Consider the following 131,640-nt stretch of genomic DNA (forward strand, 5'->3'; position numbering starts at 1 on the left):
TTTCTTACCCGCCTGGCTTCCCACGTGTCCCGGCGCACGCTCGCCTCCATTACACTGTGCGAGCCGTGGACCGGAAGTACGTCATCTGACGACTTCCGGTCCCGGCCTCACTTTCTTCAGCGCTTTGCGCTGCCTTTTAAGTTTTATATTTAGGTGAAAATTCAGGCGTGAGCCCTTTCCTAGTTAGAGAAGGGCTCAGTGGATAATTTTTATTAAAAATTCCCTTCCGGGTGTTTCAGCCTATTGCAGGCTGGTCTTTCTCTGAAGGGGGCGGGGCTTCCGGGCCCCTTCCCATATAAAGACAGCTGAGACCTTCATTCTGTCTCTGCTGCCATCATAGCTAGTCCTATTTACAAGCCTAGCATTAGTGGTTAGAGCTCCTATCTGCATTATAGGTATCTCTCCCTCTCTATTTGGCGTTAGGGCGATAATAATTTTATTTATTATCCCTAACTTATTTTCTTTCTTTCCAGAGTCATGTCTACTCCTTCCTCTAGTGACCCACACTCTGGTGGTCGTAAGGCTAGCGCCAAAAAACGCCATCTAACTTGCGCCAATTGCGGCACTCCGCTTCCGGACGCTTACGAATATAACAGGTGTCCCGGTTGCCGTCCACCCTCTAATCCAGCTGAACCTACTGTCCAGGACATGTTCATCTGGATGAAGGAGTTTATGGGAAATTCCATATCGGAAATTAAGAGTGCTCTTGTTCCCAAAAGAGCTAGAACTGAATCCACTCCTCCTTCTGTGGCGGAAGAATCCGTTATGTCGGTCGATGTATTGGACCAGAGGTCATCTGTACAGTCTGAACAGCCTGTTGAGGTGAAGATGTTTCCGCCTCTTTTCCCTGCGGAAAAGACGCAGAGATTACTTAGGTCCATCCGGTCAAGGGACCAGGATGTTGACCAAGGGGAAGCCTCTGCATCCACCTCTAGAGAACCTTGGGTTTTCAAGGTGAATGATGCACGCAAAAAGATGATGAAGGCTGAGTGGAAGCACCCAGATAAACCTGCGCTTGTCACTCGTACCTTCAAATTGATGTACCCTCTCTCGGACGCGGAATCTGATTCCTGGATGCCACCTCCTAAGGTTGATATGGCAGTAAATAAACTGTCCAAGAGAGTCTTGGTTCCCGCGGATGATGGAAGCAACCTCCAGGACCCGCTTGATAGGAAGGTGGATTCCCTTCTCAGACGCACATATTCGGCAGCATCAGCGTCTGCCTCTGTGGCTATTGCCTCGGGAGAAGTGTCTGACTTCGTGAAGGAGCGTGTGGAGCGCATACAGACTGAGATTGACAACAATGTCCCCAGGGAAGACATCTTGGACAGCTTCAAGACACTCCTCCTTGGTATAGACTTCCTCTGCGAGGCCTCCCAGCAACACCTTAAGCTAGCTGCCAAGTCCATGGCACTCGCTTCTGCTAGCAGACGTCCCTTGTGGTTACGCCCTTGGGTAGCGGACAACACCTCCAAGTTTAACTTGTGTGGGATGCCTTTCGAGCCTACTTGGCTATTTGGTTCTGAGCTGGATCGCATAATGGAAGGTTATGCTGACAAAAAAGGCAGGTGCCTTCCTGTTCAGGCCTTTCGGGGTAAAGGTAGAGCAAGAGGGGGGAAGTCCCAGGGCCCTCCTAGATCCCAGAGACGTCAGTCCTTTCAAAAACGTGGTGGAGGTCGCGGCCGCGGTAAAGACCGGAAGGCAGAGCTATGACTCTCCACTGACATCCACCAACGTTTTCCCTCTCCCTTCCCCTCAAGTGTTTGTTGCAGAGAATCTATCTGCCCATCCTCCTCCAGTAGGAGGACGTTTAAGTTTATTCCTTACAACCTGGATGCAAGAAATCCAGGATCCCTGGGTTCTGAAGGTTATTCAGTCGGGGTACAGGATAGAATTTACCTCCCCTCCCCCAAGGAAGTTTGTCTTAACAAAGTTACTTCCTCAGCCAAAACAGGCTGTCATAGAAACCTCAGTTCTCCAATACTTGGAAAAGCAAGCTTTGGAAGAAGTTCCCCCAGATCAAAGAGGATCTGGCGTCTACTCCCCGATATTTTTGGTTCCCAAACCAAATGGCGACTGGCGCATGATAATAGACCTGCGCTACCTAAACCGATTTATAAGGAAAAGGCGGTTCAGAATGGAAACCATTCGCTCGGTGGTCAGTATCCTGAACCCACAAGATCTCATGGTCACTATAGACTTGAAGGATGCATACCTTCATGTCCCTATATTTCCTGCCCACAGGAAGTTCTTAAGAATCGCCGTCACCATAAAAGGTATGGTAAGGCATTTCCAATTTGCTGTTCTACCGTTCGGCATTACCTCCGCTCCCCACACCTTCACAAAGGTGGTGGCTCCAGTTGTCTCTGCTCTAAGACTAAAAGGCCTAGAGATTGTTCCTTATCTAGACGACTGGCTTTTAAAAGCCGCGACTCTAGACATTCTTCAAGCTCATCTTCAACTGACCCTGGATTTTCTTAAACACCTAGGGTGGCTCATAAATTGGGAAAAATCCGAGATCATTCCATCTACCTCAAGAAGGTTCCTGGGGTTTGTCCTAGACTCCTCTCGGATGACGCTGTCTCTCACCCCAGAAAAGAGAGAGCGCGTCATAAGAGCCGCAGAGTTTTTGTCGGTACCCCGCAGAGTGCCCATCAGAACTCTAATGAAGATGTTGGGCCACATGTCAGCGTCTGCAGAAGCAGTCCCCTGGGCCCTGTGGCACCTCCGACCTCTCCAAGATCAGGTCTTGACTGCCTGGAATCGCAACCCCAGTGGGTTGGACAAAAAATGCACCCTGTCGTCCGAAGTCCGTGCCTCTCTCAGGTGGTGGACGAACCTGACAGATGGGAAGTCCTTGATTCAACCTCTGTGGATCACTCTGACCACGGACGCCTCCCTTCTAGGGTGGGGAGCCCATCTGGACGACCATCCGGTTCAGGGTACCTGGACCCCTCAGGAAAGGTTACTCTCATCCAACATGAGAGAACTGAGAGCAGTTCGTCTTGCGCTCCTCCACTTTGCTCCCCATATCTTAGGGAAAGCAATAAGAGTCCGGTCAGACAACACCACTGTAGTGGCTTATATCAACAGACAGGGTGGCACAAAGTCCCAAGTGCTCCTCAGGGAGACCGGACTTATTCTATCGTGGGCAGAGCTCAACCTATCCCACCTTGTTGCAGTCCACATCAAGGGGGATCTCAACGTAGTGGCAGATCGTCTAAGTCGCGGGCTTGCAGTCCAGGGAGAATGGTCTCTCAACGAGAAGATCTTCAGGAGGATAACCCTGAAGTGGGGTACACCAGAAATAGACCTCATGGCAACCCGGCTGAATGCCAAAGTGAGCAAGTTTTGTTCCCTTTACAAGGAGGACAATCCGGTGGCGATAGACGCTCTGTCCATCGCATGGAGGTTCAGGCTGGCCTACATATTCCCTCCACTTTCCATGATACCCAGGGTATTGATGAAAGTCAGGCAAGACCAGACCTCAGTGATTGCCATCATCCCATTCTGGCCGAAGAGGTCTTGGTTCACCCAACTCATGAGGATGAGTCAGGGGTGTTATTGGAGGCTTCCCCACGTGCAGAACCTTGTGTCTCACAACACAGGCTCCTGCCTAGATCTGAGGAGACTCAATCTGACAGCCTGGAGATTGACAGGACCCTACTAAGGAGTGGGCTTCCTGCGGAGGTCTTGAGAACTATTGCACACTCGAGAGCAGAGTCTACAAACAAGGTTTACTCCAGGATAAAGAAGATTTTCCTTCAATGGTGTGCAACGAAAGAGGTAGTTACCTCAGATCCTCCTCTTTCTGCAATACTGCGTTTTCTCCAGGATGGCCTTGACAAGGGTCTTAGCCCATCCACCTTAAAGGTTCAGGTCGCAGCACTCTCTGCCTTCCTAGGCAGGTCTCTATCACAAGAATCCCTGGTTAGAAGATTCCTCAAAGGGGCTGAAAGACTTAAACCTACAGTTCTCAGACCTATTCCCAGTTGGGATTTAACCACTGTTCTCAGGGGGTTATGCGCTCCCCCCTTTGAACCTCTGGAAGAAGTAGACTTTAGGTATTTATCCCTTAAAGTCACTTTTTTATTGGCCATAACCTCAGCCAAGAGAGTGGGTGAGCTTCAGGCCCTTTCGGCTTTCGAGCCTTACACTGTTTTTCTACAGGACAGAGTCCTGTTGAGGTTTTTACCTACCTTCCTTCCTAAGGTTCCGACTTTCTCCAATACCAACCAGGTCATTTCTCTTCCAGTTCTACTGCCTAATCCATCCTCTCCTGAAGAAGCGGTTGACCACACTCTGGACATCTCTAGAGCTCTCAGAGTCTATATCTCAAGAACTGGAGAATTCAGGAAGTCGGAACACCTCCTTGTTTCTTTTTCTGGAAAGAACAAGGGCTTGAAAGCCTCTAAACCTACCCTAAGTAGGTGGATTAAGGAGGCAATCCGAGAGACCTTCATAGTCCAGGAGCTAACTCCTCCTGCCTTTGTCACTGCCCATTCCACTAGGGCAGTCTCTACTTCCTTTGCTGAGAAAAGGTCTGTTCCTCTGGAACAGATTTGTGCTGCTGCTTCTTGGAGCACCCACAATACTTTTTTGAGTCATTACAGGGTTAATGCCAAACGATCGGAAGAGTTGGCCTTTGGGCAGTCAATCCTAAGTGCCACTCTGCCGTAGTCCCTCCCTATTTGTGTTGTTACTCGCTAAGTCCCCACTTGTGCTGCTGGTTAGGACGTAAGGGAAGCGTTAATTTTTAACGTAAATTTGTTTTCCCTTAGTCCTAACAGCAGCACACAAATTTCCCGCCCTAAACTTTTTTGTTACTTGTTATTAAGCGAGATGGCCTAGGGGAGGAGGCCTTTTATGGGGGGGCTAATTAATTTAAATTGCTTGGGCGGAATTAAAAATTCCACCGTCCTGCCAGCTTCACAGGGGCAGAACACCCCCCACTTGTGCTGCTGTTAGGACTAAGGGAAAACAAATTTACGTTAAAAATTAACGCTTTTATATGTATGGCATCCACCATCAGCTCCAGGAAAGGTACAGTTTCCTTTATACCACGTCTGCAGCTCTTACCAGCAAATACAGCCGACAGATTCCCTTTTAAAAAGTAGTCTACCAGTGTTGAGGATTAGTACTAAAAAATAAGGAGAGGAAAAATTTGATGCCCCTAGCCACTATCGGGAACACAAGGTCATAACAAAAGAAGAAGAAAAAAAAACACTATGCAGCAATAATATATACCCTGATAACTAACTATAGTGAAAAACAAAGTTCAGCTCACTGACAACATACAGCTCATTACACCTGCTGTTCTGTAAGTCATGTGGTAACGAGGAGATAAACCTCTACTTACATGTGAGGAGATATAAGATATACAGTCATCAAGCTTTGATAGCATGGGTATAAATCCTTCACTGTTCACAGATAAAGTGGGAGAATTCAGCTTCTAAAATGAGAGAAGATCAGAGGCAACCAGGTAAACATTCTTCTTTAAACAAAAAGCCCAAAAAAGTACATGGATAGGGGATAAGATGTCTGATCGCAGGGGTCCCGCCGCTGGGTACCCCGCGATCTCTGTGCAGCCCCCGGCATTCTGTGCCAGGCGCTGCCTCAGAGACAGGGTCGTGAGGGCTACCACGCCCCTCCAATAGACACGAATGGAGGGAGTGTAGCGTGACATCACTAGGGGCGTGGCCGTGACATCACTTTCCTGTCTAGGAGGCAGCGCCTGGCACAGAATGCCGGGGATTGCACAGAGATTGCTGGGGTCCCCAGCGGTGGGACCCCTGCGATAATACATATCCTTTGGATAAGGGATAAGATGTATAAAAACGGACTACCTAGAAAAGTAAACAGTGGTCCCTCAAGTTACAATATTAATTGGTTCCAGGACGACCACTGTATGTCGAAACCATTGTATGTTGAGACCATAACTCTATGGAAACCTGGTAATTGGTTTTGTAGCCCCAAAATGTCATCCAAAAATTGGAAAACAGTGAGGATTAAACAAAAATAGATAACTTATACAGATAAAGCAAGTGCTTTCATTTAAAAGTAAGAAAGAGCTGCTTGGAGCTGTAAATCACTGTCTATGTAGAGGACAGGAGCTTCTTCAGGGTCCTGTACAGTACACACAGAGTTCCAAAAAAAGTAAAATGGAGCCGCCCTCACCTGGTATCCAAAGGAGAATCTAACCCTGGCACAGGTAAAGAGTAGTACAGAACACTTAGTACCACCCTGTACTGTAGGGAGTCGCTACCAGACATCAGTCAGTGCATGCACTTCAGTAACAGAGTGTGTAACCAGTGGGAATTTGAGAAATTTGTATAATATCCCCGGGAATACCCGATGGATAATTTGGAGTTATATGTAACCAGTGAAATGCCCATTCTGATTGGTCGGTTCTTCCGGCCATTGACAGGTTTCACAGATCTGGACTGTCTGCACATTGTATGTTGAGTCTGGTTTCAAGGTATAATGGTCCAGAAAAGACCAATGTATGATGAAACTATTGTATGTTGAGGCCATTGTAAGTTGAGAGATCATTGTATATAGTCATATACAGAGGCAACAGACAATACTCACTGTATTGATATTTTCTAGTTCATTAAAGTATGAAAGTTTCTGCTGAATGCTTTCAGCAAGGTTGACAAGTTCAGACTGCGAAGAAAAAAAAGGAAAGAATTCTGAGAAAATGTCTTGTATGTCACACATTGTCATATGGAGTACTCCTTTACATTATATTATGGATCACACTGAAATCAGTTACAGCAATTGGTAACTCACAGAGCATCTCTAAGCATTAACAAGCAAAGGTTTTCCATTGTCTTTTACTACACAACACCATACTCCTGCCAGCAAGGAACTCAAACAGTGAAATGTTGGAATAAAAGTTATCAAGGTAAATACGGTATCCTTGATCTAAAAATGGGTAAACCAAATCCCACTAGAATGTTTTGCTTATTTTACGTGTGGTGGGCATTTTGAGAGCACTATTCTAGAATCCTTCCTTTTGTATATATGAAGAGTGTGTGTACCAGGATTTCATTCAGTGTATACATTTTGAATGTTATCAATATATAAATTCCAGAATGGACATGAAAAGATGTGGGGTTCCTGGCAATAAACTGTTCCGCATACAATTAATGAATTTATATCAAAGCTTAAAAAAATCTACTTCTCAAAATCCTGCCAATTTACCATGTATCTCTGGTACTCCTCTAAAACTTGGACAGAGTAATTTTAGGGAGACCAAGTGGGGGTCACTTGATTGGGTTAATCATTCAGGCTGAGGCCATCAATATCCGATTGGCATGGGTCTTACTCCTGCCACCCCTGCTAATCAGCTGCTGATCTTGAAGTGTCGTCTCGCCAAATTTACTTTTTGACCACCTATACTCTGGCTTTGGCCCCCACCATTTTACTGAAACTGCCTAAACCCAAGTGGTCAATGATTTGCTGAATGCCAAAGTCTGGGAGAGATCATAGTACCCCATGGCTTTAAATACCACTTCTATGCTAATGACACTCAAACCTACTTATATGGTCTGAATATCATCTGCTATCCAGGGTCCCAGATTGTCTATTAGATATTGTCTATCAGATGTTCCTTTTTCTCATCCTGCATTTTAAAAATAACATGGAGAAAACAGAATACATCATCTTTGCCCCATCTTTCCATCCCCACCTCCACTATCCAATAAATTAAAATCAATGGTTCTCTTCCCAGACCCACTGCTTTAGGGTTTCCTTCAATTTTCTTGTATTCAAACCACATGTCCAGCCCTTTAGGGTATGTTCAGACTACAAATTTCAAACAGAATCTCCACCTGTAGAATTCTGCGAGCGGAGATTCCATCCTGGTATCCGCCGCCGAAATACTTCGGCGGTAGGGCCGCGCGGCACTGCGCCGTCACCATTGAACATGTTCTTTCTTTGCGCAGATCAATTTCAGCGGCAGAATTGGTAGGAGTTCACACCATGGAATTCCGACACGCAAGTCAGCACGAGGAATTCCACCCTAAATCCAGAGTGTGAACATACCCTTACCATTTCCACCTCAAAACATCCATGGAATCCATGCTTTCCTCAACTTTGACATAACCTGCTTCTCTGTGGCCTTCCATTTACCACCCTTGCTCCCCTCCTCAGCTGCCTGACTTAACCAATTCTGCCCTGCTAACAGTGACATATAAGGCCATACACAACCTGCCCCCTGTATATCTCTGACCTGATGTCCTGACACTGCTTTCTTCTCATCCGCTATCACACAACCATCTCCAAGATTTCTCTGGAGCTTCCCCACCTGGACAGATCCTACTCTGACCCACCATCAAAACCTTCAAAAGTAACTTTAAAACCCATCTTTTCTGAATGACATATTGGGGGAAATTTATCAAAACCTGTGTAGAGTAAAAACTGACCAGTTGCCCATAGCAACCAATCAAATAGCCTGTTTTCAGAGGCCTTTTTAACCCCTTAAGGACCAAGGGCGTACAGGTACGCCTTTGCTCCCTGGTACTTAAGGACCAAGGGGGGACCTGTACGCCCGTGGGAATTTCGGTCCCCACCGCGCGCCGGGCGGGGACCTGACCGGGGTGACTGCTGATATGGATCACTAGGCACCCCACGCAAATGCCCAGGGGGGTCATCAAACCCCCCCCCCCCCCATGTCGGCAGGCGGCGCAAATCGCAAGTGAATTCACACTTGCGATTTGCGCAATTACGGGTCATTACGGGTCTATGGTGACCCGGAAAATAAGGGGGATCGCGGTTGTCCAAGACACCCACGATCCCCCCGAAGGAATAGGAGTGAGGTGGCAGGGGTGCCACCCCTCAGATCCCTGCTATTGGTGGTCTAGACGCGACCACCAATAGCAGATCGGGGGCGGGGGGGGTTAACTTTCATTTTCCCCGTTCTGCCCACCCACAATAGGCGGGGCAGGACGGGGAAACAAAGGAGACCGGCACCGAAGATCCACTTACCCTGCGGGCGATGATCGGTGTCGGAGATTGGCGCGGGCGGCATGTCGTGCGGCAGAAGAGGATGGCTCTGTGGATCCGACGGAAGCCGGTAAGTTTCTTCGCAACATCTAGGGGACTACAGTTTGAGACCACTATGCAGTGGTCTCTACACTGTTGCCCTCCAGATGTTGCAAAACTACTACTCCCAGCATGCCCAGACAGCTGTCATGCTGGGATTTGTAGTTTTACAACAGCTGGAGGGTCACAGTTTGGAGATCACTGTGCTGTGAACTGTGGCCCTCTAGATTTTGCAAAACTACGACTCCCGGCATACCCACATAGCAGTTTGCTGTCTGGGCATGCTGGCATTTGTAGTTTTGCAACATCTGGAGGTCCACAGTTTGGAAATCACTGTGCAGTGGTCTCTAAACTGTAGACCTCCAGATGTTGCAAAACTGCAAATCCCAGCATGCCCAAACAGCTGTCTCAGCATGCTGGGAGTTGTAGTTGCGTACCTCTAGCTGTTGCATAACTAAATCTCCCAGCATGCACTTCGACGGTCAGTGCATGCTGGGAGTTGTAGTTTTGCAACAGCTGGAGGCCCACTGGTTGGAAAATACTGAGTTAGGTAACAGAACCTAACTGAAGGTTTTCCAACCAGTGTGCCTCCAGCTGTTGCAAAAGTACAACTCCCAGCATGCAGGTTCTGTCAGTGCATGCTGGGAGTTGTAGTTTTGAAACAGCTGGAGGTTTGCCCCCCATGTGAATGTACAGGGTACATTCACACGGAGGGGTTTACAGTGAGTTTCCTGCTTCAAGTATAAGCTGCGGCAAATTTTGTACCGCAGTGCAAACTCCTAGCGGTAAGCTCACTGTAACACGCCAGTGCGAATTTACCCTAAAAACACTACACTACACTACACCACTACATAATAAAGGGTAAAACACTACTTATACACCCCTTACACTCTCCCCCCCACCCCTAATAAAAATGGAAAACGTATTGTTCAGCAGTGTTTCCAAAACGGAGCCTCCAGCTGTTGCAAAACGACAACTCCCAGCATTTACAGACAGCCATTGACTGCCCAGGCATGCTAGGAGTTTGGCAACAGCTGGAGGCACCCTGTTTGGGAATCACTGGTGTAGAATACCCCTATGTCCACCCCTATGCAATCCCTAATTTAGCCCTCAAATGCGCATGGCGCTCTCTCACTTCGGAGCCCTGTCGTATTTCAAGGAAACAGTTTAGTGCCACATATGGGGTATTTCCGTACTTGGGAGAAATTGCCCTACAAACTTTGGGGGCTTTTTCTCCTTTTACCCCTTATGAAAAGGAAAAGTTGGGGTCTACACCAGCCTGTTAGTGTAAAAAAAAAAAATTTTTACACTAACATGCTGGTGTTGCCCTTTACTTTTTATTTTCACAAGAGGTAAGGAAATACCCCATAAGTGGGCGTAAAATGCTCTGCGGGCGCATAACAAGGCTCAGGAGTGAGAGCGCACTATGTACATTTGATGCCTAAATTGGTGATTTGCACAGGGGTGATTTTACAGCGTTTCTGCCATAAACGTAAAAAAATAAATACCCACATGTGACCCCATTTTGGAAACCACACCCCTCACGGAATGTAACAAGGGGTATAGTGAGCCTTAAACACCACACAGATGTTTGACGAATTTTCATTAAAGTTGGATAGGAAAATAAATTTTAAAAAATGTTTTCACTAAAATGCTGTGTTACCCTAAATTTTTCATTTTCACAAGGGAAAATAGGAAAAAAGCCCCCCCACAATTTGTAACCCCATTTCTTCTGAGTATATAAATACCCCATATGTGGATGTAAAGTGCTCTGAGGGCGAACTACAATGCTCAGAAGAGAAGGAGCGCCATTGGGATTTTGAAGAGAAAATTTTTCCAGAATTGAAGGCCATGTGTGTTTACAAAGCCCCCTTAGTGCCAGAACAATGGACCCCTCCCACATGTTACCCCATTTTGGAAACTAAACCCCTCATGTAATAAAGGGGTACAGTGAGCATTTACGCCCCACAGGTGTCTGACAGTTTTCTGGAACAGTGGTCTGTGAAAATGAAAAATTTAATTTTGCATTTGCTCAGCCCACTGTTCCAAAGATCTGTCATACGCCAGAAGGGGTGTAAATACTCACTGCACCCCTTATTAAATTCTGTGAGGGGTGTAGTTTCCAAAATGGGGTCACATGTGGGGGGGGTCCACTGTTCTGGCACCACGGGGGGCTTTGTAAACGCACATGGCCCCTGACTTCCATTCCAAACAAATACCCTTTCCAAAAGCTCAATGGCGCTCCTCCTCTTCTGAGCATTGTAGTGTGCCAGAAGAGTACTTGACGCCCACACATGGGGTATTTTCATACTCAGAAGAAATGGGGTTACAAATTTGGGGGGTAATTTTCTCCTATTTCCCCTTGTAAAAATGTAAAATTTGGGGGAAAAAACAGCATTTTAGTGAAAAATATATATTTTTTCATTTACACATCCAACTTTACCAAAATGTCGTGAAATACCTGTGAAGTGTTAAGGCTCACTGTACCCCTTGTTACGTTCCTTGAGGGGTGTCGTTTCCAAAATAATATGCCATGTGTTTTTTTTTTTTTTGCTGTTCTGGCACCATAGGGGCTTCCTAAATGCGACATGCCCCCCAAAAACCATTTCAGCAAAATTTGCTTTCAAAAAGCCAAATGTGACTCCTCCTCTTCTGAGCATTGTCGTTCGCTCGCAGAGCATTTTACGTCCTAACATGGGGTGTTTCCAGATGGGAGATGGGGTTACAAATTTTGGGGGGCATTTTCTCCCATTACCCTTTATAAAAATGTTAAATTTAAGGGAAAAACTGCACTTTGAAAAAAAACTTTTTTTCACTATTTACACATACGACTTTAACAAAAAGTCAAACACCTGTGGGGTGTTAAGGCTCACTGGACCCCTTGTTACGTGTCTTGAGGGGTGTAGTTTCCAAAATGGTATGCCATGGGGGGGGGGGGGGGTTCTGCTGTTCTGGCACCATAGGGGCTTCTTAAATGTGACATGCCCCCCAAAAACCATTTCAGAAAAACTTACTCTCCAAAATCCCATTGTCGCTCCTTCCCTTCTGAGCCCTCTACAGCGCCTGCCGAACACTTGACATACACATATGAAGTATTTTGTTACTCGAGAGAAATTGGGTTACACATTTTGAGAGGATTTCTCTCCTTTTACCTCTTGAAAAAATTCAAAAACTGGGTCTACAAGAACATGCCAGTGTAAAAAATGAAGATTTTGAATTTTCTCCTTTATTCTGCTGTTATTTCTGTGAAACACCTAAAGGGCTAACACACTTACTGAATGTCATTTTGAATACTTTGAGGGGTGCAGTTCTTATAATGGGGTCATTCGCGGGGTATTACTAATAGGAAGACCCTTCAAAGCCACTTCAAACCTGAACTGGTCCATGAAAAATTCCGATTTTGAAAATTTTGAGAAAAATTGCTGCTATACTTTGAAGCCCTCTGAGGTCTTCCAAAAGTAAAAACATGTCAACTTTATGATGCCAACATAAAGTAGACATATTGTATTTGTGAATTAACATGTAATTTACCGTATTTATCGGCGTATAACATGCACTTTTTAGGCTAAAATTTTTAGCCTTAAGTCTATGTGCGTGTTATACGCCGATACACCCCCAGGAAAGGCAGGGGGAGAGAGGCCATCGCTGCCCGCTTCTCTCCCCCTGCCTTTCCTGGGGTCTAGAGCCCTGCTGCTGGCCCTTCTCTCCCCCTGGCTATCGGCGCCGCTGCCCGTTCTGTCCCCCTGACTATCGGTACCGGCGCCCCATTGCCGGCGCCGACAGCCAGGGGGAGAGAAGGGGCAGCGGCACCCATTGCCGGCGCCGCTGCCCCGTTGCCTCCCCCCATCCCCGGTGGCATAATTACCTGTTGCCGGGGTCGGGTCCGCTGCACGGCGCGGCGCATGACGTCAGTGCACCGCGGCGTGCAGTGCATAGCAACGACGCAGGGGACGCACGCCGGAGGCCTGAAGCAGCGCGGACCCGACCCCGGCAACAGGTAATTATGCCACCGGGGATGGGGGGAGGCATCGGGGCACCGGCGCCGGCAATGGGTGCCGCTGCCCCCTCTCTCCCCCTGGCTGTCGGCGCCGCTTCTCTCCCCCTGGCTATCGGCGCCGGCAATGGGGCGCCGGTACCGATAGTCAGGGTGACAGAACGGGCAGCGGCGCCGATAGCCAGGGGGAGAGAAGGCCCGGCAGCAGGGCTCTAGACCCCAGGAAAGGCAGGGGGAGAGAAGCGGGCAGCGACGGCCTCTCTCCCCCTGCCTTTCCTGGGGGTGTATCGGGGTATACACGCGCACACACGCACCCTCATTTTACCATGGATATTTGGGTAAAAAACTTTTTTTACCCAAATATCCTTGGTAAAATGAGGGTGCGTGTTATAGGCCGGTTCGTGGTATACCCCGATAAATACGGTATTTGGAATGTCTATTTTCCTTACAAGCAGAGAGCTTCAAAGTTAGAAAAATGCAAAATTTTCAATTTTTTCATAAAACTTTAGAATTTCTCACCAAGAAATGATGCAAGTATCGACAAAATTTTACCACGAACATAAAGTAGAATATGTCATGAAAAAACAATCTAGGAATTAGAATGAAAGGTAAAAGCATCCCAGAGTTATTAGTGCTTAAAGTGACAGTGGTCAGATGTGCAAAAAAAACGCTCTGGTACTAAAGTGAAAGTTGGCCTGGTCCTTAAGGGGTTAAAAAATTAAAGAAGTGATCTGATTGGTTGCTATAGGCAACTGCACCACTCTTTCCCTACACAGGTTTTGATACATTTCCCCCATTATGTACAAAAACCCTGCTGCCAATGTACTGCTATACGAACAGCTGCTTCCCTCCCCTCACACTGTAGATTGTAGACCACCAAGGGCAGGGTCCTCTCTACCTCTGTATATCTATGTATTTTAATCCCCTATCGAAAGTACAGTGCCCTGAAAGCAAGGCTGCTTTAAGAATGAATGATAATGATGATATTAATAGCAATAAATAATAATAACAATGAGGATGTACATGGTGACAGTTTATCACTGTCCTGCTCGCATTAGTACATATAATAAACCATTCAGAGTGATTACTGAACCGATTACACCTCTCGCTGGTCATTGGTTCTCTCTCGCTGGTCATCGCCGGCTGCCTATAAAGGTGGTCATAACAGGTCAGTCTGTGTACTAAAACAGAGTGACAACTTCATGCCATATATACATCTTATAGCACTAAAGGTTTGTTGGATAAGTAAAAAATTTTAATCTCTCTCTGAACTACAATAAACTTACAGGATATACATATATGTCAACAGTCCCAGATCTGAAAATATAACACAAAAAACTTACCTGTTCCTTTAAAAGCTGTTCACATGCTTCATGTAGTGTCACAGTTTTTGTGGATACAAATAAGTACTGTTTCTGCAGAGACTCCAAATGCTGCAGAGCGACATTTACATCATTTAAAATGGCATCACACTGATCCTGGAAACCCGATAGGTATTCACTCATTTCCCTATAAAAAAAAAAAAAAAATGTAAGTACATGTGTTAAAAAGGGTTGTCCAGCAATTCATTTATTTAAAAAAAAATAAAAACACATCCTTGCTCTTGTGTAAATGCCTTATATACATGCTCCCTATGTGGTTTTTCTGGTCCATTCTGCTGTCTCTCCCAAACACAGAATGCATTCCACGTCCTCACCTGTGCTTTCTCAATTACTACAATTAGGCTATGTTCACACCCCAGAATTGCAATGCGCACAGAGATTCCGCAGCAGCAGAGTCCCATTGATTTCAATGGGATTCTGTTGGGTTGTGCACATAGCAGAATTTCTGCGCCAGAAACATCTGGCACAAAAATTCAAATTCTGGTGTTCGCAGAAAGAATGAACATACCCGTTCTTTCTGCAGACTCTGCATGGAATGCATTGCTGTCTATGAGGCGCATTTCCAAATGTTCCTAAGGCCAGCATGTCATGCCGGTGCCTGCAGTCATGCCAGCAGAGTAGGGTAACCAATAGATGATGATCACAGCAATCTAAAAGCTGGAAAGGAGAGCATATACAGGTAGCAAAGATGAATGTGGACTTAAAAGAGGTACTCCGATGCTCCCTCGTTTTGAACAGTTTGGAGCCGGAGGCCGTGATCGTGATGTCACAACCACGCCCCCTTGTCGACAAGCCCCCTCCTATAGACATGAATGGGGGGACATAGCGTGACATCACATGGAGGCGTGTCCATGACGTCACGACCCCTGTCGCAGAAACCCAGCGTTTGTTTAGAACACCAGGTGCTGTGTGAGATTGCGGGGGGGCCAGCAGCGGGATCCCCGCAATCAGACATCTTATCCCCAATCCTTTGGATCGGGGATAAGTCTAGCAGCGGAGTACCCCTTTAATATGGGGAATTTATTAACACCGCTGTGTTACAGGCCAGTGTTAAGTAAAATGCCACCAGCTTGCGGTCTGCATGCTTGTGCACTTCACCGGTTGCCCCCATATGCTGCAGTTTGAAATCTAGGCTAGCTACAATTTCAGCTACAATTTACATTAGCTTTCTAGTGTAAATTGTAGTGAATTTGAAGTGCATTGATGCCTTAGCCACACTCAGACTCTATAAGCCCTTAAAAGGTACTCTAGCATTAACAAAATTATCCCCTATCCTGTCTGATCGCAGGGGGTCCAACCTCTGCTGTTGGTAAATTTTATCAAAATATATTCACACACCTGTACTTTGCTCCTTCATCTTGATCCATGTGGGTCTGTAACTGTGCAAACCAGGAAAAGAACTGCAAAAAAGAAAAATAATACAGTATATTCATATAGATACATATTTTTTTTACAAGACAATAAATCAATACACTCTTAGAACAGCTTGCACATCTTTGTATATTTGTTGACTGGGCTGTTATAAAAAAAGCAAATGGTATTGTCATTGTTGCCCATAAGGAGTTAACTCATTGGTGGTTGTACTACATATCCCAATCTGCTGCCCCGCTGAAAAAATGGCTAGACAGTACTGCACAAGTGAGTACACCACCTCCAATCACCACTGCCTACAGCACTTCTTCAGCAATTCTGACTGGAAGCCCCTCTGATAAGGCGCCCACCACATGAACTAAAGCTGATAAACCATCCACTTCAGACAAATTGTGGATAAACCAACTTCTACCGACACAACGCAGACACATCTGCATGGGGAAAAAAGCTACTTCTCATACAGTGGTTTGTGACTACTGGGGCATGAAGGCCCTCCTGTGACTTCTTAGGGTGGGTGAACTGGGTGGTCCCCTGTTTGACAGATTACTACCTTTCTAAAATGTGGCTGCCGTAAGTACTGGGGAAAATCTGACAAGTGGGGAGACTCCTGGGGAGTTTTTAATACTAAAGGAGAGAGCACCAATTTAGAACGTTTTCATCTATAGCAAAATTAACACAGTGGGACTGATTTACTTTTGAATAACTGGAAAAATGACTAACTTGTTTTAGACAGCTTTTAGAAGGAATGTGAAAAAAAAAAAAAGAGAGAGTGGGGGAGTTTGTGAAAATGTCCATGTGCAAAAAATAGCACCATAATTATGGCTTAATACTTTGGAGTTGAACCAACATGACCGTCTATATTTAAAACTAGATAGACTAAAGATGTAACAGGTTCATCAAACAACATGAACAACTGTGAAAAATCTGGAGCATTTTAGTCTGTGTAGACTGCGTTTACACTGTTTAGAGTGCACCCGTCATAAAAACAAAAAAATTTTTTTAAAGTCAGAACTAGAGATGAGCGAACTTACAGTAAATTCGATTTGTCACGAACTTCTCGGCTCGGCAGTTGATGACTTATCCTGCATAAATGAGTTCAGCTTTCAGGTGCTCCCGTGGGCTGGAAAAGGTGGATACAGTCCTAAGAGACTCTTTCCTAGGACTGTATCCACCTTTTCCAGCCCACCGGAGCACCTGAAAGCTGAACTCATTTATGCAGGATAAGTCATCAACTGCCGAGCCGAGAAGATCGTGACGAATCGAATTTATTGTAAGTTTGCTTATCTCTAGTCAGAACCAAACCCATCGCTTGAATGAGCAGGGAGACAAGCATGCAGCCATGTACTTCTCTCCACTCTCTGTGTCTACATAACTGGGACTGTCCCATAGACTTACATAAGGAGACCATCTTGGTCACGAGACATAGACTCAGTAAGTATGCACTTCTCACAGCTCGTTGTGTGCGATCAGTTCGGGTCTGACCAATCAAAACTTTTGATATGCCATCTAATCTCTTAGATTTTAGCCCAGGAGAAACAGGAAGTACATCCAAATAGCTCATATAGTTTGGTCGTTCTAGGAAATAATCGTATATGACCAAAAATGAGGAACATCTGGGTGAGGAGTTGACCCTGCGGGATCAGCGCGGCATGGCAGAGTCTGTCTCCAAATTATCAATCAATGTCTCTTTAAAGGACATCTGCAGCCTACATACACTCATCCCCTATCAAAAGGATAGAGGATAAGTGTTTACTCGCAGGGGGGGCCGAACGCTGGGACCCCCCACGGTCTCCTGCACAGGCCCCCGGCTCTGCCGCTGCTCTCCTGTGCAGGAAGCTTGCCGGATGCCGCGTCACGCCTCCTCCATGTAGTTCTATGGGATAGGCAGAGAGGCCTTTGGGCTCCAATATCGCATCAGAATAAATCCCTGGTTCAATGTTCTATCCACATAAATCTAGTATCCATAACCTGTAATATTATATTGTTCCAGAAAAAATTCCACTGCCCCTTGAACTTGATTCAGACATCACAACATCATGTGGCAGAGAGTTCCATAGTCTCACTGCTCTTACATGAAGACAAATCTCATCTGTAATGATGGTGAATCTTTGTTTCCTCAAGAACAGTGTTTCCCAAGCGTGATCCTCAAGCACCCCAACAGGTCATGTTTTTAAGATTTCCTTAGTCTTTCACAAATGATATAACTGAGCTTGAGGACCGGGCTTGGGAAACAGTTCTTAAGATCTCTGATCATGTGTAGTCTGACAAGTGATTTATACAGAGGCAATACTATGTCCTTGTCACAAGCCTCTATGCCTCTCTTAAAGGGGTACTCCGACAAAACACATCTTATCCCCTATCCTTTTGCACATACTTATACATGTTGTGTTATTTGTCCCTTAGGAGTTAAGGTGACTGTTCACTGTAAGAGATCTTATTCATGTGTATATGGTGTATGAAATTTGAATTTACTACGTAACTTTCCATTCATGTGATACTATGATCAGAAGGCTATAGTTTAATTTGTCGTATGGTCATGAACATGTTATGTGAAAACAAAATAAAAAAATAAAAAACTTTTGTGGATTAAAGGGGAGGGTGGTGAAGGAACCTTCAGATTCACCCACGCCTGCTATACAGTAAAACATACTTGCTGTGCAGTCTCAATCCGATCATCCTCCATTCCAAGAGCGGAGAAGCCTTGCTGCAAGATGCCTTCAGTAGACCTTGGAATGGCTCCAGATAAACTTACAGTCAATGAAGAGGAGGTCAGACTACATAAATCTTCAATGGGGAGCTGAAAAAAAAACAAGAAAATAAGGAATAGATACATTGGGTAATAGATTGCATTACTGTTATCATACAGTACATTTGAAGAATAGCCTGTATTAAGATCAGGATAGTGATGACGATTGAAAGAAAATGGTATCTAGTAGTGGCGCTTCACCAACTTAAATTTAATTTATTAATAAAACTTTGTATACATAAAAGTATTTCACACTAACGCGTTTCAGGTACGAACTGGACCCTGTCTCAAGTGCGTGCCTGTACTATTTTCTTTCAATCGTCTCCACTATCCTGTTTCCATGGCCGAAGTTCCAGAGGACATCGGGCTGTTCCTGGGCTGCTGACCAACATTGGTTTTACACGATATGCTATAGGAGATGTTGTGCTCTGTGCGCAACTAATTCCAGTAGGCATAACCATTTAAACACATCTATACTCACATCCAATTGGGTATTGCACTAGGAGCGCGCTCCTGTATTTTTTTTGCTATTTTTCTCTTTCGTAGCTGTATTAGGATCAGCACTGCATTCACAATACTACAGGCTTCAGAGCTCAATCTTGTGTGCACAGGGGATTTACAGTCCGAGACTCTTTATATCAGGCACTGTGCAATAACCTACAGTTTTCATACAGCCAATACACCACCCCTCAGCTGCTTCTGGATTTTTCTTGTAATTTATTTTCTGCCACATATCTGAACACAAACAGTGATAGGGCAGACAGCAGCTGCTGACACCGAAGCATAAGTGTTTATGACCAAATACCATATAGTAAATTATTGTGCTCCATTATACTTACCATAGACATGAGATACTTACCTGTGAATTAATGGAAGATCCAGCTTATTTTAGGAGCAACTGCTCTTACATTTAACATTACACATTAGATTAAAGTTTTAGTGTCATTTAGACCAACATTTAACTTGTTGTTAAGACATGTCAAAAGTTGAGGTTGCTCCAGGTCTTTGTTCTGAGACCTGCTGTGATCACAAGTTATAAGCTGATAAAGTTCATGGCAGCGCGCTTCACTCCCTAGCAGGCCAATGCAATCTCTTCTCTGCACAAACATATGCAAAGAAAAGGTTGGATCTGATAGACGGCCGATAGGAAAGTGGCTTATAACTCACAATCCCAGCTGGGCTCAGGACCGGCACCAGATGCAACCTTAACCCCTTAAGGACCAGGAGTTTTTCTGTTTTTTGCACTTTCGTTTTTTCCTCCTTACCTTTAAAATGAGACTTAAGTGTGTGGATGTAGAGAGCCTATACACCCGCATCCCTCATGATGCAGGTGTACAGGCTGTCTGGGAGTTCCTGTCGGAGACAGATAAAACGGAGGATTTTGTGTCTTTTGTGTGCGGTTCTTTGTTCTTTATTCTCACACACGAGTTCAGAGATGGCAAGGATTGGTAACAGCAGGAGACCGGCACAGCTATGGGCATGCCAGTCTCCTGCACATACACCAATTTGTTCCGTGCCATCTTTGAACATCGCCATGTTTTTTCCCCCCAACTACCCCTTCCAGCAACATGTCAAACTCTTTATAAGATATGTCGACGACATTCTGGTTGTCTGGCATTCATCCGAATTCAAGTTTTTTTTACTTTGTCACCCACCTTAATCAGACAATTGTGAGAATATGCTATTCACGACCGTGTTTGGGGGGAAATGAGCTGGATTTTTTAGATGTATAATTGAAAGTGGCAGGGAACGCCCTCACTACAGAGGGGTTCCGTAAACCCACAATTCGAAATACTTTGCTTTACTATCGCAGCTCTCACCCCGAGCATGTCAAGAAGAGCATTTCATACTCTCAATTTCTTTGTTTACTTAGAATTAACAGTGAGACACATGTTTTTGAATCTCAGGCTCAGGATCTCCAAACACGCCTACTAACCAGACAGTCTCCCATAGACATTATTGACTCTAGTCTTGAACTTTTAAGAAACATAGACAGGTCCACGCTGTTGAAAAATACAAAGAGATGCAAAGTTTCTAAAACGCGATTTACGTTCTCCCTGGCCAACACTAACATAAACCAATGTGTTGTAAGCGCGATCCATCGCAACTGGTTCATATTAGACTCTGATTGTGACCTCCAAGAGGTAACCCAAAATCCTCCACTAATCACCTTACGGAAAAACATTACTTTAGGAGAAAAACTGAAAAAATTACACACCACTGCTAGCATCCCATCACCAGGTTCACTTTTCGTCAGTGTATAGGTCACATGATTTTCCTTACTATCACATGACCCCCCCCCCTTGCATCTCATTGCCTGGCGACTGTGATGCGCCACCCTTATTAATTGTAGAGGAAGTTCATCAGATGGCTAGAGGAAGTTCATCAGATGCACCGGTCACCCCATCCACCACCAATGCTCCCCCCTCTGCTACCTGTGACATGCTTTCCTTATGAAAATAAAGCATACCCCTGCATGGTGATTGCTTTCCTCTCAGTACTGCTGGATTTTGATTCTGTGGTGACTGAGCACCACTGTTACAGGCTACTGTGAGTCAACTATGTTTGTGTTCTCCTGTGCTTCCGCTTAGTGTCGTATGTGCCGGCTTGCTTTCTCTATGTGCCTATATCCCCATAGTAAACCTCTCCTGCTCTAACCAGTTCCTGACAAGGACAGAGGTGTCAGCAGAGAGCACTGTGGTCAGACAGAAAGGAAATTTCAAAAGAAAAGAAACTTCCTCTGGAGTATACAGCAGCTGATAAGTACTGGAAGGATTGGGATTTTTAAATTAAAGTAATTTACAAATCTGTTTAAAGGGGTACTCCGGTGAAAACCTTTTTTCTTTTAAATCAACTGGTGGCAGAAAGTTAAACATATTTGTAAATTACTTCTATTAAAAAATCTTAATCCTTCCAGTACTTATTAGCTGCTGAATACTACAGAGGAAATGCCTTTCTTTTTGGAACACTGATGACATCACAAGCACAGTGCTCTCTGCTGACATCTCTGTCCATTTTAGCAACCTTGCATAGCAGATGTATGCAGCATGGTGGCTCAGTGGTTAGCACTGCTGCCTTGCAGTGCTGGGGACTTGGGTTCAAATCCCACTAAGGACAACAATAAATAAAGCGTTATTATAATAACGTCAGCAGAGAGAACTGTGCTCGTCGTGATGTCATCAGAGAGCATTCCAAAAAGAAAATAATTTCCTCTGTAGTATTCAGCAGCTAATAAGTACAGGAAGGATTAAGATTTTTTAATAGAAGTAATTTACAAATATGTTTAACTTTCTGCCACCAGTTGATTTAAAAGAAAAAAGGTTTTCACCGGAGTACCCCTTTAACTTTCTGGCACCAGTTGATTTAAAAGAAAGTGTTTTCCAGTGGAGCACCCTTTAACTTTTGACATATTTGGGCAGCATGTCAGAGCAACTGTGTAAAACCAGCAGAGTGCATAGATTTTAAAGTAAACGACCAACAATTGAATGTGTATGGTAGCCTCCCAACCAACCCAGTGGCAGATATCAGGGGGGCGAGAAGGGTCAGATAAGCTGGATTTTAACTACTAACCACCCAAAAGTCAGAACACTGTTGGGGGAGATTTTCCAAAACCTGTGTAGAGGAAGAGTCGTTGCTCATGGCAATCAATCAGATTGCTTCTGTCTGCTCGTAGCAGTGCTACAAGCAGACACACCGGACTACCCCACTGCAGAAAAGAGCTTGCTATAGTGACTGGTGTCGGGGGAACCTGCAGTGTAAAATATGTTTCACCCTACTCTAAAGGGGTATTACAGCACGTCACAAACATGTAACATATTGCTGGGGCCTTAAAAAAAACAAAAAAAAAACGTACTTACTAGAGATGAGCGAAGTTATAGTGTTTTGAATAGTCAAGAACTTCTCGGCTCGGCAGTTGCTGACTTTAGCCTGCATTAATTAGTTCAGCTTTCAGGTGTTCCGGTGGGATGGAGACTCTCCTTCGACTGTATCCACCTTTTCCAGTCTACCGGAGCAACCTGAAAGCTGAACTAATTTATGTAGGGTAAAGTCTGCAACTGCCGAGCCGAGAAGTTTGTGACGAATCGAATCACTGTAACTTCGCTCATCTCTAATACTTATCTTAGTGCTGGGCGGTATACCGATTCATACCGAATACCGGCATACCCGTCAGATACAACAACAACATTTTTTTTTAGATATTACTCAGTACCTAATCCTGACCATGTACATCTAATTTTTATGTGTCTAGCGCCTTTATTTATTTTTTTTATTACACTTTTAATTTAGCTCACTAGTCTGAATTCCTCTCAAAGGGAGGGGGCGTGGCCTCACTGTGCAGGTCTCCGCCCCCTCCCTCAGTATGCTGTCTGCTCACATCTCTCCTAGCATTAGCAAAACTACAACTCCCAGCTTGTCCTCACTGTCAAGGCATGCTGGGAGTTGTAGTTTTGCTAATGCTAGAGGAGATGTGAGCAGGCAAATGGTTACATCTCCCCTAGCATTAGCAAAACTGCAATTCCCAGCATGTCCACAGTGTCAAGGCATGCCGGGTGTTGTAGTATAGCTAACACTAGGGGAGATGTGAGCGGCGGGCAGCCAGACAGCGAGTGGTGGGGGGAGAGGGGGGGCAGAGATGTGAGCAGCGGACAGTGAGATGTCGGCAGAGAGCCAGTGGCGCCGGAGGCTAAAAGTGAGTGGCAGAGCGGTTAAAGTGAAAGTAACCTGTCACCCAGCCGAAGCGCAATGTTTCCCCGCTGGGGATACATGGCGGTTATCTTCCCCGCAGCGCTTCTGTCCCCCAATCCCCGAGTGTGGAGATCGGAGGTACAGAAGCAGAGAAATGTTCCCCACAAAGCACGCTCGCAGCGGGAAGACAGTGTGCTTCCTCCCGCTGTGAGCGTACCGATAGCGGGACACAAGCTGACAGTGGGAGGATTTTTCCTACAGCTCTGAGCCCTGCGCTCACAGCTGTCAATCAAGGAAGTGTGTCCATGACATAGGTGATGATGCATGGACACAGCAGGACTATTATGTGTCCAAGCAGGCAGGGGGGGCAGTTGTTTGACTGGATTTTTCAGTATGAAATACTGAAAATTTTCTAATGAAAGCGATAGCAAAACCTATTGGTTATACATGCTTTGCCATATATCAAAGGTTTTTGTATCTGACAGTGCCCATTTAAATCTTGATATAAAGTGATAGCATATCAGGAGTAAAACACGTGTCTGAGAATGCAGCTGTGTGCAGAAAAAAAACATTTGGCTGTCTGGGAATTCTGGGAGTTGTTGTTTTACAACAGCTGGAGGCACGCTGGTTGAAAAACGCTGCTTTGGGGGGGGGGGGGAATGTTTCCTTTCACTTATGGTGGAGTGGCACATACTGTACAATTGGCAAGCAGAGCACGCAGCAGAACTTTTTTGAGCAAGTCCCGTCTGAACAGTGCTTGTGGAAAAAATATATGCAATTTCGACATTCTGCGCTGTAGCAGGCAGTGATAAACTCCCCTCATAGTGAAGGCGACTTTAGCTGTGACTAGAGATGAGCGAACTTACAGTAAATTCGATTCGTCACGAACTTCTCAGCTCGGCAGTTGATGACTTTTCCTGCATAAATTAGTTCAGCTTTCAGGTGCTTCGGTGGGCTGGAGACTCTTTCCTAGGACTGTATCCACCTTTTCCAGCCCACGGGAGCACCTGAAAGCTGAACTAATTTATGCAGGAAAAGTCAGCAACCGCCGAGCTGAGAAGTTCTTGACGAATCGAATTTACTGTAAGTTCGCTCATCTCTAGCTGTGACAAAGCTGCAGAGTCATATTGCCCGCATCACAGCTAGTAAGAGGGAATTTGGCTGCAACAGCAACCCGACGGCCACCAGTAACATGTCCGCCGGATTGTTGGGTCTCAGTCGCTGCCGTGATTTGCAGAATAAGATGCAGCAAGAAGGAAATCACAATCTTTGGCCGTACAATGTGCGTCACAATCTGTAGTCCTGGTATTAGGTAGGGCAGTGTTTCCCAACCAGGGTGCCTCCAGCTGTTGCAAAACTACAACTCCCAGCATGCCCGGACAGCCTTCGGCTGTCCGGGCATGCTGGGAGTTGTAGTTTTGCCACAGCTGGAGGCACCCTGGTTGGGAAACACTGAGGTAGGACGTTATGTCCTTCCAGGTCACACAGGTAAACAAGCAGTGGGTGTGGATGCCCACCACCATGGTACTGTGTGATGGATCCCATAGAGATGACAGTCTGATCTATCCCACATCCTGCAGCTCCTGACACTTTACAAGAACCCGGAATATCATCACTAAGGAAAGAGATCATGTCCAGGAATCACCCAGAGACCTTGCCCAGCTGATCGCACACCCATCACTGCTGTCACCCACCTCTGCGGGCACTGGGATCTCCTCGGCGGCTGCTTTCAGCTCCAGCACAGAGTCCGTCTGCCTCTCAGTGAGCGGGGCCAGCGGTTCCGACCGCCGATCCCACAGTGACAGCCTCTCCCGAGCCTCCTGCTCCTCTGACCCGCTCCCCGCAGCCATCATCACCATGTACAGGAGCAGCCACAGCAGCAAATCCTGTCAGATCCGCTTCCGGGATCCAGAAACCTGGCAACACGGCCAGAGGGAGTGGTCACATGACCCGGAAAAGTTTACAGAACACTCGCCACGCCCACTTCTAGTGTTGTAAGGAGAGGAGCCGGTGGCTGCTGACGTCACGACTTCCACGCTGTCACTAGAGGAGGGGGAGCCCGCAGATCTGCTAGAATAGTAGCAAACCCTTGCCAGGAATGGCCAGTTTCGCCCGCCCCTATAACTCCCCCGGACACGATAGTTTTTAATGGAATTCTACTGTACAGTGCACACAGCAGAATTTCTGCACGGAAAACATCTAGAGGGAGATTTATCAAAACCTGTGCAAAGGAAAAGTTGCCCATAGCAACCAACCAAATTGCATCTTTCATTTTGCAGGGGCCTCAAAAAGGAAAGAAGATTGCTGATTGGTTGCTATGGGCAACTTTTCCTTTGCACACGTTTTGATAAATCTCCCCCTAGAGCAGAGAGCAGAAATTTTTGTCATTGGCCCAGATATATCAAACTGTGTAAGAGAGAAAAATTGAGAGACTTTTCCACAGTAACCAATCACAGCTCAGCTTTCACTTTACCTCAGCTCGTTTGCTGAGCTGTGATTGGTTGCTGTGGGAAAATCTCTTTCTTTTTTCAGCAGAATCTGCTCAGAAATGCATTTCTGTCTATCTAGATGGCTCATTTCCTAGCGACCCTAGTTCTGCCTGTGCCCGCTGTCTGTGGCATGTCCATCTGAAATTCTCCGGCCAGATATTCCGTCAAAGTTCCACCTTGTGAACAAAGCTTTAGGCCGGATTCACACGGCAGAATTTCTGCACCTAATTCTAAGCTGAATTCTGCATGAATTTATAGCCAATGGGATTCTGCTGTCTCATACACATAGCAGAATTTCAGCTGCGGGAATTTCATTGAAGTGAATGGGCTATAAATTCATGCAGAATTCAGTGCAGAAATTCTGTCGTGTGAATCCGGCCTTAGGGGGTCTGGCACATTCCTGTATTAATATTCTGATCAAGAACAAATGCACAGTACGGATCTTTTTAAGCAATTTGTTTAGCTTTTGTTCCATCTTTAATTTTTTTAATAATTTTTTTGTTATATTGCTAAAATGTAAAAAAGGAATAACAATGCCCCTGTGAACTATGACTTCTATAAGCTATAAACTGTAAGGAGCGCTCCTGCTGTCTGGCGCTCTTCTGCTATATCTGCGGTCCTGTGCCCCGGCCGCAGATGCTCCCCTGCTGTGAGGTGCCTTCCTGCGGTCCGGGCCGCAGGCGTTCTCCTCTGCCCCCCTCCACTGTTGCGGTCCGCATCCCGGATCGCAGGCACCCCGTGTCTCTACCCCCTACTCACCTCTCCACACTCCCATGCTGATGCACACCCGCCGGCTCTAAGATTTAAAAGGCGACTGACTTCCCCTTGACCCCTGCCAGATCTTTGTGTCTCCTAGAGCCTTAGAGAAAGCATTTTCCTGTGTGTTCTGACCTCCGTGTACTGTACCTTCTTGCTACGTTCCTGACCTTGCTCCTGTGCCGCCAGCCTCTCACCCCCTTGCTTTGTCCCCCCGACCACGCTCCTGTGACACCAGCCTCTGACCACCTTGCTTCGTCCCCGATCATGCTCCTATGCTGCCTGCCCTGACCTTTTGCCTATCCCGACTACGAGCTTACCTGTTCCTTTCTGTGCCACCTATACCTGTGTGGACAAGTCGTATCAGGGGTAGCGACCTGAGTGCCGCCTGCCTCAACAAGTCCATCCCGCTTTGTGGCAGGCTCTGGTGAAAACACAGGTCCAGCGGATCCACTTATCCATCACCAGCCGTTACAGTAAGATCCAGCCATAGATCCCTCCAAGGTGCCTTTGCCAAGTGTCGCAGACCTCTCTACAATTGTGGCTCAGCAGTCGCAACAGTTGGCACAGCAGGCTCAACAACTGAACCAGTTGTCCGCCATGATAGAGCAGCTCCTCCCCATGCAGCAGCAGCAACAACAGCTGCAACCTGCTCCTGAATCCTCCTCGGGGAGCACTCCTCCTGTGGCATCCTTAGGGCCGAAACTTCGTCTGTCTATGCCTACCAAGTTTAAAGGGGACCCTAAATTGTTCAGGGGTTTTGTTACCCAATGCTCCATGCACGTGGAACTCATAGCCGATCAGTTTCCGTCTGAATGTGCTAAAGTGGCTTTCGTGGTCAGCCTTCTTTCTGGCAAGGCGTTTGCCTGGGCTACTCCTCTCTGGGACAAAGGTGATCCTGGGACATCCAACCTTCAAGCCTTCTTCTCGGAATTCCGAAGTGTGCCGAAACAACCCTCCTAAACCTCCGCCAAGGGGACTCTTCTGTCAGCAACTGAGCAGTCCGATTCCGTACTCTTGCATCTGAGTTGGAATGGAATGATACCTTCAAGAAGGGACTTTCTAGTTGGGTAAAGGATGCTCTAGCCACACAGGACCCACCATCTTCCTTGATTGAATTGATTCTGCTGGCTACTCGCATTGATGTGCGTTTTGCTGAGAGGCAAGAGGAGCTCTGACAAGAACGCGAACCTACCCGTTCTCGTCATCTTCCCTGTTTGGCTCGGGTGTTTCAGGAGCCGCCTCAGCCTACTACTTTATCTCCTGCCAAAGAGCCCATGCAGGTGGATCATGCTCACCTGTCCCAGGAAGAGAGGTCGCGCCGACAGGAAGAGGACCTGTGCCTATACTGTGCCAGTCCGGAGCATTTTCGTAATAATTGCTCTCTATGGCCTCAACGTCCGGGAAACACAAGCACCTAGGGCACGTGGGAAAGGTGTCTCTAGGTGTGAATACTTCCCTTCCTCGTTTATAAATGCTTGTCCAGCTCTTCACCTCTACCGGATCCTTGCTCAACGTTTCTGCCTTTGGGCACTCCGGTTCTGCAGGGAACTTTGTAGATGCCACTCTGGTTTACAAACCACTGTACATCTCTATCAACGGGGAGTGTCTGAATTCTGCAGTGAAGTGCATCACGGAACCTCTGAGGATGCAAGTGGGTGCTATGCCAAAAAATGGATCAGGTTCTACGTGCTCCTTGGTCTACCTTGGCTGCAAAGCCACACCTCAGTGCTATACTGGCGTTCCGGAGAAGTCTTGCGTTGAGGCCAGGACTGTCAGAACCGCTGTCTGTCGACTGTTCAACTGAAGCATGCCATTCCTTGTCCCTCTCTGCGGGGTCTGCCTACCTCTTATCAAGACTTCGCTGATGTGTTTTGCGAGAAGCAAGCAGAGAGTCTTCCACCACATCGTCCCTATGATTGTCCAATTGTTCTTCCCCCGAGTACTTCACCCCCTCGGGAGAGAGTCTATCTCTTGTTGGCTCCTGAGACGCAGGCCATGTCTGAATACGTCAGAGAGAACCTACAGAAGGGTTTTATACAGAAGTCTTCCTCTCCAGCAGAAGCCGGTTTCTTCTTTGTGGAAAAAAAAGACGGATGTCAAGGACCGACTGGGGAACAGGGAGAGTGAGCCCTAACTGACCCTAAAAAGACTCTCCCTGCCTACTTGCCCATCCATCCTAAATGATGGATCGACAACTGGGCGCCGGTCCCTTCCTGCACTAAAGTGCAGTGGCGTAAAAACACATAATATACATTAAATAAATATATATATATACACTAAAACTACTAGACAACCAGATAAATACCAAACAGGATACAAATACTAACAGGGCAGAATATAAACAGGCAAACTGATAAGGAAACATAACACACTGTTCACACTGGGACACAGAACAAGCAAACTGGACACCCCACTCCACAAAAGGAGGCCAGCAGACACACTCCACCGTGTGGACAAAATGCTGACCCAGTAGGAAACTGAAATATAATACATGAAACACTAGACTAGAACCGGATGAGTCTGAACAGACTCCAGAATACCTGTACAGAGCACAGGGTGCAAGCAAGACTCAGACACAGTGTGAACACAGACAGAGCAGAACGAACAAACATAATCCTAAAACCGACTAATCTAACAAAGACTAAAATACAAGGAGCATACTATATAACCATGGCTAAAAACCCAGATAAAATGACAAGAAAAATACAGAGTAAATGCAGATATAGTCAGAATATTGCACAAACAAACATAGTGGCATTAAACTAAATAACCAGCACTGAATGCAGGAGAAGTCTGGCTTAAAATAGACACACCCGAGTTTTCATTCGTTCATAGCATTAACTATTCCCTATCCAGGTAGAATAGCAAACTGCTCTGAATAAACTAGTGTGTGAATACACACCTTAACAAAAAAAAAAAAAAAATAAATGGACCTCTTTGTCCATGCATTGATTACCAGGGTCTCAATAAAATCACGATCAAGAACCGGTATCTTCTCCCACTTATCTCTGAGCTACTCGACCACCTATGGGCAGCCAAGATCTTCACCAAGTTGGACTTGCGAGGGGCATATAATCTTATCTGAATTCGAGAAGGAGACGAGTGGAAGACGGCTTTTAATACTTGTGACGGACATTATGAATACCTTGTGGTGCCTTTTGATCTCTGTAATGTTCCGGACGTTTTTCAAGAATTTGTTAATGACATTTTCCGAGATCTCCTTTACACTTGGATGGTGGTGTATCTAGACGACATTCTGATCTTCTCGCCCAACTTGGAAGCTCATCGCACTCATGTGCGTCAGGTTCTACGACGCCTTCGCAGCAACTGCCTTTACACCAAGCTCGAGAAATGCCTTTTTGAGAAATCGAGTTTTCCGTTCCATGGCTATATAGTCTCCAACCAAGGCCTACAGATGGATCCTGATAAGCTGTCTTCGGTTCTTAACTGGCCGCAACCCTCTGGCTTACTGGCTATTCAACGTTTCGTTGGCTTTGCCAACTATTATCGGCAGTTCATTCCGCACTTCTCCACCCTGGTTGCTCCGATTGTGGCTCTTACCAAGAAAGGTGCCAACCCAAAGTCCTGGCCATCTGCAGTGGAGGAGGCTTTCTCTCGTTTAAAGTTGGCTTTTGCCTCCGCACCCGTACTAACACTACCTGATCTCGACAAGCCGTTCTTCCTCGAAGTGGATGCCTCTTCAGTAGGTGCCGGAGCGGTTTTGTCTCAGAAATCCTCCAAGGGCAAAACACTGACTTGTGGCTTCTTTTCTAAAACTTTTACTCCTGCTGAGAGGAATTACACCATCGGTGATCGGGAACTCTTGGCTATTAAGCTCGCCCTGGAAGAATGGCGTCACTGGTTAGAAGGAGCAGCTTTTCCCATCAATATCTATACGGACCATAAAAATCTTCTTTAGTTCGCACAACGTCTGAACCCTCAATAGGCCAGGTGGTCACTTTTCTTCTCCCGGTTTAATTCTCCCATTAATTTTCATCCTGCGCACAAAAACGTCAGAGCTGATGCCCTCTCTAGAGCTTTCAATGTGGTGGATCAGGAGACAAAGCTTCGTCACATAGTGCCTCCTGATCGCTTGATTTCAGCAGCACCAGTCAATCTTCAGCAAGTTACTCCGGGAAAGACTTTTGTGCCCACTCACCTTAGGGCTAAGGTGTGAACTGGGGACAATCTTCCTTATTGGCTGGCCATCCAGGGGTACGGAAATCTACTTTGATCATCACCTGTCATTACTGGTGGCCGAATCTGGAGCGTGATGTTGCTGACTATGTCCGAACCTATGTAATTTGTGCCCGTGACAAAACGCCTCGTAGCAAACCGGCAGGCCTCTTACAACCTCTGCCCCTCCCTGACTGTCCGTGGACTCATATTGCCATGGATTTTTATCATTGATTTGCCATCTTCCTCCAATTGCACGGTCATCTGGGAGGTTGTTGATCGTTTCTCTAAGATGGATCATTTTGTACCACTGCCTGGTGTAACACTCACGTTTCAGTAGACAGGAACACCGGTGGATGTAGATCCGCTGGTCCTGTATGGCAGATGACTCGGACCGTGCCAGGGAGCGGAGTCTAAGGTACCTCTGGTCTTCACCAGAGCCCGCCGCAAAGCAGGATGGGCTTGCTGGTGCAGGCAATACCCAGGTCGCAACCCCCGGCAATGGCTCGACCACACAGGCGGCTGAGGAGATGCGAGGCACAGAAGGTATGAGACAACTCGTAGTCAGGCAGCGTGTGAGGCAGGAGCGCATAGCGTAACAGTACCCCCCCCCCCTTTGGTCTCCCCCTCCTTTTACGAGAGAGGAAACTCCTGAGAAGATCACGGTCCAGTATATTCTCCTCAGGTTCCCAAGAGACAACTCGTAGTCAGGATAGCTGGAGGTCAGGGCAGGCGGCAAAGTAGAGAGGTTGGGACATAGCAGAAGTTCAGTAGGCAGGCGGCAGAGAAGCAAGGTCAATTAACAAGAGCAGGAGATCTGGTACACGGCAAGGCAATACTAAGGAATGCTTTCACTTGGCACAAGGCAACAAAGATCTGGCAGAGAACTGAGGAGGGTGAAGGAATTTATAAACAAGACACAGGTGGAGACACTAATTAGCGTACTGGCCCTTTAAATCTTAAAGCTCTGGCGCGCGCATGCCCTAAGGGATGGGGACATGCGCGCCGGAGCAGAGAGGCAGAGGCAGGAGAGACACCCCGAGAGTGACAGACTGGGGCTCGCATGCGGGTGCATCCAGCAATGCAAGTCCCAGCCCCGTCGGCAGCAGTAGGTAAGGGGACCACTTGTCACGGCCAGCGTGTGAGGCAGGAGCGCATAGCTTAACAGTACACCCCCCCCCCCCTTTGGTCTCCCCCTCCTTTTACGAGAGAGTAAACTCCTGAGAAGATCACGGTCCAGGATATTCTCCTCAGGTTCCCAAGATTTCTCCTCAGGACCATAACCCTCCCAGTCGACCCAAAATAATTGTTTACCTCTCAGTTTTTGCAGAAAGAATCTGTTTAACCTTGTAGACATCAGCAGAGCCGGAAACAGGTGTTGGGGCAGGATTCTTCTGAGAAAACCGGTTTATGACAAGAGGCTTGAGCAGAGAGACATGGAAGGAATTGGGAATACGTAACATAGCAGGTAGACAGAGTTTGTAGGAGACGGGATTGATCTTTTGTAGAATCTGGAAGGGACCAAGGTAGCGGGGACCGAGCTTGTAACAGGGAATCTTGAAGCGGATGTATTTGGATGAAAGCCACACCATGTCACCATTAGAGAAGGACGGAGGAGGTCTTCTACTTTTATCCGCTTGTGCCTTCATGCGAGAAGTAGCCTGGGACAACGACTGTCTGGTTTGTTGCCAGATAGTGGAGAAGTCACGGACCAGCTCATCAACAGCAGGCACACCGGAGGAGACTGGGAGAGTAAGAGGAGGACGGAGATGGAGCCCGTAGACGACAAAAAAGTGAGTTGATCTCGTAGACTCTGAATCCTTTAGATTATATGAGAATTCAGCCCAGGTCGACCCAATCATCTTGGCGAGCTGAAAAAAAAATGCCGAAGATAAGTCTCAAGGATTTGATTGACCCTTTCCACCTGACCGTTGGACTGAGGGTGGTATGCTGAGGAGAAGTCCAGATTGATGTCCAGACGGCTGCACAAAGCTCGCCAGAATTTCAAGACAAACTGCACACCTCGATCCGAAACGATATGCTGTGGAAGACCATGTAAACGAAAGACATGCAACAAGAAGTATTTTGCCAGCTGTGGAGCAGAAGGAAGACCTGGTAGAGGAATGAAATGAGCCATCTTGGAAAACCGTTCTACCACGACCCATATGACGGTGTTATTATGAGAAGGTGGCAAATCAGTGATGAAATCCATGGCGATATGGGACCAGGGAGTCTCTGGAATGGGTAAAGGCTGTAGGAGTCCTGTAGGTCTTTGCCGAGGAGTTTTGTCACGGACACAAGTTACACAGGACCGAACAAAATCAGAAACATCACGTTCAATATGGGGCCACCAGTAGTGCCGGGAAATAAGAAGTAGGGTCTTGTGTATTCCTGGATGTCCTGCTGTCAAGGAAGAATGACCCCATTTCAAGACCCTGCGTCTCAATCTGGTGGGCACAAAGGATTTTCCCGGAGGAACTTGCTGAATTTCGGCAGGAGCAGCAGGAATCAGACGGTCAGGAGGAATAATATGCCTAGGCGTGGAGTCCAAACCAATGACGTCAGAGGACCTGGAGAGAGCATCAGCCCTGATGTTCTTGTCTGCAGGACGGAAGTGAATGAGGAAGTTGAATCGGGAAAAGAACAGTGACCATCTTGCTGACCGGATGAGAAGAACCTTCTAACAAATGTCGCCATTCCTCCAAAGCTAACTTAATAGCGAGGAGTTCACGATCTCCAATGGAGTAATTCCTCTCAGCAGGAGAGAAAGTCTTGGAGGAAAACCCACAAGTTACACTCTTGCGCTTGGCGTTTTTCTGAGTGAGAACGGCACCAGCTCCAATAGATGAGGCATCAACCTCCAACGCAAAGGGCCTCTCTGGATCAGGTCTTGTCAGCACGGGGGCAGAGGCAAATGCAGACTTTAAACGGGAGAAGGCCTCTTCATCCTCTCGGGCCATGACTTAGGATTAGATGCCTTTTTAGTGAGAGCCACAATAGGAGCAACCAAAGAAGAGAAATGTGGGATAAACTGACGATAATAGTTAGCGAATCCCAGAAAGCGTTGAATAGCACGTAGGCCCGAGGGACGAGGCCAATCCAACACCGCAGACAACTTGTCTGGATCCATCTGCAGGCCCTGATGGGAGACAATGGAGCCAAGAAACGGAAGACTAGATTTTTCGAACAGGCATTTCTCCAATTTGGCATAGAGATGATTCTTCCGTAGTCGCTTAAGAACCAGACGAACATGAGCACGATGCTCCTCTAAGTTGGAAGAGAAGATCAGGATGTCATCTAGGTATACGACAACACAGGTGTAGAGAAGATCACAGAAGATATCGTTGACGAACTCCTGGAAAACGGCTGGAGCATTGCAGAGACCAAAAGGCATTACAAGATACTCAAAATGTCCGTCTCGAGTATTGAAGGCCGCTTTCCATTTATCTCCCTTGCGGATACGAATAAGGTTATATGCACCGCGTAAGTCCAGCTTGGAAAAGACCTTGGCACCACGTAAACGGTCAAAAAGTTCTGAAATAAGAGGTCGAGGGTAATGGTTCTTGACCGTAATTTTGTTAAGTCCCCTGTAGTCAATGCATGGACAGAGTGAGCCATCCTTCTTTCCTACAAAGAAGAAACCTGCTCCAGCAGGAGAAGAGGACTTACGAATAAATCCCTTTTGGAGATTCTAATGGATATACTCAGGTCTCAGGAACTGAAAGAGGGTATATCCTCCCACGGTGAGGAGTGGTACCAGGCAGAAGATCAATAGGACAGTCGTAAGGACGATGTGGAGGCAGATATTAAGCCTGTTTCTTGCAGAATCTTCAAGGAAAGGAAGGAGGGGGGCTCAGCTAGAAAAATATATATAGACATGGGTGCTTAACCAACATTATATGAAGCCAAAGCAACAAGAAAACCAGAAATAATGTACAAATGGAAGCACACCAAAAATATTCAATTTAAACAAAAGTAACAATCTTTATTAGGAGCACATAATTAACACAGCAAAGGAAAAAAATGATAATATAACAGACACAAAAAATTTAAAACACTTAAAAAGGCCCATATTGGGCCACACCACACAGATGAGACATGGTGTATGTCTCATCTGGACCAGGGCCAAAGAGGTATGGCTCTCCAACCAACAATAGAATTAATGCAGATATACTATGCCCCCCGTCTGACCTATATCACTCAAGCTCACCATAAAGTGACGTATGCAACAAATGTATAGAACATATATATATATATATTGAAAAATATCACAGTGAACATCAGAAAATGACATGCAGTATCTCTGTAAATAAAGTGCCAAGCAGTCAGCAGATGTAAACAAATGAACAAGAGATACCAGCAAGGTATAAGGTCAGATATGAGGCAAGGCCTGCAAAAGGTAGGAGCAAATATCACCCATACGCCCGGGTCCGAGAACCTCCACGCGTTCCTTCACTAAGTGACTTCCTCAGGACACTCCTGAGGAAGTCACTCAGTGACGGAACGCGTGGAGGTTCTCGGACCCGGGCGTATGGGTGATATTTGCTCCTACCTTTTTTACTACGTTCCCTCGGAAACAGTTCAGACATGAGCTCCAAATGCATGGAGCACTGTGTAACAAAGCCTCTGCATGACTTGGAATCCCCATCATACTTGGAAGGCAAAGGCAGGTGCAGCTGGGAGCCAGGAGAGACTGCAGGAGCTGGAGGAGGGAGTGGGCCAGATTGTGGTACCTGCTGCTGTTGCAAGGCCAAAAGCTGTTGCATCATGGCTGCCAGTTGAGAAAATTGCTGCGCCTGTCGGGACAACTGCTGTGACTGACGTATCACAACAGAGGAAAGATCAGCAACTTCAGGCAGGGGTACCTCAGCAGGATCCATGGCCGGATCTTACTGTAACACTCACGTTTCAGTAGACAGGAACTCCGGTGGATGTGGATCCACTGGATCTGTGTGGCAGATGACTCGGACCGTGCCAGGGAGCAGAGTCTAAAGGTACCGCTGGTCTTCAACAGAGCCCGCCGCAAAGCAGGATGGGCTTGCTGCTGCAGGCGATACCCAGGTCGCAACCCCCGGCAACGGCTCGACCACACAGGCGGCTGAGGAGATGGGGGCACAGAAGGGATGAGACAACTCGTAGTCAGGATAGCTGGAGGTCAGGGCAGGCGGTAAAGTAGCGAAGTCGGGACGTAGCAGAAGTTCAGGCGGCAGAGAAGCAAGGTCAATTAACAAGAGCAGGAGATCTGGTACACGGCAAGGCAATACTAAGGAACGCTGTCACTTGGCACAAGGCAACAAAGATCCGGCAGAGAACTGAGGAGGGTGGAGGAATTTATAAACAAGACACAGGTAAAGACACTAATTAGCATACTGGCCCTTTAAATCTTAAAGCTCCGGTGCGCGCACGCCCTAAGGGACGGGGACATGCGCGCCGAAGCAGAGAGGCAGAGGCAGGAGAGACACCCCGAGAGTGTCCCGTAATGCGAGTCTTAGCCCCATCGGCAGCAATAGGTAAGGGGACCATGCGCTCACGGCCAGCGTGTGAGGCAGGAGCGCATAGCGTAACACCTGGCCTACCTTCAGCTCCTCAGTTGGCAGAACAATTCTTCCAGCATATTTTCCTCCTGCATGGTCTTCTGCTTTACATCGTCTCAGACAGAGGGGTTCAGTTTGTTTCCAAGTTCTGGTGGGCTCTCTGCTCTCATATCAAAGTCAAATTGGATTTTTCATCTCCAAACCATCCACAAACCAACGGCCAAGTAGAATAGGTGAACCAAGTTCTGGGAGAGTATCTTTGCCATTTTGTTTCTGCTCAGCAGGATGACTGGGCCAATCTGTTACCTTGGGCTGAGTTCTCTTACAATCATTGTGACTCTGAGTCTACTGGTACCTCTCTGTTCTTTATTGTCTACGGTCATCCTCGTCCTTCTCTTTCTCTGCTCGCCTCTTCTGATGTACATGCAGTAGATGTTTTGATCTGGGACTTTCAAACTATTTGGCAAGAAACCCGGCATTCTTTAGCCTCCTCTTGCATGAAGTCCCAGGCCGAAAAGAAGAGGACATCTCAACCAGTCTATTCTCCCGGAGACAAGGTTTGGCTCTCTGCGAAGTTTGTTCATCTGAAGCAACCTATTTACAAACTGGGGCCGTGGTACTTGGGTCCTTTTAAAGTTCTACGCCACATTAATCCGGTTGCATACAAATTACATCTTCCTCCTTCTCTGCGCATCCCGAACTCCTTCCACGTCACCCTCCTCAAGCCATTGGTTCTAACCGGTTCTCTCAGAAGAACATCTCTCCTACTCCTGTTTCTAGGTCCTCTGATGTGTTTGAAGTTCAAGAAATTCTCGCCACCAAGACCAGGGGTAAACAGTTCTTTCTGGTAGACTGGAAGGGGCTTGGTCCTGAGAAGAGATCCTGGGAACCTGAGGAAAACATCTTAGACCGGAATCTGGTTCTCAGGTTTCTGCGCCCTAGAAAGAGGGGGAGACTTAAGGGGGGCGGGGGGAGTAATGTAACGAGCGCTCCTGCGGTCCGGCATCCCTGTTCCTTTCTGTGCCACGCTATACCTCGGCAGCCTGTGTGGACGAGTCGTATCAGGGGTAGTGACCTGGGTGCCGACTGCCGCAGCAAGTCTATCCTGCTTTGCGGCGGGCTGTGGTGAAAACCAGCGGCACCTTAGACTCCGCTCCATGGTACAGCCCACACCTTCATCCACACAGGTCCAGCGGGAGGTCGCTCTGTGTACTGGACATAACACTGTGTAATACTGTGTGATATAGACTTACATTCAGTTACCAAGATGGTCCTGTAGACTTACACTATTTGACCGAAATGGTACCGTAGACTTACATCAGTGGTTCCCAATCTCTTCTTTTTTTTTTACCAGCAGAATAGATCCCCTGCCCACACTGCCCCGTCACTTACATCCCTCGCCCACACTGCCTGTCACTTACATCCCTCGCCCACACTGCCTCTGTCACTTACATCCCTCGCCCACACTGTCCCCATCACTGCTCCCATCATTTACATGGCCCTCACACACTGCCCCACTTAACATACAAGCATCACATGACACATTATGCCATGTATGCGGGGAGAAAACGAGCACTCACAGCTTTGTCAGGAAACTAATAGCAATCACAGAGCTAACTCTGCCATCGCTTGTTTCTGCCTGCAGTGCTATGTACATTTCAGAACTTACCTAGGCACGTGGAAAATGGCCACTTCTCACCTCCTCCACCCCACAACCATTCGGGACAAACCTGGATGTTGCTGTAATGCCAATTCTTGTGAAGTGTGACATAATACAGGCATGGCTAGAGGCATGAACATGGTGGCGCCAATAATTTGCCAGACCTCACATAAATTGCCATTACAGCAGCCGCCATTAAGGATTTTTTTTACGAGTCACTCCAAAAGCTCTGCTGTGTACCCCAGGTTGGGAACCGCTGACATTGTCTGACCATCTCGGTCATGTGACTCAGCGTCAGAACAAAACTCTCTATGGGCACACTTCTCCCAGCTCATTCAACTGATCAGTCGGGTCTGATTGATCAAAACATTTGGTATGTAAATTCACACACAAGGCAGAATTAACCATTACATGCACTTCATACTCTGGTTTTGGATGAACATAACACTGGATTAAGATGCACCCAACTTATTAAGAGGTACAGGTCATAAATTTGACGCATCTTTCATTGATGGGGCTTCACACTTTGAAATCTATACCAGCTACATTTCTAGCATATATTATAGTCATTCAACTGGACCAAGAGAGATGGCATGACACCACCAAGCCCAGCTCACTTAGCCTGAAAGTGGCGTGTATGACACAAAAGAATGAAAGTCACCATATTTTTCCTCAAAATGGAACTTGCAAAAAAACATGGTGGTTAACCAATGATTGGCTCTCTGGATTATGGTAAATGAGTTATGGAACAGTTCTAGAAGAAATTACACCAGAAACACTTTTTATCTTTTAGATGCACATTTTTATTAAAGAGCTTTATTAGTGCCTATTTTTATTAGGCCGCTCTTACAGGGGCATTAAAGGGGTACTCCGGTGAAAAGCTTTTTTCTTTTAAATCAACTGGTGGCAGAAAGATAAACATATTTGTAAATTACTTCTATTAAAAAAATCTTAATCCTTCTTGTACTTATTAGTTGCTGAATACTACAGAGGAAATTCTTTTCATTTGGAATGCTCTCTGATGACATCACGAGCACAGTTCTCTCTGCTGACGTTATTATAATAATAACGCTTTATTTATTGTTGTCCTTAGTGGGATTTGAACCCAAGTCCCCAGCACTGCGACGCGGCAGTGCTGACCACTGAGCCACCATCCTGCCCTTAGCATACATCTGCTATGCATGGTTGCTAAAATGGACAGAGATGTCAGCAGAGAGCACTGTGCTCGTGATGTCATCAGTGTCCCAAAAAGAAAGGAATTTCCTCTGTAGCATTCTGCAGCTAATAAGTACTGGAAGGATTAAGATTTTTTTATAGAAGTAATTTACAAATATGTTTAACTTTCTGCCACCAGTTGATTTAAAAGAAAAAAAGCTTTTCACCGGAGTACCCCTTTAACCTCATTGCACTTGGACATGTACCTCAAAACAGCGACCGGTACAAATATCAGTAAATTAGGCGCCAGCCTCTAATGCCCTATACAAGTGTCCTTAGCAGGAGGCCGAGGTCCCATATGCTATTAAATCCAGGATATCTGAATCTCAGTGGCGATCGGAGATATCACCCAAGATCACGTCTATCATCTCTGCCTCCGGCTGCTGAGGGTGACTCTTACCTTCTCTACACAGTGATATTTCCTCCCGAAAGCTTGTCTCTACAAAATTCTGTTAGTCCAATAAAAAAGGTATTACAGGATACTGCAACATTTTTTGATTTGCATCTCCATCACTGGACTAATACGGCTACTCAAATTTACTATATTATATATATATATATATATATATATATATATATATACACACACACACAGTATAACGCCATGATAGTTCAACCCAATATCGTACAGTAATACTTAGACACTATACAATAGATCCTGCATAGAAGGGATCCCGCTCTCTTCAGCTCTATCTTCAGCCTCTTCTTTCTTCAGCGGTTTCATCAGCCATTTCAGATGCAGCTGAGCAGCTCCGGCATTGTCTCCTCCTTTTAGACAAGTCCATCAACGTGAGGTCATAAAAGGATGTGATGTCACAGGGTGTTGTGCAGCCTGAAAAACACACAGAGAGATTTAACAACACTTCTGCAGAGGAAAAGTTAACTCATAACAACCAGTCAGATGCTTCTTTTATTTTTCAGAGGCCTTTTTTAATAAGAAGCGATCTGATTGGTTGCTATGAAAAACTAGCTTTTCATCTGCACAGGTTTTGATAAATCTCCCCCACAGTGTAAATTGAATAAAAACTAATTGGAGTAAAATAGATTTTTCTTTCATCTATTAATGTGGTAACTTCAAGTCTATGGAAAAGCATCTCCAGTGCACTATACTGGAAAAAAAAATTAAAATCAGAAAATTTTGCCATGTGTGAACAATTCCCCCAATGCCCCCCAGGCAGCGAGTATGATCATTTTTGGAGCTTTTTGTTTTTGTACAAACATTGCCAAGCGTGATGCTTGGCAATTTTTATAAAAAACAAAAAGCCCCAAAAAATATACTCACTGCATGGCATTTTTTGGGGCCCAAAACACTGTAGCCAGATGTTAGATCTGAGTGAATAGGGAAATATGAAATACCATACCCACATGTGTATTTATTTGATTATTTTTTTTATTTAATTTTTTTGCGTCTTTGGCATTTTTTCATCCCTTTGTGGGGTTTTTAGGCACAGTGACTGTATTACAAAAATGCAGCATGGTCTGGGTATGGCTTTTTTTTTTAATGAAATCTTGTAATTTTCCTATAGGGGGAAAAAAAAAAAAACGCCAGGAAGAAATGTAAATGTGTATTGGTTTGTAACAGTTCGGCTACTTCACCAGTGCTGAAAACCCCAAAATTGTGCTGTGGATTCTTCTGCAGTGGATGGAAATGACAATATAATGAAATTGATGTGTGTAAAACCTGAACTTGTGGCTTTGACATGGTATCCACAACGTGATTTGCCACGTGGCACACTATGGAGGTTTTCTCCCTCTTATACATGGATGGGGGCAAGAGTTGGACTTTATAAATATTAAGTAGGATTCTAAATTAAGGGGCAATAAATAAATAAATCAAATGGAATGTAGTTAATAATATTGTACAATGAATTAAAGGGATATTCCAGGATTTTTTTTTATTTAACTATGCTACAGGGGCTGTAAAGTTAGTGTTGTTCATAATATAGTGTCTGTATCTGTGTGTGACGGTTTTCTCACAATTCTTATGTGATTTTCACCCCAATATTTATTTTTAACAGCATACAAAATGACTGTTGTCTCAGAATTTTCCCAGGTTGCAATGCAGCTGAGACCTGACTCAATAGTCAGCTGATGACAGGGTGCCTGTCTGCTTCAATGGGTGGAGTGATCGCTTGGTGGGAGAGCAATCTGCAACAGCTGTAGGCACCCTGATTGAAAACCACACTGATTTGAATGGATTCAGCTTATTTATGTTTCAATGGGTGGGGTGGCTGATGTATAGGAGGGAGGAAAATGGAATTATGGGATTTGTTGTCAAAAAAAGAAAAGTCAAACAGGAAATACCAGTTTACAAAAAGCAAGCCACAGTGTTATGTTAATCTCACAACATAGCCATTTAGCCCCAAGACAAGCGCAGATCCTTCCTAAGCATGTCCATTACTGTCTGCCAAGTACGTACTAAAATCACCTTATGGAGGATAACCCCTTTAATTGTAACACCCCACACAGATCACAAAACATATAAATTGTAATTCATAATAGCATGCACCAGATGGCAGCAAAAGTCCCTAAGTATCAGCAGTGTTTCACACTAATCATTAGGTGATGTTATACCAACCTTGTGGACTAAAACAGATTTTGGAGCAGGGTGTTGAGCCTCTTACAAAGTCTATTCAGCATAATTACCCATAAGACATTTTAAGTCTGACTCGCATATGAATAATTTAACCCCCTCCTGACTCATGACATACAGTTACATGACATACAGGTTAAGGAAGTATGGAGCAGGCTCAGGACCCATGCCCCCTACATACATGGCAAGTGTCAGCCATGAGTTCCATCTAATAGAGGACGTAGTTTTATAGATTAACTAGCTGAATACCCTGCGTTGCCCGATTTTTCCTTCCTAATCCTTGTTGGGGAAGAAAATAAACAAAGGAGGAAGCTTTTGACTTCATATCCCGTCCTCATATATTGTTGTCATATCCCAACCCCATATCCTGTCCTCATAGCCCAACCTCCTATCCCATCCTCACATCTCCACCCCCTATTCCGTCCTCCTATCTCCACCCCCTATCCCGTCCTCCTATCTAAACCCTCCTATCTCCACCTCTTAGGCTAAGTTTCCACTTGTTTTTTTTTCTGGCAGTTTTTGGAAAACTGCCACTGCAGTTTTTGAGCCAAAGCCAGAAGTGTATTCAAAAGGAATAGGACATATAAAGGAAGGACTTATACTTCTCTTCCCTTATGGATCCACTTCTTACTTTGGCTCAAAAACTGCAGTGGCAGTTTTCCAAAAACTGCCAGAAAAAAAACCAAGTGGAAACTTAGCCTTTTCCTGACCTCCTATCTCAACCTCCTATCCCGTCCTCTTATCTCGCCCTCCTACCACGACCTCCCATCCCGTCCTCATATTCCGACCCGTAATATGTGTACCAGGTATTGAAATCTCTCCAGGCATATGGAAGTTATGTGAGAACATACATTTCCCATTGATTTGCATGTGACTTTAAACAAAACCCCCAACCCTCAGAAATGGGGGTAGTTAAGGGTTAAATTAACTATCCTATATTTTAAGTGGATATATAAGTAACATGTGACCAAGTATTATCGAAATATCTACAGCCGTTTGGAAGTTACGCAGTAACATATATTTCCTATAGACTTGTATAGGACTTTAAACAAAAAACCCGCCCCTGGCAAATGGGGGTGAGTAAGGGTTAAATCACCTATCCTATGTTTGTTGTTGGCATATAAGTAACATGTGTGCCAAGTTTCATGTTAATATCTTTAGCCGTTTGGAAGTTTTTGTGGAGCATACATAATGTTTTTTATTTTAAAGGAGTAGTCTCATGGATAAAAACTTTTCCCCTATCAGCAGGATAGGGGATAAGTTTTAGATGACAGGGAGTCATAAAAAACGGCTCTCCCATAGAGATATACGGAGGGAGCGTGGCGGCCCCTGCTGCGGGCGGGAGGAGTGACGCGGCGCTCCAAAGGAGAGCTGATGCTCTATACAGGAGATTGCAGGGGGCCCCAGCAGTTGGACCTGCGAGACACAAGGCCCCAAAAGGAAGGACTAAGTGTAAAGTTCGGGCCAATACAAGTCCCATGGGTCCCAAGTAAAATTCAAAATAGCAGCAGAAACATACTTTATTCCCTAACCTCCTGAATTCTAGTCAGAAGATCCAAAGTACACAAGGGAAGGGGGGTTTGAGCTCTTTCAATATCTAAAAGTAGTTTCAGGTAGGGCTTGCAGGGGCTTGAATGAAAAATATTCAGTAAGCAAGCCTTGGGAGTAAACGGAAGGGAGTATTCCAAAACCTGCAATAAAAGGTCTTTCACACATTTCCTGAAGGGTTAAATAAGTACTTAATTCCAAAAGAGGTGTAGAAAAGACCACTGAGCTGCCTGGCTCCTCTAGCACTGCTGGAAAATCATAGGGTTAAATTTGTATAAAAGTTCAGAGGTATGGTACTGGTGCATAAGGCACCTGTACTGAAATACTATGAAACGTGAAGTTTTTGCACACATGACCAAATCGAGTTCCACTCTGCATTTCAGGAAGCGAGGCCCCTAAATATGCTTCCCATTTCGACATATAAGAATGGAGAGGTAGAACCCCAGGGGGGAAAGCAAAGAAAATAGCATAGATTGCAGAGATCAAGCCCCAGGCAGAAGTTTGCAGGATTGTAGGCTCGTGACCATAGAGGACTATTGGGATGGTCAAGGCCAAGTCAGATCTTTTCAGCTCTCCATCAATTTGGTATAAGGGGGAAGCCTTAACTGGGCCGAGACCCTGTAGAGGTGAGTAGCCCAGTAGTAACGGGGGAAATCCGGAACTGCAAGACCATCGTATTTGCTTCCTGTTAATAGATCACATTTAGTAATCCTATGATGCCTATTAGCCCATATGATTCTTAATACGGCTGCTTACAGGGATTTTAACACTCAGTATGGAATAAAGAAAGAAAGGGTCTAAAAAGGTATAACAACTTGGTTAAAATGTGAAAGATTTGTAAATTTAATGTTTTTTTTATTTTTTTTATGACGTTTACTGTGCAGTAAAAGTTTTATCTTTTCTGTGGGGCGTTATGCTTATGGCAATACCCAATTTGTATTGCTTTTACGTTTTTTGCATGTTTGAGGGCTTATTTTTTGCAGCAAAAGTTGTACTTTTTTTATTTGCATACTTTACCTTCTTATATGATGCACTACGAAGGCAGAAAAAAAATTACATATTTATAAACATATACACACACACAGAATTGAGCAATTTCGTGGGGCATTTATTCAGAGTTTACAGCATGGTAAAACTGACATGCAAACTTTATTCTATGGGTCAGTACGATTTCAATGATACAAAACATGAATAATTTTTGTTTCGTTTTATGGTTTATAAAAATTGACAACTTGAAAAAGAAAACAAAAACATACTCTGTTCAGTGCTATGTTCTCTCCCCTATACCTTCCCCCCCCCCCCAACCACAGAGCTGTGTTAGGGTTTATTCTTTGTGCCATGAGTTGTAGTTTTCAATGGAGTCACTTCAATACAGTTCTGGCATTTTGATCACTTGTAATTACATTTTTTTCTGGGATGTGATCATAAATATCAATTTTGGCATTTGGAATTTTTTTTATGTTTACTCGGTTCACCGCACAGGATAATAAATATTATATTTTCAAAGAATGTACATTAATGCACAAGGAAATGCCAGATATATAGTTTTTATTTTTATTACATTTATGAATTTTATATGGGAAAAGGTGAATATTTTTATTTGTATAAAAAAAAATAAAACGCAACGCTCCATACATTTACAGCGCCTATGACTCCCCCCGGCTGTAGCAAAACTACAAACGCGCCCCCCCCCCAGCATGTTCTCACCTTCAGGGCATGCTGGGAGTTCTGGTTTTGCTAAATTAGCAGGTGTAGAGAAAATGTTACAGGTGTTTGTCGCGCTGTTACAAAACAATAACCCACAGCGTGTCTTCACTGTCAGGGCATGCTGGGAGTTGTAGTTTTTCAAATGCTAGCAGGGAGATGTGCGGCAGGGCTATGTGATTGGCGGTGAGATGTGAGATGCAGGTGGGAGGGAGCAGGTCTGTGGAGTGCTCAATTTTGCCTGCGACGGTGAGATGTTGTTCTCCCGCTCTCGCGCCGAGCCTGAGACTGCAGCTAGGCGTGAAGAGCAGGAAAACAGCGGGACTGACAGCGACCGAGTGCGTCACAACACTTCCCATAAGCCACAGCTGTTTTAACCCCTTAAGGATGCAGCCCTTTTTCACCTTAAGGACTGAGCCCTTTTTCGCAATTCTGACCCCCGTCGCTTTACGATTTAATAACTCAAGCACTTTTACCGAATATTCTGATTCTGAGACAGTTTTTTCGTGACATTCTACTTTATTTTGGTGGTAAATTTTCGGCGTTAATTGCATCCTTTATTGGTGAAAAATCCCAAAATTTCATGACAATTTTGAACATTTAGCATTTTTCTAACTTTGAAGCTCTCTACTTGTAGGTAAAATGGATATTCCCAATACATTTTATTTTTATTCACAAATACAATATGTCCACTTTATGTTGGCATCATAAAATGGACATATTTTAGTTTTTTGAAAAAATTTAGAGGCCTTCAAAAGTAGAGCAGCAATTTTCAAAAATTTCAAGAAAATTGCAAACTCTGAAGGGACAGATGTTACAGAACTACAACTCCCAGCATGCCTGGGCAGTCTAGGCATGCTGAGAGTTGTAGTTTTGCAACATCTGGAGGGCTACCATTTGGGCACCACTGTAACAGTGGTCTCCAAACTGTGACCTCCAGATGTTGCTAAGCTACAACTCCCAGCATGCCCAGACAGCCTTTGGCTGTCTGGACATGCTGGGAGTTGCAGTTTGGCCTTCCTAGTGGTTCCCACTGTAAAGATCACTTTAGTCAGGACCCCCCTCGGCGATGTGCCGGGATGCCTGTTGAATTATTTCAGCAGGCATCCCGGTCCGGTCCCCAACCGGCTAGCGGCGGGGACCGGAATTCCCACAGGTGTATGCATACGCCTGGCATCCTTAAAAGGTTAAATAAGCTTAAAAAAAATTAAACAAAATACACCACAGCGGCAGTCAGATTCGAGGCTAACGGTAAAAAGGTGTGTGATCAATGCATCCTATACTATTTAAATGTATCAGTGAAGTGAATCAAGTATAAACATAATCATCCATGGTTTGTACATGATTTATATGTAACACCGTTCAATAATAGTACACTAAGGATCAGCCTTTATCCACCTCCTTAAGTTGCCAGACAGGATCTAATTTCGGTGGCAATGCAAACCTGTTTGACTAGGTTCACACTATGGCATTTCCGCCAGCAATTTCGCTTTGAAATTGCAGGCAGAAATTTTGCTTACTAAAATGTACTGTATAGTGAATGGGTTTCCGTTCACAAATTCACACTTGGGAATTTGTGAAATGGAATTTGTGAAATGGAAAATCCACTTGAAAATTTCTGCCTGAAGAATGGTGTTGGTTAGAGATTAGCGAACTTACAGTAAATTTGATTCGTCACGAACTTCTCGGCTCGGAAGTTGATGACTTTTCCTGCGTAAATTAGTTCAGCTTTCAGGTGCTCCGGTGGGCTGGAAAAGGTGGATACATTCCTAGGAAAGAGTCTCCTAGGACTGTATCCACCTTTTCCAGCCCACGGGAGCACCTGAAGGCTGAACTAATTTATGCAGGAAAAGTCATCAACTGCCGAGCCGAGAAGTTCGTGACGAATCGAATTTACTGTAAGTTCGCTCATCTCTAGTGTTGGTGTTGCTCATTCTTCAGGCGGAAATACTCGTGGAACACATTCTATTCACAGTCACAGTCTATTGGAGACTGCAGTATTCGCTGAGTCAGTCGTCGCTGACCGCACTCGGAATCTCCGGGTAGAGATTTTCTGCCTGGAGATTCTGTAGTGTGAACCTAGCCTTACACTGCATAACAAAGCCTCCATTACAGAGGAAGGATAACGATGTTTTCCTGCATAATTATTGCTGAACAGCAAGTTTTTTTCCTCTGCCCTTCAAGCTATTTGCAGTAGTACAGAACAGATGACACATCTGCAAGGTTTATGTACGTTTTAATAGCAAACTTTGGTACAGTGAACAATGTGTTGTAAAACAAAAATTCTGCCAAAGCATAGTTATAAAAGTTTACAAAACAAAGCTTTTCACAGTAAAAAGAAAAAAAAAAAAATATGAATAAATACTGCATGAACCTGCGTAGCATAGTATATCATTTTGGTGCACATATTACAGTGATCTAAAACCATATTATGTAGTCAGTTTTGAATATATTTAATATGCCCTTGTCAGGAGGTGTTAAAGAGAATCTGTCACCTTATACCATAAACAGGGACTTCCAGTAATTTCCAGTAAGTTGATTTTTATTTTAATACATTATGGGAATGTTATTAGAGGACAGAAGGGCTGCAGCCAGGTCTCTTCAAAAGGAGTACTCCAGTGGGAAACAATTTATTATAATTTTTTTTTTAATCAGCTGGTGCCAGAAATTTAAAAAGTTTTGTAAATTACTTCTATTTAAAAATCTAAAATCCTTTGAGTACTTATCAGTGGCTGTATGCTCCACAGGAAGTTCTTTTCTTTTTGAATTTCTTTCCAGTCTGACCACAGTGCACTCTGCTGACACCTCTGTTCAAGTCAGGAACTGTCCAGAGCAGGATAGGTTTGCTATGGGGATTTGCTCCTACTCTGGGCAATTCCTGACATGGACAGAGGTGTCAGCAGAGAACTTGCTCTGTAGTATACAGCAGCTGATAAGTACTGGAAGGGTAAAGATTTTTTAATAGAAGTCAGTTACAAATCTGTTTAACTTTCTGTCATCAATTGATTTAAAAAAAAAAAAAAAAATTATATATATATATATATATATATATATATATATATATATATATATATATATATATATATATATATATATGTTTTTCACTGGAGTACCCCTTTAACCTGAGAGACAAATATTTATCCTTTTAAAAATACGAACTAGAGGGACAATTTACCTCCTTCTGGTGTAGAATTGATTTAAAAGTCTCAGTACACAGACCCTGACAAACCAAAACTTATGACATGTCAAATGTTTTTGCTTTATTTGTTTTGATGACAAGAACTATTTCATGAGAAAAAATAACTAAAAGACAAAAACAGAGCAAACAAAGGTGACAGGTCCTCTTTAAACAGCACCAAACAAACACCTATTAAGGCTTAACCTAGTGGAGACATGAATGCCCAAAATTGAGCTATTTCTTTTAACATTATGCTGAATTGAAACAGTTTGACAGCACAGTATGAGGAGAAGGAAACAAACACCATGTTTGAGCCTCTAGCATCCGGATCCAGTAGAAGAATTTCAAAACCTGATGCAGCCGTATCTCTCCCATTCAATTTACTAAGCCGTCCAGAGTGAGCCGGTGAGTCCTGTTGGGTCATTTTCCAGTTCTTTCTGCATTTTGACCCAGACTGAATCTGCATCAGACCATGGTTTTCAGTTCGCCCGAAAGACAGATACGGTCAGAAAATGACTCCATCTGACTCATTGAATTTAACTGGAGTATGGTATGGGTCCGGCGGAGGCCAGTTTTGAAATTCTTTTGCGGAATCCAGCTGCCAGAGGCTCAAAACATTGTGTGAATGCCCCTTTACTCTTCTCTAAGGGCCTGTTCACATCACATCTGGTTGGCCGGCCTTTTTTTTTTTTTTTTTAAACTGATCCTTTTGTGGTTGGTTTCTAAAGAGACAAGTTAACCCACTTATCTCTTTAGAAACCAACTACAAATGGATCAGTTAAAAAAAAAAAAAAAAAAATCAAAAGGCCAACTGCTACAAGCCTTATACAATTCTAGGTTTTAACAAATTGTTTAACCCAATGTTTTAAGTGCACCTAAGTGGATTTAAAAGGGGTACTCTGCCCCTAGACATCTTATCCCCTATCCAAAAGATGGGGGATAAATTGTCTGATTGCGGGGGTCCCACCGCTGGGGACCCCAGCGATCTCCCTTCTGCACACAGTGTTCGTTTTTAGCGCTGGAGGCTTGTGACATCACGGCCATGACACGCTGGTGAAGTCACGGCCGCAACCCCCTCAATGCAAGTCTACGGGAGGGGGCGTGATGGACGCATTGCCAATCATCCGGCTCAGAGCAAGGTTAGCTCCGTGCACGAGATGTCTGGGGCGCCGTAGCAGAGATAGCGGGGGTCCCGCGATGAGACATCTTTCCATCGCCCCAGACAACAACCCCCGCGATCAGACATCTTATCGTCTATCCTTTGAATAGGGGATAAGAAGTCTAGGGGCGGAGTACCCCTTTAACTGAGGTGTAGAAGATTACAATACCATGTCAGCTTTTTATCTGAAATAGTTATACATGTCCACAGGTTGTGTCTGGGATTGTAGAGTTGATGTGGCTGAGCTGCACCAAACACAACCTGTGGCAAATTTTAAAAATGAATCAGTCATGTTTCCCATATTGTACAAGTGTTTTAGGGTAGGGTCGCACATGCCGTATTTTGCTACTTTGTATTTGAAGTCAGTTGGTAGCAAAATTAGCTGCAGAATATATGTGGCAAAATATGGCACGTGTGACCCTGCCCTTTTTTAGTTTTTTTTAGTAATGTCCCAGCCTGCCAAATAATATAATAAAAACTAACTCATCATCTTCCACTCCCTTAGAAAGAGGGAGGTCATAGACAGGGTGTCCTTATACTGGAGACTACGGTGGAGCGGAGGAAGAAGAGAAAGTTTTTATCAAACTTTATTATTAGGCAGGCTGGGGACATTACTTGAAAAGCATTTTTCACAGGATAACCCCTTTAAGTTAAAGGGAATCCATAAGTCTATAGTGTACATTTATACACATTTAAAAATAACGCTGCCTTAAAGGGGTTCTCCACCCCAAGACATCTTATCCCCCATCAAAAGGATAAGGGGTAAGATGTCAGATCGCGGGAGTCCCGCCGCTGGAGACCCTCAGGATCTCTGCTGCAGCAGCCAGCTTTCATTACTGCACAGAGAAAACTCGCTCTGTGCGTAATGACGGGCAATATAGGGGCCGGAGCATCGTTACATCACGGCTCCGCCCCTTGTGACATCACGGTCCACCCCCTTAATGCAAGTCTATGGGGTGGGCATGACGGCCGCCACACCCCCTCCCATAGACTTGTATTGAGGGGGCGGGCCGTGATGTCACAAGGAGGTGGAGCCGTGATGTAATGATGCTCCGGCCCGTATATTGCCCATCATTACGCACAGAGCGTGTTTTCTCTAGTTGAAAGAAATTAGCTATATTTTTCTCTTTCACATTAGTTCAGATCTCAACATACATGGATACCCCCCACAGCAACTATGAGTTTTCACATGCAGAGAATCAGCTAAAGGCCATTACAAAGACTTTTTCCTGCCTGCCGGAAAGACTTCTAGCAAAGCATAACACGGGACCCAACTACCAGCTACTTTGCTGTAGTAAAAAAAATTTTTAGAGAGCTTTTGTAAGGCCAAATGTGTTCCAAACATTAGCCATCCATTCTCCACCCCAGCATCTACCCAGACCAAATGCAATTGCTAGTGTTTTGTTTTCTTTTAATTTAACTTATTTATTTTAAGGGTCTCTTATTATTATTATTATTATTTTTTTTTTTTTTACATATGTAAATAAAAACAGTACTCTTATTTTAAATCCAAAGGCAAGAGAGTTGGTCGGCACTGCAGGCAAGTCCGGTGCCTGTGGACTGATTAATATGGTGGTTAAAAGAAAATCCCAGCACTTGTGTATTTCTTTGAAGAAATGTTTTTGCATATATTACAGCATTTATTGGACGCAGCACATGTTTCGGCTGTGAATAATTTCTCAACTGCATGTGCTGGTCTTACAATGATACAATTTAAAGGTGTCAGAGGCTCCCAATTATGACGTCATTGGTTTCCCTGGCAGCACAACAACAAAACAATAAAACAGATCAAACAAAATATGCACACTTGAATTGCTTGGATCACTTTAATGAACGTAGTGGATCACTGCTCACAGATCCCATCCATTCAGGTAAGTCTCTGTGGATAGAAATCACAATAGATTTTAATACTTGAACATATACTATTGTATTGTATATGTTCAAGTATTAAAATCTCCGATCCAAGCAATTCAAGTGTGCATATTTTGTTTGATCTGTTTTATTGTTACGCTGCCAGGGCAACCAATGACATCATAATTGGGAGCCTCTGACACCTTTAAATTGTATCATTGTAAGACCAGCACATGCAGTTGAGAAAGGCTTCACAGCCGGAACGCGTGCTGGGTCCATTAAATGCTGCAATATATGCATCTAAGTAAATAAGTATTTCTTTAAAGAAATACACGAGTATTTACTTTTTACTACCGCTTTTAAATCCACTGCCGATTCAGCACAGATACTTCATCAGGTTGGCCACTGGTCTTTGTTTACAGGTTGCAAGTGATTATGTTCCGTATTAGCACATGACTTCTGTAGCCAATCACTGGCGTCCGCAGTGACCCGACTGGTTGCATCACCGTTCAGTAATGCCAGCAAAATATAGCACGTGAGCACTGGAGGCCAAAGATTGTTCATAATGAAAAAAGTACTGAATGGTGATGCCAACCAATCACATTACTGCTGCGGCCAGTGATTGGCTGCAGAAGTCAAGTGCTAATTTGTATAATTTAAAAGAGTACTGTTTTTGTTTAGAACAATTAAATAAAAAATATTAATACACTTGTGTATATTAAATTGTTTATAACAAAAAAAGAAGCAGTCAACCAATATACACAAATGTATATTAATATATTACATAATATTAATTACAGAACAGGTAAAGTCCATGTGACAGCACCTTCAGACTTGTGAAAGACATGATGGATTCCCTTACACAAATAAATATTAAGAATGAGGGGAAACAAAAGACTGGTAGACTGACAGCAGAAATGAATACATTCTTAGATAAAAATAAAAAAATTATATATAAATATTTTAGTTTTGACCTAGTAAAGTAACAAACATAAACCTGGTCATGTAGTTCTCCTATTGGGATATACTTGCATATTTCTTAAACCAGAGTGCTCAGTCTACAGCAGGAATTATGACAATGACATTTCTTTCCTGTTCAAGTCTTTGATGCAACAATTGTAACACCCAAAATACAATAAAATAATAAAACAATACAACGTATTTGCAAACTAAAACAAACTCTCTAATACATATCTACCTGTACATATTTACACACACAGCAAAACGTGCTATTTGAACCGAACACATAGCAAGAACTAGTTACACGGTGAAGCGAGTCACTCTCTAGCAGCCTAAAAAGCATTTTGTAACCACAGCACAAGAAGCAAATTTACAAATCTCATCTACAAAAGTTACAGTAACACAACAACAGTTACTTGTACTGTATTGGCAGGATAGTGCAAAGTGTCACGTGCACGAAAATATAAAAATATACATCTGAGTTCTATCACTTGAAATGTCGCCGTCCAATAAATAACTGCGCCCATGGGTGGAATGTAGTGCTCCAAAAAAGCTCACACTGTAGAGGCCCAGGTTTCATGACAGAACACATAGAATTAGGATAAAAAAAAATAAAAATAAAACATTCAATAAATGTCTTGTTTGACTAAATCTCTTCCTATGCTTTTAGATCAGTGGTCTCCTAACTGTGGCCCTCCAGATGGTGAAAAACTACAACTCCTAGCAGTCGTGTGCTGTCCGGGCATGCTGGGGGGTGTGAACCATCTGAAGGGCCACAGTTTGGAAACCATTGCTTTAGATTAACTACAATCAATGGGTCTTTTCAAGTGCAACTGAAAAAAAAATAAAGTGTCTTACACATATGGCTTTCCACTAAAATCTAATAGGAAAAATAAACTGCCCTATGTTTGGTCATTGTGGCCATCAAGGACAGGTTTTTTTTTTTTTTTTTTTTCCCCATAAACAATAGAACAACTAATGTGTATGGGGCCTCCTGACCCTCTCCCAATAGCAGTAACGTCAGAGCCGAAGGATCGAGATGAGCCGACATCAGAGTCTGGCAGTGGTTCCCCTCCCCCTCATCTTTCTATTTTACCAAGCATGCAGACATATGATAGATCATGAAAGATTGCTGAAAAATTTTTCAGCAAACAGCTATCTTATGTGTATGGCCCATTGTAATAACGTGACAAAATTACATTTTGGTGTCCCCAAAGATCCTTAAAGTTATACTCCGGTGGAAATTTTTTTTTTTTTTTTTTTTTAATCAAATGGTGCCAGAAAGTATTTGTAAATTACTTCTATTGAAAAATCTTAATACTTCCATTACTTATTAGCTGCTGAATACTACAGAGGACATTATTTTCTTTTTGGATATCTTTTCTGTCTGCCCACACCTCTGTCCGTGTCAGGAACTGTCCAGAGCAGGAGAAAATCCCCATAGCAAACACATATGCTGCTCTGGACAGTTCCTAAAATGGACAGAGGTGTCAGCAGAGAGCACTGTGGACAGGCAGAAAAGAAAAATAAATTTCCTCTGTAGTATTCAGCAGCTAACAAGAAGGATTAAGACTTTTTTAACAGAAGTTTTACAAATCTGTAACTTTTTGGCACTAGTTAAAAAAAAAAAAAAAAAAAAAAAAAAAATGTTTTCCACCAGAGTACCCCTTTAAAAGGCAGAGTGGGCTAACTGCAGATATGTATTTCTACATGGTGTGTGTGTATTATTAATTTTTACTGTGTTGAACTAGGGGATTATCCACAAATTAAAAGTAAATAATTTAACCTGTATATATGACATGATCTGTAGATATTTTGCCAAAAATTGGCATGTTATAGCTCGGTCCTAAACCAGAGTTTGTATGTAAGGAAACTGTACTCCCAGCAGTTACTTCTATCGGTATCGTCAAAACCCAATTCTGCTCAGTTGCTTGGGCATACTGTCCGATAAGTGCCACACATCAGCTAGTATACTGCCCATAGTATAGTAAACACAGGCTGGTGTGAAACAGCCCATGCCTCCTAATTGGAGGGATTCCGAGAACCACACTTAAAGGGGTACTCCAGTGAAAAACTTTCTTATTTTTAATCAACTGGTGCCAGAAAGTTAAACAGATTTGTAAATGACTTCTATTAAAAGATCTTAATCCTTCCTGTACTTTTTAGGGGCTGTAAACTACAGAGGAAATGCTTATCTTTTTAGATTTCTCTGATGTCATTACCACAGTGCTCTCTGCTGACCATTTTAGGAACTGTCCAGAGCAGGAGAAAATCCCCATAGCAAACATATGCTGCTCTGGGCAGTTCCTAAAATAGACAGCAGAGGTCAGCAGACAGCACTGTGGTCATGATGTCAGAGAAATCTAAAAAGATAAGCATTTCCTCTGTAGTATATAGCCCCTAAAAAGTACTGGAAGGATTAAGATTTTTTTTATAGAAGTAATTTACTAATCTGTTTAACTTTCTGGCACCAGTTGATTTAAAAAAAAATTGTTTTTCACTGGAGTACCCCTTTAAGGGGGTACTACAACGAAAAGTAATGAAAGGGATAGGTGTCAGATCGCAGGGGTTTGACTGCTGGGACCCCGGGATCTCCTGAATGGGCCCTGGCTCTTTGAAAGGAGTGTGTGCTGGGGTCAGCATGCTCCCCATTCATTCTCTAAGGCAGTGTTTCCCAACCAGGGTACCTCCAGCTGCTTCAAAACTACAACTCCCAGCATGCCCGGACAGCCTTCGGCTGTCCGGGCATGCTGGGAGTTGTAGTTTTGCAACCGCTTGAGGCACCCTGTTGGGAAACACTGCTCTAAGGGAGAACCGAAGAGACCAGAGTGCTTTAGTCTGACATCTCCAGTGCTCCCATAGAAATAAATGGAGTGCGTGCCGACCCCAGCAGAGAGCTGGGGCTTGTTCAGGAGAGCGGTTGGACCCCCAGCGATCTGACACTCATCTCCTATCCTGTTACTTTTCGCTGCAGTACCCCTTTAATACTATTCCCTATACACAAACAGAGCTCATCCCAACTATACTGTCAAATTGAAAAAGTTGGCTGTTTTCAATGGTCCTGTATATCGATAGTAATTTGAAACTTTTTGATGCTGGATGAAGCTTTTACCTCTCTCTACAGGAATCTGGGAAAATAACCTGAAATGTAGAAGCAATGTACCGCTTAACAGGTATAAAAATATACATTTTGGGAGGCCTTTTAGATGAACAAGGAGAATACTTAAAATAAATCATTTTAGACGTCTTGAGCCCCAGGAATCCTAATTTAAAGTACATGTTCCAGTCGCAATCCATGCACTATATTTCTGAAGAAGTTTGGATGTTTGGCTACCCCCTCTCCAAAAAAGTGTCATGTCTTCATACATTCACCGCTTCCCTCCGTGATATCATGAATAGAGTTTTGAGCGCATCATTCTGAAATTCAAGAAGGTTCCTGGCATTGATAGACTTGGCTGCATGGATCACACATCAGAGGTTTAGTTTCTTCAGCTGTTCATAGGTTATAAAGAACTGTAGAAGATTAAGGACACATAACTGGTAAAGCAATAGTTGACAGTACTAGCTATGACAATGGATTTAGTTATATGAGGAATTTTCTAATTTTTTGGTAAGTGGCTCCATGGTGGCACTTTACTTCAATTTTGGGGATGAAGCTGCAATTTAGTTGGATTCAAGCAAAGCATAAAAGTTTGGTGACCACATGAACTGCCTATAAACATAGATGTAGGTTTTGTTCTCAACATTGGATTGGAACCCACATAGCAGCCATTGTTTTATTTTCATTGCTTAAAGGGGTATTCCAGGCCAAAACTTTTTTTTATATATCAACTGGCTCTGGAAAGTTTAACAGATTTGTAAATTACTTTGATTAAAAAAATCTTAATCCTTCCAATAGTTTTTAGCTTCTGAAGTTGAGTTGTTATTTTCTGTCTAACTGCTCTCTGATGATTCATGTCCCGGGAGCTGTGCAGTTCCTATGGGGATATTTTCCCATCATGCACAGCTCCCGGGACGTGACATCATCAATGAGCAGTTAGACAGAAAACTTCAGAAGCTAATAATTATTGGAAGGATTAAGATGTTTTAATAGAAGTAATTTACAAATCTATTTAACTTTCCGGAGCCAGTTGATATATTAAAAAAAAGTTTTTGCCTGGAATACCCCTTTAACGACGCAGGACGTATATTTACGTCCTGCGCCGGCTCCCGCGATATGAAGCGGGATCGCGCCGCGATCCTGCATCATATCGCGTGGGTCCCGGCGCTAATCAACGGCCGGGACCCGCGGCCAATACCACACATCGCCGATCGCGGCGATGTGCGGTATTAACCCTTTAGAAGCGGCGGTCAAAGCTGACCGCCGCTTCTAAAGTGAAACTGAAAGTATCCCGGCTGCTCAGTCGGGCTGTTCGGGACCGCCTCGGTGAAATCGCGGCGTCCCGAACAGCTGATCGGACACCGGGAGGGCTCTTACCTGCCTCCTCGGTGTCCGATCGACGAATGACTGCTCCGTGCCTGAGATCCAGGCAGGAGCAGTCAAGCGCCGATAATGCTGATCACAGGCGTGTTAATACACGCCTGTGATCAGGATGAGAGATCAGTGTATGCAGTGTTATAGGTCCCTATGGGACCTATAACACTGCAAAAAAAAAGTAAAAAAAAAGTGTTAATAAAGGTCATTTAACCCCTTCCCTAATAAAAGTTTGAATCACCCCCCTTTTCCCATAAGAAAAATAAAACAGTGTAAAAAAAAATAAAAATAAACATATGTGGTATCGCCGCGTGCGTAAATGTCCGAGCTATAAAAATATATCATTAATTAAGCCGTACGGTCAATGGCGTACGCGCAAAAAAATTCCAAAGTCCAAAAAAGCGTATTTTGGTAACTTTTTATAACATTAAAAAATGAATAAAAAGTGATCAAAAAGTCAGATCCAAACAAAAATCATACCAATAAAAACTTCAGAGCACGGCGCAAAAAATGAGTCCTCATACCGCCCCGTACGCGGAAAAATAAAAAAGTTATAGGGGTCAGAAGATGACATTTTTAAACGTATAAATTTTCCTGCATGTAGTTATGATTTTTTCCAGAAGTGCGACAAAATCAAACCTATATAAGTAGGGTATCATTTTAACCGTATGGACCTACAGAATAATGATAAGGTGTAATTTTTACCGAAATATGCACTGCGTAGAAACGGAAGCCCCCAAAAGTTACAAAATGACGGTTTTTTTTTCGATTTTGTCGCACAATGATTTTTTTTTCCGTTTCGGCGTGCATTTTTGGGTAAAATGACTAATGTCACTGCAAAGTAGAATTGGCGACGCAAAAAATAAGCCATAATATGGATTTTTAGGTGGAAAATTGAAAGGGTATATGATTTTTTAAAGGTAATGAGGAAAAAACTAAAGTGCAAAAACGGAAAAACCCTGAGTCCTTAAGGGGTTAACCTTGATGGGATCTGTTTCCACATGGACTATGGATAAAATGACTGTCCACATTACATTTTATGCAATATGTTCTGTTTAACTAGGGGATGGAAGTGCTGTAGCCAGAATTCAGAACCATATTAGTGTCATGTGAAACGGCTATTAGTTAAATGGGCACTGTCAGATACAAAAACCTTTGATATGTTGTAAAGCATGTATAACCAATAGGTTTTGCAATTGCTTTCATTAGAAAATTTTCAGTATTTCAAACTGAAAAAGCCAGTCAAACAACTGCCCCCCCTGCCTGCTTGGACACATACTAGTCCTGCAGTGTCCATGCGTCATCACCTATGTCATGGACACACTCCCTTGATTGACAGCTGTGAGCGCAGGGCTCAGAGCTGGAGGAAAAATCCTCCCACTGTCAGCTTGTGTCCCAGTACTGTCAGTGAGGACAAGCTGGGAGTTGTAGTTTTGCTAATGCTAGGGGAGATGTGACCAGACGGTATACTGAGGGAGGGGGCGGAGACCTGCACAGGGAGGCCACGCCCCCTCCCTTTGAGAGGAATTCAGACTAGTGAGCTAAATTAAAAAGTAAAATAAAAATAAAGGTATAAAGGTGGTAGACACATAATTAGATGTACATGGTCAGGATTAGGTACTGAGTGATAGATCCAACAAAAAACATTTTTTTTTAAATATGACGGGTACGCTTTAAAAAAGGTTCAATAATTTGTCACTAATAGTTTTATCTATACATATCATCCAAAACAATATACATTGACAAACACAGAAGTTACCACCATAAGTAAAGAAAAGGATACAATTATATTCCAAGGTCCCAGTCTTAACCAGTTTGGCCAAAATCCTTTGTACAGTGCAAAAAAGCCTTCGTTTTTCCAGGTCTGGGGGGAAAAAAATTTTGCAAAATTAGAAAGGATGGATCGGACTTGTTACCCCCTTCCGGACCAGACACATTTTCAGATTTTAATTTTTTAGTACATGTGGATTTGATTGATATACACGGTCTTCTCATTTGGTTATTGAAATAATGTTTACACCATTTTTAGTTCATGATCAGTTTTTTTTTATTTTTATTTTTTTTAATATAGGTTTATATATTTTTTACTTATTGTGCTCCCCCATTAAAGGAGGAGAACACTGGAGAGAGAAAAAAAAAAAGTTTCATATCAACTGGTTTCAGAAAATTATACAGATTTGTAAATTACTTTTTATTTAAACATCTTAACCCCTTGGGGATGAAGCCCATTATGACATTAAGGACCAGAGCATTTTTTTGCTAATCGGATCATTGTCACTATAAGCATTAATAATTAAGATGATTTTACTTATGAATTTGATTCAGAGATCGTTTTTTCGTGACATACCATATTTTTCGCCCTATAGGACGCACCGGAGTATAAGACGCACCCAATTTATAGGCGCAAAATCTAAAAAAAAATAAAGATTTTGAACCCAATAGTTGTCTTCAACCTGCGGACCTCCAGATGTTGCAAAACTACAACTCCCAGCATGCCCGGACAGCCATGCTGGGAGTTGTAGTTTTGCAACATCTGGAGGTTGAAGACCACTGCATAGGAGGTAATACTCACGTGTCCCCGTCGCTCCGGAACGTCTCTGCTGCCTGCCGGGTATCCTCACTCTCCGTCGCCGCCATCACGTCGTTACGCACGCCAACGCACGTACGCGACGAGGAGGAGGAAGGAGAGCGCCGGCCATACAGGGGATCCCTGAACGGAGAAGACACCGAGGAGGCAGGTAAGGTTCCTCCCGGTGTCCTGTAAGCACTAACCCGGCTATTCAGTCGGGCTGTTCGGGACCGTGCGGTGAAATCGCGGCGGTGCCGAACAGCCCGACTGAACAGCCGGGTCAGTGTCACTTTCCCTTCAGTCGCGGCGGTCAGCTTTGATCGCCACGTCTGAAGGGTTATTACAGGGCATCACCGCGATCGGTGATGTCCTGTATTAGCCGCGGGTCCCGGCCGTTGATGGCCGCAGGGACCGCCGCAATAAGTGTGTGTTCGCCGTATAAGACGCACCGACTTTTTCCCCCCAGTTTTGGGGAAGAAAAAGTGCGTCTTATACGGCAAAAAATACGGTATTCTACTTTATATTAGTGGTTAATTTTCGGCTATACTTGCATCATTTTGCATTTTTCTAACTTTGAAGCTCTCTACTTGTAAGGAAAGTGGACATACCAAATAAATTATACATAGATTCACATATATATCATGTCTACCTTATGTTGGCATCATAACGTTAACATGTTTTTACTTTTTGAAGACATTAGAGGGCTTCAAAGTAAAGCAGCAATTTTCCATTTTTTCTCGTAAATTTCAAAATCAGAATTTTTCTGGGAAAACTGCACCCCTCAACGTATTCAAAATGACATTCAGAAAGTTTGTTAACCCTTTAGGTGTTTCACAGGAATAGCAGCAAAGTGGAGGCGAAAATTCAAAATCTTAATTTTTTTACACTAACATGTTCTTGTAGACCCATATTTATTTTTACAAGGGGTAAAAGGAGAAAAAGCCCCCCAAAATTTGTAACCCAATTTCTCTTGAGTAAGGAAATACCTCATATGTGGATGTGAAGCGCTTTGAGAGTGCACTAGAGGGGAAGGCTGGACAATGGAATTATGGAGAGCGAATTCTGCTGAAATGTTTTTTTTCGGGGGGGGGGGGGGGGGGGGCCATGTCGCACTTAGGAAGCCCCCATGGTGCCAGAACAGCAAAAAAAATAAAATAAAAATAAAAAACACAACACATGGCACACTATTTGGGAAACTACACCCTCAAGGAATGTAACAAGGGGTATAGCGAGCTTTAACACCCCACAGCTGAGTGACGCACTTACGTTAAAAGTGGGACATGAAAATGAAAAATTTGATTTTGTTCACTAAAATGCTGATGTTACCCCAAATTTTTAATTTTCACAAGGGGTAATAGGTGAAAATGTCCCCCAAAATTTGTAACCACAGTTCTCTCGAGTAAGTAAATATCTTATATGTGGATGTAAAGTGCTCTGTGGGTGCATTAGTGGGCTCAGAAGGCAAGGAGCGACATTTGGGTTTTGGAAAGCGGATTTTGAGGAAATGGTTTTTGGGGGGCATGTCTCATTTAGGAAGCCCCCATGGTGCCAGAACAGCAGGGGGAAAAAAAAATAAAAAAGGGACACATGGCACACTAATTGGGAAACTACACCCCACAAGGAACTATTTATTTTATCTTATTTTCTTAAAGGAATTTTTTTTCTAAAAAATATAAAAGATGCATGTACCTGCAGTAAACAGTCCAGGGTGCCCTTGTAGCCCGACATCTCACTCATTGTCCTTTGGTTCATCATCCGTGTTCTGACCACATCAACTGGATTTGATGCCAGTGCTCCCGCCAATCCGCAAGTAAAACTTGACCTGGTTTAAAGCAAAGTCACAGTCGTATTTCGAAATACAAGATTAAATGTCAAAAAAACTAAAACCTTAGATCAAATGCAAGATTCCTTCTGTGCTTCATATGCTGGCATTGTGTAAACAGGCAGAATTGTGATAATAAACTTCTTATATTAGTCCAAATGTGCACGAGCAAACCAATGGTATGGGTCTCCTGAATTATACCCACTACTGTTGAAGTGGGCAATTGGTAGCTTCTGGCAGCAATCACAGGTTATCATACAACATACAAACCTGGTTAATATCTTCCCAATAAATTCTTATAATTAATAAAAAAAATTATATATGATCTGATTAGAGAACTCTCTTTTCTTCTACAATGATTGTTCTTTTCTGCGCTTTCTCGGTTATAGTATGCCTCCAGTAAAAGAAAACTTCTGAAAGAAGGATCTCATTGAAAACAATTCTGAACCCAGAAACCTTCACCAATAGCTAGAACTAAGGTTTTCCTTCACCTCTTATAAGCTTAAAAGGAGTACTCCGCTGCTCAGCGTTAGGAAGAAACTATTCTGAATGCTGAAGCCGGCAGCTCGTGGCGTCATAGCCCCGCCCCCTCAATGCAAGTCTATGGGAGGGGGCGTGACAGCCGTCACGCCCCCTCCCATAGACTTTCATTGAGGGGGCATGGCTATGAAGTCACAATGCTCCCGCCGCCGGCTCTAGCGATAGGAACAATTTGTTCCAGACGCTGAGCAGCGGAGTACCCCTTTAAATTCAGGAGAAGTGCAGGTGGGCAATAAACTATAAAGCAATCCCTTCCTTTTAGCTTCCCTGTCGGAGTTTATGCGCCTCCGTAGACGCTCACAGCTAGTAGATTCTGAGGTTACTATACCTGGATGTACACTTCAAGCATACACAATAAAAGCAACGATTCTACTGCAGTACGTAACAGTCCAACTTACAGAAAATGTGTATAGATTGTGTCACCCATCAATCCAGATAGGATCAAGTGTTTCTTGGTAATGTCATAGACCGGCAGCTCCACTCCCACTACAATAGCAGCTCTCTGGGCAGTCAGTGATACCCCCTGGAAAGAAACAAATATTTAAATATTATAAACATTAGAATTATTTCAGATTTACAAGAAACAGGGGGGAGATTTATCAAAACCTGTCCAAAGGAAAAGTTGCCCATAGCAACCAATCAGATTGCTTCTATCCTTTTTGAAAAGGCCTCTGAAAAATGAAGGAATCTGATTGGTTGCTGTTGGCAACTCAGCAACTATTCCTCTGGACAGGTTTGGATAAATCTCTCCCATAATTTTGAAGTACAATTTACCTTCCACAGGCCTCGGGTGCCTTCCTGCTGGTAAATATTGATGAAGTTCCCAATCATTCCCCCTTGCATAACACTGCCCTGTGCCTGCATCCTTATCTGGAACAGAGAAAGGAAGAGAACGTGAGGGTCTGTTGTAACATCTAATAGTGGTATCTAAGAACACCATTCACATCTAGAAGCATGAGGCACTACACATGTTTATACCACATAAAGCAGTTTTCAAATTCACTAAATATATTAAAAATAAAATTAAAATAAAAGTTCAGTTTCTGCATCATGGCTTCCTTTTTTATAATGAAAGCCACAAGACCGTGTTGGTTCTGCTGTAAGCGCTGCACAGAAAGGCTATGAATGACAAAGATGACAAGGATTGGAACTGCATACACTATTCAGAGCTGAAGTCTCCCAGCAGCCCTTTTTGAAGGAGTATTTGCATGGCGCCTGTGGCCTTTGTTGTCTTATCTGGCTGCTTGATATTCTTTGCCATCCTTCTCTACCCCTGCCTACAACTCCCAGCAATCATTGCAGCTCTGCCACAAAGCTCACTCAGAGCAGTCCTCACCCTCTCGCTCTGAGCAGCAGAGAGAGATTCAGTGTCTGACTGGCTGATGTTGCACACACCTTCAAGTTCTCAGCACTAAAGAGAGCATGACTTATCAGTGCAGAGTAGAAATGGTCTCAGGAGGATGGAAACTACATGGTCTGTGTCTCTCAGGAGGGTGGGGGCCGATTTCAGACAGTGATTTGTCCAGAGAGAGTGGATGTCTAGATGGCTGGATGATGTAATTACTTTACTTCATGCATGTAACTGATATATACATACATTTTATATATAGGTTGTAAGAGGGAAAGTATGGGCTATGGGTTTATTTCCCCCAGAGTACCCTTTTAACCTCTTGAGGACCATGGACGTGTATACACGTCCAAAAGGCCCTTAACCGGGTATGATGCGGGCTTCTGACTCAAGCCCGCATCATACCGGCCGGCCCCCAGCTGATTCCTGTAGCTGGGGGCCGGCGTTAATAGCAGACATGAGGCTATTAACCCTTTATATCGCCGCTGTCAAAGTTGACAGCGGCGTCTAAAGGTGCCTTTATCATTCGAGCGCAGAGCACACAGATGAATGGGATTGTATATAATCCCATTGATCTGTTTGAGGAATCAAATGATTCCTCCCAAAAGTCCCCTAAGAGGACTAAAAGTGTAAAAAGAAAAAGTTTAAAAAGAAAAAGTTTAAACAAACACACACACACACACACACACATTAACCCCTTCCTTATTAAAAGTTTAAATTAGGGATCGACCGATTATCGGTATGGCCGATAATCACGATTTTGGGCATTATCGGTATTGGCAATTACCTCGCCGATAAGCAGATAATGCCCTGCACCGCCACAACCCCCCCCCCCCCCCCACCTCACCGCCCCGGCCCCATTGCCTCCCCCATCTCTGGTTTTATAATTACCTGTTCCCGGGGCCCACGCTTCTTCTTGCTCCTGCTGCGTTACGCTGTGCGCAGTGACGTGCGTGACGTAACGTCACCGTCAGTGCGCACAGTGACAGTTCAGGAGGACACCACCGGAGCCATATGTAGAGTGGACCCCGGGAACAGGTAATTATAAAACCGGGGATGGGGAAGGCAATGGGGCCGGGGCGGTCGCGGTGATAAATCTCAGGACCCCCGGACAGGCAGGGGGAGAGAAGTGGGTGGCAGCGGCGGTCTCTGACACCGCAAAAGCCACTGCAGTGCATTGATTTAAAGCGCCCGCTTTAAATCAATGATTTGCAGCGGTGTCGCGGGGGGGATAAATAGCCGATAACTTATACCGGAATATCGGTATAAGTTATCGGCTATCGGCCCTAAGCTACACCGATTATCGGTATCGGCCCTAAAAAAAAAAAAAAAACGATATCGGTCAATCCCTGGTTTAAATCACCCCCCTTTTCCCAAATTCCATATAAAAAAAAATATATAAACATAATAAAAAATAAACCTATATGATATCGCCATGTGGCTAAATGTCCGAACTATAAAAATATATCGTAAATTAAACCGCATGGTCAATGGCGTACGCGCCAAAAAATTCCAAAGTCCAAAATAGCGTATTTTTGGTCACTTTTCATACCATAAAAAAAAGGAATAAAATGCGATCAAAATGTTTGATCAAAACAAAGAAACAAAGATAAAGTGTCATTTTTACCGAAAAATGTAGGGTGTAGAAACAGAGGCCCCCCAAAATTTACAAAATGGTGTTTCTTCAATTATGTCGCACAATGATTTTTTTTTCTGTTTCACCATAGATTTTTGGGTAAAATGACTGATATCATTACAAAGTAGAATTGGTGGCGCAAAAAATAAGCCATAATATGGATTTTTAGGTGCAAAATTGTAAGGGTTATGATTTTTAAAAGGTAAGGAGCAAAAAAACAAAAGTACAAAAACAGAAAAACACTTGGTCCTTAAGGGGTTAAAGAGACACTAAGTTTAGAAGAAAAAAAAAAGAAAAAACAATGTCAAAAGTTTAGATCTATCGGTTAGACCCAAACCAATCGCTAGAATGTGATGGAAGAAGTCCATGCTAAGTGTGTTCTCTCCCAGCTCTGTGTCACATGACCGAGACTGTCTCATAATGGAAGTCTATGGTACCAATCAAAACGTTTAACATGCCCCAGGTCTCTCAGACCATTTAAAAGATGGGTGAAATGCTTTCTAATTTATTTTGTATTATTAGTAATGCATCATCTAGACAATGGTTTACTAGACCAGTGTTTCCCAACCAGGGTTCCTCCAGCTGTTGCAAAACTACAACTCCCAGCGTTCCCGGACAACCTTTGGCTGCCTGGGCATGCTGGGAGTTGCAGTTTTGCAACAGCTGGAAGAGCCCTGGTTGGGAAACACTAGTTTAGACAGTAAAGAAAAGGATCATGCTTCTTTTACTAACAACTTATCTTTGCATAAAAATGCAATCCCTGGAAGAAAATCAATGAAGATAAGTTTGTACCATATATATCAGGTAACTTTAGCCACCTATTATACTCAATATTTTCCTGCAAAGACACCGGACCACCAGTTTAGAAAGTCTATAAATTTATTTTATTTTTTTTAATTTTACAACTTCCAGTGCCTGAACTGAGGACACGGTGCAGAATCAGTATATCCGTATGCCACCAAGGTTATTTTCAGCGTACAGCAAACCACGCTCTCACATTTCAGTCTGCCACCGTGCCTCCTCAGAGTTATTCTAAGGCTATAACCACTTGAAATGAAGCAACATATGTTTTGTATGGACTGTGCATACTGTTCCTAACAGGGACTTCCTGAACTCTTTGCCCTATGACTACTACGTAATATACACAACCTCTGCAAGGGATACTTGGAGTCTCGCCACCTTGTGCTTTCTCTGACTGCGTGATAGTCCTGTTCCACACATTTGTCACATGCTGAACTTGGAGTAAACACGGCTTTCTGAATTATGGTCAGGGCAGAGGCAGAACTTTTAGCCTCAGGGCCCAGGTGCAAAATCTGCAACAGGGCCCCATATGCCAATTATTATACTGGTGTCTTATGGGGTAGATGTGCTTTGGGGCCCCCTTAGGCCCCCGGTGCGACTGCTAGCTCTGCTACCTCTATAGCTATGCCTCTGGTCAAAGGTTCTGAATTTTGCTGGACACAATAGCTGACAATTATAACAGGTAGGAATACATAGTGTTACATACATGCTAATACACGAGTAGATGCCACTTTAATGCTAAAAAAAAAATGACTTTATATCGTGCATGGTAGACAAAGGCCTCTCCCTAAAACACTAAGTAGAATATTTCAGATTGACAGTCTCGCCTGTCAGCACAGATTGCCCTCACACTATGAATTTCTTCCAACTCCCAAGCCTGGAGCAATTTTCTTAATGCTCCACCCATGACCAGGAACTTATGTCGCCCAAAGGCTGCTTGCTAAATAACTGCATGATCCCCTACTTCACTTGCCATATGAACTCACAAAAAGGGATTCTGCTGCAATGGGCACACGACGGAAACATCTGCTGCGGAATTCCCAATTCCTGCCTAAAACAAAATAATTGATATGTCCATTATTCTGGGGAAATCTGCCCAGAAATTCATTGCAGTCTATGGAAACTGTGTATTTCTGAGTGGTCCTTGCGCTGGCATGTTCTACAAGCGCCCACTTTTTGCGTAGTGTCCGCACACATTTTCCAGGCATATATTATGCAAATATTCCACCGTGTGAACATAGCCTAATTGTGATTTTTAACAGAACTGCAGATAAGCCTCCTGCTGCACACCAACAACAGTGACAAATGCAGCTCTGCTATATCTGTTCTTGAACCATGCTATTCTGACACCAATACAGCTCTTACACGTAATGGTACCCATACACCTTATATTAAAAGCAGGCCAAACCGACCACCGCCAGCAAGTTTGACTAACTGTTTAAGGCAGCTTCCTGAGAGAAGGGTCAGATGTGCTGAATTTTTGCTGCCTGACCCTTTAGTTCAGGGAGGGATAAGCTGGTGCCAGAGCTGTCTGGTGCCGCTTAAAGGGGTATTTCGGCTTTAGACATTTTATCCCCTATCCAAAGCATAGGTGATAAGATGTCTGATCACAGGGGGCCTGCCATTACGCACCCTCCCATAAACATGAAGGGAGGGGGCGTGACGGGAAGTCACGAGGGGGGCCTGGCGTTACATCACCTATCCAGTCCCGAAAACTTCTGGTTTCCGAGCCTAGAGACTCAGCTCCGCACATAATGCGGGTGCTGCAGGGAGATCGCGGGGGGTCCCAGCGGCAGGCCCCCCGCGATCAGACATCTTATCCCCTATCCTTTGGATAGGGGATGAAATGTCTAAAGCCAGAATACCCCTTTAAGCCTCTCCTAGACAACAAATGTGGGATGGTAAGATGGGAGAGATACCTGGCTATTGAAAATTGTACGCACACCTTAAGGCTAGGTTCACACTACGGAATTTCTGTCTGCAACTCTGCTTTGAAATTGCAGGCAAAAATTCCCCTTGCTAAAATGCACAAGGTAGTGAATGGGTTTTCCGTTTACCAATTCACACTTCAGAATTTTTGAACAGAAAATCCGCTTTAAAATATCTGCCTGAAGAGTAGCGTTGCTCATTCTTCAGGCGGATATCCGTGCGGAACACACTGCAGTCTATTGGGGACTGCAATGACTGCACGGTCCTAGCACCGACTGATTCAGTTAGCGCTGGCCGCACTTGGAATCTAAGGGTGGAAATTTTCTGCCCAGAGATTCTGCAGTGTGAACCTAGCCTAACAGTGCACGAACAAACACAGTGAATACACTTGGCTGTAAACTAGTAAAATAAACCAACTGAAGGAGATGAAAGCTTACCTTAAGGACATCAGTGGGGTTGGCGATGCAAGAGGAAAATACTCCAGACAACACCCCACAAAATACATTGAGAACCAACGTCTCATCTGTAGAAGACAATAGTAACCTTAGTTATCCAGTATATATTTCTATAAAAATGTTAGCTTTACTCATATCTCATTAGTATATCCATTAGCCTGCTCTTTCGCACATTTTTGGGAAATAGAGAAATACTGACTGATAGCATGTTACATTTATTTCATTATACACAATGCATGAATGATTTTTACAATGCTGAGTAAAAAGGTCGCTCAATTAAAACAGTGATTTATAGAGATGCACACTACAATATCTACGCAGGCTCCTACCACACTTCTGCTAGCAATAACAGGAAGGCTACTTTAAAGTGTTATCTTCATTAAAAAAGAATCTGGCATCAGTGTCACCCACACTTACCTGTTGGTACAGGCGTGTAGTGCGGGTGACACTGATAATAACCAGACTGTCCCCAATCCATGGTCCTGTTCGTCTGTTAGCTTCTTTAATATGGTGGCAGGCTTGGTACCGAGCAGGAGCATGTGTATGTCACCGCTGCAGCTTTCCCAAGCTTGCTTGCATCGGGACCCAGCGGAGAAGCAGCGGTGATGTCAGCGTGCTCCTGCTGTGCACAAAGCCTACCGCCGGATTTAAGATTATAACAGACAAACAGGACCACGGATGGGGGACAGATAAGTCGTGCTATAATCAGTGTAACCCACACTACCTGCCTGTACCAACAGGTTAATGCGGGTGACACTGATGACAGTTTCCCTTTAAAGCGTACCCGTTAATCAAGGAAAAATTAAAAGTTTTTATCAGTTAGGGCGCGTTCAGACCCCCACCGATCTTGAGAACAAGCAGAGAGAGCTCAGGGCCCCACTGACTTAGATTAGGAGTCTGTCCTGGTCACGTGACACAAAGCTGGGAGAGAACACACTATGGGGGAGATTTTTCAAAACCCGTCCAGGGGACATGTTGCTGAGATGCCCATAACAACCAATCAGCTCACTGCTTTAATTTTTCAGAGGCCTTTTAAAAAGAAATGAAAGCAGCAATCTGATTGGTTGCTATGGGCAACTCAGCATCTTTTCTTCTGGACAGGTTTTGATAAATCTCCCCCTATGTGTGCACTTTTACCTGCTCATTCTAGTGATCAAATCTTTAAATATGTCTTCAGTATATGAATTTTATTTTTAATTAATTTTTTAATGACGGTGCCCATTTTAAGAAGGACAAAACTTTTGACATAGGAAAAAGACATGTCAAAAATTTTGATCAGTCAGGGCCTGGGTGCTGAGACATCTGAAAGGTTTTAGGAATGCTCTACTTCCCATTCAGCTTTTTTTTCTACCTCAAAGCACACAGAGGACTTGCTATCTGGCAGTGACACCAGTTCTGATCCTGTAGCCACGTAATTGTTCAAGTGGATATAATACATTAAGGGCTCTCCCTAAAATAGTGCTCATATCCCTCTCATGTCTTCCATACATTTTTCCATTTGTGGTTCATTAGAAGAAATCAGAGTCAATTGTGAGGACACTGATAGCAGTGGCTTAGAAGGGGTACACCGCTGGAATAATTGTTATTTTTTATTAAACAACTAGTGCCAGAAAGTTAAACAGATTTGTAAATTACTTCTACTAAAATAAAAAATCCCTCTGCTGACACCTCTGTCCATGTCAGGAACTGTCTGGAGCAGGAAAGGTTTGCTATGGGGATTTGCTCCTGCTCTTGACAGTTCCTGACACAGACAGAGGTGTCAGCAGAGAGCACTGTGTTTTTAATAGAAGTAATTTACAAATCTGTTTCACTTTCTGGAGCCAGTTAACTTTCTGGGGCTATAGGATGCATACGACACGTTTGCCCGTTGGAACGTATGCATACATCCTAGCGATCTCCTGCACTGCTGCAGGCAGCATGGGAGACCGGCGGCGGTACCCGGCTGTCAATCACAGCAGGAGTCCTGCCGCAGCTGCCGAGGCCGCGATCGCGCCAGTCTCGGCAGCATTAAGCCCACAGATGCCGTGATCATGTATCTATGGTATTGACAGGGGGAGCGAACTTCCCCCGTTCACCAACGGCGACTCTGCAATACGATCGTATGATCGCAGGTCGCCGTTGGTTGCTATGGCAGCAGGTGGTCAGATCATGGCCTCCTGTCTGCCTGCTACGGAAGCCTGTGAGATCCAGGCTGTACTGTGTGCAGCTGATCGGGTCATACTGTGCTGCAGTACAAATGTATTGCAGCATAGTATAACCTGTAAGAAGTGTAAAAAATAAAATAATTTCTTCAATAAAAGTATGAAGTGTAAACATTTTTTTTTTTTAAATGCCCCTTTCCTAATAAAAGCCCTGTATTAGCACTAGAGATGAGTGAAGTTACAGTGATTCGATTTGTCACGAACTTCTCGGCTCGAGTTTGCTGACTTTAGCCTGCATAAATTAGTTCAGCTTTCAGGTGCTCCGGGGGGGGGGGCTGGAGACTGTCTCCTAGGACTGTATCCATCTTTTCCAGCCCACCGGAGCACCTGAAAGCTGAACTAATTTATGCAGGCTAAAGTCAGAAACTGCTAAGCCGAGAAATTTGTGACCAATTGAATTGCTGTAACTTCGCTCATCACTAATTATCACCAAAAAAAGATCAAAAACATAAATCAAATACATAATAGGTATTACCATGTCCATAATGATGTGTACTATAAAACTATAATGTAAGTGATCCCGTACGGTAAACGCCATAAAAAAAATTTTGAAACAAATTAAAACGCAATATTTGCCAATTTTGGTACAAATAGGAGAATTATAAAAAAAAAAAAAAAAAAAAAAAAAAAAAAGATTAAAAAAAAAGGTAGCAGGTATCGCAAAAAAATTAAAAAGGTACAGCTCATCCCGCTAAAAATAAGCCCTCACTCAATGGCGTCGGACAAAAAATAAAAAATAAGTTACGGCTGTTGGAAAATGAATGGCAGAAAAAGAATTTTGCTCAGAAAAGGAAAAAGAACATAGTAAGCTATATAAAATGGGTATCGCCATAATCGCGCTGACCCACAGAATATATATAACACCACTTTTACCACACAGTGTACACCATTAAAAAAAGCAGAAATTTTGCAGTTTATCACAATATTTTGGAGTTTTTCACAAAAAATGCTGCATGTGTCAACAAAAGTGCACCACTTATATAAAAGTACAATATGTCACGAAAAAACAGTCTCAGAATCGCTCCACTCAGAAAAAGCGTTCTAAAGTTATTACCATTTAAAGAGACCCATGTAAAAAAAAAAAAAAGAGAGATTATAGAGGTAAAAAAATGAGTTCATCCAAAGGGATTCATTCTGGATAACCACCACTCTTTGGCCCTACGAACTTCTCCAGTATACTTTCAAAAATGTAGTCCACAATATTACAACATTGCTCCTGTGATGCACCCATACACTCCACTAAACCAAACAATGTCACTCGTCTACACTTTTGGAGTCCTGCAAACAAAAACATAAAAAAAAAAAAAAAGTTTATTCTGTTAAAGTCTATGGGCACTCTGCAGAAGGTATTCCAAAATATACCAGTGATGTAACCCAAAAGTTTTATATGAATGGGATTTTATTCACATACACACCTTCTGGACGATCAACAAATAACCTCTTCAAGCTCTGATACGTTCCAATTTTTATAGTACCGTATGATGCCTGGCGAAGCATTGCTGGTGCAATCCTGCAGAGATTAATAAATAAAGAAAGAAAAAACACACAACTAACATTGTGGAACAAGGAGGTCATGTTCAGAGAGCAGTCCAAAAAAAAAAAGCATTTTAATAATAATAATAATAATAATAATAATGTGTCCTCCAATGGCCCACATTCCATCTTTCATATAAAATCTTTTACAAGGATCTCTCAGCAATGTTTGGAAGCCCTACTATAAAGCTATGTTTTCAATCAGGAAGCCTCCAACTGTTTCCAAACTACAACTCCCAGCATGCTGAGTTGCAGTCTTGCAATGGCTGGAAGCTTACTGGTTGGAAAATACTGCTATAGAAAATAAATGGAGCCCTCGGCACATTTCACCTCTGTTCTTGGTCCCAGCAGTATTGCCCTAGCCTATGAATAGGGGATAACATACCGGGATGGGAATACCCCTGTAAGTATTACAGTTATTCAGTGGTGGACTTTGAATTCCTCTCATTTTGGTCTATTCTGCAATCTTTCTCTACTAAAAACATTTTACATGTCCGTGTATTATCAGATGTATTTCACCAGACTGATCACAAGGTAGAATCATGACCGGGGTCAAAGCTAAGGTTTTTAGAATGTCAGAGGACTACATAGCATGTTCCAAAAGACTGATGCCAGCGTTTGTGGGTGAAGGGGCAGCGTCGTAAAACTGTGTGGACTATTGTGTAACCAGTATAAACATGACCGGAACTCTCCTGCCAGAACTCCTCATGTCTCCATTCACAACAAATACAAGTAAGGGGAACAGAAATACCACACGCACTGTCTGAGACACAGGAAAGTTCAGCTCTGTTTACAGATAGCAGCCCTATAATGCCATTCTTTTCTACAGCTTTTAAATATAAAGCACAACATTTTGGAACAGTTGGGAATTCAGAAACCTCTAGAACATCCGCTTGCCAAGAGTGTTAAAGTGGTTCTCCGCTGCTCAGCATTTGGAACAAACTGTTCTGAACACTGGAGTCGGCGCCAGGAGCTCGTGACATCATAGCCCCGCCCTCATGACATCACGCCCCACCCCTTCAATGCAAGTCTATGGGAGGGGTTGTGACAGCCGTCATGCCCCCTCCTATAGACTTGCATTGAAGGGGTGGGATGTGATATCCAGGGGGCGGGGCTATGATGTCACGAGCTCGAAACAGTTTGTTCCAGATGCTGAGCAGCAGAGAACCACTTTAAAAGGGGTTGACTGGTCTATATTACTTTATAACAGTGCTCTCTTTCCCGGCCGCTAGACTGCCAGCCCATCAGCCCAGCCATCATTGCAGGCAAAGTATCACGGAGACCATGGGATTGCAGTAGACCAGTTACGTGGAACAAAACAGGACTTCCAAAGCTACATAAACACTGCATATCATAAATGCACCTCTCAGTTCTTGCTCCCTATAAAAACAGGATCACTTTATGCTTTTTCTTATTTTTGCACCCTATCTAAAATGATGGTACCACCATAAAAACAAGCATATGTTCCTGGGCATAAGGGCTGACATGAGCGGCTCCTGAGTTACATAGGTGCAAGCTTCCCAAGGATAGGTCATCAATAAATTTTACTTGGACAACCCCTTTAAGACATGGCAAAAGTGCAAATGAGCCACACAAATATTAACCCCTTAACGACGCAGGTCGTAAATGTACGTCCTGGTACTTTTCCGTTTTTCCCCATTTTACCCCCAAAAAGTCTAAAAAAAAAAATTTTTATAAGCATATTTGGGATCGCCGCGTGAATAAATATTCGAACTATTAAAATATAATGTTAATTATCCCATTAATTATCCCATGAACGGTGTGAACGGGGGAAAAAAATAAAAAATGTCAAAAATTGCTGCTTTTTTTTTTATAACATTTTATTTTAAAAAAAATTTGATTAAAAAAATGTATTAAAAGTTTTATAAATGCAAATGTGGTATCAAAAAAATTACAGGTCACTGCGCAAAAAATAAGCCTTCATACCGCCGCTTATATGGAAAAATGAAAAAGTTATAGGTCTGCAAAATAGAGAGGTTTTAAACGCACTAATTTGGTTAAAAAGTTTGTGATTTTTTTTAAGCAGTATAATAATAGAAAGTATGTAATCATGGGTATCATTTTAATCGTATTGACCCACAGAATAAAGAGAACATGTCTATTTTACCGTAAAGTGTACAACATGAAAACAAAACCTTCCAAAATTTGCAAAGTTGAGGTTTTCTTATCAATTTCCCCACACAAATAGTATTTTTTTGGTTGCACCATACATTTTATGGTAAAGTGAGTGATGGCATTACAAAGGACAACTGGTTGATCACAAAAAAAGCCCTCATACTAGTCTGTGGATGAAAATATAAAAGAGTTATGATTTTTAGAAGGCGAGCAGGAAAAAACGAAAACGTAAAAATAAAGTCCTTAAGGCCCTAATGGGCTGAGTCCTTAAGGGGTTAAGGATGGGTGTGCAGTGCTCTATTGAACAGAGGGTTCAGCTTTCTAACCATGTTCATGGTGCCACCGATGTACAACACCAATACATACAGGCCCAAACCATCCACTGCCCTACACAGATAAGTCAGATGGATAATTGACCTACTTACCCAGAATATAATGCCGTCATCCCCTCTTCTCTGCATATTCTTACAAGTGCATGGACCATTCCTCGATAGCGAATTTCTTTGTATTTTGCATCATTAGCTTGCCCCTGGACCTGGAGTCGTGTTTTGGTTAAGTCTATGGGAAAAGTACCTTAAATGCAAATAGGCAGAGAAAAGTTAATAAATTAAGCTAAACCCGAAGGTTAATCCTAGATCTCAAACAATGAACAATCACAAGGAACAACTCTAAAGGACGGATGAGGGGGGGTGTGTGAGGTGGGGGCACTTTTGAATGAACAAGTAGTTGGAGAGCAGATATTTAGTGTGAATTGCCTGCCTTCGGCTGTCTGAAGCCCAGCTTCTCTTACATTACAGGCTAAACATAGGTTATATCTTTTTCCAATGCCTTACATAGAAGATCGGTTTGTTCAGATTTTCTACTTTAGATAAGCCCAAGCTCACCACAGGTTTGGTAAGGAACTGAAAACATATAGGAATTTCCACTACAGCAAAACACATTTTATATATGAAAAGCAACTAAACTACTGGAAAGAAAATAAATAAAAAAATAAAATTTTAGATAAAAAAAAAAATATATAATAATAATTACTCAGCACCTAATCCTGACCATGTACATCTGATTTTTATGCCTCCATCACCCATATTTATTATGAAAATACCTTTTATTAGCTTACAGTGTTAGAAATCCCCTCCATGTGGTGGTGGGAGGTGATTGGTGCGCCTACTCATACAGCCTTATCAATGCGTCATCTCTTGTCCATGACTCATAGACAAGCCTGATGCTGCTGCAGGACTGGTTAGTGTCCCAGTAGGTATGGGGACTCCTAGTAGTAGGAAAATTTTTAGGCGCTTTTTTTTTTTTTTTTTTTTTATAAAATATTTAAAAAAATTATAATTTAAGCAACCATAGAGCATACTGCGGTGACAACAATACAAAATAAAAGTTACCAGATGTAACAGGATACAATCTTATTAATATCTTTTATTTTATGAAGAAAAGTTTATTAGGGAAATATCCTGTTGCAAATTTCTTTCCCAGTATAGTAAAAGATAAGAAACAAGGGGCAACTCACCGCATGTAGTGCTTCAGACGCTTCATTTTCCTGTGCAGATAAAATCCAACAGGACAGAACATCATAATGGCATTCTGTCCTGTCGGATTTAATCTGCACAGAAAATTAAAGCATCTGAAGCACTACATGCGGTGAGTGGCCTCTCGTTTCTTTTCTTTTGTTATGTTTAAGTCTTCTGTGACTTTCTAAGAGATGGAGCATGCCGCTGGTCTCCTTGTTTCATCCATCAGTACAAGCTGGCTTCATCGTATGCCTATTACCGTTTGGGACTTTTTTGTGTGGTTGTGCCGATCCCTGTACCTGTATTTCCCCGTATAGTGATTTGGTATAATAGACACTTAATACTGACTACTGTCTGATGTACGAGTCACCAGTGTTGTTAGTAAGCCTCCAAAGCTTGGGGGTAAAGTACAAATTAAGTAAGTATCTAGGACAACTTATCAGGTTGCAGCAAACCACAGATGCAAGACACAGCACAGAACCTGCCGTGACTAAGCAAGGTCTGTCTGAAGCTGACATAATCTGGGGCTTGTTAAGGGTGAGTGAGTTCATATTTAGCCTAGCTATGATAATCTCCAATAACAAGAACAAGATTTTTGTATATAAGGAGGTGAATAGAAGTCTTGTATTCATAACAAACTGGATTTTGTGCAGTGAATTCCTTGGTTTTTTTTGTTTGTTTTTTTAAAGGAAAATAAACTAGACGCTAATCCACAAATTATTCCTTATAAAACAATAAAAATCAATATAGCCATTACCAATGTAAAATGAATCTTCATACAGCAAAGTATATGCACAATATCAAAAGGGGTCCTATACGAAATGTTGACATGCAGTGGTATAGGAAAACATAATAAATACAGAATATTAAGAGAAGTAAAAAACTTCATGGTCCATGTTTAAAGGGGTTGTCCAGAGAAATAATCAGCTTTTGCCTTAAAATCTATGAGCAGTAATATGAGCTCCCCCGCTTCACGTAAATCGTCTAGTCCTGAGCAGACAGGAGGGGAGAGGAGGACCAGGGAAAAATCAGCTCTGCATTAGAGAGTGTGTTAGGATGAAATAGCTACAAGCCAGACAGCTCAGCTGATATGGAGAGATTTGTACACTATGGCTAATAAGTTAGCAAGTTGCTTTATTATACTTTTTGACACCATACACAGGTTGTTTCTTTCACAAGAAAACCACTTGTGTTACACTCAGCAATGTTCGAAATTCCACAGAGAAGGAGTGGAGCACTGGAAGCACATGTGCGGCACGCTCCATTCATTACAGGGGACTTTTTACCTATATTATCAGGATCTGAGCGACTCCCAGTGGTTGGAGCCCTATTAAATCAGCTCGTTATCACCTATCCTTTGGATAAGGGATATCTCTTGATTGTGGGATAAGCCCCTTAAGCCAGCGATAATACAAATACTCAGGCCACATTTAACCCCTTCCCACAAATGGACGTTTATGTACATCCATTGCAGGCTCCCGCTGTATGAAGCGCACATCATACTCCGGGTGGGTCCTGGGTTCCAAAGTCCAGAAATGCATATTTTTGGTCATTTCATATACTAGAAAATAATTAAACGCAATCAAAAGGTGCCATCAAAATAAAAAATGGTCCTGATTAGGGATGTCCCGATATTGATACTAGTATCGGGGATTCGTTTAATGTCCCCGATACCAAGTCCGATACCTGCTGCAGTGCAGCCCATCAAATGCCCCGCTCTGCTGCCCCGTTCTCCTGTCCGCATCATGGCGTCCCATGGAGGAGCATGTGACACACCCATAACTCCACCTCCTCCACTGCACTCAGTGTAACGCTATGGAGGAAGCAGAGTGACGTGTATGTCACATGCTCCTATATAGGAAAGTCCAAGAGGGAAAAAAAAATGGACCGGTCCTGAAAGGGTTAAAGGAGTATTCCCATTTTATCACCTCAAGCTATTCTGTGCAACTTCCATTAGCAACTATGGGAGTTATGTAAACAGCATAAAAGCTGTTTTTTGGGAATCCTACCCAACTCGGACCATCACAACCAGGTCAGAAAGGGCCAGGGCACTATGTATTAGAGAAAGGTGTTAGATTAAGATGTTGCCTCGGGGACTATCAAAAATATAAGTAAAATTCTGAGGACATACCATAAATGTCTGAGATTGGAATATACCTCTAATATCTGCTGTTACTGAAAACAGGAGTGATACGTATTTCAGGATCCAACTTACCACATTCAGCCGTAATCGAGGCCAGGCCTCCATATATAAATGGCTTCCAGCTAGCAGCAGACATGGTAACTTCTGGGGTCTCAATTTTGCCTGCAAAAAAAATTGAAATGCTTGAATTTGCTAACAAATCTCAACCAACGAGACAGTTTTGTTGGAAGTATTATTTACAAATAAAGAGTCAATTAAAGGGGCTTTCTAGGATTTAAGCAGTCACAGCCTATTCTTGCGATTAGTTGCACAAGTCTGGTAAGAAGGTCAAAACAGGTAAATGGGCTACATAACTACCATAGAGATTAAAGGGAGTTCTCTACATAGCATAACATTACTTGCTTTGTAGATTTTGTAACTTGGGAGTCACTTAAAGCGTACCTGTCAGATCCCCCAAAAAATAATAATGTTACTCGGAGGCATAATCCTGTACATGGTCAGAATTAGGTACCATCACCTATATTTATTATTTAAAAAAAAAAAAAAAAAAAAAATACCTCTTTTAATTAGCTCACAGTGTTTAAAATCCTCTCAGGGGAAGGGGGCTTGTCCCTCCCTTGTGGTGGTGGGAGGTGACTGGTGCGTCTGCCGATACAATGTTGTCCATGACTCATGGACAAGCCTAATGCTGCGGGACTGGTTAGTGCTCGTATGGATACCTGGCATTACCGCGGCTCTGCCAACCTCACTGTGGTTGACGATGTGAGGGAATGCCGACACGCCTCCTTGCATGGGAGAGCAGGCCCCATGCAAGAGATCGCAGGGGGCTCAGCGTTCGGACCCCGTGTGATCAGACACTTATCCTATGGCTGCAGATCTCCTTTAACTCCTAAAAAGGATGCAAATTGCATAACTTCGCGACCACCTCCGGCCAATGCAAATAGGTAGAGGCCACAGATGAGATGGGACAACCTCTTTAAAAAAAAGGTACAATTGTTTTATCTAGAACACATCTGAGAGGATTGAAAAACTCATGACAAACTGATATCTATTTACTCTTCAATACTTCAAACTCAGTCAAACCCTGAACATAACCCAGTGACATTTACCCGCAAAAGTAAAGTGCCGATAGCAGTATGCAGGTACATTCCGTGCGTGTAACTGCATAAACATGCATTGTTATGCTAAGAGGGAATTATTGTGTAATGCAAAAACCAATTCCCTTCTCCATACCGTACAATGGATGTGAGATTAATCTAATGAGGAATCAGCTGATCACATGACAAGTGAGGATTCTAGTTACGTAATATAAGAAACCCAGCAAAAACGCAAATGTGGGAACACAGCCTTAGGGTGCTTTTACAAAGTGCAGTTCTAATGCCAAAACCAGGTGTGGATCATAATGACCTGGATTAAAGGGGTATTCCAGGAATTTTTTTTTATTTGACTATGCTACAGGGGCTGTAAAGTTAGTGTAGTTCATAATATAGTGTCTGTACCTGTGTGTGACGGTTTTCTCACAATTCTTATGTGATTTTCACTCCAATATTTATTTTTATCAGCATATAAAATGACTGTTGTCTCAGATTTTTCCCAGGTTGCAATGTGGCTGAGACCTGACTCACTAGTCAGCTGATGACAGGGACCCTGTCTGCTTCAATGGGTGGAGCGATCGCTTGGTGGGAGAGGGATCAATCTGCAACTTATGCAACAGCTGTAGGCACCCTGATTGAAAACCACAGGTCTTTTAAATGGATGCAGCTCATTTATGTTTCAACAGGTGTGGGGAGGAAGGAAAATGGAATTATGGGATTTGTAGCCAAAAAAAAAAAAAAGAAGAAAAGTCAAACAGGAAATACCAGTTCACAAAAAGCTAGCCACAGTGTTATGGTAATCTCACAACATAGCCATTTATCCCCAAGACAAGCGCAGATCCTTCCTAAGCATGTCCACTACTGTCTGCCAGGTATGTACTAAAATCACCTTATGCTGGAGAACCCCTTTAAATAAAAAGAAAAAAGATGCTGCATCTACTTACGTATTAATCTATTCTTAGTGTACATTAAATTCATAAAGAAAAATAAAACAGCATCTGTTTTCTATATTTTCTAATTCATTATGATCAATTTAAGGATTTCACTTAAACCAGATTATATACATATATTAGAAGCAACCCAGGATACAATGACCTAAAAACCTCAGTAGTTACAGAGAGGTAAGAGCAGTCAGGAGGATTGAACCCATTCCAAGACACCGGAAAATGTTCTGCACCAGCTGATAAAAGCAAATAGCCGTACAGTGGAATGTCAGCGTCCTTCAGCAAGGTCACAATCAACTAACCCCAGGACTGCAGAAGTACCCCCTCGGCTCTACACAACTCTCTCACTGCGGTGGAACTGGTTTTAGAGGTGGGATAATAGAGGACTATTAGAGGAGATCAAAGAGGTCTTATCAGCAAGGAGGTCCTGTACAGAATTTGCCTACAGCTGAGTAACATTCCAGATGTAAAAGAAAAAAAATAAAATAAAATAACATATATAGGGGCACAAATAGAAATATTTTTTTCCCTGTAGCAAAAAAGGTTTCAACATATATTCCAAGTATTAAGAACTCTCAAAAAACAGAAACATTACCCAAATGTGCGACAGTAACACAATAGGGATGATCTCTGGTGCAGTTTGCTAGACATTATGGGGGAGATTTAAAGGGGTACTCCCATGGAAAACTTTATTTTTTATTTTTTTTTAATCAACTGGTGCCAGAAAGTTAAACAGATTTGTAAATCACTTCTATTAAAAAAAAATCTTAATCCTTCCAGTACTTTTTAGGGGCTATATAAACAACAGAGAAAATGCTTTACTTTTTAGATTTCTCTGATGTCATGACCACCGTGCTCTCTGCTGACCTCTGCTGTCCATTTTAGGAACTGTCCAGAGCAGCATATGTTTGCTGTGGGGATTTTCTCCTGCTCTGGACAGTTCTAAAATGGACCGCAGAGGTCAGCAGAGAGCACGGTGGTCATGACATCAGAGAAATCTAAAAAGTAAAGCATTTCCTCTGTAGTATACAGCCCCTAAAAAGTACTGGAAGGATTAACATTTTTTAATAGAAGTAATTCACAAATCGGTTTAACTTTCTGGCACCAGTTGATAAACAAAATAAATAAAAAAAATTAATAAAAAAAAAAAACCTTTAACAAAACGTGTAGAGGAAAAGTTGTGCAGTTGCCCATTTTTAGAGAGGGAGATGTAAAATGAAAGAAGCAACCTGATTGGTTGCTATGGGCAACTACACAGATTTTGATAAATCTACCCCTATGCGTTTTAGACACTTATGCTACAGTCAATCATGAGGAGTGGCCTAGCAGAGGCAAACTTCGCCGATAGAATGAACATGTTAATTTTTTGTGGTAAAAAATCTGCGATCAAAAGGGGATGGCGAATTTCCAGATGGTCATAATGCATATTCATTTAGGCAGTGCCTGCTGCACTTGGATAGTCTGCCTGGAAATTTGGTAGTGTGCATGGGCCCTAAGAGCCAATCTGACTGATTTTACTTAATGGGGTTATCCAGGAAAAAAAAAAAAAATTTATATATCAACTGGCTCCAGAAAGTTAAATAGATTTGTAAATTACTTCTATTAAAAAATCTTAATCCTTTCAGTACTTATGAGCTGCTGAAGTTGAGCTGTTTTTTTTTCTATCTAAGTGCTCTCTGATGACACGTGTCTCGGGAACCGCCCAGTTTAGAAGCAAATCCCCATAGCAAACCTCTTCTTTTCTGCTCTCTGCTGACATCTCTGCTTGTCTCGGGAACTGCACACTGATGCCAGACAGAAAACAACAACTCAACTTCAGCAGTTGATAATTATTGAAAGGATTAAGATTTTTTTTATAGAAGTAATTTACAAATCTGTTTAACTTTCTGGAGCCAGTTGATATATAAAAAAAAGTTTTTTCATGGAATACCCCTTTAACAGGACAATGTAAGAGGCTGTAGAAGAGAAACTAAAGACACAGAGAAAATCATTTTGTACCATAATAACCAAGCAAAAACTTCATTCAACAGTGTCCAGAGCTTTTAAGCTAATGAGGGGTAGGATGATTGGGGGATTGTTGCGGTTAGACTAACATGACCTTATGGTGTAAATAATAATGGGTGGATGTAGACTAAACAAATGGTCTAGCACAGTGGTCTTCAACCTGCGGACCTCCAGATGTTGCAAAACTACAACTCCCAGCATGCCCGGACAGCCAACGTTTTGCAACATCTGGAGGTCCGCAGGTTGGAGACCACTGGTCTAGCAGGTCACCTGACAGTACTGTTCTCACTCCTCCATCGTGATACAGGCATCTAGTATTAAAAAACAGCGTGCACTGCTGAAAACAGGAAGCCTTCTGTGTCATCCAAATACAAGAACAATCCATTTGGAAGGACAGTGCATGCTGCAGATCTGTGAGACATCTGCCTATCTGGCCACTATATCTGTACAATACCAAAACATCTCTACTAGTACAGATCAGGGAGAACATTACGAATATTAAAAAGAACTCAGAACACAATGCACTTGTTTGTATCTCTGGAGATTTACTGTAATATTCAGTTTCACCTCATTTACCATATTGTCTGCATCAATACAGACAGATGGGGAGAGATATAGGAAAGAACAGAGTCCTGCAAGATGACTGGACATAGCAAACAGGTCACCGATGAGCCACAATCTCCCTTATCTGTGTCAACATCCCAGGCTCCTACTGAAAGATAGGACCATCTGCCTATTACACCATTTGGTCCTTCCCTTGATAGGAGGCTGAGCCAATATACATGTCAGTAGCCAGAAAGTGTCCATTGTGTCATTTAGGCAAAGTAGCAGTCTGTTAGGCTGCATTCACATCTCGTTTTTAACATTACGGGTGCCGGATCCGGCTGGGGGAGGGGCAAACCAGGCTCTCCTGTACCCCAGCTGGACCAGTGCTGAGCTCCATTCACTTTAATGAGCCGAACGGAGTCAAACGGTGGCTCATTTTTGACCCGTATCCAGTTTTGTGACCGGGCCTAAAACCGTAGTATACTACGGTTTTAGGTCCGGTCAGGAAAACGCATACGGTCAAAAAGGAGTTCAGCACTGGTCCAGCTGGGGTACAGGAGAACCCGGTTTGCCCCTCCCCAGCCGGATCCTGCACCCGTAATGTAAAAACGAGATGTGAATGCTGCCTTACATCGAAAAAGGGACTTTCGGTCAGAAGATGAAGTATTTGTACCACCTCCCTGCAGAGCACATCACAACTTTAAGAGAACCTGGTATCAAGTCATCTGGGCTTTCCAGGCGGCTTCTACCCACCCCAAGAGCCTTCATTGACAGAACAGGGCCCCCGCAATGCCACGCTGTGCACCGGCTAACACGAGTAGCGTCAACCTCAGTGAGGTTGACAGTACGCCCCCTCCCCATACAGCTCTATGGAAGAGGCGGGGAGGCACGAACGATGCATCCCCGCCTCTCCCATAGAGATACATGGAGGAGGTGCGACAGCCATTACATCATGTTGCGACTGACATGCCTCCTGCATGGGAGAGCCGCGGCCCCATGCAGAAGATCACGGGGGCCCCAGCGTTCAGACCCCCCATGATCAGACACTTATCCCCTATCCTGAGCTGAGCTAGAGTTTGACAAGTCATCCCCCGGACCCAGGAAGAGGATTGCAATGTAGACCGAAGCAGTGCCGGAAGGAGGAAAGTCCAGATTTTTGGGGTATTTTTTAATGCCGTCAGCCTGGACAGGATTTTCTTTTATTAAAAGATCATCGCCGGACTACCCCATTTACAGGGAATCAGTCAGCTGCAATTCAAGGTCCAAACTGTAAGGCTATGTTGACACAATGGAATTTCCGTGCGGAATCTGCTGCGCTGTTCAAATAGCAGAATTTCTGTGCCCTGTCTATTCTTTCTGTGGACTCTGAATGGAAATGCATAGGCGTCTATGAGACGGCGTATTTCTGTGCAGTCCTAGTGCCGACATGTTCTGCCAGTGCTTAGCTGTCAGGGGAATGTCCGCACTGAGATTTTCCGTGCGGACATTCCCCTTGTGAACATAACCTTAGCTGTCAGGCCAAGGAGAGACATGGCACCTTTTAGAACATCGCTGCTTTACTGACTTTCAGCTGGAAGCCGAGTCCTGACCAGATGTTCTGACCATCAGCACTTCAGGTTCAAGGCCTTTTTGACCCTTGGCACCGGAGAATAAAAGCATTTTTCTATGTAATAGAAGCACAGACAGCTATATAAAAAGGTACCACATGCCTCCTTGTCCTAACAGTGTCAGCAGATTGGACCATGAATTGCAGCTGAAAGTTTCCCTTTAAATACTAAGTAAAGCTGCTATGTTAAAGTGTTCCTGTCGTCAACAAAAACTTTATATAATGTAGATAATCTTGCTAGGTATTAGTAATATACAAATTTTTTAACCAATGTATATTTTTGGGTGAAAAAATGCTGTCCCTTCAGCTATTGCCTGTGTGTCTCTATGAGGAGACCAAAAACAGGAAGTGAGGGCAGGACAAGCAGGGCTCTGTGCAGGCTCCTGGCTTGTCAATCATCCTCAAGTGTGAGCCCGTAGCATGTCACAGAGCCCTGCCTGTCCCCAGTGCACAGAGCCCTGCCTGTCCCCAGTGCACAGAGCCCTGCCTGTCCCCAGTGCACAGAGCCCTGCCTGTCCCCAGTGCACAGAGCCCTGCCTGTCCACCATCACTTCCTGTATTTGGACTCCTCATAGAGACACAGGCAATAGCTGTAGGGACAAAAATATAAGTTTTTTTAACCAATGTATATTACAAATATACATATAATGGTATTATCTACATAATATAAAAAGTTTTTGTTGACAACAGGTACACATTAAAGGATTTATAAAAGGTTAGGTCTTCAGTAACATGTCTAGAAGTAAGCGACTGATCAGAATCTGCCGTTTTAGTGGTCCATTTCAGAGTTGGTCTGTTCCCATATCTGTATACTAAGCGGCACCAGAGTTTAGTAGAGATGTTGTATACATTGCAGCTTCCACTCACTGGGTCAGGTCCCTTGTACAGGAGAAAGGACAACTGCCTTTGACAGAAGTCCCTGCTCCTGTATATACTTTTTATGGGTAAATGTTGAATACTTCCGAATCTGAAATGAATCTGACAGAGGGTGCATTCACACCACGTTTTTGCCATACAGTTCCCGTATACGTTTTCTATCTGAAAATTGTATGGAACCGTATCGGAAAACATATACATTGACTCTCCACTGAAAACCGTATGCCAAAAGATGCATCAGGTTGTGTCCTTTTTGCATCCTGTATGGTTTTGTCAGATTTTTTTCCTGTACCCAAAACTGTAGTCTACCACGGTTTTAGGTCCGGTTGAAAAACTGTATTAAACCGTATACGTTTTTTTTAATTTTTTTTTTTTTAACATGGGAGTCAATGGGAACCGTACAGACCTGTATGTGCATACAGTTCCATCCGGTTTTCACCATACGTTTTTTGACTTTGCACAGTTTTTTTTTTGGGAATTTCAATCAAACAAGTGAAACTTTATTCAAAATGGAGTGAAAAGTTAAAAACGTATACGTTTTTTTTTTCTTAAAAACGGATGCAACCGGATGTCATTTTTCAAACCCTATACGATTTTTAACTGTATACGGTTTAAAATTTGTACACACGTTTTGATACAGTTAAGTCAGGTTTTGAGGAATCTGTTTTTCCTCAAAAACCTGATACGGGAACTGTATAGCAAAAACGTGGTGTGCATGCAGCCAGATCCAGACCCGAAACAAATCTCAGTAGCTCTACGTGAACAGCTTCCAAGCAGTGCTGCTATCATTAAGTAATGTCCTAGAACAGAGTTCTCCAAACTGTGGCCCTCCAGATGTTGCAAAACTACAACTCCCAGCATGCACGGACAGCCGGAGGCTGTCCGTGCATGCTGGGAGTTGTCGTTTTGCAACATCTGGAGGGCCACAGTTTGGAGAACACTGCCATAGAAGATATGACGGATCACGCCAGCCTGTGGAGTTAGTCTCTATGGGGGAGATTTATTAAAACCTGTGCAGAGGGAAAAAATGACATGTTGCCCATAGCAACCAACCAATCAGATCGCTTCTTTCATTTTTCAGCGGCATTTTCAAAAATGAAAGAAGCGATCTGATTGGTTGCTATGGGCAACTGGTCAACTTTTCCTCTGCACAGATTTTGATAAATTTCCCCCTATGTGAGGAGCTTATTATAGACAGGACTATAATGGTACAATGCCCATGTGCACAAAGCTCCATAGACTCATCCAGATTATGTTTATCAATGGGAGAAATGATTAATCCTATCAATAACTTGATACAAGTCCTCCCGTGTAGGAAGCAGAAGACATGTTACCCCCTGTACCTGTCATAGACTGGGGGTCATCTGCTTAGACACCTAAAGCTCCCCCCGAAGGTCCTCCCCACGTGACTTCCAAGCGCCTGGCCCCGCAGTGACTCAGAAGATGATTTAACCCCCGTGAACAATGTCTTTTCCGTATAAGGAACCGTGTAAGTCCCCGGGCTCCGCTCCACTCCTCCGGTACATACCTCTTGTGTGCGTAATCCTGACTCAGGCCTGGCCACAGCTCTGCCCTCTGAGGAATGAAGGAGCTTCCTATGTGTAGTGGAGGACTGAGAAGACGTGACCGCGCCTACCTCCTCCTGTCCCACATTCTTAGTGGTTCCGCCCAGCGCTGCCTGCGCCACGCCCAGCACGTTACAAGCCGAAGATCTGTGTGCTCTGCGCTACGCCACGCCCAAATGCCGGAAATGAGACTTCTGATTGGACGGGAAAGCGGGGCTTTGCAGTTAACGCGCACGTGAAAAGAGAGTGATCTGTAAGGGGCGTGGTTTGGTTTATTTATGGGCGGAGACTGAGAACACCGGAGTCTTGGCACGCGCTTCTCGATTAGTCTTGAAGCTGGTGTTCTGCCAGAACAGCAAACCCTGAAGAATCCTGCGTCCGCTCCGCCCAGGAGCTCTCTGTACAGCTCCGAAAGGGAACCAGGAGCAGTTCAGTGTGCGATTGGCCTTGATTAGCTGAGGCAGCACACACCTCCCTCAGCTCTCGGCAATGAAGCTCCTCCCAGCAGCTCCAAAGGGAGCATGAATCTTCAGTGTCCTGCAGCTCTCAGTAGTGTGCTTAGTATCTTAGCCTATTATGCGTGATACTGCCCAAATCCTTGTATGTAAACCAACTGTGTGATACTGCCCAAATCCTTGTATCTAAACCAACTATGTGTGATACTGCCCAGAGCCTTGGATCTAAAAGCTATTGAGTGTGATTCTGCCCAGAGTGTTATATCTAAGCCTATTATTTGTGATACTGCCTAAAACCATGTATCTAAGCCTATTATGTGTGATACTGCTCAGAGCGTGTATCTAAGCCTATTATGTGTGATACTGCTCAGAGCGTGTATCTAAGCCTATTATGTGTGATACTGCTCAGAGCGTGTATCTAAGCCTATGTGTGATACTGCTCAGAGCGTGTATCTAAGCCTATAATGTGTGATAATGCCCAGAGCTTGTATCTAAGCCTATTATGTGTGATACTGCCCAGAGAGTGTATCTAAGCCTATTATGTGTGATAATGTCCAGAGCTTGTATCTAAGCCTATTATGTGTGATAATGCCCAGAGAGTGTATCTAAGCCTATTATGTGCGATAATGCCCAGAGCTTGTATCTAAGCCTATTATGTGTGATATTGCCCAAAGCTGTGTATTTAAGTCTATTCAGTGTGATACTACCCTTAGTGTTGTATCATAGCCTATTATGTGCGATACTGTTTAGATACTGGTGTATCTAAACCTATAATGTGTGATACTGCCCAAAATCATGCATCTAGGTCTATTTTGTGTGATACTGGCCAGAATGTGTATCTAAGCCTATTATGTGTGATATTGCCCAAAGCAGTGTATTTAGGTCTATTTGGTGTGATACTGCCCAAATTGTTGTTTCTAAGCTTATATGTGTGATACTGCCAAGAGCTGTGTATCTAAGCCTATTCAGTGTGATTCTGCCCAGAGCCTTGAATATACACCCTATTCAGTGTGATACTGCCCAGAGCCATGTATCTAAGCCTATTCAGTGTGATACTGCTCAGAGCCTTGTATGTAAACCCTATTCAGTGTGATACTGCCCAGAGTCATGTATCTAGGCCTATTAATTTTTATTTAAAAAAATAAATAAAGCTTTAACCCTCAAACATCAACCGCTTTCTATATCAAAAGTTTAAAATATGTAAGCATAATAAAAAAATTATTCATATAAAAGACGTAAAGGATAGCACTCACCACCTCAGAAGATGAAGGAGACCTTTTCTTTTATTGCGCCCTCGCCCGCTGCGAATCATGTCTTCGGTTGCACGCCGCACCTTATGATTCACACGCAATAAAAGAAGAGGTCTCCTTTATCTTCTGAGGTGGTGAGTGCTATCCTTTACGTCTTTTATATGAATTATTATTGAGTGTTATGTGGACCCCACCCAGATAGCTCCTGCACAGGGATTCACTCTTATACACGCATACAAAGCACAGTGCCGGACTAACAGACTTTCTCTACAAAGGGATAATAAAAAATAAACATTATTTATTCCAGAATGGCGTAAACAAAGAAAAAAATAAAACCCCAGAATTGCATTTTATGTTCATCTTATCCCACATTAAAGTGCGTGGAGGAAAAAATAGGCATATCAATATACAGTGAATGCTATCTAATAATTGCATATAAAAAAAACCCTATGGGGTGTAAAATAAAAAAATGTTTGTAAAATTATACAACCCCCCTCCCCTAATAAAAAAAAATCAAATGATCCTTATTTTCCCATTTACAAAAATGTTTTTTTACATATTTGGTTTGTAATTGTCTTAACTATTAAAATATAGGGGGAGATTTATCAAAACCTGTCCAGAGGAAAAGTTGCTGAGTTGCCCACAGCCAGGGCCAGCCTTTGGGGTGTGCGAGAGGGCGCCATAGCAACAGGGGCGCCCAGTGGCCGACACAGCTCGCTCTTTTTTTTTTTAACTGGCTTGTCAGTGAGCGACTGCGACTGTCACTCACTGACCGCTGGCGCTGGGTGCCCGCAAAGACTATGGCCCGCACATTTCTATTAATTTACCTACTTCCTACTTCTAGGGCACGGCCCCTTAAGAATCATTGCAGGGCCTGAATTTTTCACCTCACACCGGACAGGCCAAGGGCTGATTGAAGTAGAGACGTCACGTGCCCCGCGCAGGCACGCACGTCTACTCCAATCACCTGACCTGTACCTGCCTACGTCCTGCGCGATCTTCTTCATCCTCCCCTGTGCAGTGACAGGAGCAGCAGCCTCAAGCTGATGCATCGATCCCTGGCAGGGTAAGTAAACTTGCAGGGGGGGGGGGGTTGTGGAGGTGATAAGAGGTGATGAGGGGGGGGGGGGGTGATGAGAGGTGCGGGGGGGGGGGTGATGAGAGGTGCGGGGGGGGGGGGGTGATGAGAGGTGCATGGGGGTTATGGGGGTGATGAGAGGTGCATGGGGGTGTTATGGGGGTGACGAGAGGTGCAGGGGGGTTATGGGGGTGACGAGAGGTGCAGGGGGGTTATGGGGGTGACGAGAGGTGCATGGGGGTGTTATGGGGGTGATGAGAGGTGCAGGGGGGTTATGGGGGTGATGAGAGGTGCAGGGGGGTTGTGGGGGTGACAAGAGGTGCATGGGGGTTATAGGGGTGATGAGAGGTGCAGGGGAGTGTTATGGGGGTGATGAGAGGTGCCAGGGGCTTATGGGGGTAATGAGAGGTGCAGGAGGGTTATGGGGGTGATGAGAGGTGCAGGGGGGGGTTATGGGGGTGATGAGAGGTGCAGGGGGGTTATGGGGGTGATGAGAGATGCAGGGGGGTTATGGGGGGGATGAGAGATGCAGGGGGGTATGGGGGGATGAGAGGTGCAGGGGGTTATGGGGGTGATGAGAGGTGCAGGGAGGTTATGGGGTTGATGAGAGGTGCAGGGGGGTTATGGGGGTGATGAGAGGTGCAGGGGGGTTATGGGAGTGATGAGAGGTGCAGGGGGGGTTATGGGGGAATGAGAGGTGCAGGGGGTTATGGGGGTGATGAGAGGAGCATGGAGGTTATGGGGGTGATGAGAGGTGCAGGGGGGTTATGGGGGTGATGAGAGGTGCAGGGGGTTATGGGAGTGATGAGAGGTGCAGGGGGGTTATGGGGGTGATGAGAGGTGCAGGGGGAATTATGGGGGGGATGAGAGGTGCAGGGCGGTTATGGGGGGGATGAGAGGTGCGGGGGGGTGTTATGGGGGTGATGAGAGGTGCGGGGGGGTGTTATGGGGGTGATGAGAGGTGCATGGGGGTTATGGGGGTGATGAGAGGTGCAGGGGGGGGTGTTATGAGAGGTGCAGGAGGGTTATGGGGGTGATGAGAGGTGCAGGGAGGTTATGGGGGTAATGAGAGGTGCAGGGAGGTTATGGGGATGATGAGAGGTGCAGGGGGGTTATGGGGGTGATGAGAGGTGCCGGGGGTTATGGGAGTGATGAGAGGTGCAGGGGGGTTATGGGGGTGATGAGAGGTGCAGGGGGAGTTATGGGGTGATGAGAGGTGCAGGGGGTGATGAGAGGTGCAGGGGGGTTATGGGGGAGATGAGAGGTGCAGGGGTGGTTATGGGGTTGATAAGAGGTGCAGGGGGGGTTTATGGTGGTGATGAGGTGCAGGGGGGGTAATGAAAGGTGCAGGGGGGATATGGGAGTGATAAGAGGTGCAGGGGGGTAATGGGGGTGATGAGAGGTGCAGGGGGGTTATGGGGGTGATGAGAGGTGCAGGGGGGTTATGGGGGTGATGAGAGGTGTAGGGGGGTTATGGGGGTGATGGGAGGTGCAGGGGGTTATGGGGGTGATGAGAGGTGCAGGAGGGTTATGGGGGTGATGAGAGGTGCAGGGGGGTTATGGGGGTGATGAGAGGTGCAGGGGGGTTATGGGGGTGATGAGAGGTGCAGGGAGGTTATGGGGGTGATGAGAGGTGCAGGGGGGTTATGGGGGTGATGAGAGGTGCAGGGGGGTTATGGGAGTGATGAGAGGTGCAGGGGGGTTATGGGGGTGATGAGAGGTGCAGGGGGGTTATGGGGGTGATGAGAGGTGTAGGGGGGGTTATGGGGGTGATGAGAGGTGCAGGGGGAGTTATGGGGGTGATGAGAGGTGCAGGGGGTGATGAGAGGTGCAGGGGGGTTATGGGGGTGATGAGAGGTGCAGGGGTGGTTATGGGGTTGATAAGAGGTGCAGGGGGGTTTATGGGGGTGATGAGAGGTGCAGGGGGGGGTTATGGTGGTGATGAGAGGTGCAGGGGGGTAATAGTAGTGATGAGGAGGGGTTTGGCGGGGTTTTTGGGGGTGATGAGGACACAGAGGATAAGAGGGGGTGTATATGTATATATGATGTGTATGAATGTATGTCAGAATTATATTTAGGGTACAGTGTGGGGCAGAGAAGATAACAGTGTGGGGCAGAGAAGATATAGTGTGGGGGGTACAGTGTGATAACAGAGAAGATATCACTCAGGTCACTGATATCATTGTGTATCCTCCTGACTGTCCCATCAGAGCTGTAGTCACTTGTAAGTTCTGCAGTGATGATGGGTAAAACTGTGTCCAATCTGTGTCTCTCCAGCTGTTACAAAACTATAACTCCCATAATGCCAGAGGCTCTGGTTCTCCAGACATGATGGGAGTTTTAGCTTTCCAACATTTGGAGAACCACTTCAACCGAGGTGATTGTGGGGTTCTCACCAGTAAACGCCCCCCCCCCCATGCCCCCTCCCCCCCCCCCCCCCCGCGATCTCCTGCACAGGCCCCGGCAGTTTGCTGGAAGCTGATGTCTGTACCTTGTAGGAAGCCGTGGCAGGCACACCCCCTCCATGTATCTCCTATGGGGTACATGGAGGGCCGTGTCAGCCGGCGCTCAGTGTGGGGTACGGCATGCCCCACCCCCCCTTCCAGCCGACTGCCGGGACCCTGTGCCGGAGATAGCAGGGGGCCCAATGCTCAGACCCCCCGCGATCTATAACTTATCCTTAAAATAATATTGGGAGCAGGCCACGGGTGTGGGGGGGGCACAAGGTTTGCTTGCACAGGGCGCCTGAACACCTAAGGTTGGCCATGCCCATAGCAACCAATCATTTTTCAGAGGCCTTTTCAGTAATGAAAGAAGCGATCGGATTGGTTGCTATGGGCAACTCAACAACTTTTCCTCTGGACAGGTTTTGATAAATCTCCCCCTTTAATGTTTATGATCCCGCACGGTAAACGCCTGCGAAATAAGGTTATCTAAGATTTTCAACCAAACATACTCTTTCACCCATTGTCTTACTATCTAATTACTCTTAAAGGTTAAATACATTTGTTTATATGTTTTAAATATTTTTGGAAATCTTAAAAAAAAATGTCACTTGTCAGAAAATATGAAAAATAATTATTAACCCCTTAAAGGACAACTGCAGCGGAATTACACTTATCCCCTATCCACAGGATAGGGGATAAGTGTTTGATCGCGGGGGGTCCAACCGCGGGGACCCCCTTGATCTCCCTAACGGGGCGCCGCCATTAGCGCCCATGGTGACGTAGCGTCGACCTAGAGGTCGACGGTGACGCCCCGTCTCCTCCCCGTCCCCATACAGTTCTATGGGGGATGCGGGGGAGGCATGAATGCTGCCTCCCCGCCTCTCCCATAGAGATGTATGGAGGAGGCGTACCGGCCGCAACGTCATGCTGCGGCTGGCATGCCCCCTGCACGGGAGAGCCGCGGTCCCCTACAGGAGATCGCCGGGGGCCCCAGCGTTCGGACCCCCCGCGATCAAACACTTATCCCCTATCTTGAGGATAGGGGATAAGTGTTTGTACCGCTACAGATGTCCTTTAAGGACTCAGGGTTTTTCAGTTTTTGCACTTTCGTTTTTTCCTCATCACCTTTTAAAAATTATAACCCTTTCAATTTTCCACCTAAAAATCCATATTATGGCTTATTTTTTGCGTCACTAATTCTACTTTGCAGTGACATTAGTCATTTTACCCCAAAATTCACGGCGAAATAGAAAAAAAAATCATTGTGCGACAAAATCGAATAAAAAACGCCATTTTGTAACTTTTGGGGGCTTCCATTTCTACGCAGTGCATATTTCGGTAAAAATGACACATTATCATTATTTTGTAGGTCCATACAGTTAAAATTATACCCTACTTATATAGGTTTGATTTTGCCGTACTTCTGGAAAAAATCATAACTACATGCAGGAAAATTTATACGTTTAAAAATGTCATCTTCTGACCCCTATAACTTTTTTATTTTTTCACATACAAGGCGGTATGAGGACTAATTTTTTGCGCCGTGATCTGAAGTTTTATCGGTACGATATTATGTATTCGGCCATGACTCAATGGCCACCATTTCCAAATTTCCCTTCAATCCTCATCAATAATTTCCCCCAAATTTTTCTCCCATTCAATTACATGTAACTTAATTGAAAAAAATTTCTTTCTCAACAGATCTAGTAAAAGTGGGTTTCAATTGATCTATATCATTGCTCTAAACCATAATGTGACCGTAACAACACTAAACTAAGCAGATCTACAAGCAGGTGTACAAGAATAACTACACCCGATTTCTTCCCCATATTAAAGCAGTACTCCGGCATATAAGGGGTGGGGGAGGGGGGGGGGGGCAAATTGCCTGCATACAGAATAACTAATATGGACAGCTAGTAGTTTGATAAATAAAAAATCTAAAAATAATTAGTATATAAGGAGGGAGCAGCCTTGCAGAGTGCCATTTGTTCACTTAAATTTATCATACAAGAGTCTGTTTCTTCACAAAGACATGTCTCACAAAGTTATGCCCAAGGTGAAACCTAGTCAAAGCCTTCCACAGAAACTCTGATTCTACCCTGTCAAAAGCCTTAGAGGCATCTAGAAACAGGATGGAGTGGACTCCATGGATGTTGTAAAAACACACCTACATGGCATACAGCCACTTTGATTCTTAGGAATAATCTTGGCAAAATGAGTTTTAATCGTAAAATTAGGATCTTAGAAATTTTAAATATCAGTGTTTAAAAAGAGGATGACTGATGCTCAAAAATGCTCGTCAGTGTAGTAATGTGCCCTAAGTCCTGTTCGCATAATAATATGCATGTATTTATATGTAAAATACCTTTAGATCTATGTTTACTGTGCTCCTGAAGGCTGGCAATGTTTTTTCAGGAGTATTATGAACTTGCTACTTTCCTCCCCCCTCCCTCTCTCTTGTTATGAGGTTTGCATAAACATTTTTACATTTGCAAAGCTTTGTGCCTAAAGTACATGCTTCACATATATAATGCAAAAACACAAAAAATAAGTTCATAAAAAATGACCAAAGATAAATAATTTTGCAAATAATAACAATAATTTAGCACCTTGTATTGCTTGACAGTATGCATGGAAATGCTCTTCTTCTATGAAGGCTGCAAGCTTTCTGGCTCCTGTCTGGATCCTACAGGGGTTCACATCACACTGGTAAAATCTGGATTATACACTGCGATTATACACCCCCCATCTCGGCAAACAGGTTACAATTTCTAATTGTTATGGCTCAAAAGACTAGGAAACCATGGTTGGTTTGTAAAAGTAAAGAGACAGAGATCCCTAGTCTCCATTTTGTTTTTTTAAACAATTTTTTTTCACATTTTTTAGCAAAACAAATTGTTATGTATTAGGAAAATGCTTAGTTTTTAAGGAAGTATTAAAATAAAAACCGCTTTCAGTGAAACCCACACTATATATATATATCAGCTGTGCCTTTATTAATAGATCAAAATTCTTCTGTTTGGCTTTTAATGTTATCTAAATTCTCAATCCAAGTAAGCCAGTGAGAGTTGGTCCTACAGAGACTCAATCACTTTCTTCCCTAAAAATTTCAAGCATCGAGAATAATCTAAGATTGATGTTTACTAAACATGACTGTAATACTAAAGAGTTACAAAATCAGATATCAATTCTAGATGCAGTATTGTGGGGTGCGCTAAAGCATGAAAATACATTGTCAGCATCACCATACATCTCTCAAAATGTCCACTTAACCCATCTCTATACTTCATCCTCACTGCTGTATTATGGCTCTGTACAGACCTCTAATATGGCAATAGGAGAAGAAAAAATTCACTCTTTATGTCTGTATCTCTATGTCTTGAAAATTTCTGTCAGATTCTTTTTGAATCTAACAACAAATTGTGGACTTTGTGTCGACTCGAGAAGTGTAATGTGGTACTGTATGAAGGCACAATACAGCAGCACATGTAGTACCTGAGGGACTCTGAGTACCTTTAAAGTCTGGTTCTGAAAGAATATGCTACATCCATTGAGCAGTCATAAAACACCAGTTAGTCAGGTAGTGAGAAATGCTAAGAATTGTTCACTTATTTATTTTCTAAAAAAAAAAGATGTACAGGACCACAGGATGATAGTTTTGTGAAGTCAAATATTCCAAATACCAGGAAGTAGGGCTTAACTCCTTAAATGGGTACTGTCACCAACTTAATTTTTTGATATGTTGTAGTACTTATGTACTACAACATATCTCTAATATACTTTTATTTTTTTTTCATTAAAATGCTTTAATTTACATTTAAAAACTGCAGCCTGGCGTGACGTCACGCCTGAAAAAGGACTGATTTTGGCCTGGCAATCAGTCCTTTTTCATTTAGGCTGCTCTCGCTCCCTGCCTGTCAATCAGACAGGCAGGGAGCGAGCGCATTGGCTCCCCGGCCACTAGCTGGGAGGCCACTCCTCCCGCACATGTCGTCGCGCCGCTGTCCCTGCACGCCCGCTGCCGGACTCTGCAGTAACTAAGTGTAATGAGGGAAAGGGGTTTGCGGGAGGGGGGTATGTGTTCGAGGGAACGGGGTATGCGGGGGGGGGGGGGTTTGTGATGGAGGGAACGGGGTATGGCGCGGGGGGGGGGGGGTTTGATGGAGGGAACGGGCTAGCGCCATAGCGCTGCATGGAACTGACTTATAGCTTATCTACACAGGGTTCCTCCAGCTGTTTCACTACTACAACTCCCAGCATGCCCTGACAGCCAATAGATGTCAGGGCAAGCTGGGAGTTGTAGTGGTGAAACAGCTGGAGGCACCCTGTGTAGATAAACTAAGGGCGGAAGTCCCCCCCAGCAGGCATCAGTGATGTGGTGCCTGCTTGGGAAGTCTGCTTGGTAGTGAGCACACTGCCAGGCAGACAAAAAGTTATTTTTAAAATAGTAAAAAGAAAAATTAAAAGCAGGGAGGGGGTTAGGGATAGATTGGCAATAGGCAGGGACAGAAAAAAAAATAGGATGGTGGGAGCTACCCTTTAAAGGGGTACTCCGGCGCTAAGACATCTTATCCCTATCCAAAGCATAGGGGATAAGATGCCTGATTGCGGGGGTCCCGCCGCTGGGGACCCCCGTGATCTTCCACGACAACTGTCACGCCCCCTCCATAGGCTTGCATTGAGGGGGTGGAGCGTGACGTTACACGGGGGCAGAGCCGTGATGTCACTATGCTCCGTCCCCGTGATCGCCAGTAATCAGACCCGGAGCGAGCACGCATTTTTTGCACATCTGACCACTGTCACTTTAAGCATTAAAGGGGTTATCCACCATAAGGTGATTTTAGTATGTACCTGGCAGACAGTAATGGACATGCTTAGGAAGGATCTGCACTTGTCTTGGGGCTAAATGGCTATGTTCTGAGATTACCATAATACTGTGACTAGCTTTTTGTGAACTGGTATTTCCTGTTTGACTTTTCTATTTTTGACTACAAATCCCACAATTCCATTTCCCTCCCTCCCACACATCAGCCACCCCACCTATTGAAACATAAATGAGCTGCAGACCTGTGGTTGTGAATCAGGGTACCTACAGCTGTTGCATTAGTTGCAGATTGATCCCTCCACCCATTGAAGCAGACAGGCTCCTGTCATCAGCTGACTAGTGAGTCAGGTCTCGGCCGCATTGCAAGCTGGGAAAAATCTGAGACAACTGTAATTTTGTATGCTGTTAAAAACAAATAGTGGGGTGAAAAATTGTGAGAAAACCGTCACACACAGGGACAGGCACTATATTATGAAGTACACTAACTTTACAGCCCCTGCAGCATAGTCAAATAAAAAAAAATCCTGGAATACCCCTTTAAAAACTTTGGGATGCTCTTACTTAGGAATTTAATCCTGAGATTGTTTTTCGTGACATATTCTACATTAACATAGTGGTAAATTTTCATTGATACTTGCATCCTTTCTTGGTGAAAAATTGCAAAATTTCATAATTTTTTTTTTACATTTTGCATTTTTCTCACTTTGAAACTCTCTGCTTGTAAGGAAAATAGACATTCCAAATAAATTATATATTGATTCACATATACAATATGTCTACTTTATGTTTGCATCATAAAGATGACATGTTTTTTACTTTTGGAAGACACTAGAGGGCTTCAAAGTTCAGCAGCAATTTTCCAGTTTCCAAAACAGGGTGCCTCCAGCTGTTGCAAAACTCCCAGCATGCCTGGACAGTCAATGGCTGTCTGGCAATACTGGGAGTTGTTGTTTTGCAACAGCTGGAGGCTCCATTTTGGAAACAGTGCCGTACCAGAGGTTTTTAATTTTTATTGGGGGGGAGTTTACTGTGTACGGGTGTGCATATGTAGTGTTTTACTTTTTATTTTGTGTTAGTGTAGTGTAGTGTTTTTAGGGTACATTCACATGGGCGTGGGTTCATAGTTTGAGCTTTAGTTTGAGCTGCAGCGGAAAATTTGCTGCGTCTCAAACTTGCAGCGAGAAACTCGCTGTAAACCCCTGCCCGTGTGAATGTACCTGTAACGCCGAGCGCTCTGGGTCCCGCTCGTCCCACGGAGTGCTCACGGCTTTCTTCTCCTCCTTGCAGCGCCCCAGTCAGACTCGCTGACCGGGAGTGCTGTTCTGTGTTTTTCGGCGGGGATGCGATCCCAGCGGCAGGACGTGCCTGCCTGTGGGTCGCATCCCGTCTCTCTCACCTGCCCCGTCCTCCTGCTCAGTCCCGGCGCACGCAGCCCCGCTCTCTAGGGCGCACGCGCGCCGGGTCTCTCAGATTTAAAGGGCCAGTGCACCATTAATTGGTGCCTGGCCCAATTAGTTCCAAGCACTCCCTACACTATAAAAACCCACTTTCCCTTCCTGTCCCTGCCGGATCTTGTTGCCTTGTGCCAGTGAAAGCGTTCCCGTGTGTCCTTTGCCTGTGTATCCAGACCCTTGACGTTGCCCTTGACTACGAACCATTGCTGCCTGCCCTGACCTTCTGCTACGTCTGACCTTGCCTTTTGCCTAGTCCTTCTGTACCGCGCCTGACTCAGCAGTCAGTGAGGTTGAGTCACTATTGGGTGGAACGACCTGGGGGTTACCTGCCGCAGCAAGTCCATCCCACTTTGCGGCGGGCTCTGGTGAAAACCAGTAACCCCTTAGATTCCGTTCCCCTGGTACGGCCCACGCCATCACCTCACTGACATAGAGGATCCACTACCTGTGTCTACCCTGCATACCACTCCGGATCCTGACAGTACCCTGTACCCTGCCTTCAGCTGTTGCAAAAACTACAACTCTCAGCATGCAGTGACAGCCGAAGGGCATGCTGGGACTTGTAGTTATGCAACAGCTGGAGGCATACTACTACAACTTCCAGCATGCTCTTTTGGCTTTCCATGCATGGTGGGAGTTGTAGTTATGCAACAGCTGGAGGCACACTTTTCATAACCACAAAGCTACAACTCCCAGCATGCCCTTTGGCTGTCTGGGCGTGCTAGGAGTTATGTAGCCTCCAGCTGTTGCAAAACTACAACTTCCAGCACGCCCTTTGGCTGTGCATGCTGAGAGTTGTTGCTAAGCATCAGCAGGAGACAAACAGGGCTTACCTCCTGCTGTTGGATCCCTCCGCCACAGAAAACCGCCTCAGGAGACCACCACCGCCGCTCGGGACCACTGCCACACCGGACCCTGAGTGAGCCTCCCCACACCCCCCACCGCCAATCATCCGCTGATGCCGCTCAGCAGGATGGGTGATTGGTCGGCCGATCCGGCAGACCAATTACACCGATCGTGAGGTGGTACCTGTACCACCTCACTCCTGCTGGGCAAGGGTGATTGGTGTCAAGTCGGACCGCACCAATCACCCTTTTTTTCCGGGTCACCGGTTTGCACGGGGTGCCTGCTGAATAATTTCAGCAGGCATCCCGGTCCGGTCCCAGCCCGTCGAGCGGCGGGGACCAGAATTCCTACAGGCGTACAGGTACACCCTTAGTCCTTAAAGGGGTATACCAGGAATTTTTGTTTATTTGACTATGCTACAGGGGCTATAAAGTTAGTGTAGTTCATAATATAGTGTCTGTACCTGGGTGTGACAGTTTTCTCACAATTCTGTGATTTTCACCCCAATATTTATTTTTAACAGCATACAAAATGACTTTCAGATTTTTCCCAGGTTGCAATGCGGCCGAGACCTGACTCACTAGTCAGCTGATGACAGGGAGCCTTTCTGCTTCAATGGGTGGAGGGATCGCTTGTTGGGAGAGAGATCAATCTGCAACTAATGCAACAGCTGTAGGCACCCTGATTGAAAACCACAGGTCTTTTGAATGGATGCAGCTCATTTATGTTTCAATGAGTGGGGTGGCTGATGTGTGGGAGGGAGGGAAATGGAATTATGGGATTTGTAGGCAAAATTAGAAAACTCAAAAAGGAAATACCAGTTCACAAACAGCTAGCCACAGCATTATGGTAATCTCACAGCATAGCCATTTAGCCCCAAGACAAGTGCGGATCCTTCCTAAGCATGTCCATTACTGTCTGCCAGGTACGTACTAAAATCACCTTATGGTGGATAACCCCTTTAAGTGGTTAAAAACAATTATATGGCTTAAAAAGGAATCTGTGAATAAATTGTCCTATTGTTCCACTGTGGTGATTGAACTTAGAACAATGACCCAGAAGCAATGTAAATGTTCTTGTTTGTTATGTAAATTGGTCCACAAGATCTCATCTACACAGCCGACTATTCTCCTGTTGTGGCCATAGACATTAGATAAGTCATCCTGATCCACTAAATTGTAATACGCCAAACTGTTTGTTCCTCACAGAGGGGTCTGCCAGTGGTCTATTCTCATCTCAACATTAACATTAACAATTATCTGATTGAAGAAGCAGAAATAGCTGTCAGCAGACACTACAGGCAGCTTTCATGTATGGTTGGCTTTATATGTTTTACAAACCAAGGACATTAGGATGGTGGCTAAAATTGGTGTGTACAGTATACCTTTGTAAAAAATAAAATAAAAAAAATACCTAAAGTACTCTCAGACTTTGAGAAACAAGATTCCTTGGTCTGATTAAAGCAAGATTGAACTTTTTTGGCCTTAAAAAGTACCTGTCACCAAATAAACTTTTGTAAACTAACTCAGGCTATGTTCCCTAACTACACCTAACACTCCTCCCACCCTTAAAACTTTTCAGAACTTTAACCCCTTCCCGCTATAGAACGTATGTATCCGTCCCAGCACCCGACATGTTCGCGCTGGAATGTATGCATATGTCCTAGTGATCTCCTGCAGTGCTGCGGGCAGCACAGGAGATCGGCGGCGGGAGCCAGCTGTCAATCACAGCCGGGGTCCCGCCGCAGCTGCTGGGGCCACAATTGTGCCGGCAGCATTAACCCCATAGATGCCGTGATCATTCCTGATCTGGACATCAATGGTGTTGACAGGCGGAGAGCGTTCATCAACGCCGGTGCCGCGATACGATCACGGGTCGCCATTGGTTGCTATGGCAGCAGGAGGTCAGATGATGACCTCCTTTCTGCCTGCTATGGAAGCCTGTGATATCAAGCCACAGGCTGGATCGCACGGGCTGTACTGTGTGCAGATGATCAGATCATACTGCGCTGCAGTACAAATGTCTTGCAGCATAGTATAACCTGTAAACAAATTAAATAAAAAGTTATTTAATAAAAGTATGGTGTGAAAAAAGAAATGCCCCTTTCCCAATAAAAGCGCTGCATTATCATCAAAAAAAAATCAAAACCACAGCTTCATATACATAAAGTAATGACGTGTAATATAAACCTATAATGTAACTTATCCTGCACGGTGAACGCAGTTAAAAAACAACAAAAAAGCAAAATTCTCCAATTTTGGTACAAATAGCAGATTAACCCTTTAAGGACCAGGCCATTTTACACCTTAAGGACCAGAGCGTTTTTTACAATTCTTACCACTGTCACTTTAAACATTAATAACTCTGAAATGCTTTTAGTTATCATTCTTATTCTGAGACTGTTTTTTCGTGACATATTCTACTTTAACTTAGTGGTAAAATGTTATGGTAACTTGCATCCTTGGTGAAAAATCCCAAAATTTGATGAAAAAAATGAAAATTTTGCATTTTTCTAACTTTGAAGCTCTCTGCTTGTAAGGAAAATGGATATTCAAAATAAAACATTTTTGGGTTCACATATACAATATGTCTTCTTTATGTTTGCATCATAAAATTTATGAGTTTTTACTTTTGGAAGACACCAGAGGGCTTCAAAGTTCAGCAGCAATTTGGAAATTTTTCACAAAATTTTCAAACTCGCTATTTTTCATGGACCAGTTCAGGTTTGAAGTGGATTTGAAGGGTCTTCATCTTAGAAATACCCCATAAAAGACCCCATTATAAAAACTGCACCCCCCCCCCCCAAAGTATTCAAAATGACATTCAATAAGTGTATTAACCCTTTAGGTGTTTCACAGGAATAGCAGCAAAGTGAAGGAGAAAATTCACAATCTTAATTTTTTACACTCGCATGTTCTTGTAGACCCAATTTTTGAATTTTTGCAATTGGTAGAAAGGAGAAAATTTTTACTTGTATTTGAAACCCAATTTCTCTCGAGTAAGGACATACCTAATATTTCTATGTAAATTGTTCGGCGGGCGCAGTAGAGGGCTCAGAAGGGAAGGAGCGACAAATGGTTTTTGGGGGGCATGTCACCTTTAGGAAGCCCCTATGGTGCCAGGACAGCAAAAAAAAAAAACACATGGCATACCATTTTGGAAACTAGACCCCTCGGGGAACGTAACAAGGGGTAAAGTGAACCTTAATACCCCACAGGTGATTCACGACTTTTGCATATGTAAAAAAAAAAAAATGTTTTACCTAAAATGCTTGGTTTCCCAAAAATTTTACATTTTTAAAAAGGATAATAGCAGAAAATACCCCCCAAAATTTGAAGCCCAATTTCTCCCGATTCAGAAAACACCTTATATGGGGGTGAAAAGTGCTCTGCTGGCGCACTACAGGTCTCAGAAGAGAAGGAGTCACATTTGGCTTTTTGAAAGCAAATTTTGCTCTGGGGGCATGCCGCATTTAGGAAGCCCCTATGGTGCCAGAACAGCAAAAAAAAACACATGGCATACCATTTTGGAAACCAGACCCCTCGGGGAACGTAACAAGGGGTAATGTGAACCTTAATACCCTACAGGTGTTTCACGACTTTTGCATATGTAAAAAAAAAATTTTTTTTTACCTAAAATGCTTGGTTTCCCAAAATTTTAACATTTTTAAAAAGGGTAATAGCAGAAAATACCCCCCAAAATTTGAAGCCCAATTTCTCCCGATTCAGAAAACACCCCATATGGGGGTGAAAAGTGCTCTGCTGGCGCACTACAGGTCTCAAAAGAGAAGGAGTCACATTTGGCTTTTTGAAAGCAAATTTTGCTCTGGGGGCATGCCACATTTAGGAAGCCCCTATGGTGCCAGAACAGCGCAAAAAAAAAAAACACATGGCATACCATTTTGGAAACTAGACCCCTCGGGAACGTAACAAGGGGTAAGGTGAACCTTAATACCCTACAGGTGTTTCACGACTTTTGCATATGTAAAAAAAAAAAAAAATTTTACCTAAAATGCTTGGTTTCCCAAAATTTTTACATTTTTAAAAAGGGTAATAGCAGAAAATACCCCCCAAAATTTGAAGCCCAATTTCTCCCGATTCAGAAAACACCCCATATGGGGGTGAGAAGTGCTCTGCTGGCGCACTACAGGTCTCAGAAGAGGAGGAGTCACATTTGGCTTTTTGAAAGCAAATTTTGCTCTGGGGGCATGCCGCATTTAGGAAGCCCCTATGGTGCCAGGACAGCAAAAAAAAAAAAAAACACATGGCATACCATTTTGGAAACTAGACCCCTCGGGGAACGTAACAAGGGGTAATGTGAACCTTAATACCCCACAGGTGATTCACAACTTTTGTGTAAATAATTTTTTACCTAAAATGCTTGGTTTCCCAAAAAAATTACATTTTTAAAAAGGGTAATAGCAGAAAATACCCCCCAAAATTTGTAACACAATTTCTCCCGAGTACGGCGATACCCCATATGTGGCCCTAAACTGTTGCCTTGAAATACGACAGGGCTCCAAAGTAAGAGCGCCATGCGCATTTGAGGCCTAAATTAGGGACTTGCATAGGGGTGGACATAGGGGTATTCTACGCCAGTGATTCCCAAACAGGGTGCCTCCAGCTGTTGTAAAAGTCCCAGCATGCCTGGATAGTCAGTGGCTGTCTGGTAATACTGGGAGTAGTTGTTTTGCAACAGCTGGAGGCTCCGTTTTGGAAACAGTGGCGTACCAGACGTTTTTCATTTTTATTGGGGAGGGGGGCTGTGTAGGGGTATGTGTATATGTAGTGTTTTTTACTTTTTATTTTGTGTTAGTGTAGTGTTCTTAGGGTACAGTCGCACGGGCGGGGGGTTCATAGTAGTTTCTCGCTGGCAGTTTGAGCTGCGGCAGAAAATTTGCCGCAGCTCAAACTTGCAGCCGGATACCTACTGTAATCCTCCGCCCATGTGAGTGTACCCTGTATGTTCAACATTGGGGAGGGGGGAACATCCAGCTGTTGCAAAACTACAACTCCCAGCATGTAGGGTCTATAAGTGCATGCTGGGAGTTGTAGTTTTGCAATAGCTGGAGGCTCCGTTTTGGAAACAGTGGCGTACCAGACGTTTTTCATTTTTATTGGGGAGGGGGGCTGTGTAGGGGAATGTGTATATGTAGTGTTTTTTACTTTTTATTTTATTTTGTTGTAGTGTAGTGTTTTTAGGGTAGAGTCGCACAGGCGGGGGGTTCACAGTAGTTTCTCGCTGGCAGTTTGAGCTGCGGCAGAAAATTTGCCGCAGCTCAAACTTGCAGCCGGATACTTACTGTAATCCTCTGCCCATGTGAGTGTACCCTGTACGTTCACATTGGGGGGGGGGGGGGGGGGGAGAAACATCCAGGTGTTGCAAAATTACAACTCCCAGCATGTACGGTCTATCAGTGCATGCTGGGAGTTGTAGTTTTGCAACAGCTGGAGGCACACTGGTTGTGAAACACCGAGTTTGGTAACAAGCTCAGTGTTTTGCAACCAGTGTGCCTTCAGCTGTTGCAAAAGCTACAACCCCCAGCATGTACGGACAGCGGAAGGGCATGCTGGGTGTTGTAGTTATGCAACAGCGGGAGGCATACTACTTTGGCTGGGGATTGTAGGTATGCAACAGCTGGAGACACACTGGTTTGCTACTTAACTCAGTGTGCCTTGTGCTGTTGCAAAACTACAACTCTCAGCAGTCACCGACAGCCAACGGGCATGCTGGGAGTTGTAGTTATACAACCACCAGATGCACCACTACAACTCCCAGCATGCACTTTAGCTGATTGTGCAAGCTGGGAGTTGTAGTTATACAACAGCTGAAGGTACACTTTTCCATAGAAAGAATGTGCCTCCAGCTGTTGCAAAACCATAAGTCCCAGCATGCCCATAAGGGAATGCTGGGAGTTGTGGTGGTCTGCCTCCTCCTGTTGCATAACTACAGCTCCAAGCATGCCCTTTTTGCATGCTGGGAGCTGTTGCTAAGCAACAGCAGGAGGCTGTCACTCACCTCCTGCTGCTGCCGATGGACGCCGCACATGTCAGTCCCGCCGCCGTCGTCGTCGCTTCTGGGGCCCCGATCCCAACATTAACGCCGGGGATCGGGGTCCCCAGCACCCGGGGTGCACGTCCCACACCCGCTCACGTCCTCCGGAAGAGGGGCGGAGCAGGTGCGGGAGTGACACCCGCAGCAGGCGCCCTGATTGGTCAGCCGGGAAACCGGCCGACGAATCAGGGCGATCGTGAGGTGCCACCAGTGCCACCTCACCCTTGCTGGCTCTGGCTCTTCGGGGCTGTCAGAGACGGCCCCGATCAGCCAGTAATTCCGGGTCACCGGGTCACTGGAGACCCGATTGACCCGGAATCGCCGCAGATCGCTGGACTGAATTGTCCAGCGATCTGCGGCCATCGTCGACATGGGGGGGCATAATGACCCCCCTGGGCGATATGCCGCGATGCCTGCTGAACGATTTCAGCAGGCATCGGGCACCGGCTCCCCTCCGGCTAGCGGCGGGGGGCCGGGAATGGACAGGACGTACTCCTACGTCCTCGGTCCTTAAGGACTCGGAAACGGGGGCGTAGGAGTACGTCCATTGTCCTTAAGGGATTAAAAAAGATCAAAAGGTAGCATGTATCACAACAATAATACCACTAAAAAGTACAGCTGATCCCGCAAAAAATAAGCCCTCACTCAATGGCGTCGGACAAAAAATAAAAAAGTTATGGCTGTTGGAAAATGAATGGCAGAAAAATAATTTTACTCAGAAAAAGAACATAGAAAGCTATATAAAATGGGTATCGCCATAATCGTACTGACCCACAGAATAAATATAACATCACTTTTACCGCACAGTGTACACAATAAAAATAAAACGCCAGAAATTTTCAATTTTTTCACAATATTTTCGAGTTTTTCACAAAAAAAGGCTGCATGTGTCAACAAAAATGCACTACTTAGGATCAAACTGGATAGGGAGCACAGGGCCCTCCACCCTAGGTCTATCTCCAGTATGTTATCTGCTGTGTGCACGACTTCCAGATCAAGGAAGCCATTATGGCCAAGGCAAGATCTCTTCGGAACTTTGACTTTGATGGTGCCCCTATTCAGCTCTACCAAGACCAGTCCTGGCTCACGCTATGGAAGCAACGGATGCTCATACCTTTGCTTACTGTTCTTCGTTCTCACCAGGTGGCCTATCGGTGGAACTTTCTATTTGCCCTTCATGCCCACAAAGATGGACGCTCTGCTGTTCTTAGTTCTTTCTCTAATTTGGCCCCCTTCTGCTCCACCTTCAACTTGCCGGTACCCCAGCTGGTGGATTGGGACTTAACTCACCCCCCTCTGCCTCCTGTTTGGCAGCCTGTCTGACACCCAGAGGAAGTCACAGAAGAAATTTCCTCCTCGGGACCTTGATGGGCCCCCACGGGGTCCCCCTTGAAAAGTTGTTTGCAGTCCTGTGATTTTCCATTGCTGCACTTGGTTGGGACTCTGTTAGTATGAGAGTCTCCCTGACACTATGCTAAGGGTTATGATCACTTGCTGTAACTGTTGTATTTTGCTTGTTCCCTTTACATTGGTGGATTTGCCTTTTTTGGTCACCTATGGTCTATTTTCACTTGCTTTGTTATTATGTTAACGTTCTTTTGCTATGGCCTCGGAGTGGTGTGCTGTCCTGGTGGTGACCACTATTGCTTGGTGTTCTCCCACTTCCCCTCTAGAGGCTATAGCAATGGACCGCCCATGCCTTGGTTTCTTGCCCACTCTGGTGGTCTTGGCCTCCACATTGGCTAATTGGTTAATGGTTCACTTTGTTGACGTGCTTTGTTTCTTGTTTGTCTCCTGTGGTGTTGTCAGTTTGTCTGCAATATTGTGTTCCTCTGTCTCCCTTGGTCTCACTGTTTTTCTTTTCTTCTAGGTTCTGTTTCTCCCTCTTCTCTCTTCAGGGGGATCGTGGGTGTCTTAGACAACCGTGATCCCCCTTATATTCCGGGTCACCATAGACCCGTATGACCCGAAATCGGCGCAAATCGCAAGTGTGAATTCACCTGCGATTTGCACCGATCTCACACACTGATGACTGATGACCCCACTGGGCATTTGCATGGGGTGCCTGCTGATCGATATCAGCAGTCGCCCCGGTCCGGTCCCCGCCCGACGGGGACCAAAATTCCCACGGACGTACACGTACGTCCTTGGTCCTTAAGTACCAGGGAGCTAGGAATTACGCGTACGTCCTTAAGAGGTTAAGGGGTTAAACCCGGTGGGTCCCAGTTGCTATGGGCAGCCAGGACCCACAGCTAATGCCAGTCACTGGTGATCGGGCCCATGCCTGTCATTAACCCATTAGATGCCACGATCAAAGTTGATCGTGGCGTACAAAACGAAAGTAAAATAATCCTGGCAGTGGAGCTGATCAAGGCTATCACAACAAAATCGCGATGTCCCGCGATGTAACACACTGTGGAAGGCCGAGCCGCGTAGTCTTGCGAGATTCTGCGTGCTCACGTGACGCGCTCACGCAGCGTGTACGAGAAGCGCGCAGGGAGCGAGAGGGGGAGGAGAAGAAGCCGACGTCACCGCAATGGCGAAGGCTCGGAGAAAATAACAGGTAAGCTGAGTGTTTAGCGAAAAGAGGACGCGCGAACACCAGCAGAGGCCGGGAAGGGGACAAAGTCGGGAAAAGATAGAGCACCAACGCCAGGGAGGGACAAACGTACCAGAGACGAAAACACAGGAAAAACAAGAATAGGGAAAAAGACGCAGATGGCCCAGTGTATGAAGTATCTACACTGGGTAATGTGCACAAACAAGAGGAAAATCGGATGACAGAGAATATAAAACAGTGAGATCTGGCACAAATAACCAGACACTGGAGCAAATACTTATCTGATGTTAACACTGCTACTGAGCAGAAAGAAAGAGAGGAGGTGGAGCTGGACTTGGTTAATATGGAGTTAGGTGGAAGAGGACTGGTCGGAGTGTAAAGGGGGTGTAGGTGGTTGCTAGGTGACCAACACTCCCTCTTTTTTCTTTGTTATTACATTACATTGCATTTCTTTCTGCTATTGGGCTGAATAAAGAAGGATAATGCATTTGATACGAGCCTCCTGTCTGCCATAAAATCAAAAGATCACATATACGTAAATGGTATACCAATAAAAACAAGAGATCAAGACGCAAAAAAATAGTCCTCATACAGAATAGCGCAATTTTAAACATAGTCATTTTGTTTAAAAAGTTTGAGTTTTCTTTAAAAGTAGTACAATAATAAAAAAAAGTGTGTAAACATGGGTATCATTTTAATCGTATTTACCAACAGCCTAAAGGAAAAAAAAAGTCATTTTGACCAAGAAACTCCAAAATTTGCAAAACTTCTGTTCTCTTTTCAATTTTCCACCATAAATATTATTTTGTTCTGCTGTACATTTTACGATACAATACAAGGTGACATTACAAGGTACGATTGGTTGTGCACAAAACAAGCCCTCATATGGCTCTGTACATGAAAAAATAAAGTTATGGCTTTTAGAAGGTGAGGAGGAAAAAGCAAAAATATAAAGTTCTGTGTCTTCAAGGCAAAATAGACTGTGTGCTTAAAGGGGTTATCCAGGAAAAAACTTTTTTTTATATATCAACTGGCTCCAGAAAGTTAAACAGATTTGTAAATTACTTCTATTAAAAAAATCTTAATCCTTTCAGTACTTATGAGCTTCTGAAGTTGAGTTGTTCTTTTCTGTCTAAGTGCTCACTGATGACACGTGTCTCGGGAACTGCCCAGTTTAGAAGAGGTTTGCTATGGGGGATTTTCTTCTAAACTGGGCGGTTCCCGAGACATAGGTCATGAGAGAGCACTTAGACAGAAAAGAACAACTCAACTTCAGAAGCTCATAAGTACTGAAAGGATTAAGATTTTTTAATAGAAGTAATTTACAAATCTGTTTAACTTTCTGGATCCAGATGATATATAAGCTTTTTCCTGGATAACCCCTTTAATTAAGCCACTGTTTCCCAACCAGGGTGCCTCCAGCTGTTGCAAAACTACCAACTCCCAGCATGCCCAGACAGCCAAAGGCTGTCCAGGCATGCTGGGAGTTGTAGTTTTGCAACAGCTGGAGGCACCCCGGTTGGGAAATAGTGGCTTAATTTAACCAGGGTATAGGAAAGTCCATCTATACCATAACTGCAGTGTAAATGAAGAATAGTCCTGCACTCCAGTAGTTCAGTTATAAACTGTATTTCCTTTATTGCTCCATTAAAAAAAACAAAAACGGGTTACAAACAGGAAATAGTAGCTGACATTTTCTTCCAGATGAAATAGATTTAAATATTTTCAGGACATTTATAAGAATATGACGGCTATGTTGGGAATCGCCCTTACATCACACACAAAAATAAAGTTGTAAAAAGATTCTTTGATGCCCACTAGATGGCGCTGCAGACGCGTGCATTGTACAAGCCTCGGTAATAGCGCAAAGGGGCGGAGCCAACACGCTGTCAAGCACCGCCCCTCGGTATGCGGCCTCACCTCCCCCCTACCTCTGCATTGCGCATGCGCTGGAGGCGTCACTAGGGCCGCGCCGCCCCTATATGAAGCAAGTGAGGCGCTGACTCGTTCCTTTTTCCTCCCCACCCTTCGCCGACGCTGAGGTGTCTGTAGAGCGCTCCGGGACTTCAGCACCAAGCCCGCAGCCACCATGATTATCTACAAGGATAAGCTCACCGGTGAGTAGCGCGCCGTTCCGTCTACCTGATGGCGGCTGAGTGATTGGCTGAGTGATTTCTTTAGGACTGAACTTTCCCCTGGGTGTGGAAGCCGCGGCCGGGCCTTGAGGAGCTGTTTGTTAGTGTGGGGGATGTTATAGGCGGTTCGCGCACGCCAGACGGGCTCCAAGCCGCGGTGTATGAGGGGGGTCTGAGGATAACTGGTGTGTGGCGCCCGTTCCCCGCTAATGGGGTATGTTCCATACGGCAGCAATGCGGGTATAGAGGCCGGTGAGGCAGTGCGGCCGCCGTCGTGACGTCTCGCCTCTTGCTTTATGCGTCATAGCGAGGAAATGGGCGGGAAGGTGCGGCTGCCGGGAGGAGGGGCGTTACTGGGCAGATTACAGCAGGATGGATAGGCGGGAGTCTGGCGGCGGTATCGCGATATGGGTCGGGAATGTTACTTCCAGTCCGCCTGCTGGGCAGCCATAGGGTGCGTTCACACTGAGGAATCCTCGCCTAAAAGTTCCGTGGCGGCATTTACGTTAGGGGGAAATTTTTTACTACAACCACCCAATTTTTTTTTTTTTTTTTTTTTTTCGGCATTTACGCAGTCAATTCGAAGTCAATGGCGACGCAGATGTGACTTATTCCTCTTGACTGTTGTGCTCGCACCCATAGTGGTGGTGTGTATGCATAGTGCTACCCCCACCCACACTATGTACTGCCTGATCCTTTCAGGGTTCAATCGGCAATTTGCTCCAAGCCTGAGATCCAGGCTTGAGCAATGGACCACACTAACACATATCATCATCATGTTAAAGATCATTTAATCCCTTCCCTAATAAAAGGATCACCCCCTTTTCCCATTAAAGAGAACTGTGTAAATAAACATGGGGTATGTCTGAACTACAAAAGTATATCGCTAATTAAACCGCAAGGCCAACGGTGTAAGTGAAAAAAATCCAAAGTCCAAAATAGCGTAGTTTTGGTCATTTTATATTATGAAAAATGTTTAAAAAGCAATCAGTCTGATCAATACAAAATGGTACCGATAAGAGCTTCAGATCCCAGTGCAAAACGAGCCCTCATACCGCCCCATACATGGAAAAAGAAGTCATAGGGGTCAGAAGATGACAATCTAATACTAATTCAAAATCAAACCTATATAAGTAGGATATCATTTTATGGCCCTACAGAATAAAGATAAGGTGTCATTTTTACTGAAAAATGTACTACGTAGAAACGGAAGCCTCCAAAATTTACAAAACGTCATTTTTTTTTTTCTCCATTTTGTCGCACAATGATTTTTTTTTTACGTTTTCGCCGTGGGTATTTTTGTAAAAAATGACTAATGTCACTGCAAAGTATTGGTGGTGCAAAATATAAGCCATAATATGGAATTTTAGGTGCAAATTTGAAAGCATTATGATTTTTAGAAGGTGAAGAGAATTTATTTCAAACTGAAACCCTGGATCCTTAAGGGGTTAAAGAAAACTGTCACCTGCACTAACCTGTTGCTACAGACAGGTAGCGCAGGTGACACTGATGACAAGGCAAGTACTGTTGTCAGTGCTACCTGCACTACCTTGCGGTACAAACAGGTTAGTGCAGGTGACACTGGTGACAGATTTATTAAAGGAGCATTCTGGGTGTTGGCATGCTGGGAATCCTTCTGATCACAAGGACTGGGGAAACTTAACCCCTCAGTGGCCAGCTCTCCACTCTATCAGGCTTCTGAGCATTGCTGGTTCTAGAAATCAGACTTCTATTAGCTTATCCCCCATCCTTCACATAATCATTATTGTCTGGTGAAATCCTGACCTCTACTGGTTCTTTTGGGCAAACACACAGGTTTTGTCTTACTGGTCCGGACTACAGCATATGCTGTGTAAATGAATATGAACTAGCAAAGCAGAGGGCAGCAGTGTGTACAGTATGTGGGGAAATTATGGGTTCTAATCTATAGTGTATAGTATTAGAGGTGCTATAACTGGTTCATACGGTTACCGGTGTCTACTAAATGCTTATTACTGTATGGTGCCACTGAAACTTGTTGGGTTTGTGTTAACTCGGAAATGTGTCTTGCATAATGCATCAGTTTAGTGTGTGTGTGTGTGTTTTTTTTATATATTTTTTTAAATGAACTTGTCATCTGGATCTCTGGTTTGATTATCTGGTTTATTACAGGAGATGAAATGTTCTCAGACATCTACCCGATTAAAGAAAGTTGCAATGGGCTGTGTTTCGAGGTTGATGGAAAGGTAAGTTACTGTAGATTTTATGGTTTCTGTAAACTTAATTTAGACAATGTAATCTTTGACTTACACTTTTTTTTTTCTTTAGATAGTCACCAGAGTTGAGGGTCAGATTGATGCTGCTCTGATTGGTGGCAATGCCTCTGCAGAGATCGCAGACGAAGGATCGGATACAACAACTATCAGTGGGTGTGACATAGTATTAAACCACAAACTTCAGGAAACTGGCTTCACCAAGGAGTCATACAAACAGTATATTAAGGACTATATGAAAGCGTAAGTGATCAAACCTGATATTCCACACAACTTGTGCTTGAGCAGCTATGTCCTCCATGCCCTTGATGTAAGTGTTCTGCACATCTGGAACCTGCACTTTTCTTAAGTATTTTTTATGGCTGGTTTCACTATGGGAACCAGTGCACTGTGCATATAACAGCCCTGGTACACTGGACAAGACATACAGAAAAGTGATTCTTCTACTTTGAAAAGACACAAGATAACTGCTTATTGAACATGTTGAGCCTAATGGGTTTTCTGGATTGAGGAATCACTTTGTGGCACCAGACTTGTTTGAAGTCTTGTCTTGATATAAATACTGCTGTATGGAAGAGTACAGGTGATTATACAGTTACAACAGAGTGGATGTACTGTGTGTGATCAACTACACTCAAAGTACATCCTCTTAGATCAGGGTTCCTCAAGCATGGTCCTAAAGACCCACCCAACAGGTCATGTGTTTCTATGTTGCGCTTCTAAAGTCCTGCCACTGTACAACATAGGTCTTGTAATTGTAGAGAACATGTGTAAAGATATAGTTTTACATAGCAATTGTGAGGCCTACTTTACAGCAGTATTAGCCTCAATGCACATATGTTGGCAACATCTTAATCTGCTAATAAATCTGCTTGAATGGCCCTAATTCAGTGAGAATACATTTAACTTGGTGTGCATGCACACCACGTTTTCACTCTACAGATGCCGGATCTGGCTGGGGGAGGGGAAAACTGTACTCTTGTCGGCCCATTTTTTGACCGGACCTCAAAACGTAGTATGCTACGTTTTTGAGGTCCGGTCAAAACCGGAGTAAAACGGTGACTCAGGTCGGGTCATTAAAGTCAATGGATTAGGGCGTTGGTCTGGCTGGGGTATGGGAGCGCACGGTTTCCCCTGCCCCAGCCGGATTCCGGCACCGTAGAGTGAAAATGCAGTGTGCATGCACCCTTTAGTGACTTCATTCGGGTCACTTTCGTAGTGTGTAAAAATTATGGTTTGAACTTTTGATTAGGGATCAACAGACTATCGGTTTGGCCGATATTCACGCTGATTCCTCCCCATCCCCAGTTTTTTAATTACCTGTTCCCAGGGTCTGCTACTTCTGGCTTCTGTGATGTCCTGTGCTATTGCTGTGCACTGCGCAATGACGAGTGATGTCCTCAATGCGACGTTACTGTCAGTGCGCACAGTGACGGCTCAAGATGCCGCTGGAGCCAGAAGTAGCGCAGACCCCGGTAACAGGTAATTATAAAACCAGGGATGGGGGAGGCAATGGGGCTGCGGCGGTGGCTGGACTCAGGACTGGCAGAGGGAGAGAATCAGGTGGCGGCGGTCTCTGGCCAGAGGATAGGCAGGGGGGGCAGTGGTGGTGGTTGGACTAGGGAGGACCCCAGGACAGGCAGGGGGAGAGAAGCAGGTGGCGGCGGTCTCTGGCCCTGGAAAAGCCGCTGCAGTTCATTAATTTAAAGCGCCCGCTTTAAATCATTGATCTGCAGCAGCTTTGGGGGCGGGGGGGTAGCCAATAACTTATACTGGAATATCTGTATAAGATCTGCCTCAAAGTTCAGATTATCAATATTGGTTGGTCCCTACTTTTGATACATTTGGGAAATGACCTGAACATAGGAATTAGTAGACTACATTCAGGTAACTGAATGATGCCTGTGCCAACCCTTGCAAGTGGAGAGAAGTATTGGTCTTTGTCAACAGGCTTTTCCGTATTGAGCAACTAGCTGCTGGGACAACCACTATAAGAACACTAGTTGTTTCTAATGTCGGGCTGCTGATTGTGTGGCAATGATGACTCTTAGGACACCTTTGGAGGCTTTGTTCCTATGAAACAACTCTCAGTCTGAGCTGTCACTTGTGAAAATGTAACCACGGCAAAACTGCATGGATGTGGTGTGTGTATTTTTATATATATTTTTTTTTTTTTTCCCAAGCATCAAAACCAAACTTGAAGAAGATCATCCAGACAGAGTAAAGCCTTTTATGACTGGTGCAGCAGGAAAAGTCAAAGATATTCTTGGAAACTTCAAAAATTTTCAGGTAACTTAAAATATCTTGCATTCTGTAGGGTGTCTTTAATGTGAAGTTTTCTAATGAGAACATCTGCTGTATAGTTTTACACAGGAGAGTCTATGAATCCTGATGGAATGGTGGCTCTTCTAGATTACCGTGAGGATGGAATAACACCCTATTTGATTTTCTTCAAGGATGGGCTGGAAATTGAAAAATGCGTAAGTTGCCTTTATTAGTAGCATTCTGTGAACTGTCAAAGTCCTAACTACTAAGCCTCTATAAATGGATGCAGTAACTACTCCTTTTAGAACAGTTGGCCCCTTAAAATAAACTTTGATAGGCCTTAGAAAGCCCTTCATGGAGGTTTTCTGCACAGTTTCTGTAATGTATTAACTAAATGTAAACTCCAGTGTACATAGGTAGCCAGCTAAAGATATCATTGCCAGTAGGTTTATAATGCCAAGGACAACAAACTAGTGACTGACTCTGATCAAAATGACGTGACTTGTATTCTGTGCAGCTGTAGTGAAGTTATTCACTTCAGTGGGCATAGGGAGGGGGTCCTCATGAATATGAAAAACAGAAGGTTACTGAGAGATTAGAACTTTTTTTTTATTTCTCCTTCAGAGTAGCTTTATACTAGTGACTTTCTTTTATTTTGAATCAAAATGGAGAGTATTTAATGAACAGGTTTCACATCTTGTCTAAGCAATTTCACATGAAATGGGCACTGTCAGATACAAACTTGACAGCTGATTGACAGCTGTGAGCGCAGGGCTCAGAGCTGGAGGAAAAATCTTCCCACTGTCAGCTTGTGTCCCGCTACTGTCAGTGAGGACAAGCTGGGAGATGTGACCAGACAGCATACTGAGGGAGGGGGTGGAGACCTGCAGTGAGGCCACACCCCTCCCTTTGAGAGGAATTCAGACTAGTGTGAGCTAAATAAAGTTAATGAAAAAAGTGCTAGAAACATAAATTAGATGTACATGGTCAGTATTGGGTACTGAGTGAATAAAAAAAAAAAAAAAATTTGTTGGATCTGATAGGTACGCTTTAATCATTGTCAAATCATGGCCATTATGTGATTTATGTGCAGTATACAACTGCTATAGTTAAGAGGAAATAAGATTTTCAAATGGCCTTGTAAACATTTGCAGTAAGGTCACAGTAAATCCACTTCTTGTTTAAAAAAAAAATTATTTTTTATTTTTTTAACTCTACATGTAGCAGGAAAACTACATAGGGTTAAATTTGAATATGCAGCTTGGCCTGCATAGAACATGCAGAATGGGTTCAGCTAAATCTTTCCCTAAAGTTAGGGTATGAAATGTAAGACCTTGATTGGGTAAATCTTATCTCAATATGCGCTGCATCTATTGATAGACCATAAGCTTAATTCTGTTGCTTTTTGGTTTGCACTGAGATGCTATAGAAACGTTCCTCGCGCTTTCTGTGTGTCCTACTGTGGCTAAGCAGATTGAATAGAGGAATACATTGGATACGAAGATTGTTTGAAGACTGACTTTATTGTTCAGGATGCTTATGTGCTCTGTTTCCTTTACAGTAAACACTTGGTTCATCTGTCCTAACAATCTGCTGCTTCACATCCATCAAATGGGATTAAGCAAAGTCTCAAGACCTTCAAACTGGACTGTTATCATCATGCTACGTTTCTTTTGACCATAAATTATTGGAGTGGAGACATTATTTTTAACTTGTCCTATAGTCCAAATAAAGTTGTCACGCTCCACTCTAAGAGATGCATCTGTTCTATTTCCTGCCTATAAATGTTTTTGGATATAAATTGAGTTGTTCTCTCAATGAGTAACAGTTTATGATCAGTAATTTTTTATTTTTCCTTTAAATTGCCTTAAACTATTTCACGTGCATAGACCTATAGGACAACACTCATGACTGCTCCTTTGCCTTCAAAAAGCAATGTGAACATTAACTGGGAAGTATCTATATGCATCAGTTCTCAAACTTAAAAAAAAAAAAAAAAAAAGCAATTGTAGCTAAAAAAAAAGTAAAGAAATGTTGGAATCCCAGTTGGTTGTATTATACACAGCTCAAAATAAAGGGAACACTTAACACAATGTAACTCCAGGTCAGTCACACTTTTGTGAAATCGGTCTACTTGGGAAGCAACACTAACAATCAGTTTCACATGCTGTTGCACAAATGGAACAGACATGTGAAAATTATAGGCAATTAGCAAGACGCCTTAATAAAGGATTGTATCTGCAGGTGGTGACCACAGACCACTTCTCAGTTCCTATGTTTCCTGACAGTTTTGGTTACTTTTGAATGCTGGCTGTACTTTCACTCCTGGGGTAGTATGAGATGGAGTCTACAACCTGCTCAGGTAGTGCAGCTCATTGAGGATGGCACATCAATGTGTGCTGTGTCAAGGTTTGTTGTGTCTGTCAGCATAGTTTTCAGAGCATGGAGGTGCTACCAGGAGACAGGCCAGTACAGCAGATGTAGAAACAATCCAGCAGCAGGACCTCTGCCTTTGTGCAAGGAGGAGCACTGCCAGAGCCCTAGAAAATTACCTCCTGCAGGCCACAAATGTGCATGTGTCCACTCAAACAGACTCAATGAGGGCCAAGGAAGCTTGAAACCCACTGAAATCAGACTTTATAATCCAGAGAAGCAGACAGCATGCTATACAGTCTGCATACCTGCACTGTACTCCACCTGGCTGGCCAGTGATGGGAATAGAGCTTCATATCACTAAATCATATTTGCTGCAGAGTTGTGATTGGCTTGTGCTGTCTGACCAATCACAGCTCTCACTGGCAAATATGAATCTGACTTTCATTCCTGGATTTTTTTTTTTTTTTTTGTCTAATCCTAACATAGGAATGTCCAGACACTAGGGTGCAATATTTTGCCCATACTCCCCATGTATACAGTGCACTCCTAGTGTATGTACAGATGTGAATAGCAGTGACTGTGCAGACTCAGAGGCCCTGGGTCACTGATCAATGCAATGCTCTGCACTAGAGATGAGCGAACTTACAGTAAATTCAATTCATCATGAACTTCTCGGCTCAGCAGTTGATGACTTATCCTGCATAAATTAATTCAGCTTTCAGGTGCTCCGGTGGGCTGGAAAAGGAGGATTCTAGGACTGTATCCTCCTTTTCCAGCCCACGGGAGCACCTGAAAGCTGAACTAATTTATGCAGGATAAGTCATCAACTGCCGAGCCAAGAAGCTTGTGATAAATCGAATTTACTGTAAGTTCACTCATCTCTACTCTGAACATACCTGGTCTACAGGGATGCATGAGGGCTTTTTTTTTTTTTTTTTTTGTACTGTGGCCTGTAGTTTCTATTGTACCATTTTTGTTTATGGGACTTTTTTTTTTATGTATGCCATTGACCGTGCAATTCAACATTTTAATAGTTTGGACATTTACACATGTGGCTATACCACAATTCTATTTATTTTGCCTTGTTTGTAAAAAAAAAAGTGGGGGGATTCAAGCTTTTAGTAGAGAAGGTGTGGTTAGCCCCCATAGGGTATGGTGCAATGATCTGCTTTCTCGCCCCCCCCCCCCCCCCCCCCCCCGTGTGTGTAATCTGTACTACAACCAATGGTGCAATGCTCTGCCTAGACCACCTACATAGGAATGTATATATACACGGGGGGGGGGGGGGTGTGTATTGTGCAGACTAGTATTGCACACCAAGGTCTGTAGAAGACACTAGGGTGCAAATGTTCTGTCTGCAGTCTACTCTGCACATACTCGTGTATAGCAGTACAGAGCAGAAACATACGGGAGGACTGTCAGGGCCACAGCACACTGCTGTGTATAGATCGCATGTTAACATACCACAGGGGCCTGGGTGGTGGCAAAAAAAAAAAATTAGTGTAGAGGATGTTGAGGGTTACGTTGACTGAAAAAATCCTCTAGGGCAAGCTGACAGGCTAAGCGGGGGAAGGAATGGTGGCAACTACGGCAGCCCCATGCTGGTGAATGTACTGGGAGGGTGGGGCTGCCACTCAGTCAGGTTGCTGCAGGAACAGTGCCTGACCCCCACAGTGGCCTCCTGACCACCCGCAGAGTTTGGGTTGGATCCCGCAGGATGCCAATGCAGGTCTCTAATATGAAGTTCTACTCACACCGTGTATTTACAATGAGGAAGCCCTAATTCTGCCACTTGTGATTAAAGACTTCTTGTGATAATGAATTGATGGAGGAAAAAATACTTGGGTAAAGTAAAATGATGTCCTGAAATGTCAATAAAAGGGTTAACGAAGGCTGTGAGGGAGTGTTTTTATTAAATATTTTTCCATGTGTTTTTTTCTTGTAATTGAATTTTCAGGCTTAGTAGTGGAAGGCATCTTGTAGACATAATCTATTATACTATTACTAGGCCAGTGCTTAGTGCTATCCCCCAATTATTACCCCGGTACCCACCGCCACAGGGGTTCCAGAAAGAGCTGGTACCAACAGGCCCAGAGCATCAAAAATGGTGCTCCTGGGCCTTGCCGGTAACAATGGTCCTCACCCACCCTGGTAACGTCAGGCTGTTGCTGCTTGGTTGGTATCTGACAGATACTGAAAAAATGAGGGCACCACACACTTTTTTCCCCCAATCATGGGGGATGAGGACCATTGTTACTGGTCCTCCCCAGCCTAAATAATGCCAGCCTGTTACCGCCTAGGCACACAATTTTTGATGCTCCAGTCCTGTTGGTACCAGCTCTTCCTGGCTTTCCTGTTGAGGTGGGTACCAGGGTAATAACTGAGGGTTAGCGCTAGCTGATTTTGGGGCTAAGGCTAAGCCCCAGCTTAGTAATATATTCCATCTATAAGACGGCTTCCACTACTAAGCCAGAAAATTCAATTATAAAAAGACACATGAAAAGAAAAAATTATTTAAAAAAACACTCCTCCACAGCCCTCATTAACCATTTTATTGAAATAAAAAAAAACGCTGTTCATCGTTGCAGTCCACCAAATCTGACGTAGTCCTCCACATTCACGTATCTGAAATGAGAAGAAAAGAAAAACAAGAAATATGGGTTAGTACATTTTTTTTTTTTTTTACTCTTCCCCTGGGAAGAGCGCACACTATGCAGCGTGTTCCTAAACAGGGAGCCTCCAATTGTTGCTAAACTACAACTCCCATCCTGGGGTCTGTAGTTAACCAACAGCTGGAGTCTCCCTGTTCCCAGTTCTTATAATTCATAATCCCCGCCGGGATTGGTTGATAGCTATTGACCAATCAGAGCTCCCATGTTCCGGCGGCGGGGATTATGAATTATGACAGTGTACACAGGAGCCGCATGTACCACCGGCGTGTATAGTTAATAAATGCGGATCGCAGCGGGTCTCTGGAGAATGACCTGCTGCGATATGCACCTCAGCCCCTGGACTACAACTCCCATCATGGGCAGAGTCTGTCCATGATGGGAGTAGCAGTCCTTACTGTGTGAAAATGGAAACTTTGGTACGTGTCCTCCGAAGTGGTGTATATTTGCGCAAAAAAATAACTTGCGTTCTTTTTGTGCGTCCAAAAAAAAAACGCAGTTAGTAAATCGATGTCTACGGGAAAAATGTCTCTACGGTACGGTACGGTACGAAGGGTGACATCTTTAGAAAAGGTTCCACCAAAAAAGAAGCACAAAAAGAACGCAGAAAATATCATTGCGCAAGAATCACAGAAGGACACTAAAATAAAACGGTTTCACAAAAACCACCCAAAAAGTTCAGTGTATTTATCAAACACCATAAACAACATGATATAAAATAGAAAGCAGTATCTCGTATCTGCTTCAATTTGCTCCAACCAATCTGGAGACTTGCCAGGTGTTTGGGTCATACAAAAAATAATAAACCTAAAGGAGAGATGGGGGGGGGCCTAGGGATCACTTGGCCTATGGAGGCTGCTACCTGATAGCCCTATCAATTGGGGCCCTGATGCTACCCCTGACCCTAGGCAGAGTGTACGTCCTGATAAGGACGGCCCCGCACAGGAACCTACCCCTAGTTGCCTACACTCACCCTAAGTAAAGACGTGAAGGAGGCTAACTATCTCACTAAATGAATGCTATCTAGATATAGGGATAGGAGAAGGAAAGAATTGACCTATGATCACAACTCAAATTGAAGAGAATGGAAATAGAATGGAAATCAAGGATATCCTGTAAATGACTCCTTAATAGGAGTCTGCCTAACAGATATATAGGTACTCTCTAACAGTTGATAGCATAAGTGGACCTTTGCACTGACATGTTGGAATAAATTATTAGACTTGAATGTGTCCAAAATAATAGTTTGTTATATGGTCAGTATGTCATGACCTATAAACCAAAAATCAGAGGTATGTATATACATGAATACAAAATAACCCAGTCTGCATATGATAATGAGCAAGGAGACAAAATACATATATGTATAGAAGTATGATAACAAGACCTGCAAAAGAAAGCAAGCTCAAAGAATTCAATGATTATCATAAATCAGAAAATGATTTTTACCTCTATGGTTATTGTGTCAATTCATATGCCTGCCACAACCTATAAAAGGTTATCTCAGACATGGGGTGTAGATTTTTTTTTTTTATTTCAGAGGTTTCTACTGTATCAATTCAGCTACCTGCCACAACTTGTAAAAGATGGTACAAGGGTGTAGCAGACACAATAATTACTAAGGCAGTTGGACGAGGCAAGTAGATCTGTCAATGCTATCCCAGGCTTATTAAAAATAAAACCTATAAGGGAGTATCAGAGTACAAAGGGTTCCACTAAGCTTAGACCCAAGGCCTGGCAAGTTTTCTAATTCCAAAGTAGTCCCAACGTGTTTCTTGCCCCAATCATCAAGGGGCAATAAGGGGCAGAGGATGGCATTCTGATGACGGGCTGGCTGGCGGTATGATGATACCAGATAGTTAGATCGCCATGTTAATTAGTGGCCGAGCCTACCCTTCAATATCGCTGCTTGTACAACTCCAACCAATCAGGCCCCATGGCCCATATTGATTGGCAGTTCTCATAGCCTCTCATTTGGTAACTCATTAATGACGCTTAACTGACTGGGTGACCTGTGCATCCGGTGTGTGATCTCACTATAGTGATGAATAGATGATTCAGTATGCTGCGACTTCTGGAATGTGAGTGAGCGGCAGCATCACGGTCACGTGATCGCTCCGGCCGGCGCCAGGATTGGTCAGCTATACCGTCACTCACAGCATCGTGTAGTGTGGTCACTTGACCCAAACATCCGGTCACATGGTGCATCAAAACATCACTGATGTGATGCAAATATTCAGTTAGCCGTGCGCATGCGCACCGTTACAGTTTTCGCTACAATGCGCCATGCTCAAATCTGAACCAAGCATTAAATCCACAGTGTGATAAAGTGAATGTTGCTGTCAGTGTTCTCTGCGCAGGCGCACAGATGGTACAGGCAAAGGTGCTTCTAAGATGTCAAAACAGAGGGATATCAAGAGTATCTTATAGCAGCAGATGTAAAGATGCATTTCATGGGGGAGTATTGGTCTGGCCATTACGTTTATACAGTAAATAGATTTTATGATTCAAAAACATGGCAACAAGATTTGAACCAGGTACTCAATGATTATATAGTATCCTGGAACATCCCAAATTAGAAGGGATAAAACTTATTTTTGATGAAACCAAACAGGTTAATAATTATAATCAATTTTAACCTTAACAATTGACGATCTGTGATAACAGTGGTGAAATCACCATATAAATCTCACATTTGATGCAGTCCTTGATCACAATGGGTCAAGAGATATACATATAAGGCACTTTTGCGTGCCAATGTAAAGAAGGCTGGGACAAAGACAGTAAAGTATCCATATAAGACAACCGGAATCGTATAGTAAACGTACCGGTGTCAGGAACCTGCTAAGTTATCTTGGTTCAGATAAAACCGTGCTCAAATAAATGATGTAAAGGAGAGAACTTCGTTCATCCCCAGAGGAGTAGATGATTTGAAAGATTTTGCACAAGAAAATACACTTAAAATTACTCTATATAGATTGATGAATCCCCCCCATATGCAGTAGCAGATATTACATGTTTCTAGTGGACTGGAGAATAGGTGCTCATACAGCCAGTCAGGGACGTGCACTCAGGGTTCAAAGGGGGCTTCAGCCCCTGCCCTGACCCGGCCCCTGCCCTTTAGCCGAGCATCTCCCTGCCCTTCATTTAGAAGTGAGCCTCTCTGCAGGGGTCACTGGTATAGCGCTGGCACTCTTCGAGATGCTCGGTTCCTTTAACAACACCCCCCGCCCCCTCCTCCCCAGCTCCTCCTGTTGGATGAGTTCTGCCTGAACATCCATTTACTGAAGTATTCCCTGCGCCCAGCCAGCTTCCTATAAGAGTGAGTGCAGATGTATTGTGTGAACATGTGTGTGTGATGTGTATGAAGATGTATTGTGTGAACGTGTGTGTGTGTGTGTGTGTAATGTGTATGCAGATGTATTGTGTGAACGTGTGTGTGTGTGTAATGTGTATGCAGATGTATTGTGTGAACGTGTGTGTGTGTGTGTAATGTGTATGCAGATGTATTGTGTGAACGTGTGTGTAATGTGTATGCAGATGTATTGTGTGAACGTGTGTAATGTGTATGCAGATGTATTGTGTGAACGTGTGTGTAATGTGTATGCAGATGTATTGTGTGAACAAGTGTGTGTAATGTGTATGCAGATGTATTGTGTGAACGTGTGTGTAATGTGTATGCAGATGTATTGTGTGAACGTGTGTGTGATGTGTATGCAGATGTATTGTGTGAACATGTGTGTGTGATGTGTATGCAGATGTATTGTGTGAACGTGTGTGTAATGTGTATGCAGATGTATTGTGTGAACGTGTGTGTGTAATGTGTATGCGGATGTATTGTGTGAACATGTGTGTGTAATGTGTATGCAGATGTATTGTGTGAACAAGTGTGTGTAATGTGTATGCAAATGTATTGTGTGAACATGTGTGTGTAATGTGTATGCAGATGTATTGTGTGAACGTGTGTGTGTGTAATGTGTATGCAGATGTATTGTGTGAACAAGTGTGTGTAATGTGTATGCAGATGTATTGTGTGAACGTGTGTGTAATGTGTATGCATATGTATTGTGTGAACGTGTGTGTAATGTGTATGCAGATGTATTGTGTGAACGTGTGTGTAATGTGTATGCAGATGTATTGTGTGAACGTGTGTGTTTGTGTGTGTAATGTGTAGTGTTGAGCGGCATAGGCCATATTCGAATTCGCGATATTTCGCGAATATATGGACGAATATTCGTCATATATTCGCTAAATTCGCATATTCGTAATATTCGTGTTTTATTTTCTCATATGTGAAAAATTTGCATATGCGAAAATTTGCATGTGGAAAAATTAGCGTAAACGAAAATTCGTACGCCAGTCTCTCACAGTAGTATTAGAGCCTTCTTTACACCACACAAGCTGGAAGCAGAGAGGGGTGATCACTGTGATGTGTACTGTGAAAAAAAAAAAAAAAGAATATTCGTAATTAAGAATATTTAGTGCTATATCCGCGAATATTCGAGAATTTGCGAGCAACACTAGTAATGTGTATGCAGATGTATTGTGTGAACGTGTGTGTAATGTGTATGCAGATGTATTGTGTGTAATGTGTATGCAGATGTATTGTGTGAACGTGTGTGTAATGTGTATGCAGATGTATTGTGTGAACGTGTGTGTAATGTGTATGCAGATGTATTGTGTGAACGTGTGTGTAATGTGTATGCAGATGTATTGTGTGAACGTGTGTGTAATGTGTATGCAGATGTATTGTGTGAACGTGTGTGTAATGTGTATGCAGATGTATTGTGTGAACGTGTGTGTAATGTGTATGCAGATGTATTGTGTGAACATGTGTGTGTAATGTGTATGCAGATGTATTGTGTGAACATGTGTGTGTGATGTGTATGCAGATGTATTGTGTGAACGTGTGTGTGTGTGTGTGTGTGTAATGTGTATGCAGATGTATTGTGTGAACGTGTGTGTAATGTGTATGCAGATGTATTGTGTGAACGTGTGTGTGTGTGTAATGTGTATGCAGATGTATTGTGTGAACGTGTGTGTAATGTGTATGCAGATGTATTGTGTGAACATGTGTGTGTAATGTGTATGCAGATGTATTGTGTGAACGTGTGTGTGATGTGTATGCAGATGTATTGTGTGAACATGTGTGTGTAATGTGTATGTAGATGTATTGTGTGAACATGTGTGTAATGTGTATGCAGATGTATTCTGTGAACATGTGTGTGTGTAATGTGTATGCAGATGTATTGTGTGAACGTGTGTGTGATGTGTATGCAGATGTATTGTGTGAACGTGTGTGTAATGTGTATGTAGATGTATTGTGTGAACATGTGTGTAATGTGTATGCAGATGTTTTCTGTGAACATGTGTGTGTGTAATGTGTATGCAGATGTATTGTGTGAACGTGTGTGTGATGTGTATGCAGATGTATTGTGTGAACATGTGTGTGTAATGTGTATGTAGATGTATTGTGTGAACATGTGTGTAATGTGTATGCAGATGTATTCTGTGAACGTGTGTGTGTGTAATGTGTATGCAGATGTATTGTGTGAACGTGTGTGTAATGTGTATGCAGATGTATTGTGTGAACGTGTGTGTAATGTGTATGCAGATGTATTGTGTGAACATGTGTGTGTAATGTGTATGCAGATGTATTGTGTGAACGTGTGTGTGATGTGTATGCAGATGTATTGTGTGAACATGTGTGTGTAATGTGTATGTAGATGTATTGTGTGAACATGTGTGTAATGTGTATGCAGATGTATTCTGTGAACATGTGTGTGTGTAATGTGTATGCAGATGTATTGTGTGAACGTGTGTGTGATGTGTATGCAGATGTATTGTGTGAACATGTGTGTGTAATGTGTATGTAGATGTATTGTGTGAACATGTGTGTAATGTGTATGCAGATGTATTCTGTGAACATGTGTGTGTGTAATGTGTATGCAGATGTATTGTGTGAACGTGTGTGTGATGTGTATGCAGATGTATTGTGTGAACATGTGTGTGTAATGTGTATGTAGATGTATTGTGTGAACATGTGTGTAATGTGTATGCAGATGTATTCTGTGAACGTGTGTGTGTGTAATGTGTATGCAGATGTATTGTGTGAACGTGTGTGTAATGTGTATGCAGATGTATTGTGTGAACGTGTGTGTGATGTGTATGCAGATGTATTGTGTGAACATGTGTGTGTAATGTGTATGTAGATGTATTGTGTGAACATGTGTGTAATGTGTATGCAGATGTATTCTGTGAACGTGTGTGTGTAATGTGTATGCAGATGTATTGTGTGAACATGTGTGTGTAATGTGTATGCAGATGTATTGTGTGAACATGCCTGTGTAATGTCTGTTACTTACTAGCCTTTGTGTATAGTGTGGTGTGTATGTACTGCATGTATATACACATGTATGGTATATGTGTGAGTATGTGTATAGTATTTTCTGTATGTTATATGCAGTGCTGTATCTGTCACTAGGCCAACAAGGCCCAGGATTGATACAGCCATACAAAGACCAATATATGGCGCGTTAATGCTCAATATCATTTCCCATATATCCCAAAGCTTTATTATTAACACACATAGGCCCCCATTTACAAAGAAATTCGGGTTGCATTTATCTTTTCCCTTGCAATCCGAATGTGTTTTGCCGTAGGTATTTATCATTGTGTCGCAGATGGTATGTCGCATGTGCGTTTTTTTGTCGCATGTGCGTAATTTTGTCGCAGTGAGTTTCAAGCATACTAAGGGTTCATTTTAAACCACATTCATGCGCGGGAGTTTGTGATGAGAAGCTTTGAATAAGTAGCGTCACAATGGCCAGTCAAAAGGATAACATTTCGGCTGCCTTTGCAGTTTTCCTCAATGCATATTTCCCTCAGGAAGAGGGTCGTTTGGCAGAAAATGTTAATCTGCCGTCCTGTTACACTGCTGAAATTACCCCTAACTTTACTGTTCCTGCTGTTGTTGTGGCCCCTGAAAATGTCCCCCAAACTGCACCTAATATTTCGGCCGAAATGGGGGAATTTGATGATCCTGATGATAATGAAGAAGACTCTCAAGGTCGGAAGAAAAGATTTACTGCTGAAGAGAAGCATTTAATAGTTCTTGAGGTATGTGTTTTTTTTAAATCAGTTTGTTTATCCAATATAACATTGAGACACCATTGGCCGAGGAACTAAGGGATGAAATCCAAACTAATTTAGAACATAATTTACCAGCTGACAATGCTGGTCAGATGTTAAGGCAACAGCTGACCAATCAATATTTTGACACCAATTAATTGTACTATAATGTAATACGCATAATTGTAATACGCATAATTGTTCCTATATAAGATTATTATTTTTTTTTATAAAGTTAATAGGTGAACTGAAAAACAATGAGCATGAGCAAATTGAAAATTAAAGAAATAGTTGAAAAAAGAAAACCAAAATGTAATTTATTTCTACTGAAATACTTTGCATAAATGGATAAGCATTCCTGATGGTCATTTTCCAACTGCTTTGAGTAGTCGGGAAAAAATACCCTCAAAACCCTCAATTTCGGGTTGCAAATTTTGATAAATCAGTGGGAATTGTTATAAATGTCGGGTTACTCCGCTTTTTCGGGTTGTGGACAATCCAAGAAGGGATACTCGGGGAAAATGGTTGCAGACTGTCGCATGATATCTGTGACATGTCGCAGACACAAATGCGACAAAAAAAACAAAAAACGAGAAAACTAGTCGGGTTCACATTAGTAAATCAGGGCCATAATGTTAATAATTAATAATAAAACTTTGGGATATATGGGAAGTTGTTGTTTTTTTGGATCACCCAGGTGATCTATAGGAATTGATATTCAGGATTGATACAGCACTTATCACAGTGGTGGTTGCAAATCGCATGGCGCCCCTGAAGTACACTCAGGTTTGTATATACGTTTTTATATTTGTCTGTAATCAGTGTTTCCCAACCAGGGTGCGGCAGCTGTATAGGCTGTCGGGGCATACTGGGAGTTGTAGTTTTGCAACAGCTAGAGTCACCCTGGTTGTGAAACACTGATTTATGCATGTATGTGTATTTATCATTGTCTCACAACCAGAGTGCCTTCAGCTGTTGCAACTTCTGAAAGCACTCTGGTTGGGAAACACACAAACACACATATTTATATTCAGGGATGTGGGACTCCTATCACCCGACACCCGGGACATACTACTGGTGGTTGTAGTAGAGCTGTGTTCCTTTACATACTGGTGGTTGTAGTAGAGCTACGTTCCTTTACATACTGGTGGTTGTAGTAGTTCTATGTTCCTTTACATACTGGTGGTTGTACTAGAGCTATGTTCCTTTACATACTGGTGGTTGTAGTAGTTCTATGTTCCTTTACATACTGGTGGTTGTAGTCGTGCTATGTTCCTTTACATACTGGTGGTTGTAGTAGAGCTATGTTCCTTTACATACTGGTGGTTGTAGCCATGCTATGTTCCTTTAAATACTGGTGGTTGTAGTAGAGCTATGTTCCTTTACATACTGGTGGTTGTAGTAGTTCTATGTTCCTTTACATACTGGTGGTTGTAGTCGTGCTATGTTCCTTTACATACTGGTGGTTGTAGTAGAGCTTTGTTCCTTTACATACTGGTGGTTGTAGTAGTTCTATGTTCCTTTACATACTGGTGGTTGTAGTACTTCTATGTTCCCTTACATACTGGTGGTTGTAGTAGTTCTATGTTCCTTTACATACTGGTGGTTGTAGTCGTGCTATGTTCCTTTACATATTGGTGGTTGTAGTAGAGCTATGTACCTTTACATACTGGTGGTTGTAGTAGTGCTATGTTCCTTTATATACTGGTGGTTGTACTAGAGCTATGTTCCTTTACATACTGGTGGTTGTAGTAGTTCTATGTTCCTTTACATACTGGTGGTTGTAGTCGTGCTATGTTCCTTTAAATACTGGTGGTTGTAGTAGAGCTATGTTCCTTTACATACTGGTGGTTGTAGTAGTGCTATGTTCTTTTACATACTGGTGGTTGTAGTAGAGCTATGTTTCTTTACATACTAGTGGTTGTAGTAGAGCTATGTTCCTTTACATACTGGTGGTTGTAGTAGAGCTATGTTCCTTTACATACTGGTGGTTGTAGTAGAGCTATGTTCCTTTACATACTGGTGGTTGTAGTACTTCTATGTTCCCTTACATACTGGTGGTTGTAGTAGTTCTATGTTCCTTTACATACTGGTGGTTGTAGTCGTGCTATGTTCCTTTACATATTGGTGGTTGTAGTAGAGCTATGTACCTTTACATACTGGTGGTTGTAGTAGTGCTATGTTCCTTTATATACTGGTGGTTGTACTAGAGCTATGTTCCTTTACATACTGGTGGTTGTAGTAGTTCTATGTTCCTTTACATACTGGTGGTTGTAGTCGTGCTATGTTCCTTTAAATACTGGTGGTTGTAGTAGAGCTATGTTCCTTTACATACTGGTGGTTGTAGTAGTGCTATGTTCTTTTACATACTGGTGGTTGTAGTAGAGCTATGTTTCTTTACATACTAGTGGTTGTAGTAGAGCTATGTTCCTTTACATACTGGTGGTTGTAGTAGAGCTATGTTCCTTTACATACTGGTGGTTGTAGTAGAGCTATGTTCCTTTACATACTGGTGGTTGTAGTAGAGCTATGTTCCTTTACATACTGGTGGTTGTAGTCAGGGCCGGACTGGGACCAAAAATAGGCCTGGGCATTTTAGAATAAGCAGCCCATTTTTTGGGTGGCGTTCCGACTGCTGAGACTCCCGACTGATCACCTCAGTTTAGGTGGCTTTCCAGCTGTTGTAAAGCTTTAACTCCCATCAGGTCTGGAGAACCTCAGGAATTATGGGAGTTGTAGTTTTGCTACAACTGGAGAACCACAGATTGGGGAACAGTTTAATCCATCATCCCTACAGAACTTAAAATTGACTACAGCTCTGATGGGACAGTCAGGAGAATACACAATCTCTGTCACTTCATCTGATGGGACAGTCAGGAGAATAGAATATTATATCAGTGACCTGAGTGACGTCTTCTCTGTTGGTCCAGACGCCAGGACTTCATCCAGCTACATCTTCTCTGCAGAGTATGACATCAGGACATCGTTGGCTCCTCACTTTGCCAGCAGATCCTCTTCCTCTACATGAAAAAAATAATTAATATAACACTGCCAAACACTGTGCCCCCTGAAAAGAACCCTGACACATTGTACCCATTATAATAATACTGCCACACACTGTTTCTTCTCAGATCAGCTTAATCCCACCCCTGCACGGTCTTACTCTATCCCCCTCCTACAGACCCCTCTTTCCTCCTCCTCCTCCAGACCCCTCTGTCCTCCTCCTCCATTCTCCTTTGTCCTCCTTCATTCTCCTCCTCCAGACCCCTCTGTCCTCCTCCTCCATTCTCCTTTGTCCTCCTTCATTCTCCTCCTCCAGACCCCTCTGTCCTCCTCCATCCTACTGCTCCAGACCCCTATGTCCTCCTTCTCCAGACCCATCTTTACTCCTCTGTCTTCCTTCTGACCCCTCTGTCGTCCTCCTCCTCCTCAATACCATTTTTTTCTCTTCTCCTTCAGACCCCTCTGTCCTCTTCCATCCTCCTTCAGAGCCCTCTTTACTTCTCCATCGTCCTCCTCCTGACAACTCTGTCTCTTCCTCCAGGCCCCTGTGTCCTCCTCCATACTTCTCCAGCAGAGCCCTTTCCTCCTCCATCTTCCTTCTTCAGAGCCCTCTGTCCTCCTCTAGACCCCTCTGTCCTCCTCCATCCTCCAGGCCTCTCTTTTCTCTTCTCCTCCAGACCACTTTGTCCTTCTCCATCCTCCTTCCTCAGACCACTTTGTCCTCCTCCTCTCTCCTCAAGACTCATCTGTCCTCCTACATCCTCCTCCTCCACCCTCCTGCTCCAGACCCCTCTGTCCTCCTCTATCCTTCTCCACCCTCCTGCTCCAGACCCCTCTATCCTCCTCCTCCATCCTCCTCTGCCCTCCTGCTCCAGACCACTCTTTACTCCTCCTCCACCTGACCACTCTGTTCTCCTCATCCAGGACCCTCTGTCCTCCTCAGTTCTTCTCCTCCAGACCCCTCAGTCCTTCTCCTCCAGACCCCTCTGTCCTCTTCCTACATTCTCTTCTGCCCTCCTGCTCCAGACCTCTCTGTCCTCCTCCTCCTCCAGACCCTCTGTCCTCCTCCATTCTCTTCTTTCATCCTCCACCTTCCTCCAGACCCCTCTGTCCTCTTCCTTCAGTCTCCTCAACCCTCCTCCTCCAGACTCCTTTTTCCTCCACCTCCAGACCCCTCTGTCCACCTTTATTCTCCTTCTCCAGACCCCTCTTTACTCCTCCTGACGTCTCTGTACTCCATCCTTCTCCTGACCTATCTTTCCTCCTGCGTCCTCTACAATACCTGTTTTCTCTTGTTCTTCAAACCAATCTGTCCTCCTCAATCCTCTTCTACGGCCCCTCTGTTCTCCTCCAGCCTTCTCCACCAGGCCCCATTTTACTCCTCCACTCTCCTTTGTCCTCCAGACTTCTCTGTCCTCCTCCTGACCCCTCTGTCCTCCTCCTCCAGACCCCCTTTTCCCTAATTCTCCAGACCCCTCTGTCCTCCTCCTCCAGACCCCTCTGTCCTCCTCCTGACCCCTCTGTCCTCCTCCTGATCCCCATGTCCTCCTCCTCCAGACCCCCATGTCCTCCTCCTGCAGACCCCCTTTTCCCTAGTCCTCCAGACTCCTCTGCCTTTCTCCGTTCACCTCCTCCAGAGCTCTCTGTCCACTGCAGACCCCTGAGGTCATGTTCAAATGGTGTTAATTGGGCTGAATTTCCGCATGTACAATGTGTAAAATACATATACACATCGTACATAAATACATACATACATAACACATACATACATCTGTCTAGCTTACACACATCATACATACACACATCATGCATACACACATCATGCATATTCATATATTTCATACATAAACACCTCATACACACGCACACATCTTACTCACATCATACATAAGCACACATATATACACACATCATACATACACATTATACACACATCATATCATACATATACCAGCCGCCGCCACATCACACATCGCATACACATCATACATTATATACATACTCATACACTGTACACACATCATACATACACATCATACATTACATACATACTCACACACTGTACACACATCATACATACACAAACGCAATAATACATACACACAATACATATACTCACACATAAATCATACACACACCTCACATAACACATACATGCAAACATCATACATACACATGATACATAACCTCCTTTCCCCCCAGTCCTCGGCCTCCTCACCTGCATACGCCCGTGAGTTCAGGGTGATCATGTCCCGGGGACCCAGGGTCTGAGGCAGCGCTAAGCCGCACGGAAGCTCTAGTGCCCTGGGTAGGCCAAAGCAAAGGCCCGTGCTACAGCAGCGCAGCCCAGGGGTGCGGGAGGTGCCTGGGGCGGGGGTTTTTAGTTCGGAGGGGGGCACTGCTGGGGGCCCCTACATAGAAGGAACCCCCCCTGCGGGGGCCTCCGCTACGCCACCACCGCCAGGAATATGTTGCCGCGGATGTTGGGGTCAGAGGCAGATAAGGAGCGCCAACTCCCATCTGCTTGCCGGCCTCCACTTCTTCCTGGGCGCAAGGAGCAAGCAGACATCGTGCCTACGCGGCGCACGTTTGCCTCCAACAAATCTGCTGCAGCAGGAGGAGGGGTAAGAGCGGCTGGAGCCGCACACTTAGAAAAAAAAAATGTTTTTAAACATTGCGTCGAGGCAGACGGCCCACTGGACGGCCCGGCCCACCGGGCAAATGCCTGCTGTGCCCGATTGCCAGTCCGCCCCTGGTTGTAGTAGAGCTACGTTCCTTTATATACTGGTGGTTGTAGTAGAGCTATGTTCCTTTACATACTGGTGGTTGTAGTAGAGCTATGTTCCTTTACATACTGGTGGTTGTAGTAGAGCTATGTTCCTTTACATACTGGTGGTTGTAGTAGTGCTATGTTCTTTTACATACTGGTGGTTGTAGTTGAGCAATTTTTGGGTGGAGCTGGGGAGGGAGGGGGTTGATTTTGAGGAGATCAAGCATATAATGGCCTATAACCAAACCAGTGTTTCCCAACCAGGGTGTCTCCAGCTG

The 131,640-nt window shown here is 43.9% G+C and overlaps 3 protein-coding genes and 2 non-coding genes across 7 annotated transcripts in view; 3 read left to right on the plus strand and 2 right to left on the minus strand.

Annotated features, from left to right (window-relative positions):
• The window catches only part of COG3 (component of oligomeric golgi complex 3), a 108,986-nt gene extending 83,661 nt beyond the window's left edge, over positions 1 to 25,325 (minus strand). Inside the window, exons 1-6 of one of the 2 annotated variants that reach the window (XM_056555415.1) lie at positions 24,922 to 25,322; positions 18,446 to 18,592; positions 15,763 to 15,824; positions 14,386 to 14,551; positions 6,592 to 6,666; positions 5,360 to 5,452 (exon numbers count right to left, since the gene is read on the minus strand). In XM_056555415.1, the coding sequence (XP_056411390.1) occupies positions 5,360 to 5,452; positions 6,592 to 6,666; positions 14,386 to 14,551; positions 15,763 to 15,824; positions 18,446 to 18,592; positions 24,922 to 25,086 (708 nt within the window). In that variant the 5' untranslated portion in view covers positions 25,087 to 25,322. Of the gene's footprint in view, positions 1 to 5,359; positions 5,453 to 6,591; positions 6,667 to 14,385; positions 14,552 to 15,762; positions 15,825 to 18,445; positions 18,593 to 24,921 lie in introns of both variants that reach the window. The other variant, XM_056555413.1, reaches the window with a different exon arrangement.
• A 29,192-nt stretch (positions 25,326 to 54,517) lies between these two features.
• SLC25A30 (solute carrier family 25 member 30) lies at positions 54,518 to 93,653 on the minus strand. 2 transcript variants are annotated; one of them, XM_056555417.1, is made up of 10 exons: positions 93,632 to 93,653; positions 77,230 to 77,319; positions 73,923 to 74,070; positions 71,244 to 71,338; positions 67,610 to 67,695; positions 62,233 to 62,328; positions 61,857 to 61,981; positions 60,786 to 60,918; positions 58,311 to 58,391; positions 54,518 to 55,566 (listed from the first exon to the last, which is right to left on the minus strand). In XM_056555417.1, exons 2-10 carry the CDS (start codon positions 77,291 to 77,293, stop codon positions 55,525 to 55,527), a joined length of 870 nt encoding a protein of 289 aa, XP_056411392.1. In that variant the 5' UTR covers positions 77,294 to 77,319; positions 93,632 to 93,653; the 3' UTR covers positions 54,518 to 55,524. The 2 variants fall into 2 exon arrangements, with proteins under 2 accessions (XP_056411392.1, XP_056411391.1); XM_056555416.1 differs by lacking the exon at positions 93,632 to 93,653 and adding an exon at positions 85,756 to 86,391.
• A 15,067-nt stretch (positions 93,654 to 108,720) lies between these two features.
• Positions 108,721 to 115,166, plus strand: TPT1 (tumor protein, translationally-controlled 1). Its single transcript, XM_056555418.1, has 6 exons — positions 108,721 to 108,878; positions 111,048 to 111,121; positions 111,204 to 111,391; positions 113,332 to 113,437; positions 113,512 to 113,628; positions 114,975 to 115,166. Exons 1-6 carry the CDS (start codon positions 108,851 to 108,853, stop codon positions 114,975 to 114,977), a joined length of 516 nt encoding a protein of 171 aa, XP_056411393.1. The 5' UTR covers positions 108,721 to 108,850; the 3' UTR covers positions 114,978 to 115,166.
• LOC130359741 (small nucleolar RNA SNORD58) lies at positions 113,181 to 113,249 on the plus strand. Its single transcript, XR_008890425.1, has one exon. It is a non-coding gene; the product is annotated as a small nucleolar RNA SNORD58 (small nucleolar RNA).
• On the plus strand, positions 114,778 to 114,907 carry LOC130359752 (small nucleolar RNA SNORA31). Its single transcript, XR_008890435.1, has one exon. It is a non-coding gene; the product is annotated as a small nucleolar RNA SNORA31 (small nucleolar RNA).
• Positions 115,167 to 131,640: the final 16,474 nt, after the last annotated feature.

Source organism: Hyla sarda, chromosome 2 (genome assembly GCF_029499605.1).
Source record: "Hyla sarda isolate aHylSar1 chromosome 2, aHylSar1.hap1, whole genome shotgun sequence".
Classification (NCBI taxonomy): Eukaryota; Metazoa; Chordata; class Amphibia; order Anura; family Hylidae; genus Hyla; species Hyla sarda.

Coding starts and splice junctions, on each gene's coding strand:
- SLC25A30 (XM_056555417.1), bottom strand. CDS start 77,293: ATGTCTGCTGCTAGCTGGAAGCCATTTATATATGGAGGCCTGGCCTCG. Junction 71,339..73,922: donor ATGACGGCATTATATTCTGG/GTAAGTAGGTCA, acceptor TAATCTCTGCAG/GATTGCACCAGCAATGCTTC. Junction 60,919..61,856: donor ACAATCTATACACATTTTCT/GTAAGTTGGACT, acceptor GCTTTAAACCAG/GTCAAGTTTTACTTGCGGAT.
- TPT1 (XM_056555418.1), top strand. CDS start 108,851: ATGATTATCTACAAGGATAAGCTCACCG. Junction 108,879..111,047: donor CTACAAGGATAAGCTCACCG/GTGAGTAGCGCG, acceptor GGTTTATTACAG/GAGATGAAATGTTCTCAGAC. Junction 111,392..113,331: donor ATTAAGGACTATATGAAAGC/GTAAGTGATCAA, acceptor TTTTTTCCCAAG/CATCAAAACCAAACTTGAAG.